The 144,179-nt window shown below is 40.1% G+C and overlaps 1 long non-coding RNA gene across 3 annotated transcripts; it reads right to left on the reverse strand.

Annotated features, from left to right (window-relative positions):
- Positions 1 to 1,437: 1,437 nt before the first annotated feature.
- Positions 1,438 to 71,231, reverse strand: LOC138751448 (uncharacterized). Of its 3 annotated transcripts, none has more exons than XR_011349942.1 (6): positions 70,944 to 71,231; positions 63,748 to 63,951; positions 36,043 to 36,236; positions 13,609 to 13,855; positions 3,902 to 4,128; positions 1,438 to 3,372 (listed from the first exon to the last, which is right to left on the reverse strand). It is a non-coding gene; the product is annotated as an uncharacterized lncRNA (long non-coding RNA). The 3 variants fall into 3 exon arrangements; XR_011349940.1 differs by lacking the exon at positions 3,902 to 4,128 and adding an exon at positions 43,501 to 43,577 and having other exon boundaries at positions 70,944 to 71,226; XR_011349939.1 differs by lacking the exon at positions 3,902 to 4,128 and having other exon boundaries at positions 70,944 to 71,132.
- Positions 71,232 to 144,179: the final 72,948 nt, after the last annotated feature.

Consider the following 144,179-nt stretch of genomic DNA (forward strand, 5'->3'; position numbering starts at 1 on the left):
TTCTCAAGGTTCACTTAACTTCACTCCTTGAGATTCAACTGAAGTTGTGCTTTGGGCTAAACTGATAATGGACCCAGGTTGAGCCCAGTGACCTAGTTGGGCCAGTGCATTCTTCTGAAGCTGAGTCTGGGTCCGGATCTTGCAGTCAATGTGACCCTTGAATGAATTAGCATATACTTTGAGAACTGCACATCTCTATCTCTGTGACACGTACAACATGTCTGGCTATGGGCCTGTATTGTACAACCACAGAGCAGAGTATTGGTGGATAGCAATCTGCAGCTCGGTCACAAGCATCATTTGCAATTTTAGACCTCTTTTGAAGAACTGTTACAGACATGATTGGCTGAAGAATTTTGTTTCACTCCCATAGATTTTACTTTTAAGTGACAGGATTCCCAGATGAAGTTGTAACTATCAAGGACAATGGTTTTGTGGATGGGCAAAGAGGAAGTGGCCCAATTTCCTGCCTTAGAAGAGAGAAGCATTTGTTTTCTGAGATTGACGTGTCGCCAGTTGGTTTTTGAAAGAACGGCATAGCTTTTTCTCAAATATGTGGAGTATTCCCTTTTGAATTCACATCTAATGGTAATAGTAAAAACTTGAGAACAGCAGAGGTTTCAAAAATTGGTCAGATTTCAGGAATGGATAACTGGCATAGACTACTGTAATTTTTCTTTTCCTCTGAGATGGAAAGAGATAAAAAAAATTCTATAGCCTGGTATTTATAACACTTATTGAAGGTACAAGAATGGTGTTAATTAACACTGACAATAATTTTTTTTTCATCCATTATTCAGTGAGTCATCAGGTTGATTTCCAAAAGCATTAAGGACATTATGGTTGATAGGCTCTATCAATAACTCCAAAGCCGTAGTGTGAGGAACGATGGGCTTTATTATATTTCAGACTTGTAGCTGGCCCAATTCCAAGTGCTTGACTGAAGACAGGGAGAGGGAGGTCGTCATTTATTCCAGGGTCACAAAGGGAGGAGTTTCCAGGAAGCGAGTCACCAGTGGGGGACAGGTCAGCTATTCATTGGCAGTAACATATTCATGTCACCATGATGGTATAAACAAAATAGTTACCATTTGCGAGGTCTGACATGCAACAAATTTTTGGGGGATGATTTAGCCTGACCTTTCACATCCTTCATCCCTTCACCCTTGAGGCTTGATAAAGAGTCCAGATCCGAAACATTGACTGGCCATTATAACCCATGGATGCTGTCAGTCACGTAGAGTTCCTCCAGCATTTATTTATCTGGTTGATCTTTGCCTCAACGTGATATCCACATGCAATTTAAACAGGTGAAATCCAATAGTCCAGACAAGAGGGGTGTGGAGATTTTTTGAATCAACAAACAGAGGTCACTATTTAAAAATAAATAGTGGGACATTTTAAACAGAGATTAAGCGAATTTTATTTTTCTGCAGGTTGTGAATCTCCCTTTCTCAGCAGAGGTTTTGAATTTTTTTTTGAACATAACGGTATATTTACTCTGGATAAGCAAGGAGGTGAATGGTTACCATGGATACACAGGAATGCAGAGTTGAGGTTACAATTAAATCATCTTGTTAAATAACATATCTACTCTTGCTCCTAATTCATTTGTTCACTTACTTAGTACCATTTAATGCAACGTTTGTCATTGCAGGGAGCAGTTGTAGTCATTGGACCTGTGATGCTGCTGGGATTTTGGTCATACAACATGGTTAGTGACCACTTCAAATGCAACAACCTTTGCTCATCACAAGCTCCATCTGGAACCTGACTTTTATAGTTGGGAAACAATGTTGGCAAACCTGTACAGTAATACCTGGGAGAGGTGAGCAGCTGCCAATTTGCATAGATCTGCCATGGCTAATTCAACCAATAAGGGGAAAATGATGATGACCCTCCCCCTTTCTCCATTACATTTGTTGCTGTGAGTCAATTAAAGCTGCTTTTGCACATCAGTCTGGTGCACAAAAATCTTATTAAAATAGTAGCTAAATAATTTTGCAATATTTTTCTACATAACTAAATTATATCACATTAAATACAAAAAATACTTGTTAAAGAAACTACAAGAACTGCAGCTTACTATTCCTTGTCAAAATTCCTAGCAGAAGTAAAACTGATAAATGTTCAAAACTTGACATCCTTAATAAATATGCATGTTTCAAATTTGAAATTCCGTTCAGTGGCATTCATAGTAAATGCTTTCCAGAAAAAAAAACAATCATTCAGTTCATTGTATTGCAAAGATAATGAAATTTATCTTTTCTCATTTGTATTTTTTTTTATTCCCAATGACTTATTTTTCATGAGGCAGGAGATAGATTAGACAGTATTTCATTTCAGCCCTAAGTTTGTAAGGTATCATAACTTCAGTTCCTTTAGTTTGACCTCTAGATTTCATGGAACAAACACTTCATTCCTACATTTAATGGTGAAAAGCCTGCAGTCGCTAATAGATCCTAACAGCAAGTTGTCATAGAGTTTAACAGTGTGAAAACAGGCTCTTCAGCCCAACTGGTACATGCCAAAAAAGTTATCTGTCTTCATCCCATTTCCCTGTGTTTGGCCTCAATCTCTCAAAATCCTTTCTTTCCATGTACCTGTCTAAATGTCTGTCGAACTGTGCAAATTTAGTTGCCCCAGCCATTTCCTCTAGCAACTCTTTCTACATATCTACTACCTTTTGTGTGAAAAAGTTGCCCGTCACTCACTGAGACAATTTCGTGTGTAACTTTACCTCAATTAAATTAGTGTAGATATTAACTCTGATTATGTTAGTGACAAAACATTGATCTTGTTTTTGTAATATTTTGTGATGTTCTATTTATGGGGAAGTGTTAATCTATTTAAAGAGAGCAGGCTAATTCCTGCCTTAAAATAATAGACAAACGAATGTCACTTTATTTATTGCATGTACTCATAACAACAGCAAATTATATACCTTATAACTTTTGATGGCAGCAGTCCACAGGAGTCATGCCACACCTGGCCATATAGATGTTTAAATATTTGACCAGCAATCTAAATCACATCCAAATTTCATCAGGACCAATTTTTATTGGATAAATTATAAACTGCTGTTCAGTACATAATTCCTTTTGCTTGGAGTGCTTGGAAAACCGATGGAACTAAAAGTCCAATCATAGACATGCAGTGCATAACGGGATTGTCCTTCTATCCACATTGTTGTCTCATTATAAGTGCCATTGCAGAAGCTTTAAGCTCACTAATTGGGAACTCTGTTTCAGCATGTTCTTGTCATCAGGTAACAACAAACTTTTAGGAGAGAGATACCCACAAGAGACTGTAGATGCTAGATCCTGAAGTAAGCCATAAACTACAGGAGGAACTTATCAGATCTGGCCACATCTGTGAAGGCAAAGAGATGGTTTATGAATAAGATCAAGAACCTTCATCAGGATATGTCAGAACCACTGATTTATGCCAAGAATTGGCAAACTATCTTACAGGAAAATTTATCTCCGAATTTTATTAATGATACCTGACCAAATAAGCCATTTGAAGTGAATTACTTGGCCACCATGAGGGTGTGGTGAAATGTATATCCAATATCAGTTTGGCATGATTGGCATATTCAGCATAATGGCAGTACTGATACTTCAGAACAACCAATTTTGCTTAATTCATCTTCAGGATCTTGGTATAAGGACAACATTTAGTGCTCATTCTTATTTGTCATCAGGTCAAATACTCATAGTACTAAAATATGGAAATAGATTATTCAGCCCATCAAGTCCATACCAACTATCAAGCATCCATTCATGCTAATACGTCATTAATACTGTTATTATTTTCCCCATGTCTCCAATAACTTCCCTGGTTTCTATTATTCACCTCGAGCGAGGAGAAATTTACAATGGCCAATTAACTTACTAACCAGCTGGTTTGGAGATGTGTTGAGAAACCGATGCAGTCACAGGGAGACCATGTAAACACAAAATAAATGGCACTGAAAATCAGGATTGAATCCAAATCTCTGGGGCTCTGAGACTGCTTCAGTAATTACTTGCTGTGCCATTAAATTGTCCGGGGAATGTGTCCCCAGAAAGCACACTGCTGAATGGTGCATATTCATAAGTTAGCTTGTAGACATGTCTTCAGTATCTGCATCACAAGCAAAGTGAAGAGATTTAAAAAGGAAGCTATTTGGAGAGACCAATACTCTCTTTCTCTCTTTCTATAACTTATATTGCATAACAACCGATGCAGGAAGAAGACTAAATTGATATGTTCTTGGGACTGCTCCAAAATTTTCAGAAGAATATTGAAATAAGAAGTTATATAAAAATAATTTCATTACTTTCTTTAAGACTTTAATTCTTGAAAATGGCTTAAAATGTTAAGACATAAGTATTGACGGAATTCAAAAACCTATAAATTGTTACATCATAAATCAGCCTTCTTAGGTTGAGTCTCTGGTTCCAGTGATTTCTGTTTATCCTTGATTGGCTGGAGAGCTAAATATCCACCTCTGGATACTTAATTACTTTTACTTACTTATTCTGTTTACTTACTTATGCTCCTCGAAATAATGCAATTAAGCACTTGCTAGGTTAAAATTAAAAATGTTTCCTTCTATACCAAATAAAAATGTGTTCTTTAGAGTGAAATATTTCCTATATCCCTTATTCACTTTGTCCCTTCATCTATTTTTCTTGCTCTCCCATCACTCCTTCGGATCTTTCCTTTATTTTCGGTGCCATCTCCAACATCTCTCGAGGATCTTCGTAATATTTTCTTTCACCCCTTGTAAAGTTTAAAACCTTGTGTTAATTTTTGTTAATTTTATGACTATGCCTTTCAGGATAAGTTGTTTTGTAGTGTTACCTTAGTTAACATGACCTCATATGTTGCAATATTCGGGTGAACAAAGAGCTTGTGTTCAGTCTTTGACTTGTAGCATCGCCGGATATAATAAAGCATATGTAATTTTTTTATGCATAGGGTTCTTTTCTCTTCTTGATCAGTGCAGCGCTCAGGTCAGGGAAAAAGCTGATTTTATCCACTTCAGCTATCAGTGGTCCATCATGTTCTGTAGCCGTGCATAGTATAATCTCCCAATTTTGATATGTGAGCAGTGGTATTATTAATACCGGCCGTGGGTGTTGATTCAGCCCTGGTCAGGGACCGGATGTTTGGTGGGCCTTCTCTGATATATGGGTTCATCATGCCCTTTGATTCCCAGGATTTTTGAGATCCACCTCCCAAGGTATCCCACCAAACCCTGACCCTGCACCCCTTCCTTCAGCCCTATATCCTTTTGGCATTTTCTTCATGACATCAGGATGAGTAGCAAATGGATTGTGACATAAAGCTGATATGATGCAATATTTTAAGTGGAAATAAGGACAGGAAATGCAGATAGTGTAAATAGACAATGAGGAGTGTGAACAAGAACTAAACAGAATGGCAAAGACTCCAATGAGGTGAGCAGGTGTGTTTGGTTTGAAGGGGAGGAATGACGCCAAGGGTATAGCTATTGGTGCCAAAATAAAAGGGAGGGGATTTAGTGCCTATAAAGTGGAGGTTTGGTTTTTTTTTGGATTTTTAACTTTTGGGTTTTTGTTTCAATAGGACTGCCAGTGAGAAGGAAAGAAACATTTGAAATGAGGCAGATGCACTGCTGCAGAAGAATATATATGGGCCACCAAACGCAGATAAGAATAAATATAGATATCAATAAATAAGGCATTAAAGTTCATCAGTATTAACATAAATTGATTGAATGGAAATATTAAGGTGAAGAGAGTGTTGGCACACTTTAAGAAATTACAGACATATAGCATTTGTGCAAGAAACACATCTCACAAAACATGAACATTCCAAACTGAAAAGAGATTGGGTGGGCCAAGTAATATCATCTTCATATCTTTCCAAGGTAGCCTTTTTAAAAAACAAAAATTTCCAGTAGTGGGGGGTTCAAATGGACGATATGTAATAGCGCACTATCAGATCTATTCAGAGGCTTGGACACTTTTGAACCTTTATGCACCAAGTACAGATGATGTTATTTATACAAGATATGTTTCTTAAAATAGTGGAAGGAGAAAATAATGTTTTAAGTGGAGGAGACGTCATATTACACATTGACAAAAAATAAAGTGTCAAAAGCTACACTAGCTTATATGAAAGATTTAAATTTAATAGAAGTCAGGAGACAGTTGCACCACCAAACGAGAAACTACTCTTTTCACTCAAAAACCCATGATTCATTTACCAGAAATGACTATTTTCTAATGTCGGCGCAGTTGGAAGTCAGAATGATCGAATCAGATTATTTATCCAGACTACTATCAGATCATGCAACTTTGGTATTGACAATAATGATACCTGAAAAACAGGCATCGATGTATAGGTGGTGCCTAAATTCTGAAAAGAGCGGATTGTAAGTTTATAAAGGAACAAATTAACACATTTGGTGAAACTAACTGCCCATCTACTAATAATAGTTTTTTATATATATGGGACACACTGAAGGCCTATTTGAGTAGGAAAATAATATCATATACCAAAATTGTCAAAAAAAAGTATGGCGGAAATCAACAATCTGGGAAAAAAAATCACTGCATTAGGGAAAGAATATCAAAAATCCAGTTCAAGGAACAAATATCAAACATTAATAAATAAAAAAAACTTCAATACAAAACTATACAAACATACAAAATGGAAAAAGGATATTATGACATCGAAGCAAAAATATTACGAATTGGGAGAGAGCACATAAAGTTTTGTCTTGGCAGTTAAAGGTAGAGGAAACCTCGAGAACAATTAATGTAGTTTGATTAGGGCCAGACACAATATCTTGTGATCCAAAAGTAATTAATGATAGCATTAAACAATTTTATATAGATTTATGCAAATCAGAATTACCACAGGGTCAAATGAAAATAGATGACTTTTTGAATGGAGTCGAGCTGCCGAGATTGAGCCAAGAAGATCAGAAGAGGTTAAATGCCTCCTGTACTAGGGAGGATATTGAAAAATCTTTGGAATTGCTACAAACCAGTACGTCTCCAGGGAAGGATGGTTTTCTGCCTGAGTTTTATAAAGAATTTAAATACTAGTTGATGCCACTCATGATGGATCTGTTCAACCAAGTGGTAGAGTCATTGACTCTCCCAGACTCCTTTTCAATGGCAATAGTTATGGTGTTACCTAAGAAAAGTTTGGACTGGGACAAATATATATTAATTGGGTGAAAGCAATAAACCACAAGCAAAAAAATGGCCAAATTTTGTTGACATTCCCTTTAGGTGTATCTAGCAGACAGGGTTTCCTGTTGCCTCCGGGGTTGTTTGTATTGGCTGTTGATTTATTAGCAGAATATATTAGAAAAGACCCGAATGTAAAGGGATTCAGGGTGGGCAAGGTCGAGCATAAATTAAATTTATTTGAGGATGATATGCTATTATATTTTCTGTCTCTTTAGTGATTTGGTTTTCTTTTGATGTTTGGGAAGGGAGGGACAGGAATTACAAGTAAATTGATATTATATTCAAAACACAGAAATGGTGTACTAAAAAATGTATAAATATGTTTAAAATGACTGTATTTTTAAATGTGATGCTATGTTTATTTTGAAAAGCGGAAAAATAAACTTAAAAAAAAAAGATAGAAGTATTTCAAGCCTAAAAGTTTGAGGACAAAGTGCTTCATAAATTGAAAGAAAATTATTTGGTTCAAGCTTAATACTAGTACAGCCCATAAATATTAACAGGCAATGTTTTTAGAAGCAATCTGAAGGAAAATGTTCTTGTTTGCTGTAGTGTGGATTGTGGAGGGTCAAGTGGCCTCTCCATCTGGAACTTAGTGGAAAAGTAGATTGTTTAGGGTTTTATGACACCTCCATCTGGAAACTAGTCAGAAGTCACATCACCTGCCAATCTAGGTTGGACTCCAGCTACCCATTATTACACACCTGACCATGGCTCCTTTAAATCACTTACTGCACTTTTTAAGCCTACCACATACAGCTGATCAGTCTTTCTTTGCTCCTTCACCTTAACTATGAATGCAGCTCTATAACAGGTTGCAAACTGTAGACATAATTGGAGGAGTCTTTGTTAAAGTATGTACTACATACTGAGCAGAACAGTACTATGGTGTGAAAATACTTAACATTGAGTCACACTCCATTGGTACAGGGAATTGGGAGTGTGTGTTGAAGTCCCTGTATTGTAAGCGTGTGCTAGTTATCAAATATTACTGCATATGTGTAATAGAGAGAGAGAGAGAGAGAGAGAGAGAGAGAGAGAGAGAGAGAGTAGATGGCCACTAATTTTGAAAATCAGTGTATCTGATGTGAATACCTATACTGTTTTAGAATCAAGTGTTGTTTTGTGTCTTCCCTGTTGCTATTTCCTCATGTATAAAATAAAGACCAATCTTTGTTTGAAGACTGTGTCTAGACTCACCTCTCTGTGAAACAATCAAACCTGATTTAACTCTCACATAACAATTGGCTTCAGCAGGATTCAAGGAGTATTGGCATGTGGGAGATTTTGTGTGTGTGTGTGTGTGTGTGTGTGTGTGTGTGTGTGTGTGTGTGTGTGTGTGTGTGTGTGTGTGTGTGTGTGTGTGTGTGTGTGTGTGTGTGTGTGTGTGTGTGTGTGTGTGTGTGTGCATCCTATTGAGTGCATGTGTGACCTTGTACCTTCTCATGAATGGGGTCATCAGGAAGCAACCCGCAAATTGCAGGACAACATCGGGGGTAGAAATTAGGATCCCTGGATGGACAGACCATAATCAAGGGTTCAGCAAACTAGCACCTTGGCAGACGGACAATGTGATACTGGTCGACTAGGCTGACAGGCTGGAGACCACAGGGCACCATAGGGCACTACATGGCCTCTCTCTTTGAGGAATCGGGATTTCCAGAAGGCAGGGGGAGTTGTGGAGGACCTCTATGGCTACTCATATCCTTGCTGAGATGCCAGTAGGATATCATTGAATTTAACAAAACAGGGTGCTCAGAAAAATAAGCAAATCGAGTCCCTGAAACACTGCTGTGGCTCATTGCAGGAGGCACTGGACATTACCTGGGCACATATTGGCAACCTTGAGGCCAAATATACTGAGTGCACCTGCCGATTGTTCAAAACATGGCAGCTGCGTGCGGCCTGCCAGCCAGACAGGCAAGCCAATTCTGTTAAGATAAGGGTAATTATTATGCCCAGAGGAGAAAATGGATTGTGGTCAGGGCATGGGGACATGTGGATGGACGATATGACCATGAGAAGACTGAGTCTCATTACACATGTCCTCCCCCTGAGTACCCGAGACCCTGCAAGCCAGCCCAGACCTGCCATGAGGATCCCCACTCCTACTGGTCCTCCCCAAGGAGAGGCAGCTGAGAATGGGGAGAGGGCGTGGACAGTCAAGTGGGTCTACACCAAGAGTTAACCAGGCTAGGAGATAGATATTGCCAACGGCCAGGCAATCACTTGGCCACATGTCTCTTCTGGCCATGAGATGAGGGGGCTCCCCATATCTGCCTCTCCCATTTAGAGACCAGTGCCCCGGACAGCCTGTCAGCTCAGCAGACAGTGAACAACACCTCAAAAATCAAAGGGATAGATGAGGGAACCACCCTATGGGATCAGGTGGTGGTTGTGTTGCAGACCAGGTTCCCCATGCTCCTGGAATGGTACCTGAATACCCAGCAGAAGTGGCACATGGACAGTGAGGCCATAAAGGTGATCAGGTAATTGTCACTCATTAACAGCACCTATGGGTGCACCCACGGGAGCAACCTTCCCATTCCTTCCCTGCACATGGACACCAGGGTGACCACCACCTTGATGGGCCACCTAGTAACCACTGCCTGATGACCTCAAGGAGGTGGTCTTGCCTTTGATGGTATGGTGACCAATAAGATGGTATGGAGGAGCTAGAGTATGTGGAATGGGGTGCACCCGCACAGGTTCTCCATGCCAACTCTAAGATCAATGAGATCATTTTCCCATTAACTCACAGGGAAATGTTCTTTGCCCTGTCATGTGCTGGCATGGATCATGTCTAAATCCATGGTATCTCCACCTCTGCCATGTTTACTCTGTGGCTGGAGCACTGTGGGGGAAAGGCCCACAAGGATGGAGCACCCATTGCACTGCCCACCTTCCCCCAGACTACTCTGCTTTCTGCACTTCCCCCACTAGAGGTGGCCTCTTGCTACCTTCAGGGAAGAATTATCTCCCTGGTGCAACAGGAAATAGCCAATTCAAAGTTGCACCAGACACACCTCTACTCTGTTCCATAGCATGGAGACTTGGATCCACTGCAAATCTGTTCATTGGTCCTGTCCTGCCTAGGTGACCTGAGGCCATTTATCTCAGTGGCTGTACACTGGGAAAAGAGGAATTCCTAGCACTGGATGGCACTGGTTGATATTGGGACTGAGCATATTATTTAACCATGGGAATGCCGAAGGGTGGAGGGAACCTAGGTTTCTATAGACGGGCTAAGGGGCTCAATTCTCACCACCAGATAAGTCAACCTCCACCTCTCCACAGACGGCGAGACTCACCATCCAGGGTTGGTACTAAGGTGGGGGGCATTTGCAGACATTGTTCCACCACCCTTCATCCACACTACATTCTACAGAGGATGTATTGTGAAATTGCATCACTGCCTGGTTTGGAAGCAGTACCACCCCGGACTGTAAATCCTTGCAGAGTATAGTGAAGTAAGTGGAGAAGATCATTGGGGACTCTCTTCCTAGCATGACGGACACATGATGCAGGCGAAAGGCAAATAATATTAAGGACTTGTTCCCTTCTGCCAGCTGGAAAGAGGTACTGTAGCAATTGGGCCCACACATCCAGATTGTGCAACAGTTTCCCAATCCCCCCCTCCCCAAGCTATCAGCCTCCTCAATATACTAGTATATCATGATTTCTATTTATGTAAATCTGCTCCACGGGCCTGGAGAAACACTATCTCCTATTTACTGTGCATTGCATTGCATTAGTAGTTATGGTAAGAACGACAAACAAAGGTTATTTGACTAGATGGCTGACTGGGGCATGTCCCTCCCCAAGACTGACAGTCCCCTGCCCGAGGACCCTGTGTTCATCTCTTTCCCATGTCCTGGGGTCAGCCGCCTTCCCGAGGTCCCTGTGTTCATCTCTTTCCCAAGCCCTGAGGTCAGCCGTTTGACTATAAAGAACAGCAGCAGCAGGTGTGGTTTACAGGCAACTCCTAGCATTGGAAGTATGGAAAGGAGTGGCTCTACAGCCTGCCAGTGGTAAGACCCTGACTCATCAAGGGATGGGAGGATCCAGTCAGCTCACAGAGCTGGCTGTGGTAGCTTTCATGAATAAAGAAACAATGGGTCAGCTCCATATCTGTATGGAATCATGGGCAGTGGTGATCAGAATGATGGTGTGGATGCCCACTGGCACGATAAGTGGCAGATTCACAGCTGCCCACTTTGGGGCCAGCAGCACTGGAAGCAAGTGTATCTGGGAATAGGCTGGGCAGAGGGTGCTCACGGTTCATCTTGTGGAAGCCAATACCAATAGAGACATGGCAGAGTCGGCACATAATGCTGCTGTGGACTACGCAGCGCAAATCTGCTCAGCCTCCATCCACTCCAACGGTACAAACTCCAGTGCCCTGGCAGCATGGTTGCATAGAAGGTGCGACCACGTGGGTCTGTCGCCACATGATGGTGAGGAGAGGACTTAGTGACAGCTCTTACTCATGACGTGGTGTGGACAGCGATGTATAATTGTCTCATCTGCCAACAGACTAAACAACAGGGCTAGTCAACGGATGCACCGGGGTGCATACAGTGTGCTGCGGCATGGGAACAGGCCAAGACTTACAAATAAACCATGTTAGTCCTCTCAAATGCCAAAATGAAAGGAGTTTCCTCCTGACAATGGTGGACACTTACTCTGGTGTCCTGGTGGCATTGCCCTTAAAGGGTGCCATCAGGACAATACTATCTGAGAGCTGAAGAACCTCTCCACCATTTATGGAGTCCAGAGAGAGGTACAGACTGATCAGGGGACAAAAATAGAGGACTTTATCAGGACCAAAATGCAGAACTGAGTGGTGGAGGCTGGTATCTCGTGGCTGTTGCACATCCCTTACCACCCACAGACAAGCAAGCTCACCGAAGTGATGAATGATCTCCTCAATCAAAAATTGCACATTCTGACACCCACCACACATTGAGGGGGTGGCTCAGCATGCTGCAAAAAACTTGCACCCCACTGCACGGGAAGAATGGGGCGGGTTCCCCAGTTACATAACATTTGGCCACTTCAGACCTACAGACGAGGTTGACCTACAAGTCCCTGAAGAGTTGGCTAGGGTGTGGGCACTGTAGCCACAGGGTCTAACTAAAAAGGGGAGGTAATTGCATGTGGACCGGGAGACACACCGTGGGTTACATGCTTCACACTAACAGACTCTCCAAAAGAAAGTGAAATATTCCCACTTACCCACCCTGCAGGGCAACTACACTTCAAGCTCAACACTGCGGAAGACCACAACATCGAGATGACCGCAACACCTCCACTCCACTCCAGACTCCCTTTCACAATGTAACCTTTCAGTAATGACAGCATTCATGGAATTCCATAACACCATTCCTAACAATTTCCCAATGGAGTGAGTGCTTCAGGAAACTTTTAAAAATACTCTTAATTCAGACAATACACAGTACTGACTCTCCCTGTGAGTCCATTAAGAGCAGGCCATATGTTGCACCCATTTTAGTAGATATTGATCCAGGCACAGTAAGAGAGTGACCAAAAGCAGAATCCTTACACCAGACAATAGCACTTCCAGGCAAGGAGCAGAATGCCCTGGATGCATATCTGCTGGGCCGACCCCTGCTTCCTCATGGGACAGCATGGCAGTTGATATCTGGGCTGTGTGCCTCACAATGACTGGGGAGCACCCGGATGGATGGCCAATGCACGGGAGGTGCTGCTCATGGAAAGGCTATGGGACTTGAAGGATGGTCTTGCATTGCCTGCCACAGATGGTGGTGGCACTGGTCCTGATCTTGGTGGCAAAGGCACACATACATGCCAGTTGTCGGAGAGACCACATATGCGAGTCAGTGACTAAAAAAAAAATTGTTCCTTTCCCTCTCACACTAAGGAGTAGTTTCCGCAGCACCCCACTCCATCGGGAACACAATGACCCTGTTCAGTCGGTGGGAGAGCTGGTAGAGCATTGACATTTCCAGAAACATCTCGTTCCCTCACTGTTGTGCCATTTTAAAAGCATTATGTTACTTCTGCATTTGTTGTATATTTTGACTTGCGTGATTTATGTACACTTCATTCACTATAAGTATCGTAACCTGCCAATTGAAGATTTATTTTTCTGTTAAACATTGTACATAATGTTGTTGATCAAGTTTATAGATAATTGACGAATGGGGTGACTTCCAAGGGGTGGAATGTAGTGTGGATTGTGGAGAGTCACATGACCTGTCTGGAACCTAGTCAGAAGTTGCATCACCTGCCAATCAAGGTTTGATTCTGCACACACATTAGTGCACATTGATCATTCACCTTTTTCACTTACTTACTGATTACCTTGGTCAGTTCCCCAACTTACTGTATTTTAAAAGCCCACCATGTGCAGTTGATCAATCTCTCTTTGGTCCTTGGTCCTGAGAATGAATGCTATTCTATGCCAGATCGAGAACTGTGGACATCAGTGGAGGAGTCGTTACAAGGTGTACACTGAGTGAAAATACTTAGCATTGAGCCACACCCCATTGGTACATGTGTGGAAATACTTAGCATTGGTGCATGTTGAAGTCTCTGTCTCTGTCTTGCAGTTACCAATTATTTTTGCTCATCTGTAATAAAGAGAGAGGGAGAGAGAGTAGATGGCCATTGGTATCAGAGATCACTCTAACCATTGTAAATGCCAATATTGTTTTAGAATCAAGTATTGTTTTGTGTCTTCCCCGTTACAATTTTCCCATATGTACAATAAAGATTATCCTCTTTTTGTTAGCTTGTGCCTGGACTCACTTCTCTGTGAACCCTCCATAATTTAAATCTCACATAACACTTGCTGCCAACTAAAAGTCTTTATTTATTCACATATTTTGCAATTATTCCTAAATGATAGGTAATTTAACTTAGAATATAGAAAACATAGAACATTACAGCATAGCACAGACTCTTAGACCCTCAATGTTGCGCTGACCTATATATTCCTACAAACAGTAGTACTAAACCCTACCCTCTATTTGTATTTCATCCATGTGTCTGGCTAAAGTCTCTTAAGTGCACCTAATGTTTCAGCTTCTACCATCATTTCTGGCAAGGCATTTCAGGTACCCACAATTCTTTATGTAAAAAAAACTGAACCCTGATGTCTCTCCTAAACTTTCCTCCCTTTTCTTTGTGGAGATGTTCCCTTGTGTTTCTGCGGTGATACAACCACAGCACTGGGCCACATTCCCACCAGCCTACTACAGGGGGCAACCTCTGTACCTGCAGGAAGACCACCTGGGAAGCTAACTCCACCTGGCCAGCTGTAAATCACTGACCTGTATATAGACTTGAGCTGTCCCCTCCCGGGCCATTCACACATGGAGCCATTGAGACTACTACTGGTGTACAACAGAGTTTAAGTGGATTAATGCCTGCAGTACAGTCTTTTCTGTGTTTTGTGCCTGCTTGATGAACCATAGTGCACCACAGTTTGCTATTCCTGCCTTATGAAAAATGTGTTGGCTGTCCTTCTTACCTATGGCTCTCAGAATCTTGTAAACCTCTATTAAGTCTCCTCTCATCCTTCTGCGATCCAAAGAGGAAAGTCCCACCTTGCTAACCTTGCCTCAAAAGACTTATTTTCGAATCCAGGCAGCATCTTGGTAAATCTCCTCTGCACCTTCTCCATAGCTTCCAGGCCATTCCTCTAATGAGGTGACCAGAAATGAACACAATACTCTAAGTTTTGGTCTCACCAGAGGCTTGTAGAGTTGTATCATGACCTCTCGACTCTTGAACTCAATACCCTTATTAATGAAGCATTACATCCTATAGGCCTCTTAACTGATGTATCAATGTGCACCACAACCTTGAGAGATGCATGGATTCAACCCCAAGGTCCTTCTGTACCTCCATCCTGTTAAGCATCCGACCTTTAACCCTTCTGGTTTGACCTCCCCAAATGCATCTCCTCACATTTATCTGGTTGAACTCCATCTGCCATTTTTCTGCCCAAATCTGCATCCTGTCTATATCCTTATGTAACCTACAACAATATTAAATGCTATCCACAATTGCACCAAACTTCATTTCTGTGGTGATCTGTAATTACACCACTAGTTCACCAGGGGTCATCCCGGTGACCTTGCATATAAAGCAGTCCAGAGCTACAGTCTAGCCTTCCAGGTTCGTCTTGCAGAGAGACAAGACCTCTTTGTGTACATATCAGTGTATTAAAGCTATCTTATACTCACACTGGTGGTGTGGTTATTGTCAGTACAATATCATCTGCAAATTCACTGACCCATCCTTCCGCTTGTCCATCTAGGTCATTTATAAAAATCTCAAAGAGCAGGGGTCCCAGAACAGATCCCTGCGGAATTCCACTAGTCACTTACCTGGCAGAATACTTTCCATCCACTACTATTCTCTGCTTTTGACATGCAAGCTAATTTTAAATCCACATATCCAAGGTTCAGTTGATCTCATACTTGTTGAAGATTTTTTATAAACGATATTTTTGTTTCAGTTACTCTTTCTAATTCTCCCATTTTCTCATTAAACGCCTCTCACACCAAGAAAAGGTCAACATTATCCAGAGATTAATTAAGTATATGGGAGAGCAAGCAGACAAGCCGGAACAAAACTTAAGTAAATTTAGTAACATGTAATGAGGATATTGAATGAGAAGTCAAGACATCAGCTTATTTATTTTAATGTCTGGAAACTGACAAGCACTTGTCTCCACTTAAAGGGTTCATTTGCAGATTTTGATTTATCTTAGTTGAATCTTCTGAAGAAAACCTTAGGCCCTAACATTAATTCTGGGCTTGACGAGGTTGGTCAGGCCATAATATTAAATCCCATGCTTCGTTAGAGTGGAGTCTCCTGCCTGGACCAAATGTCCACTGGCTCAGAGCAGGATTCTGGCTGATGATTTTTTCAGAGGAAGAGTCTCCTGATTTCAGAGAAATGATTAGTAGAGATGATAAGTTGTGATCGAGATATTTAGTCCAGGCAGATTCTTAAATTCTGAGAAAGTCCTTTTAGAAACATAGAACTTTACAGCACAGAAAATAGGTCCTTTGGCCCTTCTAGTCTGTGCTGAACTATTATTCTCCCTAGTGCCACTGACCTGCACCCAGTCCATAGCCCTCCCATCCATGTATATGCCCAAATTTTTCTTAAATATCAAAATTGAGCCCACATTCACTACTTCAGCTGGCAGCTCATTCTGCACTCCCAAAACTCTCTGTGTGAAGAAGTTCCCCATGATATTTCCCCTAAACATTTCCCCTTTCCCCCTTAACCCATGTTCTCTGTTTTTTATCTCACCAAACCTCAGTGGAAAAAGCCAACTTGCATTTATTCATTCATACTCCTCATAATTTTGTATACCTCTATCAAATCTCCCCTCATTCTTCTGCACTCCAGGCAGTAAAGTCCAAACCTGATTAACCTTTCCCTTTAACTCAGTTCCTGAAGTCTCAGCAACATCGTAGTAAATCTTCTCAGCACTTTTTCAATTTTATTGATATCCTTTCTCATAGAAACAATTTTCTTGCCTTCTATTTGTTCTACATCTGAACTTGATACATCCTGTTCACTTACAGAGTCTTCTGAACCTTCTTCCACTAGGTTAGTATCACCTTCCTGTCCCTTTAAGATTTGCTGGATATCAGAGTACACCCCTTCAGCTGGATCTTCACCAGCAGGTCCCAAATATAATTCAGTGGCCTGCTTTGGAGTCAAAGTAGGCCGAGCATCTTTCTTTTTCATATTTTCCAATCTTGTAGTTATAATCAATGTAGGAACTTTTTCTTTTTTCAGCGACATACATAAAAGGTAATTAATTACTTTATACTTTTTTTAATAGTATTTTAATTTATAAAATGTTTCTAATTAGGTACCTTTTTTATTAAGTCCTGTGGGAGTCGTGAGACTGTGTGCCATTTCTCACAGCACAAGTCACGTCCCCAATTGATATCCTTTCTCTAGTTAGTTGACCAAATCTGCACATGATATTCCAAATTTGGCCTTGCCTACGTCTTATACAACTTTACCATAACAACCCAACTCCTATATTCAAAACTTTGAATTATGAAGGCCAATATGGTAAAAGCACTCTTTAAAACTCTCTCTAACTATGACGCCACACTCAAGGAATTATGTATCTGTATTTCCACATCCCACTGTTCTACCCCACCCCTCAGTGCCCTGTAATCTTTGAAAGCCTTCTTCACTGTCACAATACCTCCAATGTTTGTGTCATCTGCAAATTTGATTATCCAATTTACCATATTATCATCTTGATCATTGATATAGTTGACAAACGACAATGGTCCCAACACTGATCCCTGAGGCACACCACTAGTCACAGGCCTCCAGTCTCAAAAACAATCATCCACTTCTACTCTTTGGCTTCTCCTGCATAGCCAATGTTGAATTCAACTTACTACCTCACCATGAATACCAAGCGTCTGAACCTTCCTGCTAACCTCTCATCTGGGACCCCATGATCCAGGCAACAACCTGGTAGATATCAAATTTACCTTTTCCAAAGCTTCCATATCCTTCCTGTAATGAGCAACCAGAATTATCCATGTGCTTTCTACCCAAATTTTTATAGCTGCAAACATGACTTTCTTATTCTCATACTCAATTCTCTACCCAATGAAAGCTAGTATGCCACGTACCATCTACAAGTGAAGGAACAGCCATCGATTTACAGACCTTAAATTCAAGCATTTACAGACCTTAAATAGATCATGTAGATTCACTCCTGCTTTTGTTATAAATCACCTTATCACTATCTTCCCTGTCATCTATTAATTTATTTATTTGAATTTAGATATACAGCTTAGTAATGAGTCCTGACAGCCTGAGCCACACTGCCCTGGCACTCCCACGTGACCAATTAACTTACAAATCCTGTATGACTTTAGAGGAAGCCAGAGCTCCTGGAGGAACCCGCGCAGACATGGGAGAATGTATAAACTCCTTACAGGCATCATGTCATCCATCACGGATTGATTCTCACATCTGATTTAGAGCATTCTATGAATGGCTTTTTTAAAAAGTTCTACTTTGGTTAACTTCTCCGTGGATTGTCACCATGTCATGGTGTATGGTCCTGTGATCCCCAGAATAATGCCATCTGGAGCTATGCTCCTAGTTTGACCACACATGTCAGTAAGGTCAAGGTTGAGGGTGCACTCAATGTAGACTTCAGGAGGAAGTAAGGGGAACAGGGCCAAGTCCTCATCAAGGCCTCAATAGTGGAGATGGTTAAGAACTTCAAGTTCCTGGGTGTCAACATCTCCAAGGATCTGTCCAGAAGCCTCCACGTTGATGCAATCACAAAGAAGGCTCACCAATGGCTATACTTTTGAGGTGTCTGAGAAGATTCAGTATGTCACCAAAGACTCTTGTAAACTTCTACAGCTGTACCATGGAGAGCATTCTGGCTGGCTACATCATAATCTGGTATGGAGTCGCCAACTCACACAGAACGAGAATAAACACCAGAAGATTGTTAACTTGACCTGCGACATCACAGACACCAGATTTCACTCTATCGAGGACTTCTACATGAGGTGATGTCTTAAAAAAGCAGCCTCTATCCTCAAAGACCCCCACCAACCAGGCCATGTCCTCTTCACTCTCCTACCATCGGAGAAAAGGTGCAGGAGCCTAAAGATGAGCACTCAACGGCACAAGGACAATTTCTTCCTCGATGCCATCAGATTCCTGAATAATCAATGAACCAAAGACACTGCTTTACTTTTCCAGCACTATTATTTTTACTTTTTTATAGTAAAATTCTAAGATGGTTAGAATATGTTTGTTTACACTATGATGCTACCGCAAAACCACCGAATTTCATGACTTGTTCATGACGATAAATTCTGATTCTGATTTGTGAAGTATCATGTGCTTCTTGAAATTCAATATCAATACACGTTGAATAAAAACACACACAGGCGTCTTCGGGCTGTGGATCAATGGAATGAAGGCCATCATCCTCGACTACAAGGAATAGCCCCTATTTTTCTTCTCTGCCGTGCTAGATGATTACGTAATAAATCAAGATCAGAATTAGAAATGTGGAAAGTAAAACTTGCGTTTGTCACTGCAAAATTCTCTTGCAGACAAGACTATTGCAGTGCAATAGAATAGGATTAATGCATTTAAAATTGAGAAGGAAAGGTCTGGTCGAGATGTTGGATTAAGAGGGGCACCTTTTGGATTGGGGCATCTGAGAGTGAAGATGAAAATCAGGATCTCACAAGTCTGGTTGGGACATTGGCAAGAGGCGTAGTCACAACCAACTACTTGATAAGTTGAGGGTCAGACAGTTTTACAAATTTAGAAGGCACAAAGGCGACTGATAGAAATGGCTAAATTCTTACATTTTTGATGTCTATGTGCAACCAATTCAAAAATCCTGAATCACAAAGTAGAATCTGGCCAAAGCAGGTCACCTTAAAGTAGCACAATGGCAAGACTTGCATATGTTATGAAGGCCTGCCTCAGTATGCATCACTCATGCCATCTGTATACCTTGAATGGATGATTGAATTTCCCAGAAATATTATCCAAACATGAAGTGCAGACACTTGGACATCACTGCAGGTGCATTCGAGCATCATTCACACATAAGCCCTGAAAATCATGGTTTGAACTTCATTAATTTTTCAGTTTTGCAACAAAATTCTGTCAAGAGTCATGTTCAAAAATTGCTGAAAAAGAATTGCTAGACTCGGCTTTTGCAATTCATCACAAGAATCAATTATGGTTATTTTCTTATGCTTTATAGAAAACATGTTTTACTTCAAAATGAAATTTAGTTACTGCCAAATTTTTTTCCTACTGCACTGGAAAAAGTAGAAGTTGTACCTTACATGAAAGGAACTGATTCTTGTGCCTTCTAAAATATTTTGTGATGAGTGATCTGGCCATTGGGGACTTTTTAAATTGAGGTGTACAGCTGGTTTCATTGTTGATGGAACATTCATTTAAACCGTTGGATGACATTCAGCTTCTGAGCAAGTTAGTTAAAATACATTTCAGAGTATTACATTATATGCTTTAATCATTGCAGTTACTTTGTGAAAAGTAGAGTTCCTTCCTTTGTAATTTTTGGCAATTACCATTTTTAGTAAATTTTTGGAGTGTTCTAGAGCAGATTGCTTTCAGACAAGAAATAGAAATGATGATCTCAGCAGTTCATTTACAAAAGAGTTATATTTAGCTTATTAAATTGGGCTTCAAATGTAAAGGAATTGTAATGCATAATGTCTCACTGCTTTTAATTATTGGTTTGGTTGTGAATTTCTTCTCAGGTAGCAATGCTTAATGCCTGTTATTAATTCAGAGTCCTCAATGTAAAATCTAACCAGTTTTCTGAGCAATAACGGTGCAGCAGAAAGGCTGGATAATTCTTTGGGTTCGGGGAGTGAAGTGGCTGCTTGTCACAGGTGAAAGAGATCTCTGTGGGTTTTTGATGGACCAGCATTCATTGTCATAATTAGGGTTGCAGAATTATTACAGCTCTGAGATACATGAATCAGGTGCAAGGTCTGAATTCCAGCAAAAGCTTGGTCAAGCCAAGAAGACACACAGTTCAAAAAAGTTGACCACTATACAAAATCATGCTGGCTTCCAAAACCAAATCAGTCCAATCTCTCAGAATCTCTTCCAATAACTTTCACACCACTGGTGTCAGGCTCACCAGTCTGTTGTTCCCTGGCTTATCCCTTCTCCCATTCTTCAATTACAATACAATATTGTCCATCCTCCAGGCTTCTGATGCCTCACTTATGGCCAGCATAGTTATAAAAATCTATGCCAAGGCATAACCATCTCCATAATGAGGCCCTCACTCCACACCAGAAACAATATCACTGGCTCTTCACTCAGCTCTGCATTACCTAAACAACCAGCTACTCTTCGTCAACTTTAGCTCAGCATTCAAATCCATCATTTCCTCAGTGCTGGTCAACAAGCTCAATACCCTAGACCTCTGCAAACCCCTCTGCAAATCCCTCTGCAACTGGATCCTCGACTTTCTCATCAGAAGACCATAGTCAGTATGAATCAGAAACAACATCTCCTCCTCACTGTCGATCAATACAGGTGCACCTTCAAGATGCACCATTACATCACTGCTCTACTCACTCTACACCCACAGCTGTGTGGCTAAGCACAATTAAAATGCCATCAACAAATTTTACAATGACATCACAGTCAATGGCAAAATCATAATCAGTACAGGAGGGAGATAGATCAGTTTATTGAGTGGTGTCACTACAAGAATCTTGCACTCAACATTAGAAAAACCCAGGAGCTGGTTGTGGACTTCAGGAAGAAATCAGAAGAAAATCTAGTCCTCATTGAGGGGTCAGCAATAGCGAGGGTCAAAAACTTCAAATTCCTGGATGTCCTGGAGCCTCTATGTTGATGCAATCATGAAGAAGCTTCTCCAGCAGCTATACTTCCTGAGGAGTTTGTGGAGATTTGGTATGTCACCAAAGATTCTCAAAAATTTATACTAATGTTTGGAATAAAATAAATCTTGATTGATGGAGGGTCTATGCCACATAAAATGCCGTTTATTGGTCCTCTTTTAGCTTTTTCAAGAGATAGTTCTTGAGTATATGGTTTTGTAAAGGGATTGTTATATGAGGTCAATTAATGTCATTTTAGCAATTGAGAAACAAGTATGTCATACCACATAATATTTTCAGATAAGAGAATATTTGAGGGATAATCTTGGACCAACCATGTTTCTGTCTAACTGTAGTGAGGTAGAACTTCTTATTAGGAGTATGTTTGTTAAAATTGTCACTGCTTTGATATATTTATTATTACAAGCAGCAACTCTTCACCTGGGATTACATAGATCTAGACCAGTGGTTTTCAAACTGCCCCCCTAAATTCATATTCCACTTTAAACACTCCTTAGGCCATAAGTGCTTTGTGATTAGTAAGGGATTGCTTAAAATGATATGTGAATGGGAAGAAAAAGTTTGAAAACCAATGTTTTAATTGTACCTAATTGACTAGTTTGTGCACAGTTTCATAACTCCAAAGGAAATGGACCAATGACAATTTTTCTCAAGTAAAATATTTCAATAAAAATTGTGTCTAGAGCAGTGGTTTTCAAGGTTCCCTTCCTACTCACCTAGACAACCAGCTACTCTTTGTCAACTTTAGCTTAGCATTCAAATCCATCATTCCCTCAGTGCTGGTCAACAAGCTCAATACCCTGGACCTCTGCAAACTCCAATCCCCAATCCCTTACTAATCACAGAGCACTTAAGGCATAGGGATTGCTTAAGGTGGAATGTGAGTATGACGGTGGGGGGGGGGGGGGGGGAGTTTGAAAACCATTGATCTAGACAGAGATGGGAAACAGACTTGAATATTATAATTGATCAATAAATGTGGGAAAATTTACATAGGGATTGTATGACCAATATTATTAATGTAAGATATAGATTAGTTCAATATCATTTTTTATATCAATGATATCTTACACCACAGAAGTTGAATTGATTGAAATCAGATTTATCAGACAAATGTTTTAGTTGTAGTGAAGATGTAGGATCTTTTATACATTCAACATAGTCTTGTCCCAATGTGAGACCCATTTGGGTGGCTTTACGCAACTTTTTGGAACAAATTACATAAATTGCTTTTCCACAAAGTCCTGATTTATTCTTATTAGGAAATATTGAAGGTATAGATCCTAAATTGAAACTATCAATTTATCAACTGAAATTTGTTAAATTAGCATTAGCGGTAGCAAGGAAATGTATTGCAGTTACAGTACTTGGAAATCAGATCCATCTTTGAATGTGCCAAGGTGGCATGCTGAAATTCAAAGTTCTATTCCTTTAGAAAAAAATTATTTATAATTTTAAAAATAAATACCTTATGCTTTTTTACAAATTAACTCCCTGCAGTATTCTCCTCCATATGTTTATGTTAGATCTAATGATTTGGACTGGATGATATCTTTCTCTACAATCCAAAGTTAGCTTTTCTTTCTCTTTTTTATTACTATGATGTTTTTGTTTCAGTTTGTATATCATCTCTTTGAGGGGATGGTTGGGTGGGAAGGAGGGGCTTTTTGGGTGGGGTGAAAACCATCATGTATGTAATTAATTTGTTTTTTTATATATCTGTAGTATTATAATAACTATAGTTACTGCATGTATGGAAATTAAATAAAATATTAAAAAAAGAAAATTTATATAGATGTACTGTGGAGTGCATTCTATCAGGTTGCATCACCATCTGGCATAGAGATGTCAATACACAGGACAGGAAAATACTCCAGAGAGTCGTTAACCTGATCAGTAACCTCATGGGCATCAGTCTTCACTCCATCAAGGACAGCTACAAGAGGCAGTGTCTTAAGAAAACAACCTCTATCCTCAACATGACTGTTATTAATTTCAGTTCAAGTTTATACCCAATACAGTAAGAAGGTTCTTTCATGGGCAATCTAACAGGTTGACTCTAACATTCACAAAACAATTTTAAGTAGAGAAAAAGGAGCACAATTATATACAAAAAAAGGACAGCATGAAAACACTTTTGTGGGGTTCATTCAGGAGCCGGATGGCTGCGTGCTATTTCACACTCTTGAACCTTCTGCAATATGAATGGAGGGAAAAGAGTGTCAGGGTGTGACATATCCTTCAACATAAATGGATTCCATGGGGAGAGGGAGGTTTATGGGATGTTCTGAGCTACATTCATTACCTTCAGCAGCTTCTTCCAGATCTTGAGCAGAGCAGCTTCATGCCATGCTATGATGCATTTACGCTTTTAATGGTGCACTTGTAGAGGTTGTTGATAGACATGGGGAACATTCTGAACTTCATTAGTCTTCCATGAAAGTAGAGACATTGGTGTGTTTTAGTATCTGTGGCCTTTTCGTATTTGGTTGAAGTGAGGCCATTGGAAATGTTCACAAGATCACAAGATATAGGAGCAGAATTAGGCCCAATGGCCCATGGAGTCTGCTCCACCATTGTAATCATTAGCTGATTCATATACCCATTCAGCCCCACACCCTGCTTCCTCCCCATAACCCTTGGTCTTGACAAAATCAAATACTTGTCAATCTCTGCCTTAAATACATCCGATGACCTCGCTTCCACAGCCAACTGTGGCAACAAGTTCCAAAGATTCCCAGTCCTCTGACTAAGGAATTTTTTTCAGCAATTCTGGTTTAAATTGACATCCTTTTATCCTGAAATTATGCTCCCTTGTCCTAGAATCCCCTACCATGGGGAACATCCTTACCACATCTACTCTGTACAGGTCCTTCAGCAATGGAAATGCCTCTCTGAAGTCCCCCCTCATTCTTCTGTACTCCAATGAATGCAATCAAAGAGCTGACAATTATTCCTTATATACGAACACTTTCATTCCTGGTATCATTCTAGTAAATTTTCTATGAACTACTCCAATGCCAGCTCACATTTTCTCAAATCCGGCACCAAAACTGTACTAATTTCTCCAAGTGAGATTTCACCAGTGCTTTATATAGTCTCAACATTACATCCCTGCTCTTGGATGCCACCCCTCTAGAATTGAATGCAAACATTGCATTTACCTTCTTCACCACTGACTCAACCTGGAGGTCAACTTTTAGGGTATTCTGTACAAGGACTCCCATGCCCCTTTGCACCTTGGAACTTTGAATATTTTCTCCATCTAAATAATAATCTGCCATCTATTTCTTCTACCAAAGTGTAGGACTGTATACTTTGCAACACTGTATTTCATCTGCCACCATTTTGCCCGTTCTCCTAATCCATCCAAGTCTCTCTGCAGCCTTTCAGATTCCTCAGCTCCACTTCTGCTACCATCTATTTTGGTATCATCTGCAAATTTAGACACAAAGCCATCTATTCTATAATCCAAATATACAACGTAAAAAGAAGTGGGCCCAACACCGATCCCTGTGGAACACTACTGGCAAACAATAGCCAACCAGAATAGAATCCCTATATTCCTACTCTCTGTTTCCTGGTGACCAACCAATGCTCTAGCCATGCTAGTATCCTTTCTGTAATTCCATGGGCTCTCATCTTGTTAAGGAGCCTTATGTGTGGCACCTTGTCAAAGACTTTTTCCAAGTCAAAACACATAACATCCACTGAGTTCTCCTCTGTTTATCTTGCTTGAGATCACTTCAAAAAATTGCAATAGGTTTTCCAGGCATGATTTTCCTTTAAGGAAATTATGCTGAATTGGGCCTATCTTTTCATGCACCTCCAATAATTCCATAATCTCATCCTTGACGATCGACTCCAACAGCTTCCCAACCACTGAGATCAAGCAAATAGGTCCATAATTTCCTTTCTGCTGCCTCACTCTCTTTTTAAACATTGGAGTGACATTTGTGACCCTCCAGTCCACCAGAATAATTGATTCCTGGAATATTATTATCAATGCCTCCACAATCTCTACAACAACCTCCATTCCATCTGGTCCAAGAGACTTATCTATGCTTAGACCATTTAACGTATCAAGTACTTTTATGATTTTAACCACACTCACTTCTCTTCTGTGAGAGCCATAAGAGTTTGGTATTGCTACTAATTACTTTTAAAATGAAGGCTGATCCAAAATATTAATTCAGTTCCTCTGCCATCTCTTTGCCTCCCATTACCATTTCTCCAGAGTCATTTTCTATTAGTCCTATGTCTACTTTGATCACTCTTTTACTCTTTATATACTTAAAAATTTTTTTTGATCTTATTTGTTTACCTTCTTTTATAATTCATTTTTTTCCTTCTTAATGAATGTGGTAAACCACTGTTTGTATATTTAACTGTCTGGACACACCCATTGGCTGACTCTACCTGTGGCTCCTTCCACAGACTCCTGAATAAATGTGATTGTTCCTCAGCCCCCACCCCAGTTCAGGGCAGTCAACTAACATCAACATGCCTCCATTCTATTGCTAATAAAAGCCCATCAGTTTTACATAACTTCCATTCTTTTGGAGTTATTGGTGATGCATCAATTTTATTTGCAATATATTTTGAAAATGGAGCAGATCCTGAAGCCGGAGAAATTGTAAGTTGACCCTCAATTGCCTGAGGCATCTACCAACTTCAAACTCTGGCTGTGTTTTTCAAAGTGTTCCTATAGGCATCATCTGCCATCGTTTGATCAGAGAACGACAAGCTGTAGGTACTACACTCCGGGGACGGGCCCCTGGTGTACTCAATGATCAGGGACTCTGCGTCGTACATGGAGGTGAAGGACATTCTGAAAGACCAGTACTTGAAGAAGGTAAACAAGGTCTACGGGAAACACCTCCTGGCTACCCAAGAACAGCAACCTGGGGAATCGAGCACCAAGTACCTGTGGGCCCTACAAACTCTCAGACGGGCCTGTAACTGCAAGGCCATGATGGCCACGGAGTACTTGAAGGATCTGATTAGAGATGTATATGTTGCATGCATCAGGTCCAATTACATCCATCAGAAATTGTTAGAGCAAAGTGAGCTCAATTCACGGAGGGCAGTTGAACTGGCAGGCATGCTGGATATGGCCCTCCAGAATGTGGAAGCCTACTCAGCAGACAATGTGGTCACCTTGTGGTTGCCCTGGGTGCTGCTATCTTGGGACATGCAACCACTGCCACACACCGCCAGTGATCCAATCATGGCTGCGGTACTCCACAAGTACCTAACACCACTATTCACACATCCCACTAACGACTCAACTACAGCCTCAGTGATCCGTGAGCACCCGAAGCGCTATTTCTGCATCCTGGGCAAGCATCTGAGGAAATGCTACCCGGCAAGAGATGTGGCCTGCTCCAACTGCGAGAAGAAAGGGCACTATGCGAAAGTATGCAAGTCCAAGCTACCTCAACCCAGCAGTGCCAAGTGCAGACCATGAGGGCTGCCATCTTTGATGTTGCCATCTTCAAGACCCAATAACTTGCATGCGAGCCATTGCAGCTACCATCTTTGAGACCCAGCAGCACCACATGCGAGCCATGGAGGCCGCTATCTTGCGACCAAATGCACAAACATTCCACTGCAGCTACTGGCAGCAACCCAATACTGACCTCCATCATGCTGGATTATTGTAATCCTCACCAGCTTGACAGATCAATGATGGACATCCAAGTGAATGGCCACGTGACAGAGAGTTTCATTCACCCAGACACGGTGCACAGCTACTCCATGTGGCTAAGCCAGTAAGTCACAAGGCACTTGGCCTTGAAGTCCCATACAGTTGATGTCCATGGCTACTGTGTAGTGACCCTGATTATGCAGGGCACCATCTACAAGGATGTCAGAGCTTTGTGCTGTCGTGCTACTGGGACTGAACTTCCAATGGCATCTTAAAAGCATGACAATGGAGTGCAATGGCCCCACCCTCTTCCCTCTCTGCCTGTAACCAGAAGTTCTTAAATCACCCACTGTGGTCCATCAGCAACAAGACCCTTCCCCCACCAGCTTCTTCCCCTACCATTCCCAGCCAAGGTGACGCATGGCACACAACTTGCAGACTCTCAATTCTCAAGATCACTCCTCTACCATTTTCGCTAACCTCACCCTCAACTGTAAACCCATAACCACCATTATCAGGTCGAAAGTACAACGGCTATTCAATGAGGTGATCATTGAAGTCAGCACTAGACCATGGAGAGTGGTTGTGAAGGATGGGAAGAAATATAAGATGGTCATTGACTACAGTCAGTCTATTAACAGATACATACAGCTGGATGTGTACCCCCTTCCCCGCATATCTGATCTGGTAAATGAAATCAAGCAATATTGGATTTTCTGCACCATCGACCTAAAGTCAGCATAACACTAGTCCTCCTGGAGGACTTCCAATATGCAGGTTTCGAGGTGAATGGCCATCTCTATAATTTCCTATGGGTCCCCTTTGGTGTCTCCAATGGGGTCTTGGTCTTCCAGCAGGAGATGGACTGAATAGTAGACCATTATGAGCTGCAACCCACATTCCCGAATCTCGACCACATTACCATTTGTGGCCATGACCTGGACGGTCATAAAAAAATGTCAAACTCCAAAAATTCTTCCACACTGCCAAAGTCCTTAACCGTGCATACATTAAGGCTAAATGCATATTTCACACAACCCGCCTTGTCATCCTTGCCTGTGTCGTGGAAAACGGAGTGATTAGCCGCGACTCGGATCGCATTCATCCTCTTTTGGAACTTCCCCTTTTCCACAGTCTCAAACCCTGAAAGAGTGCCTGGGGCTTCTTTTCCTACTATGCCCAGTGGGTATCCAATTATGTAGACAAGGGCCGCCCTCTTGTTAAATCTTCCTCGTTTCCCCTGACACCAGATGCTCATGCAGCTTTCAACTGCATCAAGGCAGGCATTGCCAAAGCTATGATGCATGCTGTGGATGAATCTATCTTGTCCAAAGTAGAGAGTGATGCTTCTGACTTCGCGCTGGCTGCCAAACTTAACCAGACGGGCAGACACATCCACCTTCTTTTCCCGTTCCCTCTACGCCCCCAAAATTCACTACCGTTGTGTTGAGAAAGAGGGCCAAGCCATTGTTAAGGCTGCACAACACTGGAGACACTACCTAGCTGGGAAATGATTTACCTTGCTGACAGACCAACGGGCACTGGCTTTCATATTCAATGACCAGCAATGGTGTAAAATCAAAAATTACAAGATATTGAGGTGGAGAACTGAACTTTCCACAATTATGGTATCTTGATATGTTCCTGTCTTGCACTTTCCTCATTTCACACATAAAATCCAGCCATTGCAGATCTGCTGTCTTCCTCATTTGTGTGTTTTTCCATTCGACTTTGGCAAGTTCCTCTCTGATGCGACTGTATTTTCCTGAACTCCACTGAAATACCGACACATCAGACTAGCCTCTTTTCAAATTTCAAAGTGAACTGAATCATATTGTGATCACTGCCTCCTAAGGGTTTCTTTACCTTAATCCTCTCATCAACTCTGGTTCATTACACAACACCCAATCCAGAACGGCTGATCCCCTGGTGGGCTCATCAACAAGCTGCTCCAAAAACCATCCCAAAGGCATTCCACAAACTCTCTCTCCTGAGGTCCCGTAACAACCTAACTTTCCCAATCTATTTCATGTTAAAATTCCCCATAATTATCTGTCTGTCTGACATGCCTTTTCTATTTACAGTTGTATGTCGTAATCCACATCTCGGCTGCCTTTGTGGCCTATACATATATAACTGTCATTAGTGTCCTTTTACCTTTGCCATTTCTTAGCCCATAAGTACTTTACCTTTGTCCCTTCTTTCCAATTATTTAATATTGTTGCTTACCAACAAACCACACCACCCCCTCTGCCTACCTGCCTATCCTTGCAATACACCATGTATTGTTGAATATTCAGCTCCCAATGATATCTATCCTTTAGCTTCGACCCAGTAAAGGCCACAGTATTTTACCCTCCAACCTGTAGCTGTACAACAAGATCATCCACCTTGTTTCTAATGCTGTGTGTATTTAAGTATAATACTTTTAGACTAGTTTTTGAATGTCATGTGTCTCTGTTGTCCCTCTGGCTCGTATTTTGTCTCATCACCTGCCTGTCATCCTTGCTGCACACTATCTTCACTTTACTGCTGTTTCCCTCTTCTTCAGCCCTAAGATCCTGGCTCCCATCCCCCGTTAAATTAGTTTGAAACCTCCTAAACTGCTATATTCAATCTTCCTGATAGGATATTGGTCCCCTTTGGGTTCAGGTGCAACCTATCCTTTTTGTATTGGTTGTACCTTCCCCAAAAGAGATCCCAAAAATCCATAAATCTGAAGCCCAGTTTCTCAGTCACTCATTTATCTGCCTGATCTTGCTATTTTTGCCCTCACTAGCACCTGACACAGGTAGTAATCCTAAGATTACCACCCTGCTTCTCAACTTCCTCCCTAATTCCTGCAACCCCTCTTCAGGATCTCCTGATTTACCTTGCCCTTTGAGGTAAACCACTGTTATGCTATGATTGGATCCTGCTGGGTGGACACACCTTCCAAAAGCAATCCTACCCATAGCCCTTTACATGCTCTCCATTTCATCCTGCCTTGATCAGTCAATGAGGTTGATGGCTATTCTAGTCTATAGTTAACAAAAACCTATCGGTTTCACAACTTGAATCTTTTGTGGTTATTGATGATGCATCACCTATATCATTGGAGCAACAATAAGAACTTGTAGTTTCTACTCTTTTCATTTCAGCACCATTATTCTCAACAGGGGTGAGCACTCTGCCCCTCTTTTCAATTCAATGATCATCTTCTTCAGTTTATTGACATTGACAGAGGTGTTTTTATCTTAGAACTTTGCCATTAGCCTTTCAATCTCTTTCCTGCATTCTATCTATTCCTTATTTGATATTCAGCCTTCAGCTATAGTGACTTCGGTAAACTTGAAGATGAAGTTGGAACGGTATTTGGACCATCACTGAATGGCTTTCGCCACCAGGCCCTCAACTCTCCACTTCAGCATGTAAATGACAGAAACAGCACAGTCTGATGATATGGCCCTGCCAAAATGCGGACACAGGATGACGTGAAAGGGATTCTTTACAGTTATGTGGCAGTGGTCAGGGATGTTGGAGTATTTGACGGGGCAGAAGATGTGTTGGTGGAATTTAGGTGGCACCCTCTTGAGGATGGCTTGGCTGAAATCCCCGACAAATTATGAAAGATGAAGAATTTATTAAGTTTGAGTAACTGCACTGTAAATCATCAGATCACCCAATGCAATCAGTATTTCTTGACCGCACAACAATGCAATGCTTCAGAAACAACTACCAAAATAATCCCTTGTTTCGATGCTTTCTGGCCAGAAAACTGACAGCAGGAACTTTGCAAGGAATACTGTTAAATTTTATGATGAAATTGGTGAGCAAAGAAGAACCACAGAAACTATCTCACTTTTGATGAAATAAAACATTTTTTATTCTTTGCAAACTATGAATTGCTGAGGGAAATTAGGGGTCAGGCGGCATTCATGGATAGAAATAGTTGGACAACATTTTGGATTCGGGCCCTTTATTGAGTCTCAGTCTCAGTCTCAGTGAAATGTGCTGACCCAAATGTTGACTAATGTAAGGTAAAACATCATGAGATGGGAATGTGTAGGGAGTTACCCTGTGCAGGGCTGTAACAAGAAGGGGAGGTGTCCTTGTACTCCTGTTAGGTAAAACATCATGAGATGGGAATGTACAGGGCTGTAACAAGATGTGAATGCATCCTTGTACTTACAAGATAAGAGAGACATTGATGGATTGAGAGGCAGGAAGCTAGCAGGGAAAGGATAGCAACAGTTTTAGTCATTGGACAAGTAATGATATGATGATGTTCTAAGCACATATCCAAGGGTATAAAAAATCACCATTTTGCTGATAACGGCAGAATGCATTCTCCGACTAACCTGGTTGGTCGCAAGTGTTACAATCCGGTAATAAAGAACAAAGAACCCTGATTTCGACTCAGCCTGGTGTTTGTCTCACTCATTCATGAACAAAGCAGACCTAACACTAACCATTTCTAGTCATGGATGTTGACTGACCCACTGAGTTTCTACAGCAATTCGTAGTTTGATCAAGATTCCAGTATCTGGCATTTTTTTGTGTTTTTTTTTATTTTGATCATTTGGTGTTCAACTAACTTGAGGTGCTTTTTTGAAACAGGTGGATCAACAATGCCAAATTATTTGGTTTGGGCTGAATAATTCTTTAACATCCCCAAAGAATAGAATCAAAAGATTGTTCCTACTTCTTGACTATCTGTTGACTTTTGTAAGAAAGTGCATGGGTCAGGTGAGACTTGGATGTGTTCATCCTCATTGTTTGGGAAGGTAGGTGATATCAGTGTTCCCAGCATATTGTCATATGAAGAGCAAAAAAGTTAAGGATTCGACAAAGAAAAAGAAACTTTTTGATTAAAAAAGTTACTCATCAGCCTAACAGCTTATCTTACTAAAGACATTTCTTCAGGGAGAAAAAAAAAATCAGCAATTACAACTAATCACCTGAATGTCAAAGATTTTAATTGGTATGTTGATTGTAAAAAATGTAAAAAAAAAACCTTTGAGGCAGTGAGAAAACCCACTTTCAGAATGTATTTGATGAAGAGGAAAAGAGGTCATTCTGGGATTTGGTCCTTTCAATTGCAACTTGTAATAGAATAAAAGAGGATCATTTCAATTTGCATTTTAATAGGATTGCATGCAGTTTACTGGGACAGAGTAAGAAGAAAAAGGCAGACAGTTCCACACTAACTAATTTGACGGTTTTGATACCTTTTAGGATCCTAGCCATCAAAGAGAACATTTGTCAGTATTTCAGAAGAAATTAGTCGCAAGCCAATGAAAGCGAGGCCATGTAGAGGATGCCATGCATTTTCAGAAGGGTGATAGAGCAGCCATTCTCAACGGAAGTCTCAATGAGGGCCAGAGCCCATTTAAAGGGAACCATGGGCTGATATCATTAAACACTTTTTATGTTTTTTTAAATGTAGTCGGTTGGAGAGAAGTACAGAAGAAACCTACTAAACTTGACTGCTTCACAGGGAAGTGGGGGGGGGGTGGTGGTGGGGGGCAGTGAGACACTGGAGAGCCCTATGGGAGCTGTGGTCCAAAAAGTTTGAGAATGGTTGATGTAGAGAATGTAAAAAGTGCAGTCTACTTCCTGCTCCTTCCACATCATACCCACAAAATTGATTTCTTTCCTGATCCACATCAATGTTATTGTATTTTCAAAAAAGTCTTATAAATTTAGACATACAGGCCATTTTGGCCCAAGAGTCCATGTCACCCAATTTACACCCAAATGAAGTGTGGGAGAACATCGGAGCCCCCGGGGAAAACCCACGCAGACACAGGGAGAATGAACAAACAGCGCAGGATTTGAACCGTGTTGCAATTCTCTTTTGTCAGTTACTGACACCCATTTACGCAATTACAATATAAGATAATAGCCACTTAAAACTGGGGTGTATTGAAATTATTTCAAGAATCAGAGTTCTACACACAAAAACAGGCCATTCAGCCCAATTTCTCCATGCTGACCAAGCTACTTTTGTTTGTTTGCCTTCAGTCAATATCCCTCAAAAAAATTTTCTATCCTGTACCTGTCAAAATGCTTTTGGAATGTTAGCATTTCTGCTGGCTGCTTGTTCCATTTACCCACCACACTCTGTGTGAAGAAGGTGCTCCTCAGGTCACTTTTAAATCTTTCCCGTTTCACTTAACACCTATGCCCTCTAGTTTTTCTGACTCTGGATATGACTATTCACCTTAGGCTCAACGTCATGGACCATACCACCCACAATGAGTTATTGTGCCCGCCCACCCGTAGCACTAGCATCACAAGGGCGTTGCAGTCTGCAACAGGTGACACCATCAGAGGGGTGTCACCAAAATGAATAATGTGGTTTCATCTCCACAAGCTATAAGCACATGTGTTTTTCTGAAATTCCGGAGGGATGGGGAAATATAATGGGATAGATGATGGAGGAAGTCCATGGTAGGTATGGCACCCGCTCTTGCCCCCACTGCTGAGTGGCTTCTTGAATGGCAGTTATCCTAATGCCGCACCCCCCCCCCCGATTAGATCTCTTCTGATATTGACTCTGACCTTATCTATGGTCTTCATGGTGTTATAATCCTCAATGACATCCCCACACAGCTTCCAATGTTCAAGAGAGAAAAGTTCCAACCTGTCCATCCTCTCCTTATATTCAAGCCTTCCAGTCCTGGCAACATTCTTGTGAACCTTTTCTGTACCCTTTATTACTTAAAGATAGCATTGAGTGACCAAAACTGCACACAATACTCCATGTGATCTTGCCAACATCCAATACAGTCATAACATGATGTCCTTACTCCTGCATTCAATGTACTGACCAAGCATGCCAAACACCTTCTTTACAACCCTCACCACTTTTATGGAACTGTGTATATACACCCATTCTCAAAATCTCTGTTCTGCAACACTCCCCAGGCATCTACCATTCACTGTGAAACACCTCCCACTAAACTGAGGTAGATTCCATCTGCCATTCCTTGGCCCATATAACCATATAACAATTACAGTATAGAAACAAGCCATCTCAGCCCCGCTAATCCACACCAATTTAAGTGATCTCCTCTAGTCCCACCTACCTACTCTCTATCCGTAACCCTCCAATCCTCTCACATCCATGCACTTATCCAAACTTCTCTTAAATGACAAAATTGACCCTGCTGCAATCATTTCTTCCAGAAGGTCATTCTGAGTGAAGAAGCTTCCTCTCATGTTACTTGTAAATTTTTGTCCCCTATCCCTTAACCTAAGACCCCTTGCTCCAATCTCACCTACCCTCAAGAGGAAGACTCTATTCACATCTACTCTATCTATCCCCCTCATGATTTTAAATACCTCTATTAAATCCCCCTCTAGATCTAGATCCCATTTGTAATCTTAGATAACCATCCTCACTGCCCACCATATCACCAATTTAGGTTGATAGATCTGTGAATATGTGAAATTCTCCACCTGAAGGATGGTGATAGCCACAACACTTGGATTACTTAAAGAGAAAGTTGGTACATTTTTGAAAGCCTTGTGAATGGAGTCTTCACATTAGAGGAGATTATGAATTTGTAGATCAATACTATCGATTGCCAGGGCAGGCTTGAGGGGCCACTGACCAACTTCAATTTTATGGTTTCTTTTTGACAGGTTTTTCCTCTAATCTGGTTACCATCACTCCCCTAAAGTGTATTTGCAAACCACTGCCCCACTCTAACATTCACTCCATTCCAAAGTCCTTATAAATGTTGTTGCCTCCAAATCCATGTCCATTTTCCCACAATCTAGTCATGTTTCCACTCCACATTAGTAATAATATAATCCACGTCGGTATTACAAATGGCATTTTATGTGATAGCAGGAATGTTGAACCAGACCCTTGGTGCAACTTAGCCAATTACACAGTCCTTAACCAAGAAACTCTCCTCTATCTTCCACGTGGCTGGAGCAACTTTGGTCTGATTTTGGCCTTTTCCATTCAACAAGTAATGAGAATATGACATACCTTTAAATAGGGACCCTTTGATGGCAATACATGCAGCTTGTCAGCTACCTACTCATTGTACTGATTTTTATATGCAGCCAGAGTTTGCAACACTGTGGTTTGATGGCAGTGATCAGCAGGAGGGCAAGATTCTCTGGCACCAATTATAACTTATCTGCATTGGTCAGAGACTTGTGTATCACTTGGAGTGTCAAGGTACATTAAATGTCAGGAAGAGGCACTCATTGTCATACGGGAAATGAGTCTGAACTGAGAATTCATGGAGAATGGCAAAACATAGGCTATATCCTGCACCAAGATGAGATAAGAAGGAAGATGGTTATCTCACAGGGAATCAAGCCCTAATGAATTGAATGCAGCAGCATAAGAAATTCATTGATCTCACACAAATAGTAAAGCTTTCTCAAGCGTCAAATCCAGTCAAATGACACCGGCCTCAATACTAGCCAATTGCGCATTAACCAGCCATCAGGCTGATCCTGTTTCCTCTGGATGTATATGTGCAGTCCATTGATAATAAACTTGAATTTGAACCTCACCATACTAGGCTCACAGTAACATTGCTTCAAGACAACCAAAGATTTGTCTGCAGGATTAACTCAGTCCATTTTTTGCTCGACAGCTAACTGAATATTATTTTTATGGTTTTTTTTTTACCTCTTCCTTTCATATTATTCATTTTCTCTCTTCTCGTGTGTCGTGTGTTTTATTTACCTGGAAAGCTGCAGCAAATCAGATCCATTTCATCTGTACATGGTGTTTATGTTATTCACTCATTCATTCATCATCATCGTATCAGCTGAACAGGGTTAAGGGGAGCATTAGTTGAATGATGAAGTTCTACATTTCAGATACTTCTTGACTGGCACTTTTGATTTGTCTGTTCCACAGCCCACTGCAGATATTATCTGTGCAAAAAATTATTGTTTATAAGAGGTGGCATCTCTAACTTCTCCTGTACGAAAATGAAACATGAATAGCAGGAGCCATTTTGGATATTTAAGCAAACACTTTGTAAACATGAAAACAGGTATAACTTATCCTCTGTTTAAAACAGGAGAACATTAAAGTATAGAAACAGGTACTTTGACCTTTCTAGACTCTGCTGAATTATTTTTATGCCTCATCCCATTGATATGCATGGACCATATCCCTCCATATCCCTTCCATTCACGTACCTATCCAAACTTTTCTGAAATGTCCAAATTGAGCCTGCATTTACCAACTCAGCTGTCAGCTCTTTCCACACTCTCACCAGCTCTGCATGTTCCCTTTAAACCTTCATCCTTAACCTTTGTCCTCTAGTTTTATCTCACCTAACCTCAGAGGAAAAAGACTACTTGCATTTACTCATCCATACGCCTTATACCAGGTCGTGACAGCAAAGATCGTCGACTTTCTAGGGCAGTCTCCGGAGCAAGGTGAATATGATGCCCTCAAGGAGCTATTAACCAGCACTTTCAGGTTCTCATGGAGCAAGCGCGAGGTCCAGTTGTTGCATATTGGATGGTTTAGGGGATAGGGTCCCATCCACCCTCATGTGCAAAATTCTTGCCCTTTCTGAGGGACATAGGCCTTGTCTGCTCTTCAAGCAGATTTTTCAGGAGTAGCTGACTGAGGATATCTGACTCTTGGTTGTCAATGAGGACTTCAGTGACCCCAGGAAAGTCACAGCCCGGGCAGATGTGGTCTGGAAAGTGAAGGAGGTGTAATGGAATATATATTTGGGAGATCATTGGTAAAATTAGAGTAGGTTATATACATGCACACATTTTAAAACAGATCTTATTTGAAATACTGAAGAATTTATATTCAGCTAACTTTACAGAAACTATGGAGAATGCTATGCACATTCCACAAGTAGGTGCTAATTGAAATGATGTCATCAAATGAATTGACTGGAGACAGGTCATCTGTGTTGAACATTTTTACAAGGCTTCTGACCTTTCTGCAAAGTGCTCACTCAAAGGTCAATGAGAAGTTTGTTTACCTAAACCAACAGATGGGAGCAAAAGAAATAGGACTAACTCTTAGTATTTGCTGGAGAATGTGGGGAGGGGGGGTTGCAAGAGAGAGAGTCACATGGGCTTTCTAGCAGTTGGAAGATGAAGAGAGAGAGATAGACTGAACAGTCACTGATGAAGCAAGCAGGAAGCTTGTTGGAATTGAAACAGAAAGCTCCAAAGTGGCAGATGGCTGTAAGTGTTATCTGTCTGATGTTTATCTTAGAATAAGTGGAACAGAAAGGAACTCTGTGTTAGCCTGAAAAAAAGAGGTTATCATCTGGAGAACCCTGATGGGGCAAGTCATTTAGGTAACTAATGGTGGTACTTCAGTTGTGGAAATCCTGGAACAACAAATCTCTCTCTGCAAACCTCCAAAGAACCTTTCTGAGCAGTAAACATTTACCTTTTGAGCACCAAAGCCTGGTGAACTTTATACATGTTAAATTCTGTGCACAGTATAAGAATTGTCTGCAACCAGTGAACTTGGAAGAATGAGAAGTGAGATTGAACTGTGAACCAAAGAACTTTTCTTAAATTTACACACACATTACATATATGTGCACTTAGAATTAGAAGGGGGTTAATTTGGGTTAGTTAAGTTAATAGAGATAAGTTCAAGTTTGATTCTGTTTTCATGTTTAAAGATAATTAAAAACATCTTTTGTTTAAGTGACCATTTGTCATGGTGAATATCTATTGCTGCTGGGTTTTAGGGTCCTTTGGGCTCGAAATAGAGGAAAATGGCATCTTGTTGGACCAGGGCACTAGGCCCGCACACAGCCGGCAACAAGGCTTCAGTGAACAGAGAGCAAAGTGGATCCCCCAAACCAACAGTATTGCTACTATCACTAACAATGGGGTGCAGTTGGATGCCGCCCACCCTGCACGTTTCAGGGAAACATCATGACCAACCATCATTAATGGCTGGGGCGGTTGGCCAATGTGACAGACTCCTCCACCTGTGGGACTCTCTGTAAGGAAGGTGCTTCCTTGTGGACACCAGCACTAAAATAAGTGTCGTTCACCCCTCGGCCCTCGACATCTGGATCAGCAAGCCGGGCCCGGCACTAAGGGTAGCGAACAGCACCACATATGAATTTTTGGCACTTGCACCATCCTCCTCCACTTCGGCAGCAGCCAGTTTACATTGACATTCATGATTGCAGCTGTGATGCAACCACTCCTGGGAGCAGGCTTCCTGTGAGCCCATTGCCTGCTGGTGAACCTTAAAGGGGAGCATTTGATGCACACTAAGACTTTTCAAACAATGCCCATGGGGTAAGCCAAGTTACCTACCCCCCCACCTCAACTCCATTACTCTGTCTGACAGCACATTTACACGGATCCTATCAGCGTTCACTTTGATCATGGTGCCACAGTTTTCTTCCACCGAATCGAAGCATGGGGTAAGGCACCATATCCTCACCAAGGGCCCTCTGCTCCACACCAGGGTGCGCCACCTTCCCCCTGAGAAGTTCACCCTCACCAAGGAGGAGTTTTAAAAAATGTAATATTGTGATGTTCTGACAGCCCCGGGGCTCCATCCTGCACATGTTACTGAAGGTAGCAGGAGGGTGGAGGCCATGTGATGACTATCACCACCTCAACAACGCCATTACACCTGACAGGTACCCCGTGGCCCATATTTAAGACTTTACTGCTAAATTAAAAGGAGCACAGGTATTTTCAAAATTCAATCTCATCAGGGGCTATCATCAGATCCCGGTCCACCTTGATGACATTCCTAAAATTGCTATCAATACCCCTTTTTGAATTCCTGAAAATACCCTTTGGATTTAAGAATGCAGCCCATACCTTCCAGAGGCTGATGAATGCGGTGGGCCAGGATCTCCCATTCACGTTTATCTATCTAGATTATATTCTCATTGCCAGCCACAATCATACAGAGCATGCAATCCATCTAAGGTGACTGTGCGCCTGGCTTCAGGAAATTGGACCAACTATAAATCCTGCTAAGTGCTAATTCAGGTTGGAAATGATCGACTTCCTGGGGCACTAAATCAACAGACATGGAGAGAAACCCCTGCCTGAAAAGGTAGAGACTGTTTGGCACTTCACCAAGCTCTGTACAGTGAAGGGGTTTGCAAGAATTTGCTGGTATGATTAACTTTTATCTCCAATTCATACCGGAAGTGGCCTGCATCATGCACCCACTTTTCACACTCATGGCGGTGAAAGGTAAAGAAATTACCTGAGAAAATGTAGCCTTGGAGGTAATCCAGAAGGCCAAGGATGCATTGGCCAATGCCACCCTTCTGGTACATCCCAGGCCAATGGCACCAACCGGTCTCACAGTAGACACCTCCAGCACAGTGGTAGGAAGCGTACTGGAGCAATTCATCGAAGGGCAATGTCAGCCCCTAGCTTTCTTCAGCAAGCACCTCCAGCCACTTGAATTCAAGTACAGCGCTTTTGACTGGGAGGTATTGGCATTGTACCTGGCAGTCAGGCACTTCAGGTACTTTTTGGAAGGTAGACAATTCAGGGTCTTCATGGACTATAAACCATTAACCTTTGCCTTCCATAGAGTGTCTGACCCGTGGTTGGCCAGGCAGCAGCAACACCTGTCATGTATGTCACAGGTAAGATCAACATGGTGGCCAATGCACTGTCGTGCTCCGCAATTGAGTCTGTTCAGCCTCTGTCCCAGGGAATAGACTATTCCGCCCTTGCCAGGGCATAAGCAGGAAGACCTTGAAATCCCAACATAGAGAATGGCAGTTTTTGGATTCAGGTTGGAGGATGTCGCCATTGGTCCTGGTAACCAGATGCTCCTCTGCAACATCTCTACCGGCAAACCCCACCCCATCGTGCCAGCAGCATAGAGGAGGTAGCGTTTCATCATGATCCACAACCTGGCATGCCCAGCCATCAGAACTTCTGTCAGAAAGATGGCCAGTAGGTTTTTCTGGCACAGCCTCAGGAAATAGGTCAGTCACTGGGCCAAGACCTGCATGCTCTGCCAGTCATCGAAAGAGTAGTCATTCATCAAGACAACCCCCCAGACTTTTGAGCCAGTACAACGTACATTCAGCCATGTCCATATTGACATTGTAGGGCCACTATTGGTCTCCCATGGGGCGAGATATCACCTCACTATGATTGACTCCTCCACAAGGTGGCTGGAAGCAGTCCTGTTGGCCAACACAATCACCAAGACCTGAGCCATGTCACTGATTTACACCTGGGTGTCGAGATTTGATGTCTCTGATCATATGACCACTGATAAAAGTACACAGTTCACTTTGGGACTCTGGGTGGGACTGGCTAATTTCCTGGGTACCCAGCTCCACCATACCACAGCTTACCACCCTCAGGCCAACGAGTTGGAGGAGTGGTTACACAGGCACCTAAAGGTGGCTTGCTGGCTCGGCTCAAAGGGCCAAACTGGGCAGACGAGCTACCCTGGGTCCTCCTGGGGATCTATATCATGCCAAAAGAAGACCAACTCCTCAGCAGTTAAGATGGTGTATGGCACATCGTTGGTGATACCAGGGGATTTTGTGACCACCGCCAAGAACCCAGAACCCCCACGGTCTCATTGACTAAGCTGAAGGAAAGACTGGGTACTCTAGCAGCCTCCGCCGCATAGCCAGGCCAAAGCCTATGTACCCAAAGAGCCTTGTGAGTCCATTTTCGTTCGGGGACACACCAAACACCTCTGAAATGGCCATATGAGGGGCTGTATAAAGTAATCAGACACAACGGGTTGACATGTGTGCTGGATATCGGTGGTAAGGAAGAGGCTTTTGTTATCGACCACCTCAAACGATTACATCTGGATATGACCCAACCGGTCTCCACTCAGCCCCTGTGACACAGTGGTAGGCCACTGAAAACAGAGAACAGTGCTCCAATCACTGGTTCTGGTGAGGGGGTCATGTAGTGGTCCGCTAACCAGTACACATGATGGCCAATGAATGTGTAGACTGCACAGACCCCACAGGGGCAATGATTTTCATCAAAAGTGACCATCTGCACGGCAGGAAACAATGAGCAACAGTGGGAATGCTGCCTAATCTGGGGGCGCTGCTGCTGTGACGTCATTCCTGCCATCAACAGCAGGGAGAGAATATAAGAAGAGCTGCCAGTGCAATAAATCATTCTTTGATTTCAGCTTCTTGGGTGTGTGTCATTCTTTCCACACTTCACAGAAGTGCGCACACTACAACTCTATCAAATCTCCCCTCATTCATCTGTGCTCCAGAAAATAAAGTTTAACCTTTTTAACCTTTCCCTATAACTCAGTTCAAGTCCTGGCCACATCCTTTTAAACCTCTTCTATATTCTTTCAATCTTATTAATATCTTTTTTCCTGTAGTTAAGTGACCAAAACTGAACACAATAATCCAAATTTGGCCTAATCAATGTCTTATTCAACTTCATCATAATATCCCAAACTCCTATACTCAATGCATTGATTTATGAGGCTAATGTGCCAAAAGTTCTCTTTATGATCCGACCTATTTGTGACATCACTTTCAGGGAATTATTTATCTGTATTCCCAGATCCCTCTGTTCTCCTGAGGAAAAATTGAAAATGGCAGCGCACAAGGTTACAGCGGCCACTTCAGTTCTAAACAACGATGAAGCCCCTATCCACTATGTTGTGTCTATGATCAGAATACATTGATCAAAACAAAAAAATACAAACTAGACTTTCAAATTAGCAAATCGGATTGGGAAGATTCTGAGTAATTTTAACCTACTAAAGCAGGGAACACAGACTGCTGCAAACCACAGAGTGGATTGTGGGAGATGAGTAGGAAGCTATCGGAAGCACTCCTGGAGAAGGCATAAGCATGGAAAACAGTCCAGCCTCATGTTTACACTGAGAATGAACCTATCTGACCCATGATCCTGATGATCTTACTCTCAAATGTCAGATTGCTAGAGAAGAAAATGGATGACCTGAGATTGCATCTGAACAGGAGAGAACTGCAGAGCTGCTGCGCTCTGGTAATTACAGAAATGTGGCTCCAGGACACCATTCCAGACTCAGCGATTGAGCTGGTTGACCTTATTTCCTTCAGAGATGCTGCTCCTTCTAGCAAAACTCAAGGTGGCGGGATGGGGTGGTGGACTGTGCATTTACATCAATGAGAACTGGTGCACCAATGTCTCTGTTGCGAAGACCTTCAGTACAGACAGAGTACCTCCTGATGAAACGCAGACCCTTCCACCTTCCCAGGGAATTCTCAGCCATGCTGATTGCCACTTTCTGCCTTCTACTTTTCGCTAATAAGGGTGAAGCTATGAAAGAGCTATACAATGTAATCTGTGAAACCCAGACGTCCCACCCTGATGGTACCATGATTGTTGGTGGTGTTTTCAATCACACAAACCTGAAAATGGTCTTAACATAGTTTAAACTGCATGTCAACTTTGCCACCAGATGAGAGAACACACTGGATCAGTTGCACATCAATGTCCCTGGTGCATACAAGGCTGCACCTCACCCCAACCTTGGTTACTCGGATTACATTTCCGTCCATTAATCCAAGTGTACAGATCACTGGCAAAGTAAACTAGATCAATTTACAAGATCAGGATGTGGCCAGGAAGATGGGGTGGGGTGGGGGTTGGGGAAGCACTCAAGTCTGCTTTGAGACCATGGACTGGAGCCATTTCAGGGAGGCAGCCACCAAGTACTGTCATGTAAATATTGAGGAGTTCAGTGACTGGCTTCATCAGCAAGTGCACTGAGGAAGTCACTGAGATCAAATACTTCTCAACCTGGGCTAACCAGAAACCTTGGTTGGATGCAGAGGTCCGGGCCCTTCTCAGAGCTTGTGATACTGCCATCAGGACAGGGTGTAGGATGATACTAAAATCAGTCAGGTCTGACTCTCTCATGAAATCCGGAAGGCAAAGCTGGGATAGGCACAGAAGATTCACAGACAGCTGTGTGACACTGACAACATGAGTTGCATATGGCAAGGTATCAAAACTATAATGGATCACAAGTCAAACTTTCAAGTTCAATGATGCCTCCCTTCCGGACAGACTGAATAACTTTATACACAGTTCGATGAGAACAGAATGAGGCCCGCTGATGAACAGATCCCCTGCATAGCCGCAACCAAAGTGAGGAGAACCCTATCCAAGGTGAACCCACAAAAGATGGCAGGACTAAACAACATACCTGGTTGGACTGCACAGACAAGTTGATGGAGGTCTTCATGGACATCTTCAACACCGTACTGCAGCAATCTATCATTCCTGTAAGGTTCAAGACAGCCACCATCATCCCAGTACCCCAGAGGGTGACAATAATAGGCCTAAATGACCACCAACTTGTGGCAGATACCTTCACCATTATGAAATGCTTTGAGGTATGGTGATGGAACGCATCAAAGCACACCACCCAGAGACACTAGACCAATTTCAATTCACCTATAGAGAAATCGCTCCACAGACAATGATATAACCTTGTCCTGATCCACCTGGAGAATGATGCCTTATATGCTAGGCTTCTGTTCATTGAATTCAGCTTGCCATTTAACATAATCATTCCCGAATGGCTGGTGAAGAAGCTGTCCTAGCTGGGACTCAACACCCCTCTTTGAAAATGGATCCTGGACTTCCTAACGGAAATACCACAGTCTATCTAAGTTGATAGCAGAATGTAGAGTTTTGCCCCTGGTGCATGTCAGGGCTGTATGCTCCACCCATTCCTATTCATCATCCAGTTGCAAGAGTGTCATCATTTTTAGATGACACAACGGTATTTGGCCTCATCAGAATCAATGAGTTGCAATACAGAGAAGAGATGGAAAATCTTGTGAAATGTCATGAGGGTAACAACCTGAGTCTCAACATTGTCAAGATGAAGGAGATGATTGTGGACTTCAGGAGGACCAGGAATCATCCCCTTCCATGAACCATCAACATCTCTTTTGTAGGCAGAGTAGAGAGCACCAAGTTCCTTGGAGTTCATGTAATTAGTGACCTTTCATGGATACACATCTTCTCACTTGTCAGGAAGGCACGTTAGAGATTGCACTTCCTGAGAAGACTGCAGCAGGCAAGGCTACTGGCCACTGTTATGTCAAACTTCTACCAGAGCTCTATCAAAAGTGCCATGGCCAGATGCATCAGAGTGTGGTACAGTTTCTGCAGAGAAATGGATCAGAGATCAATCCACAGGACCATAAGAGTGGATGAAAGGGTCACTGGAGTCTCCCTCACCCACCTCCCAGGCCCTGTATTGATGTGATCTACCAGGATCATTGTCTGAAGAGGGCGCACAAAATCATTGATGACCCTTTCCACCCTACACACAGTACTTTTCAGCTGCTACCATCATGAAAAAGGTACAGGAGTTTCAGAGCCAGTATCACCAGTCTGAGGAACAGTCTCATCCCAAGTGCAGTGAGAATGCAGAATGACTCATCAGAGTGAGCTGAGTCAGAATGGTAAGGCTTTGGCTCAACAGGATTTGGTGAGAACAGGTAAGAGGGATAGAAGGAATTGAAGTAAGAAAGGGCCATCCTTTTCAAGAAACAAAAAGGATTCAGCAGGTAGAAATGGGTAGGTCGGGTTTTAGATATATATATTTTTTTCCTCTGATTATAAAAAGTAGGATTGGCAGCCAAGGCAGGGAAATGTTCCTTTTGCAGAATGTTTGTTGTCGGGGAAGCCTGACGACTTCATCTTCGAGAAGTGTCTCCAGCTGCAGTTCCTGACAAGCAGAGTTAAGGAATTGGAGCTGATGTTGGATGAACACCAGATAATTCAGGAGGCAGAGGGAGTGATAGACAGGAGTTAGAGGGATTATTACACCAAGGAGGCAGGAGGAGTGTAGATGGGTGACAGATAGGAGAGAAAAAGGGAACAGTCAACCAGAAATTGATTAGGGATAGTTAATATGATTTTGTGTATGTTAAGTCATGTTTAACCAACCTTAAGGACTTTTTCAAGTAGGTTACAGGAAAGTTGATAATGGAAAGGTTGTGGATGTTGTTAATGTGGACTTGAATAAGGCCTTTGACAAGGTTCCACGTGGGATGTTAGTCAGGAAGGTTCAGACACTAGGTATTCTAGATGAAGTAGTGAACTGGTAAATTGGATGAGCAAATTTGCAGATGACACTAAAATTAGAGGTATTGTGGACAGCGAAGAAGGTTTTCAAAGTTTGCAGAGGGATCTTGACCAGCTGGAAACATGGGCTGAAAATTAGCAGATAGAATTTATTATAGACAAGTATGAGGTATTGCATTTTGGAAGGACAAACCAAGAAAGAACATACACGGTAAATGGGAGGGCACTGAGGAGTGCAGTAGAACAGAGGAACCTAGGAATACAGATATATAATTCCCTGAAAGAGACATCAGAGGTGGATAGGGTTATAAAGAGAGCTTTTGACATATTGACCTTCATAAATCAATGTATAGGAGTTGGGATTTTATGGTAAATTTGTATGAGACATTGGTGAGGCAAAATTTGGAATATTGTGTGCAGTTTTGGTCACCTGACTGCTGGAAAGATATCAATAAGATAGAAAGAGTGCAGAGAAGATTTACTAGGATGTTGCTCTGACTTCAGGAACTGAGTTAAAGGGAAAGGTTAAATAGTTTCAGACTTTATTCCCAGGAGTGTAAAAGAATGAGGGGATATTTGTGAGAGGTATTTAAAATTATGAGGGGGATAGACAGAGAAAATGTAGAAAGGCTTTTTTTCCACTGAGTAGGTGAAATACAAAGTAGAGGACATGAGTTAAGGGTAAAAGGGAAAACAAGTTTAGGAGGAACATGAGGGGGAACTTCTTCACACAGAGACTGGTGAGAGTGTGGAATAAGCTGCCAGCTGAAGTGATGAATGCAGGCTCAATGTTAACATATAAGAATAATTTGGGGAAGTACATGGATGGGAGAAGTATGGAGGGCTATGGACTGGGCGCAGGTTAGTGGGACTAGACAAAAAAAAAAGATTCAGCACAGGGCAAGGGCTCAATGGGCCTATTTCTGTGCTGTAGTGTACAATGGTTCCATGACCAAAGGAACTGCTCACACTAACTATCCAAGATTCTTGTATTCCTGAAACAATATTTATTTATTTGTATATATGAATACGTCCTCCAAATGTATTTTTTGCCTGTATGCATGTTCTATTCGGTTTTGTGTCTGCGTGTTTTGCACTGAGGACTGGAGAACACTGTTGCATTGGGTTGTACTTGTGCAATCAGATGACAATAAACTTGAGTTGACTTTACAGTGCCCTACAATTTACAATATATGTCCTTCCTTGGTTTGTCCTTCCATGGTGCAACACCTCACACTTCCATCTGTCAATTTCTAGTTTTCTAATTTAACTGAATATCTTATTTACTTCAATAATGTTTCAATAGAGTTCAGTAAGTAGTTACAGTTAAGATCACAGTTAAGAGACATTAGGTAAGGTCTATTTTCTTCTTGTGTAGAATAAGCAGTAGGAATGGCTGCCAGGGCAGAAGTATGTGGGGAAATCAGGGAATTCATCAGTGTCCTTGATGTATACACCTGCAAGAAGTGTATCAAGATTCAACTCCTTCCAGACTGAGCCAGGGAACTAGAGCTGGAGCTAGATGGACTCTGAATTATCCAAAAAGCTGAGGATGTGATGGACAGGAGTTAAAGGGAAGCAGTCACTCCCAGGAGGCAGGAGGCAGATGGCTGGATGATTGTCAGGAGGGGGAAAGGGAAAGGTTAGTTAGTAGCCCCTCCACTAAATAACAAATATATGGTTTTGATATTGTTGAGGGAGACAACCTACCAGGGTGATACACCATCAATAAGTTCGACTAGAAGTTGTAGAGAAACTGATAGGCTTTTATTCACTTAAGGGTGGTGACTATGGCAAAGTTGGATGCATTGCTCTCTATCTGGAACGGGGGTGGATTCATCCACTGTATGCATTGCAGCCTTGGCAATATCTGCCTTGATGGGGCTGAAGGTCTCATGGGCCTCTGACATCAGGGGAAAAGAGGTGGATTTGACAAGGGGGTGGGCCTTGTCGCATAATTTGGGATCTTCTGGGCATAGAAGAGACAAACCTTAGGCACATTTTTGGAGACTTGAGGCTGTAGGAAAGGAGAGTTCCAAAAGAGGGCGCATGTGGTTGGGATCGGGGCCAATGACTCTGTCCTCTAAACAAAGCCAAGGATGGCAAGACGAGTTGTGCAAAACACAAACTTATCTTTATTGTATATAACATTAAGGAGTTTGGCAGCCTGGAGACATCTTTTGAGATTGGAGCCATGATCCTGTATGTCATGACTGTAAATGGTGACATTGTCCAGAAATGGGAATGTGGCTTGCAGCTTGTACTGGTCTACCATGCAGTCCATCTCCCACTGGAAGACCGAGACCCTGTTGGTAACTCCAAAGGGAACCCTCAGAAAATGGCAGAGGTGGCCATCTACCTCAAAGTCAGTACATTGACTGTCCTCTGGGTGTATAGGGAGCTGGTGATATGCCGATTTAAAATTGATAGTGGAGAATACCCAATATTGGGAGATTTGATTCACCATGTTGGATATGTGGGGGAAGAGGATACATATCCAACTGTTATATCTATTAATAGTCTGACTGTAGTCAATGACCATTCTGTGTTTCACCCCATTCTTAACTATCACTACTTAGGCTTTCCAGGGCCTGGTGCTGGCTTCAATGATCCCCTCATTCAGAACCCGCTATACCTCTGGCCTGATGAAGGTGTTATCCCTGGCAATGTATCACCTACTTTTGGTAGCAAAAGTCAGGGGTGAAGCTAGCAAACAGAGATGGAGGGGTGATCTTGAGTGTTGAAAGGCCGCAGGTCACATGTGGTGGACAATCTACGGGTTGCTGGCTGGAAACGATGGGAGGAAAGGCCAGGGGGTTTTCATGGGTGGAGCGCAGTGGCGGTTTAAAAAATGCTGGTTAGAGACAGTGAAGGGGGATGGGGTCCATCGTAGTCCATCATGACACACTTAAGGTAGCACTGAAAGTCCAGCCTCAACAGCACAGCAGCACAAAGCTCTGGCATCACGAGGAGTTTAATATCTTTATGGACTGTGCCCATACAGTCAAAATCACTACACACTAGCCATAGAATTCAGCTCTTTGGGACTTTGAGGCCAAGGAGACCTTGTGCTTTACTGGCCTTATATCAAGGGAGTAACGCTGCAATATGTCAGGGTGGATAAAGCTCTCCATGCTCCCACTGTCACACAGGCAGCTCATCATGTGACCATCTATCCTGATATCCATCGTCGATCTAGCGAATTGGAGAAGCTCCCCGGTCTAGTGGGATGGAGGCCAGTGTTGAGATGTTGTCGGTCTCTGTAGATACAGTGGAATGTCTGGACATTCTGTTCCAAGATAGAAGCCCCCATGGCCCGCACATGGCACTGCTTGGTTGAGGAGATGGCGGTGTCCAAGATATCGGCTCGCATAGCATGTACACGGTGCTGCTGGGTTTAGAGGTCAACCCAGATATAAACTCTTTAGTGTAGTGTCCCTTCTTCCCACAGTTAGTGTGACCATGCCATTCGCTTGACAGTGTTTTCTCGGTTTTTTAGCAGTCTGCAAAAGTAGCATTTCGGGTGCAAATGGAGTACCATGACCATGATCTAGTAGCTGGTGAAACATGGTGGTGTTCCACTGGTTTGCAGCCCTTCCACTTTTCAAGGTGGAGGCACCTGTGGTAACCACGAGGCAGATACATTATAAGCTGAGTTCACGTCCATGTTTTGGAGGGCCATTTCTCACATGTCTGCTAGCTCAACCACCTTCTGCAAATTGAGCTCACCTTGTTCTAACCATCTCTGCTGGATGAAGCTAAATGTTATACCTGCAACATAGGCATCTTTGATCAGGTCTTCCATGTTCACTGTGTCATCACAGCCTTGCAGTCACAGGCCCGTCCAAGAACTCTCAGGGACCGAAGATGCTCAGTGCTTGATTTCCTGGATCGCTGCTTATGGGTAGCCAGGAGGTGCCTAGCGTAGCACTCATTTACCTTCCTCCAGTACTGTCTTTTCAATATGTCCTTTGCTGCTAGGTAAGACTAGGAATCCCTGATCATTGATATACCAGGGGCCTGACCCACAAATACAATACTTACAGTCTGTTGTCCTCTGATTGAATGATAGGAAAGGAAGTATGATGGAACAGTTCAAAGCCACACAGCTAGAATTCAAAGCTGTTGGATGCGTCAGGTTGTGGGTTGAGGTCCAGTTTTTCTGGCTTCAGGATCTGCCCAATTATCAAAAAACAGTAGTGAATAAAATTGATGCACCATCAATAACTTCAAAGACTAGAAGTTGTAGAGAAACTGATAGGCTTTTATTCACAACAGAATGGATGTCTGTCCGTGTTGGTCGACTGCCTTGGACTGAGGAAAGGGGTGTGGGATAGTCACCTTTATTCAGGGGTCAGTGGGAGGAGCCTCCGGCACAGTCAGCAAGGGTTGTGTCCCTGCACATCCAAATATACATACAGCACATCAAAACATATATATATATATACACACAGTGGTTTACCACAGATGGAATAAGATCTATGGCATGGAGCCTGCCCCTTTGGATCAGAATTGTAAGGAGAGAAGAGGTAAGCTGTAGTGATAGGGGATTAGGGGATTCTATGTTTAGAGGAATAGATAAGAGGTTCTGTGGATGACATTGAGACTCTTGATGGAATGTTGCCTCTCAGATGCCAGGGTCAGAACATCTCAGATTGAGTTAAAGGCATTCTCAAGGATTGCAACTCAGGCCACATGCTAGTGAGGCCAGAAATAGGAGGATAATACAGTTCAATGTTGTGAGGTTCCATTGTTTCAGATGCAATAGAGGAGATGGGATGAAAGGAGAGTCAGTGAGACTGCCATGACAGGTCAGACTGGAGAGCCCCTCCACCAAGGCTACATGGGTGTAACTGAGGAAAGAGATAGAGATGATCATATTTGGATTGTATTATTAATAATCCAATAATCAGGTAAAATTTCATGAGCAAATTTGCATAGAGACAGCAGACAGTTGCAAGAAACAAAAGGTTGTGATGGGTAATTTTAACTTTCGACATATTGACTGGGACTGCCATACTGTTAAACAGCTGAATGGAATAGAGTTTGCTAAATGTGTTCAGAGAAATTTTCTGAACACAACTAGAGAGAGTGCAATACTGGATCTCCTAATGGGGACCGAGACAGGGCAGGTGATGTAAGTGAGTGTAAAGGAACATCTTGGATCTTGTGCCATTAGTTTCAAGGTAATTGTGGGAAAGGACTGGTCTAGTCCTTGGGTTAAGATTGAAGAAAGGCCAGTTTTGATGGTATCAGAAGTGTGGATTAGGACAGGTTGTTTTCTGCAAAGGTAAAAAACCTTCAAAGATGAAATTTTGAGATTTTGAGATCACATCAGAATAAAGGCAAAACTAACAGGTATAGGTGACCTTAGTTTTTGAGAGAAATTAAGGCCCTGGTCATGAAGAAGAGGGAGATGCATAGCAAGTACAGGTACAAATGATGTACTTGAGCAATATGAAAAATATACGAAAAAAATTAAGATGGAAATCTAAAATCATCAGGAACCACACAGGCTATGGGCTGCTGGAGACTGGATCATGGAAATCAGGTATCGGAACCAGGATTCGAAAGGGAGCTAAGGGCAAGAAGGGATCAGGTGCTGAAGGCTTCCTGATCACATTGGAGGTTTGGATCTTGAGCTTAGGTTGCCAAAGGATCTAACAGGGGTCTGTATGGCTGCAGAGGCTGTGGGAGCACTGAAGGTGAATCCATAAAGACTCAGTGTCTCTCAAGGGACTCTCTTTTGTTTTTCATTCTCTTACTGTAAGGGGCTCCTAGCAATACTAATGGCGACTATTTGCTTGCCTCATCGCAAACATTTTGTGTATTATATTTTCTCTTTTATTACATGACAATAAAAGAATCTTGAAAATGAAGACATAAGGTTACTATGGCAGACAATGTGATGGAAAATGCCAAAAACTTCTGCAAATAAATTAAGAGCAAAAGGATACCATGGGACAAAATTAGTCATCTGTGTGTGGAATCAAAAGAGATAATGGAGATCCTAAATGGATGTTTTTTGCATTTATATTTACTCAGGAAACTAAAGTGAGGCAAAACAGCAGTGAGATCATAAACCCCATGCAATTATAGAGGAAGAGATGCTTGCTGTCTAGAGGGAAATAAAGTTGGATAATTCCCAGGAACTGGTAAGATGTTCCCTTTGGCAGAGGTATTTAAAATGTCCATAGTCAAGTGTGAGGTGCCAGAGGTTTGAAAGGTGGCTAATGTAGTCCCATTATTTAAGAAAGGCTCCAAGAATAATCTAGGAAATTGTAGGCTGGTAAGCCTAACATCAGCAGTACTAAAGTTATTAGACAATATTCTAAGAGACCAGATAGATGTGTGGACAGGCCAAGATTGATTAGGGATAGTCAACATGGATTTATTCATGGTAGATCATGTCTAACCAATCTCATAGTTTTTCAAGGAGTTTACTAATAAAGGTGACGAAGGAAAGGAAGTGGATATTGTCAACATGGACTTTTATGAGGTCTGCAGCAGAGTCTGGACCAGATGGAAAATGGACTGCAAAAAGGAATTCAATGCGGACAAGAATGAAGTGCTGCACTTTGGGAGGACATACAGTAAATGGTAAGGTGCTGCAAAATGTGGTGGAACAGAGGGATCTAGGAATACAAACATTTTTTTTTAATGGTGTCATAGGTAGACAGGGTGGAAAAGAGAGATTTTGCCTTCATAAATCAAAGAACTGAGTACAGGAGATGGAAAGTTATGTTCAAGTTATACAGGAATGATGTCAATAGAATTGAAAGAGTGCAGAGAAAATATTTCTGGGACTTGAGGCATGGAATTATTGGGCAATGTTCAAAAGATTAGACACTTATTCTCTGAATATCAGAGAGGTGGTTTGATAAATGTGTACTACGTTTTAAGGGGTATAGATAGGATAAATGCAAACAGGCTTTTCCACAGAAGTTGTATGATTAAGAGCTGGAAGTCATGAATTTATAATGAAAGATGAAATGTTTAATGTGAATATTGGAGTGAATGCCTTCACTCAGAATGGTGAGACAGTGGAATGAGGTGCCAGCAGTGGTGGTGGATACATATTTGATTACACCATTTCAGATAAATTTGGATAGGTACATGGATGTGAGGGGCATGTAGGACGATGGTTCGGGTACAGGTCGTTGGGACAGGGTGGAAAGTAGTTTGGTAGAGACTAGATGGACTGAATGGTCTGTTTCAGTGCTATGGTCCTAAAATTGTCCATTAACCATAACCATTTTGTTCTTTAGCTTAAGACATAAGTGATGTATTAAAATATGGGAGAAACAAAAGTAAGAAATGAAAATGGTGCTAATATTCTTTCACAAATTCTGTTAAAAGTATGTTGGCAACTTGAATATTTTCTCAGCAGGCTAGCAAAAAAAAAGTGCTGCTCTTGCCTCACTGAGCTATTTCTTGTAGAGGTGCATTAATGCAAATTTCAGCGGCTGGAATGTTCAGCATTTAATTGCGCTGAAATGAGGTGGAAGGAATTGGAAGACAATTAACATTGTTTTTTTTAATCTCCGGCACCCAGTTCAGAGGAGATTTTCACAAGCAATAGTTGTTGCCTGTCAGTGCTGCCAGGCAAATTTATTCCGAGATGTACAAGGGATTTTGTTTATCTCATTTTTCAATTAACCTCTGCTTTTTTAACTTCATCATAATGTCAGTGACAGTGTGCCAGAAAGAACACAAGAAAAATGTCCTCATTTTTGTTAATTTCCGGGCTTTCTTGCTAATATTTGGATAGCTGGGGAAATCCACATTTATGTGAATTAAAATTATGCACTGAAAATTTTAGATTGCAAGCAAGTTTTCACAAATAATAGCTTTCACATTATGAATTTCTTGAAAATCACTTTGAACATAACAAGTATTTTTTTTCCATAATGTAGTACAAGGTCAATCATATTCCCTTCTGTACTCACTTCATTAGCTCGCTCTGCATTGGGAACTGGGATACTTCCACAGAGTCCAACAAAATTTCAGAATATAATGCATCTCAGTAACTTGCCATGGATCCAGCTTCAATTTCTAGCTGTGTGTGTTCTTTGCATTCTGTCCTCATCAAGGGTATCATTTTCCAACAAACACCTATTATCCCAATTACAATTGATTGGATTCTGTATCAAACTACAGCATCAATTGGAGAATATTGGTACACAAAGGAATGGTTTTCAGTTTAAAACATTCACTGAATTTATTTACACTGAGGTAGCATCAGGGATATATAGCCAAATATTAAAGTTATTCTAAGCTAAAATTAAACTGCAAGAAAGGATTTAGTTCAAAGGGGTAATTTTCAAATATTGTAAAATTAGTGGAGAGTGCATAAGAATAATTTAGCTGTGCTTTGACATTAATCACTTGGCCATTTAAGATTGCTGTTAGAAGATACATAAGCTTTCAACATGTTGTTAAGTGGTTGAGGTCAGAAAATTGCTCTTGAAATGACTATAAACAGAGATTGATTGGCATGATTAGTCAACATTGTCATTACCTTTGCACTATGGGATTGCCAAGGCAACGGAAATCAAATAATGTGATCTTTTATTTTAACAATTCCATTTCAGTCTGCTTTTAACAACTGGTTTGAGACTTTGTTTAGGAATTATAAAGAAAGGCATGCCTGGTTCTAGTACCATTCAGGTCCACAGGATCATTTACAGTCAATGCGATTAATATGGATAGGTACTTAAAGCCAGCACCGACATAGTTAGTTGAAGGGCCTGCTTCCATGATCTGGAATGATCTTTTTATACAATTCAAAGAACTTTTGAGGTACTGTCACATTTGCAAAGTAGAAAACATTTGTGCACAGCATTTACTCACTTCAACAATATATTAATGATCAGATCATGAGTTTCTAGTTATTGGTTGGATGATAAGTATTGACCAGATTTCAAGGGATGTAAGGATAAAATTTCATGCAGAGATGTGTGGAGACAGCTCTTGGCCAACCCTTAATGTGGAACTGTTCTAGAGCAGAAAAACCCACATGGGAGGTGGGTTATGAAGATATGTTCCACATGTCTCCAACAGCTAGAGTCCTTGTGCTTTTGGAGCTATCGAATGTCAGAGCTTCTGCAAAGAAAGGAAGACTTAATTGAGGTGCATGACTTTTGGACCACCCATCATGAATCTTGGTGTCACTTCAATGAAAAGTTCATATTTCCTAATGATGTTTGGCCCATTGAGCCTGTGTCTAACTTCTTGGCAATGGTTCCGAAAGAGATTACTGTATATTCAAGCTAAAACAGGTCATTCCACCAATAAAGCCCTGCTTTTAATACTTATGCACAGTGCTAGCAGTTCATACTGCTAGATGACAACCAAACATCAATTGTTCCTGCTGCATGGTGACGGACATTACAACTGCAGGCCACAAAGTCTCCTTGTAATATAAATGGAGAATTGTGTTACAATTTGCCAAAGCTTGTTATAACTTATAACAGCATGCTGTGGGTGCAGTGTTTCCAAATGCATTTAGCAATTGATTTTCAGATAAAAGATTGCACTGTGTAACACATGAAAACATAATGCTGCACAACAGAATTTCAAACCCACCACTGCCATAGAGCAATAGCATAAATTTAGAAGCTAAATTTTCCCTCAACTATCCCAACAACAGATAAGGAAAATACACTTTTCTTCATGTTTCTTGTACTGTGGGAAATATAGTTCAAAGTATCATGGATTGGGTTAACATTTAATTTAATGTTAAACTGTATATCTTTTATAAAAATGTCTTAGTAAAGTAAATAATAGAGTTACAATATTGTATCTGTATTCTTAGTAAGTTAGCTGTGGATTGGTACAGGGTCACACAGAGTTCACAGCACAATTATAGAGAACCATTGTTTTCTGAGAAGAGTGTTCATTCTCGGGGTCAACTTATCTGGGAAGGACAGAGCTAATGGATTTCAAGTGGGTCTTAATTATTCAAGAATTGCTGAAAATAGTCATCTGTTTAATCAAAGCCAGAGATGAGGTCAGAGGTTGTTATGGATATGGAATGGTTTTAAAAAAGGAACAGAATTTTGATAGAAATAAAACTGATAGTCATGTGCTTTCCAAGAAATGGGTCTCACCTCAGTAATTATGTAATGGTCACATGATTTGGAGAAATATATTACCGTATTCAGACATTTTTTAATTCAGTTTTTGGAAGAGTTCAGTTTGGAGAGTACAGAAGTGAAAACCCCAGTGGCACAGGGGTTGAAGCCTTGTGAAAGACAGGATTGAGTTACAGTAACTAGAATTGGTGTTGTTGTTATGAGTTACTCCTGGGAAAGGGGGAAACACAGAATCAATGGCTTTTGAAATAAGGAAAACCATTTTGCTGTCTCTTTAGAAAAGAGGACAGATTTCTACTGGGTATATTTTTGTGTATGTAAACTTCATTTAACCCCTGTCTGGTTTGTGACATAATTGAGGAAGAACTTAATCACAGCTTTTAAACCTTGTCTGGGCTTGTGAATTCATCATGGAATAAAATAGCCATTGTGAGTAAAGAGGCCTGAAGATTTAAAGTTTAAAAGCACTTTATAATTATTTATGAACTGAGAATTTAAGATCTTCAAGCAAGACTAAAATGATGCTGAACCTTTGAAGAAAGATTGACTTTTCAGAGTGGGACATTAATTTTATGCTCACACACAAACACACACAAAGAAACACACACTTAGAAATAAATAAAAATATATTATGTTATTGATAGTTTAATAAAAACTATTATTTTGAATTTACCATTATCTGGTGAATTTTTCATTGCTTTTCATTTCCTATGTTAGTACTAACAAAGTCTCTTTAGTCCCAATAAATATATTTTTTAAATTGTTATTTCATAACAAGAGTATCATTTACTCGATTCTTTGCTTTTTGTTGTGTGTTTTATGAGTGGCAAGCTTACACTGTATAACACATAAACAATGTAGATTTTTGTTTGCTGGTATTAAACATTTTTACTATGTCTACCCTACTTTTAAATAACATCTGCTTGCAACATCATGTTTTAAATTTAATCCTATTGTTTTTTTTCTGATATTTTATGAGAGAATTTCAGCAAGCAACTTAATATAATTAATAAGCATGAATTATTCTGTTTGCAACTGCAAGGGCATGAAGAAACAAAATGCTTTGAAAATGCAATCTAAACATTTCAAAAGTTCCCAAATCTATATTAGTATGCACATACTACCATATTAATGCTTTGATTGCATCAACCTAAATATTGGAAGACAATTATTCGTAGTTACTTAAAGTGTATTGCTGTGACAAATATCTTTCTGAAGTGACATTATTTAATTAAATTGAAAGTAGACTTGTTAAGCAGTGTCTCTTAAGCTTAATTTTGCAGTAATTATACAACATTATTTAACATAAGAATATTACAGCATTGCATTTTATTAGTTCATCTCAGGGTGTGGGTATTTTTGGAAAGTAAAGCATCAATTTCCCATTCTGTGTTTCCTAGAGCTTTGATACACCTGAGTAACTCATTGAATCATTTCAGGGGTCAATCAGTTATCAGTCACATTGACATGGGACCAAAATAGCAGTAGAGATTAGATTTCAGAATTATTGTCAGAGTACATACATGACATCACATCACATACAAGCCCGAGATTCTTTTTCCTGTGGATAATTCTGCCTCACCCACAGGAAAAGAATCTCAGGGTTGCATGTGATGTCATACAAGAGAATAGCTTGAACATTGGGTCTATATTTGGCCTATATTCTCTTAAGTTCATAAAAATGAGAGGTGATCACATTGAACTATATGAATAAAAGGTAACAGAGTTTAATGGGGTTAGTCAAAGAGTTATATTTTCCTCAGAGTAGAATGTTTAGAACCAAGTGTCACACTTCACACTAAGATGTTGGTCATTCTAGTTCAATTAAATTAAATTTCTTTTCAGAGTTGACAAGTCTTTGGATTTCTCAACCCAAACATGTTGGGTCTGCTCATTTTTACAGTATGTTCAAAGTAGTGAAGAATAGCTGTTTTGACTTTAAATAAATAATGGGACATCAGGTTACTGCTAGAAAGTAATACTGAAGTAAAAGATGAGTCATAATCAATTGGCCACTCCTGCAGCTAGAATATAGAACATAGAAATCTACAGAACAGTGTAGTGGAAACTTTATAACCTACTCTAACAACTGTCTAAAATTTCCCAACTGCATAATCCTCAATTATTCTCAACTCTATGTACTTATTTGACGGTCTCTTGAATGATCCTGCTGTACCTGCCTCCACCACCATTCCTGGCAGCACATTCCATGCACCCACTACTCTCTGAGTGAAAAGCCTGCCTCTTTTATCCCCCTATACCTACTCCCAAACACCTTACAACTATGATCCCCTTGTGTTAACCATTTCAGACCTGGGGGAAAAAAATGTCTGGCCATCCACATAATCAATGCCCTTCATCACTTAATCAACTTCTTAGGTCACCCCTGATCCTCCATCGTTCAAAGATGAAAAGAACAAATTCTCTCAACCTATCCTCATGCCTGCTCTCCAATCTGGCAACATCCTTGTAAACCTCCTCTGCATCCTTTCTATTGCATTCACATCCTGTAGTGAGGGGACCAGAAATTAATGCAATATTGCAAATGAGGACCAACTGAGGTCTTGCATAGGTACAACATCACCTCTCAACTCTTGAACTTAATCCCATGGTTAATGAAGGTCAACACACCATATCCATTCTTAACATCATTATCAACCTGTGTAGCACCTTTTAGTGTCCTATGGACACAAACACCAATATCTCTCAGTTTATCCACACTGCTCAGAGTCCTCCCATTAGCATTGTATTCTGCCTTCAAATTTGACCTACCAAAATCAACCACTTCACTCTTAGTTGGATTAAATTCCATATGCCACTTCTCAGCATCCTTTCTCTTTCTCTATAGCCTCTGCCGTCCCTCCAGACTATCCATAGCACCACCAACCTTCATGTCATCCACAAACTTTCTAACCTACTTCTTATTCCAGGTCATTTATAAAAATGACAGAGGAGAGGTTAAAAAACAGATCTCTGCAGGAAACCACTGGTCACCAACTTCCATGCAGAATATAAACTACCTACAAACACCCGATGCCTTCTGTGGGCAAGCCAATTCTGTACCCACAAACAAGATCTCTTTACATTCCATGCCTCCTTACTTTTTGAATAAGTCTTGCATAGGGAATGTTATCAAATGCCTTACTGAGATCCATATACATTACATTCACCTCTCTAACTTTATCAATGTGCTTTGTTGCATCCTCTAAGAAATCCATCAGGCTCATGAGACATAACATTCCCTTAATGAAACCATGTTGACTATCCCTAATAAGATTATGCCTCTCTAAATGTTTATAAATTCTGTGTCTCATGATCTTTTCCAACAGCTGCCCACCACTGAAGTAAGATCATTTTTTTGTCTGCTCTTATATATGTGGTACTTAAGTGTTGAAGGAAAGAAGCCAGCAATACCTTTGTTGCTCCGAAAATGCATAGCTACTTACAGGTAAAATTACATAATTTTTTAGGGGTTTACCATTAAACATATCATATGTACATATCACAGCCAGCAAAATTGACCTTACAATCAAAACAAAGGATCCTGGTTTTGTTCTGACTTTATGCATGCAACTGTAATATCTGTGACATGCTGCACGGCATTCTGGGAAGGCAGGTCTGCCATTACTTTTTCCATTGGGTATTTACAAATTGAGTGCTATAGTGCTACCAACTTTCTCACACTGTTTAAAAAATTGTCCACTACTGCTATTTATTGCTAGCACTTTCCCACGGTCCCTTATAACGGTTTATATAGGTTGGCACAACAGGGGCTGAACGGCTCATACTGTGTGGAAGATAAAACTTAATTATGTTATAATTTGTCATGACTAATTTTGTTCAAATATAAGATCATAATACATTGATCAGGATTTAGGGCAGGTCCACCATCGCTCGATGCATCGTGATGTCACAGGTAGACAGTTCTAATTCTGGGGATGGCTCCCTGCAAGTGTGAATGTGTTCAGTGTCCCAGTTAAGAGCAGTCAAGTATGAACAGCAAAAATGCCCTTCCTATCCCAGGACACTAAATAGCCAATTTAGTGGGATGTAAGTGTAAAAGGAGCTCATGTCCTTTAGAATCCCCTACCCTGGGTAAAGGGCTATGACTATATACTTTACCAATGTATCTCATGGTTTTATAAACTTTTATGAAGACTACATTAGTCTCCTATGCTCCAGTGAATCAAATCCAAACCTTTCTTCATAACTCAAATCTAACAGTCCTGGTAACATTCTCATGAATACATTATTTTCTGCTCCCTTTCCAGCTTATAGTATATTCTTCTAGTTTGGTGACAAAAACTGGATAATACTCCATGTGCCCAGTTGTAACATATGTTCTTATTCCTGTACTCAATGTCCTGACCAAAGCAGCATGCTTGCCAAATACCCTTTTTCATCACCCTGTCTACCTCCATCATCACTCTTATAGAACTATGTGCCTGTATCCTGAAAAGAAATTGTGTTCTGCAACATGCCTCAGAGCCCTCCCAGTCACCGTATAAGTCCTGTCTTGGTTTAATCTTCCAAAGCAAACTTGTCCAAATTTAATTCCATCTTATAACATAACATAACAATTACAGCACGGAAACAGGCCATTAGGCCCTTCTAGTCCGCACCGAACCAAACACCCCTTTCTAGTCCCACCTCCCTGCACAATGCCCATAACCCTCCATCTTCTTCTCATCCATATACCTGTCCAACCTTTTCTTAAATAATACAATTGACTCCGCCGCCACTATTTCTCCCGGAAGATCATTCCACACGGCTACCACTCTCTGAGTAAAGAAGTTCCCCCTCATGTTACCTCTAAACCTCTGCCCCTTAATTCTTAACTCATGTCCTCTTGTTTTAATCTTTCCTCCTCTTAACGGAAATAGTCTATCCACATCCATTCTGTCTATCCCTTTCATAATCTTAAATACTTCTATCAAATCCCCTCTCAACCTTCTACGCTCCAAAGAATAAAGACCTAATCTGTCCAATCTGTCCCTATACTCTAGATGCTTAAACCCAGGTAACATTCTGGTAAACCTTCTCTGCACTCTCTCCACTCTGTTTATATCCTTCCTATAATTAGGCGACCAGAACTGCACACAGAACTCCAAATTAGGCCGCACCAACGTCTTATACAATCTCAACATCACCTCCCAACTCCTATATTCCATGCAATGATTGATAAAGGCCAGCATACTAAAAGCCTTCTTCACCACCCTATTCACGTGAGTTTCTACCTTCAGGGAACGATGTACCGTCACTCCTAAATCTTTCTGCTCTTCTGTATTCCTCAATGCTCTCCCATTTACCACGTATGTCCTATTCTGATTCTTCTTACCAAAATGAAGCACCTCACACTTATCAGCATTAAATTCCATCTGCCATTTTTCAGCCCACTTTTCTAAGCAGCCCAAATCCCTCTGCAATCCTTGAAAACCTTCTTCATTATCCACTATTCCACCTATCTTAGTATCGTCTGCATATTTACTAATCTAATTCACCACCCCATCATCTAGATCATTAATGTATATAACGAACAACAATGGGCCCAATACTGATCCTTGAGGCACACCACTGGTCACCGGCCTCCAACCTGACAGACAATTATCCACTACCACTCTCTGGGCTCTCCCTTTCAGCCAATGTTCAATCCATTTGACTATCTTAAAATTTATACCTAAAGACTGCACCTTCCTAACTAACCTTCCATGTGGTACCTTATCGAAGGCCTTACTGAAGTCCATATAGACAACATCCACTGTGCTACCCTCATCCACATTCCTAGTCACCTCTTCAAAAAATTCAATCAGATTGGTCAAACATGACCTTCCTCCCACAAATCCATGTTGAGTGCTCCTGATCAGACCCTGTCTATCCAGATGTTTATAAGTACTATCTCTAAGAATTTTCTCCATTAATTTACCTACCACAGACGTCAAACTTACAGGCTGATAGTTGCCAGGCTTCCTCCTTGAACCCTTTTTAAATATTCTTTGGTTCAGTTTATTTAGATCCTGCTGTAATCTCAGATAACCTTCTTCACTATACCACAGATTTTGGTGTCAATTGCAAACCTTCTAAACCATGCTAACTCTATTGTCATGCAAGTCATTAATTGAGTTGACAAGCAACGGTAGACCCAGCATCAATCTCTATGGTGCACCACTAGTCGCAGGCTTCCAATCTAACAGCTCTGGTATCACTACCTTTTTTCCTACTGTCAATCCAATTGGCCAGCTCATCTGGATCCCATGGGATCTGACTTTCTGGCTCACCCTACCATGAAGGACCTTGTCATAAATCTTGCTAGAATTACCGTAAACAGCATCTACCACCCTGCTCGTAGGAATCTTCAAAAAAAAGCTCAATCAAATTTGTTAAATATATGCCGACAGATATTGTTGTGCAATGTTAACTTTATGTTGAGAATCTAAAGGTGAATGTATTATTTTCTGACATTTTGCAAATTAATTACTGTAACTATAACTGAGATTTAGGCCGCAGTTTAAACAAAGGAGGAGTTTATCCACAGTTAAAATCACTTTTCAACAACTTGGAACCATAACCAAACACAACCTCCTTTTAGAAAGTTGACACTATGTAGCACAGAGGACAACTTGAACAAGGGCTCCTGTGGGCACTGCGAGATCTGCTGAATTCCTGCAGCATTTCTGTTTTTACACTTTGTGAACATTTTGATTAACATTGGACCAATCTTTCAGTTAATATTGGGAAGGAAAGAAAAAGGGATGAACTGTATGAATCATTTATATTTACTTGGTGTAAAACCAGATATTGGTGGAAATGCTCGGCAGAATAGGCAGCATCAGGTGGAGAAAGAGGTAGTTAACTTTTAAAGTTGTATCCTTTCTGAAGAACTGGGGAAATTTGAAAGTAAACATATTTTGTTGTGTGAAGAGTATGGAAGACATGCAGAGACCAGAGACAGAATGACCCAGGTAGTGGTGGTACCAGCTGAAGGCTTGTTAATCGCTGCTGATCCATATGGAGGAAGTATGAACAAAGGGAGATTAATGAGAAAAGTTAATAAATTCTTAGCTAAACTAAATAATTATGACACACCTGGTCAAAAGGTGGCTAGTGTTCTTCATGCTTTTGTTGGGATAAACTAGAATAGGGTAAGAGAAATGTGAGAGAGGGAGTGTGAAGTTCAAGGCCACCTTTGCAGCCCCTCTCCCCCTTGTACCGTAACATACTAACAATCGTTCCTCTTCCCTTTCAGCCTTGATGCACAGTCTTAGCCTGTAAACAACTTATTCCTTTTGCCTCCACATTTACTGCTTGACCCACTGAGTTCTTCTATTCAAGATTCCAATATCTGCTGCTTCCTTTGCTTTCTGCCTGTGTGAAATTCTCCTTGTGATTTCATGACACATTCTTCCTGCCATGCATGAGCTCTCCCCAGGTTATCCCGTTTGCTCCCACATACCTAAGTGAGAGTCAGTGTGTTAATTGACCAGCTGTGTAGGCGAGTGGGGAAAGTGGAGGGAATAAAGAGGGATTGGTGTAAATGGGTGCCTGATGGTCAGTAAGCACTCGTTATGCTGAAAGACATGTCCCATACTGAATGAATTTAATGATTCGATCACTCTTCCCTTCCCTGCTGTATCAACATCTTTAACTTTGCATCATTTCCAACTTATCTGAGTTCTCATGAAAGACTATCGACCAACAGGTTTCAGTCTGGTTCTTTCTGCTCAGATGCTTCCTGATTTTCTGAAAACTTGCAGTGCTTCCTGTCTCCATGTTCAATATCACTTTCTTCACCATATTTTATTTGATGTGTTTGTTAAACCTTGGTCTACCTGCATTGTCAAGAGTCACACTTCTTCCACATAATGTATTTCCTAATTACAGAAGTAAGGATATTGGAAAAATCTATTGAGTAAATGCCAAGAGGAGAGGGAATCAGTAAAGACTCTGCAAATTTGTGAAAAAAGATACTGATTCTCATTATTCAGCTATTGGAAATATGCTCCATGATTAGACCAAATCATGTAATTTCTAATTATGTGGCTGCATTTTGTAAATGGGTTTTTTTTGTGCTTTGTTATTCCTGTCACTTATACTTGCTAGATATCTAAAAGAAAATAAACTTATTTACTTTTGCATTATTTATAAATCTGAATCAAATAAATGCTGTGCAAGCACTTAAATTATGCTCCCTGGCTTACTTATGATACGTAACCAAAATAAAAATTAAGCAAAAGCATTGTTAAAATAAAATATACCTTTTAAATGGGATTGGAGGTAATAGCAGTTCAGTTAACTTGTCTTTTTACACCAGGGTTGAGTTGAAGCTGGTCGCTTTACTTCAGTCTCCTTCTCACCTTTAGAATTGCCAGCCATTTCCCCATCAGTTTTCTTGGAGTTCGGTATTCCAGCTCTCACTGCAGATGGTATTCCAACATACAACATGCTGAATATCTAGGAATCTGTCATGTGAGAAGATTTTTTTTAAATTAGAGGTACAGCCTAGTAACAGGCCCTACTATGAGCCCATGCCAACAAAATACCCCAATTCACACAAGTTTTGAAGGATGGGAGATAACTCGAGCACTAGGAGGAAACCCATGGGAAAACAGGGAGAATGTACAAACTCCTTATACAGAGTGCTGAATTCGAACCTGGATTGCTAGAGCAGTAATAGCATTGCACTAAGTGCCTCACTAACCATGTCACCCAAAAGCTGAAGATTTTCACAAGCAATCCAAGGTGATACAATAAGGGCAATGAATTAGTGTTCCTGAGACTATTGGCTGTGACACCCCATTGTTAATGATAATGAGAAGTTTATGGTCATATACATTGTATAATGTACATCAGTGTCAAAATTCTTAATGCTGCAGCTGACCAGTACTTTATGAACTATCACTACAAACAAATGAAATTGTATAATTAATTGAATTAAAATATAATAAATACAAAAAGATAGATAGATAACAAATATTGAGTTGTGCTAGTGAATAGTGCAGACAATAATTTTGTTTTGTCTGAGCAGTCTGTGATTAGTGTAACAAGGTTTACAATCTTAATAGCTTTTGGAAAGAAACTGCTGTTGAACCTAGAGGTGCTGGTTTTCAGGCTTCTGTTCCATCTGTCTGAATGCATCAGTGAGAAGATGTGACCAAGATGTTGGGGATAAAACAAATGGTGGCGCTGCTAGAGCTGCTGTAATAGCAGTACTTATGCTGCTGTAGACTGAGGGAGAGCATGGAACAGAGACACAGCAAAGATCTGCAGAAGCCTACTGCCTGGTTGTGTTGTTAATGGGGCGGTACAGGCTTTAAACGATCAGTTAAAGGAGCCAATTTTTATTTTAAATCCTGCAACCACCAAGGACTGTACCCAAGATGATGGTGCCTGTGATGGACAGCTTATCACGAGGGGCTGCCAATTACAGGGAGCAGCAGACCAGAGTAGAATTTGACTATAATCCACAAGATTGGTGGACACCATCGATTCCCCCCCACGTCATTATTGCCAAACAAGCTCTATCTGTCTCCCTATCAAATTATATTAGTTTCCATTGAAATGTGACCACATTGAACGGAGAAGCTCAGTTAGAGCAGATCTATCATTAACTCACAGCCCACTTATTTGATATTCTGAGATCCTCCCACAAGTGGAAACAGCCTTTCATTTTCCACCCTTTCAAGATCTCTCATGATATAATATTGTTCCCTTTCAATCTTTCCATATTTTCCAAACTGATGGAACTTTCCTTGAATGAAAGGAATGTTGAAAAATTGAAGATATTGCCCCAATAATCTCATTGGTCCCTTAAAGAAACCAGAGATTTGTCAGCCTCAACCCAAACATTTGTTCAGTATTTCTTCCAATGTGATTGTGAGTGACCCTGTGTGGAATGTTATTTATATCCTATAATATGAAAAAAATGCAAAATGCCTATTTAATTCATCAGCCACCTTATTTTCCATTATTCATTTCCCAGACTCATTCTCTATAGATAAATGGGCAAGATGACTGCTACATTCCTTAAAATACCTTATCATACAGCAGCTCAATTCTAAAATATATAATCTTGTCCCCCGTCTGGGAGAGTTATATAAATTAAAACAAATTAGTAAAAAAAAAGACAGATTTTCCATTTTTACGTCGCTGCACTTACCTCCATAAAAGGTCCAAAGGTGGACTGACTGCTTGAACTCACTTCAGTTTCTATCTGTCTGGGAGGGTACACTTAGAGGTGGAGTAAAGTCGCTCTATCTCCTCCGTAAAAGGAATGCTGGTAAAAGCAGCTACAAAGAGGAGGGCTGATGACGTCGTGCTGATGCCATTAGACTGTGACCCAGGACTGTGAATTTTTTAAAACCCCAGATGGTTAATAGAGGCTATTACATTGTGTAAGAGATCTGCCTGAGTCCTAAGACTGCTTGCATAGATCTCCACTAGAAGTTTTATCTCATCTTCGGTCACTATTTTTGAGTATATGCCACTCTCCCTTCTCGCCCCATGGTGGGCTACTCCACCACTCACCCTGCCTCCTTCAGCTCTGGAAGCCGGCTCCCGACTCAGCTCTACATAAAAGCACCGCGGGATCCAGCATACAGGTAGTCACCATAAAAGGAAAATGTGCCTTTTTTAAAAAATCTTGAGCCAGCTATAATGCAGTATTTCACCATAAAAAGGCCTATTGTCACCCCACTCCTCAGTCTCCCACCACAAAGAATTTCATTCCCAAATCAGTTAACCAATTCCCAGTCTTCAAACTCCCAAGAGAGTATTTTGCTTTGTTTAATTCCCATGACCTTGAAATTCAAGATTTCAAGGTTCAAGTTTCCTTTTCTTGCCATATAATAAAAAAAATGTAATATACAGATATAATTCAACTTTTGACTGCCATACTGGCAGAAAATAGCTGACATTTGCATTGCCCAAGGCCCATCAGAGCCCTCAGCACTTTCTTAAATCCCGGTTCTGATGCCTGGTTCCCCTGAGCTGTTCTCCAGCAGCATCCAGCCTGGTATGAATCCTTCAAATGCAAGTCACCAACAGCCTGTAGTCTATGTGGGTCCTTCAGCCACTGATCCCCTTGCTGTTCTGCAGCTATAATCACCACCATGCTTCTCCTTCTCAACAGAGGATGTTCTCCCAATTTTTAGTGTCTTGTGCCATCTCTTTGCTCTCCTGGAGTCTGCAGCCTATCACGGTATACTGCCTAGCATATTCACTGCCATCTTGGGCAAAGACCTCCAATGTTGCAGGATGTTAAAAAAAAAACACTTACTTCGTTAACAGGCCATTGGCATCATGGATAGGCAGTAAGACCCTGCAGAGCAGTGCTGTCTCTGCACCCTGCTCTCTCAGGTGCACATCTCCCTATCTCCCTGACAGTTTTATTTTCTTTTTTTTAGAAGTGGGAGTGTTAAGGATGGTAATCCTTGAATGTGCCCATGTGTGATAGAGCCATGTATAGAACTATATAGTTCAGGTCTTCTGAATTCTTGCTTCATTTATTTATTTGGAATCACCAAAACACTTCCATTTATATCCCTATCGTATCACATCAGAATAAAAAGAAAGCAGACACAAAGAAGAAAATTGTTCCAACTATTACCTGCAAAAGGCCAAACCTATCTCTTGAACATACTAAGGTACGAGCTACAGTTATTCCCATTTAAAAAAAAACATAGCACAGCAAAATGTCAAAATAGACTGCAGATGCTGAAATCTGGAACAAAAAAATAACAGAACACTGGAAGAACGAATATCAAGTGACATCTGTGGAGGCAGAAGGTGCAATGACATTTTGGATCAAGTCCCTGTGTCAGTGATGAGAATGAGGAGAACAAATAGTGAGTGGATAGCATTGCAATGGAAGGTGTGATAGAGACTGATAGGTGATGGGTGGAAACAGATGGGAAGAGGAACCATGTGGGGAAGGGAGGTGAGGCTTGGAAAGGTGAACAATGGAGGAAGCAAATTCAACAGGCAGGTGGTTGTGTGGAAGGGTAACATCAGGAGGGCATAGATTTAAATGTGTGAGAGGAAAGATTTAAAAGGGAACTGAGGAGCATCTTATTCATTCAGAGTGTTGGTAGTCATATGGAACAAGCTGCCAGAGGAAGTGGTAGAGGCAGGGATAATTGCAATGTTTAAAAGCCATTTAGACAAGTACATAGATTAGAAAAGTAAAGGGGAATGGGACAAACACAGGCAAATATGACTAGTTTGGACAAGTTGGGATGAGGGCCTGTTCCTTGCTATCAGCTTTATTACTCAAGAAATCGATATCATTTGTCCAATATGCAATGCTGTTCTTCCAATTTGTGCTTGGCCTCTCCTGAGCAATGGAGCGGGCTGAGGACAGACAAGTCAGCATGCGAGTGGGAAGGAAAGTTAAAATAACATGCATGCAGAAACTTGGGATTAGCAAAATAGGGAGTGGACCTTGAAGAAAGCAGAAATGTGGGGTGGTAGGGATCCCTTTGGAGCTGGCAGAAATAGCATATGCACACACCTGTTATACAGAACAGCAACACCATTCATTTGGTCCTCATCCTCTACCCTCATGGCACAAAAACTGGACAAAAGTGCAAGATTCAGGAAGAGTGCAAGCCATCAGCTCACTCCATTGAAATAATATTAGGAGAAGAAAGCAGATGCTGTAACTCCACATAATTAGAGCTAGAAGGAGAACACAGTAGTCAGGAAAAGGAAGAGGAGCAATGGTTCAATTGCACACCCCTCTCTTCCATTTATCCCTTCTTCTCTCACTGACTGAGGGGTGAGCCAAATCTGTCCTCTGCACAAAGTCACTAATATTGAAACAACATCAGATATTGGCTTCTAGCTACACTTCCAGCTGCCGATTTCAGGCTCCAGGGTAACAAATCAGACTTTTATTTTGTGGTGAATGAATGCTTCCTTCATCATTACTGAAATTATCTTCCTGTACCCATACCTGATATAATAGATAACTCTTCCCCTTGGAACTAATTACTGTATATTTTGGCATACAAGTTGACCAGAGCATGTCATCCCCCTTTTTCAGCCTCATTTTTTTGTGGTATAATCAGTGTGTAAGTCAACCCCCTTTTTCTGGCTGCCTGAGGTGCCCCATTAACTAACATACAAGTTGACCCCCAAAGATCACGCAGATCGATCTGCTGGGCATTAGCTGGAGATGATTTCCATAGTGGAGGGTCTGTCGACTCAACACAACATGTGATGAAAATATGAAGTGAGTTTTAAGTTTAAATTGACAGAAATGGCCAAGAAAACCAACAAATGTGCTGCTGCAAGATAATTTGATGTGCAGGAGAAGTTGGTAAGAGATTGGAGAAAGGAAGAGACTTTAAGAAAAATACCAAAAAGCCAACGTTCTTTTAGAAAAGGAATCACACGTTGGCCAGAGTTGGAAAATCATGTTGCAGAATGGGTATGTGAACAGAGGCAAGATTGCTACATAGTCACCCAAAATAAAATAAGAACATTTGCACGGCAGTGAGCCAAGTTGCACCCAAACCTCAGTGATGATCTTGAGGCTGGTCCAATCATTTCATGAACAGGAAAAATCTGGTATTATGCCAAAAAAGAAAAATTGCACAGAAACTAATAGAAGATCTTGATCATAAAGTTATGTTTTCACCAGTTTATTATACAGAACCTGCAGTTTTCATTGGCAAATATTGGAAACAAGGGCAAAACCCCCATGAATTTCAAAATGATAGGCAATAGAATAGTGGAATGGAAAGGTGTTAAAACTGTGCAAACCAGAAGTGCAGGCCATGAAAGGACCAGGTTTACTGTGGTGTTATCCTACATGACTGACGGGACAAAGTTAAGACCCATGGTAATCTTCAAAAGCAAATTTAAACCAAAAAAGAAATTCCCTCCAGGTATTTTTGTACATTTTCATGAAATGCGTGGAACAGGCAACTAGGCGGTTTACACAAAGAATGGAGTTTGCTGGTTTGGGATATGCTTCGTAGCCACTTAACGGAGAAGACTAAAAGTAGATTAGCACTAAATAATACTTATATGGCAGTTATCCTGGGTAGTTTGACATCTATATTGAAACCTCTCGATGTCCTCTTGAACAAGCCATTCAAAGACAATGTGTGCGAGGAATAGAATACATGGATGTCAAGTGCAGAAAAGTCATTTACAACAGGCAGGGCAATGCATGCTGCATCACTTGATGTGCTATGTAACTTCATGCTCAAGGCATGGGGAACAGTTAAAGTAGAGACTCTGATAAAATCATTTAAAAAGTGCAGTATCTCTTGTGCAATTGATGGGATGGAAGATGATTTATTTTGGGGCACTGACAATGAACCTGAAGCTGCCTCATCGGATACAGACCGGGATGCATATGATGACTGTTTAAACAGTGAGAGCATGGATGTGTTTGCTGCCATTTTTACTTCAGACAGTAATAGAGAGAGGAATTTTGAAGGGATCTAAATGTGTTGTTGCTTTCAGACAATCGTAGCGATTTTAGTTGTGTTGTTTTCAATAAAAGTCCAAATGGAAATCTCTTGCAGTCGGGTTTTTTTGTGGCTTTTCAAGAGTTAACTTATACATCGAATTGGTTTTTCAAGGGTCAACTTATATGCCAGATCAGCTCGAATTAGGTTTTAAGCTGAATTTCAGGTCTCAAAATATATCTGGCGTATAAGTCGACCCTCATTTTTGAGACTTTTTTGGGTTTCACAACTCTACTTATATGCCAAAATATATGGTAGAAATGCAAATGCACCTGCTTGACCTTCTCCTCCTAGCTTCCTGGTGACTTTTACTTTGAGAGCATAATTGTAGGGAATACTGCAAAACACAGTAATTTTCTAAAATTTTGCAGAGCTGTACAAATAAGTAGTCCAAAATTAGTGCAAGCAGCTGAATCTCAGCATCAGCGTGCCTTCAGTTTGCTCTAGTTCAGTCCCTGAAGAGGCATGGACTCATTAGATTTCATTTCAGTCACAGTTGTGTCTCCAGCTAGAATCATGAGTCAAAGCAACTTTGTACCCAAAATCCATCCACTTATATCTGCTTGCAACCAAAATAGGAAGCTGTCAGGTGCCAGCAGATAGTATAACAAACAGATACACTGTTTGTTGGTCCAGGATCCACCATCTGCTGTCTCCTTTTCCCTCAATGTGTGGTATAGATTCAATAAGCTTCCCTGCAATACATTTCAAATAAAGATAACCCAGCATTTCCTGAGTTAAAATTATAGGTTGATGATCTTTCATCAGGCCACCTCATCAAGCTGACATATATATAGTGGTGCTAAGTTAAATTCATATTAAACACTTTAAGGTGAAAGTATTTTTCTTTTGACCGCCTGCATTTTCTTACAAAGCAGGCAAATTAACTCATGTAGTTGAGTAGCTATAAATGAGATTAAGCTCATTGTTTTAACAAAGAGGGAATTCATCATTTGTTGAAAAAAGTATACCTGTGTGATGGACCATGTGGCCGCACAGCTGGACAGGCAGAATCGCTGCACTGAGCGGCCGGCACAGAATGGTGCGGGCTCCTATTCCTTTCCCAGGAGAAGCCCGCGATTGCAGACTCGCGTGGGTTGATGAAGCGCATTGCTTCCCTGCTGGCATGTTGCCAGAGAGACAACGACTCTGCAGCACGCTGACTTCACTCCCCTTTGTGAGGCACGCTGACATCACTCCCCTTTGTGAAGCATGCTGACATCACTCCCCTTTATGAGGTGCACTGACATCACTCCCCTTTGTGAGGCGCACTGACATCACTCCCCTTTGTGAGGCGCACTGACATCACTCCCCTTTGTGAGGTGCGCTGACATCACTCCCCTTTGTGAAGCATGCTGACATCACTCCCCTTTATGAAATATGCTGACATCACTCTCTTTTATGAGGTGCACGAATGTTTAAAATAAAAGACAGTTGGTAGTTGACCCTTCTCTGTGTTTCTTGAGCTCTGCAGTTAGTCCCACTGAACTGGTGACCCTGACGGGTGCTCAATGTCTTTTGAGCCCCAACAATGAAACCTAGTGAGAAAGCCTGTAGAATGGATGTCACTACTGCGCTGCCCGCAGTGGCTGTGAAGCTTCCCACCTTCTGGCCTCACAGACCACGTCCATGGTTCCAGCAGGATGAGGCTCAATTCCATATTAGGAACAGAGCAAATGAAGCCTTCAAATTCTGGCATGTAGTCACCTCATTAGATGAAGATTCTCCTGCCAAGGTAGATGATTTTATCAACAACCTGCCTGAGAAGGATCAATACAGTGCTTTTAAGGCACACCTCCTCATGACTTTCGGCATGTCTGACCTGGAAATGGGCAAGCACTTACTCCACCTCGACGATTTGGGGGGCAGAAGGCTATCAGAACTGCTGAATGAAATGAAATGCTTGCATTAGAAGAACTGCTTAATATTCAAGGCAGCCTTTATAGAACGGCTCCCTCGACACATTGCCCTGCCGCTCTCTTCTACTGACTTCTCCAAACCAAGGAAAGTGGAGAGGGGAGGCAGAAAGACTTCACAAGGTCCCGCAGTATCCCATAGCAAAGTTTCAACAGGTCACCTTGGACAGTCAAGTCAATGCAGCCATCAGTTCTACGGATCTCCACAAACTACTAAGGAAGAAAAAGCCATTGGAAAACACTGAGTGGTGTTTCTACTACAGAAAATGGGACAGGAATGCACATCACTGTGTGCCACTGTGCAATTACGTGGTTGACTCCCAGGGAAACTACAATGCCAACCACCACTGATGACCTCGGCAGTTGGTGACCAGACCGGCCTGTTATAAGCCACTGATCAGCACACAGGATGAAAACTGCTCGTCGACACCAGAGCTCAGCTCAGTATCTTCCCGCCATCTTCTTATGAGTGGAATTCATGAGTGCCTCAAGATGACTTGCATGCCACCAATAGCACTATGATTACTAAGTTGATACAACTGGTATTAGGCAAGACACCTTACCGATAGACTTTCATGCTAGTGGCCATAGGGCAGCCCATTTTGGGAGCAGACTTCCTGAGGCCACATGACTTGATGGTAGATGTGAAAGGACACTGTTTGGTCCATGCTACCACATTCCACACATGCCTACTTTCTTTAGATCATCGGCTGGCAACACTGCTACTGTACGACTGATGATTTTCCAAACTTATTATCACAGTTTTCTGAACTACTTACACCAGATTTGCATTTAGTTTCTCCATGTCATGGATTTCAGCACTACGTAACCACCACTGGCCCTCCCCTACACTTCAAGAAACGCAAACTTCCCCTTGACTGGCTACTATAAGCAAAAAAGGAGTTCAAAACTATGGAGGAACTAGGCATCATCCGAAGGTCCGAAGTCCTTGGGCATCGCCATTCCATATGGTACCCAAAACATCCAGTGACCTAAGACCTGTGGAGATTATTGACGCCTCAATGGCGCAACTGTGCCGGATACGTATCCAATGCCATACATTCAAGATTTCACCATCAACCTCATCTTCTCAAAGCTAGATTTAGTAAAAGGTTATTACCAAATCCGTGTCCACCCAGATGACATCCCGAAAACAGCCATTATTGCTTCATTTGGTCTAGTTGAGTTTCTGAGGATGCCTTTCAGCCTTAAGAACATGGCTCAGACATTCCAACATTTAATGGATGCTGTCATGAAAGATTTGCCTTTCCTTTTCGTCTACCTCAATAACATTTTAGTAGTCAGTGAGTCAACACAAGAGTACAGACAACATTTGTGACAATTGTTCCAGAGGCTTTGGGATTTCAGCCTTTCTATCAACCTTGTGAAGTGTGCATTTGGCAAACACACAATTGACTTTTTGGGACACAGGATTTCGAATGCAGGCGCATCCCCGCTTCCAGATAAAGGATCAGCCATTCAGGCCCTCCCAAAACCCACTACAGTTAAAGGGCTAGAGAATTCCTGGGAATGGTTGACTTTTATAACAGGTTCATCCCAGCAGCTGCCAGGATCATGAAGCCTTTGTTCCACATCCTCACTGGCAAACCTAAAAAACTGCTCTGGACAACAAAGGTGACAGAAGCATTTGAGGTGCTTTGAAAGGTAATCATGTTGACCCACCACTATATGCACGCCCTGCTTGCGTTCACATCAAACATATCAGACATCGCCATCGGGCAGTCCTACAACAGAAATTCAGCAGTCACTGGCAACCCCTGCCATTTTTCAGCCGCCACCTATGCCTGCCCGAATTAAAGTACAGCATTTTCAACTGGGATTTGTTAACGCTTTATCAGGCATTTCAGATAGTTTCTCGATGGCTGGCATTTTACTGCATTTACTGATCATAAGCCTTTAACATTTGCCCTTGCCAAGATTACGGATCCCTGGTTGGCACATCAACAGAGGCGTCCAGCCTATATTTCTGAATTTACCTCCGATGTGCGGCATTTGTCTGGCAAAGACAATGTTGTACCTGATGCCTTGTCCAGGACAGAGATCAATGCGATTACAGGAGGGCTGGATCTCCAGGCTCTTGCAATAGCCCAACCAGGAGGTACAAGCTTTCCATACAGCTATTACGGACCTGCCTTAGCTGACATTCCATTGGGCTCTGACCAGGTGTACATACTTTGTGATACTTCAACTGGCCACCCATAACCAATCATCCCACTGTCTTGGCAGAGGAAACTTTTCGACCACATTCACAGCCTGTCCCATCCATCTGTCCACACAACCATCAAATTATGTCCTCAAATTATGTCTGGCATGGTTTAAAGTAGCAGGTCACTCATTGGGCATGAACATGCCTCTCCTGCCAGGCAGCTAAGGTTCAATGGTGCACCTGAGCACTGCTTCAACAATTTCCCCCCACAGCTCAAAGGTTTCAGCATATACACATAGACATTGTGGGCCCATTGCCCAGGTTCAGAGATTAACAGTATATACTAACAATGGTTGACCGTATTGCCCACTGGCTGGAAGCTACACCAATAATAGACATCCCGGCTGAAACGTGTGCTCGGACTTTTCTCTCGACCTGGTTTTCTCGATTTGGAGTATCAGTCCATCTAACCTCTAACAGGGGAACTCAATTTATTTCAACCTTGTGGGAAAACCTGGTGAGAATTTGCTGTACATGATTACACCATTCTAAGGCATACCACCCACAGGCTAATGGGCTAGTGGATCGTTTCCACCAGCATCTGAAACAAGCCTCGCAGGCAAGACTTAACTGTCCTCAGTGGGCAGATGACTTACTGTAGATGCTGTTGGGTATTAGAACAGCACATAAGGAAGTCCTGGAGACATCTTCAGAATTAGTTTATGGTGCTCCACTCCTAGTATCAGCAGACATCACTCCTTCTCCAGCCAAAGATAGATTCTCAATTACAGAGGAATTGCAAAAACTAAAAAACAAGATGGGTTCCATGGCTCCAGTTCCAGCAATTCATCATGGATCACCGCCTACACACATTCCTGCTGCTCTTGACTCTACTTCTCATGTCTTTGTTCAATGACCATCCCATGCTGCAGTCCTGCAACAACCTTATGAGGGGCCTTATAAAGTGATGCAGTACAATGGATCTATGGACATTGGTGGTTGACCAGAACTTTTTACACAAGACAGACTGAAGTCTGCACACATGGACATTGCTGAACCTGTGCATGTCCCACCTCCCAAACGCCAGGGACACCCATACCCAAAGTTGTGACATTGCAGCCATGCAACAATTCTGGGGGGGGAGCAATGTGGCAGGCCAAGCAGCCGCACAACTGTGCAGGCAGAATCACCAGCACAGAATGATGCAGGATCCCCTTCTTTGCTCAGCAGAAGCCCGCGATTGCAGACCCACGTGGGTTGGCATAGCTTGTTGCTTCCCTGCTGGCATGTTGCCAGAGAGACAATGACTGCAGCGCGCTAACTTCACTTCCCTTTATGAGGTGTGCTGACATCACTCCCCTTTATGAAACACGCTGACATCATTCCCCTTTTCCTCTTTATGAAGCACGGTGACATCACCCCCTTTATGAGATGTGTGATTGTTTAAAATAAAAAAAAGTCGGTAGTTGACTCTTCTCTGATAAGCTGTGTTTCTTGAGCTCTGCAGTTAGTACCATGAAACCTGATTCAATGTTCAGCAACTTGAAACCATGATAAAGCATAACTTTCTTTTAGAAAGTGTGTCTAAACTCTATTTTTGGTTTTTAAGTTCTCTTTATCATAACATTAATGAGGCCAGAGCATACCTTCTGAATAGTTTTGTTAGCATTGGAATAGTCTTTCAGTTAATATAAAAAAAGTCTTGAACTTGAATGCTCACAGTGTTTTTACCAGGGCAGATGATTCTAGGACTGGAAGTAGCAGGTTTAAGGTGAGAGGGGAAAGATTTATAGAGGAATCTAAGCAGCAACTCATGATCTGCTAGAGTAAAACATTCAAAAGACATTTCGACACATATACAAGGATAAGAAGAGCCTAGAATACAGACCAAATGCTGGCAAATGAGACTTGACCAGGATGTCAACTTAGACAGCATGGACAGTTAAGCTCAAGGGCCTCTTCCATCCTTGCAATTCTACAAAGCAGTCATGATATATTTTTGCTTTGCATAATGCACTGAAGACTTTTACCTTGTATACTGTTAATGTGCAAGAGTATCTATATCAATGGACATAATTGGCTTGATGCAAAATCAGAAACTGATGAAATCATTCATCAATATAAGTAGCATGTAAGCAAGAGATTACAGGTGCAAGTAAACTGGCGAAACACACAAAATCCTCGAGGAACTCAGCAAGTGAGTAAAGCTCCCTGGCCAACTGAGTTCTTCCAGCATTTTGTGCATTTCTCCAGGATAAGTAGCATCTGTGGAGAAAGAATAAGTTAACTTTTAAAATTGATGAGCTTTCTGTAAGGCAGGAAAAGTTTCAAAGGAAACATGTTTAAGTTGCAAGGGATGACTTGTCAATCACTAGTGATCCATCTGGGGATGGATGAAATAGAGGTGTGAATGAGAAAAGTGGAAAGAGAAAACCAAGAAGATTTCTGAACATGGAAGCTGGATTCTTAGTTTATTGCACTGTAATTCTGTTTGGCTTAAAATAATGTGATGTGCTTGTTGTGTGATGATTTACTGATGATTAAAGCACTCAGCCTATAGAAGATCAAAATCTCAACATTTGTGTACGTAAAGTATTCTGCCTCGCACCAGAAGACATTCCCCAAGTGCTGCTTATCTTTTCATATTTGTGGAGAAAGCTAGATGTTCTCCCTTTGCCATCTGTACATACTAATATAGCCCAGAAATTACTGTATCTTCTGCAAGACCTTTCATAGGCTGATTACACGTTATGAAAATGATTGTTTTGATCATGGCTTACAGCTGCATTCTTCAGTAGCGTATGAAGTCAGTCAATGTTTCTGTAACACTGAGCCAGTGTGGTATGCTCTCCATCTCCTGTCACCGTGAGCATGCAGGGAAATACCATGCGTAGGACCAGGGCTCAAGCTCAAATTTATTGTCAGAGTACACAGATGGCATCACAAATAACCCCGACAGTCATTTTTGTGTGGGCTAGGTAGAATTCTACTTATCGGTGACTGTAAACAATACTCAAGAAAAAAGATAAATATGTAAAAGAGACTCAAATATAGAAAAAAATCTTCCGTGATTGATAATGTGCAAAGTCAGTCTTTAAATGAGGCTCTGATCGTGTTTGTTGTTTAGAAGTCTGATGGTGGAGGGGTAGCATCTGTTCCTGAAACTGTGGTGTGAGCCTAGTGGCATTTATACCTCTTTCCTGATGGCAGCAGTGAAAATGGAGCATATCGCAGGTGGTCTAGATCCTTAATGATTAATACTGCTCTCCTACAGCAACATTCCATGTAGATTTTTGCAATGGTGCGCAGAGATTTACCTGTGATGTACTGGGCTGTGTCCACTGCTTTTTGCAGGGCTTTCCACCTTGATACCCCCATACCAGGCCATGTTGCAGCATATAGGGATGAGAGAATTTAATAGGACATGGGTGAAATGCAGGCAAATGGGACAAACCTAGAACACAAACTTGTTCAGCATGGATGAGTTTTGCACAAGGTCTGTTCTGTGTTTCTGGATATCTCACTTCATGGCTCATGAATACATTACCTGCCAAACCACCAAGGAAGGTTTCTAAAATTTAAAGATATGATCAATTGTGCTTGTGTGAATACTGATCTATTTTACACAACTGCAAAGTATTTTGATGTTGGCCAAGACAAAACAAAAGCTAGACTAACAGTGAAGGGTACTTTATCTTTTTCAAATAGCAGCAAGTGGCTGCAAAATGAAAAACAATGTATTTAGTTCGTTTCTTTTATTTTATTGACGTAGTGAGAAATTTTATTGCCTTATTTCTTGATTGCGTTTGTAAAAATGCTAGCTTTTGATGAAATTAAAATAAAATTTGAAAGATAGGTTTTGTTGCATGTTATTCAGACAATTAATGAATCATTTCATTTCCAATTAGAAGAAACTTTCATTCACACTAAAACCTTTGATTTAATCCTCCTGTGAAAGCTTTTACTAAAGATGCAGTTTTACTTTTTATGTATTTTTCTTTGTACTTTTCTTCTTAAGCAAGAAATCAATCAGAAACAGCTATGACTGTGGCTTGATACAGATTAACAAGCAAATCAATTAAAAAATGGAACACAAGGAATCATTCTGAAAGAATTTTATGGTGAAATGCCTTTTGTTTAATTCCTTTAATGACATGTTAACTATTGACTACTGTACTAAGGATTAACAGAGGAACAAGAATAAGTTGCATCTCTGTCATTTAATAAGATCATGACTGATCATTTATTTACTTCCCTGACACTTCAAGATGTACAGCGCAAAAAAAAAAGCCCTTCAGCCCAACATGACCATGACAACCAAGTTGTACACATTAGCTAGTCCCACTTAAATGTGTTTGACCCTGATCTTTCCATATCTTTGCTATTCCATGCATCTGTTCAATGCCTTTTAAGCATTGTAATTGTATCTGACTCAACAACTTCCTTTGTCAGCTCATTCCACATTTCCAAAATGCTCTGTGTGGAAAAAATTCCATTCAGGTCCCGATTAAAACTTTGCCTTCCCACCTTAAATCTATGTCCTCTAGTTTTAGACTCCTTTACCCTGAGGGGAAAAAATCTGTGTCTATTTGCTTTATCCGGGAATTGGACATTTTGGCAACCACAGTTTGGCATTGGATATTTTGGCACTCACAGTTTGATGATGGATATTTTGACACTGGGTATTTTGTGTAAAAAAAATAAGACTTTTGTAGCTCTTCGGACATTTTTGCAACAATAGTTTGGCACCGGATATTTTGGTGTTCACATTTAGAGACGGACATGGCCTTTAATTTATTATACTTTTAATTAAATATAACAAATAGAACATTATTAATTTATTATAATTTTCATTAAATAAAATGGAATAACACCTCGACACTCCCCTCACCTGGGGTGACATCTCTGCACTCCACTCACCTGCAGTGACATTTCCACACTTCCTTCTTCCCCCAATAACATCTGTGTACTCCCCTCTTGCTGCAGTGGTATCTACGTGCTCCCCTCTCCCCACGGTGACACCTACACGCTCCCCTCTCCCCACGGTGACATCTTCACACTCCCCATACCCAAAATGTCCAGTGCCATACTATGGGTGGAAAAATGTCTGGTGCTAAATTGTGGATGCCAAATTGTGGAGGCCAAAATGTCTGACACCAAAATGTGGGTGCCAAAATGTTCTACACCTGGTTTATCTTCACCACTCATTAATTTATATACATTATAGCTCTGATTATCTGAAATGGTCGGGACCAGGACTATTTCAGATAAATGATATTTTTGGATAACTGGTCATTTTTAAAAACAACCCAGTGGCAAAAGCAAATCACTTGTAACAGTGTTTAAACAACAACAAACAACAATAGAAGGATTTTAAACAAATGAAATAATGTTTAATTCTCACAAAAAAAAAGAACCTGAACAAAATTTAACACCAACAACTTGAAATTCTACTGTTTTTGGGAAAGATCTTCCAGCCCATCCACTCTATCTTGAAAACTCAAGCCCTCCAATCCCTGTAACATCCTGTGAATCTTTTCAGCATCCATTTAAGTTTAAGTCCTTCCTATGGCTAAATGACCAGACCGCCACTCAATGCTCCAAGTGTGGTTTCACCAATGTAACATGAAGTCCCAAATCTTGTATTAATATATATGCACACCATGTTCAAAACTATGTCCATCTCTGTTGTTACTTTTAGTGTAGTCAGCATGTAAACCTCTATGTCTCTCTTTCCAGACAATACTCTTTTGTATCCTACCTGAATCCTTGCCCTGGATTCACTCATTACGATGCATAACTTTGCATTTGTTCCAGTTAAATCCCATCTCTCATTAATACAGCCCTATACTTCTTGCAGCTACATGCAATCTCCCTACATACAGTAAAACCCCTGTTTTCTGGAATTCAAGCAACCAGCAGCCTCAAGCAACTGGCAGCTTAAAGCAACCAGCAAAAAAATCCCCCAAAATAAATAGATAAAAAATGCAGAAGTTTAAAATCGGCAGGCCTCACTATTAGTTCACCAATCAATCAATGCCATCTTAGCAATGAGAAAATTCACTTATTCGGCATCTACCAATCCCCATAGGTGATGGATACTTGGTGATTATTATATTTTCTCTTCTAATTTCTGCCTATTATTGTGGAATCCATAGTACAAACTTAAAAAAGTGATCACCCCCTTCTTATTTCTGTGTTCCACACCCCCCGATCTCTAGCAATGACAACACACTATAATAAAAATAATAAATAAAATAATTACAATGAACAATATATCAAATGAATCTGGTCTCCAACATTGCCAATGTCTCAGGATCCAGGATAGGCTACCTATGGCCTGAAGCCTGGAGTTCAGTGATGGTCTCCACGCAGCAGCAAGAATAATGAAAGAGAGAGAAAGAAACTCCATGTGCTGCTTTTTCAGTGCAGGACCTGTCCACATGACCTGCTAGGACCAATCGTGAGGCAGACTCACCTGTGGGCAGATCTAACCTGGAGGACCAATCACATGACAGCTGAAATGGCCAATCATACACTAGCCTCATAGATGAGCAGATCTAACCCTTGATTGTCAGGGTGCGGTGACTTCCGACTAGGTTCCAGCTGGAGAGGTCACATGACCCTCTGCTATCTTCATTCCCACCAGGTTCCAGAAGGAAAAGTCACATGACCCTTCGCAACCCATACTACAATGGGCTCATCAGCTGAAAGAGTCTGTCACTGTACTGATTGTCTGTGTATGTATCTCATTTCTTAACTCCACTTCTATCACACCTGTAATAATTATACCCCAGACCTAGTCCTGCCCATTCCTCACTGATGTATCCCTCCCAGTAACAAGAGCAAATCTCTCCTCTAGGATTAGTGCATCCTGGGCCCTAGAAGAGATCTCAATGGTCTGAATCCCTCCCTCCTGTACCAGTTCCTCAGCCACACATGAATCTACCCTATTTTTCTATTCCTACCTATTTATCTAATTGAACCTTCGCTGTGGCTATCTTTCTGAAGCCCTAATCTATAACATTCTCCTCCTGTCCCTGCTTCAATGAGCCCATCCATCTCTCCAACTGATTCATGCAGTCTGAGAGGAGCTGCAGCTGGACACACTTCCTGCAAACACAGTTATTGAGGCCACTGGACCTCTCCCTGATCTCTTATATCTCCCAGAGGCAGCATAACATTATCCTAACTGCCAGCAACACCCATGTTAACAATTTAAAGAATATGAAAACTCTCATCATGCCTTAGCTTCTTGCTACTTACCATCTCATCAAAACCTACACTTTGCCCTCAATAGTAGCAATTTGATTTTCAACACAGCATTTCTCAAAAAAAAACAGCTGCAAAAGGAAAATGCAACAAACACAGTTTTTATTATTTTTTGGGATCTGGCTTTGCTGTCAAGGCCAACATTTATTGTCCATTCCTAATTGCCCTTGACCACTGGGGAAGCAATATTATGCAAAATGTTCTAGGATTCAGATCCATTAATGAAGAAGGAATGAAAATGCCTTTGTAGGTAGAGGTGGTGCTAAATTTGGAGGAGAACCAGAGGAGGGTGGTGTTCCTCTGGAACTGCTCTCCTTGTCTGTCTTCGTACTTTAGGTCATGGGTTTGGTGGATACTGTAGGAGTAACCTAGATGAGTAACATCAGTGGATTTTGTAGATGGTATATATTTTTGCCACTGTACATTAATTATGGATGGCATGAACGTTTAAGCAAGATGACTGACAGGACAGTCAAATGGAATATTTTGTCCTGAATTCAAAGTTCTTGAGGGTCTTTGGAGCTACACTCATCTAGATGCATGGAAATAATTTCACCATGTTCCTGAGGCCTTGTAGTTGGTGGCTCTGGGCTACAAGAGAATGAAGTCACATGAGCCACAGAATAACAGTCTCTGACTTGCTCTTGTAGCAACTGTATTTACTGTATGTTTGGTCAATAGTGACTGTCCAGGATGTTGCTGTGAGAGATTCATCAATGATAATGCCATTGAATATCAAGTGTAAACGTTAGACTCTCTCATGTTGAAGTTAGTAATTGCCTGCTACTTGTGTGCTGCAGACGTTATTTGTTACCTGTCAGACCATGCACGAATGCTGTCTAGGGATTGTTGCAGGCAGGCATCTGTTGTTTCATTTACTGGGAAGTTGTGAATAGAGTTAAATGTTGAGCAATCATCAGTTTGCATCATCATTTTTGTTTTAATTTTATTTTTAATTTTAATTTAGACATACAGCCATTTCTGCCCATGAATTCATGCCAGCAAATTTACACCCAATTAACCTACACCCCCAGTACGTTTTGAACAGTGGGAGGAAACCAGAGCCCCTGGGGAAATCCCAAGCAGACATGGGGAGAACGTACAAACTCCTTACAGAGAGCTCAGGATTCCAACCATGGTCTTGATTGCTGGTGGTGTAAAGGCTTTGCTCTAACTGCCTTATTATTTATCTGTGTTGAAGCAGCTGAATATGGTTGGGCCAGTAGACAGTTGACATCACAGGCTGGTCTATGACAATCAAAGTCATCTTCCTTTGTGTGAGATATGATTCCAGCCATTGAACCATTGATTTCTATCAGGGTGACATGTTTGGTTTATTTCTGCCTTAAAGTCAAGTGCAGTCATTTTCATGTGGTCTTTTTGAACTCATCTCACATTGAGACCACAATATCATATGGTTTAGAACATTTAGAGCTTAGTGGTCCCAACAAAACCATAATGGGAGGGCATTGATTGATATTGGTGACTTTGGCTTTAACTTCCTTATCAGCCACAGTTGTGACATTTTTTTTCATTTGCATATTTCCTCTTTTTTTGGTATGTGTTTATCTTGCACCTTCCTCATTTCTGGCAGGAACTCTGTCCATTGCTGATCTGCTGATTTCCCCACTAGTGCCCTCTTCAAATCTACTTTGGACAAGTTCCTATCTCAAGCTACTGTAATTCCCTTTACTCCACTGAAATATTGACTCATCTGCCTTTAGTTTCTACTTGTTAAATCTCAAATTGAACTCAATCATATTGTGATCACTGGCCCCCAATGGTTCCTTCACTCTCAGTTCTCTAATCACTTCTGGTGCATTACCCAACCCCCAATCCAGTGCAGCTGATCCCCTCATGGGCTCATCAACAAGCTACTTGTAAAAGCTACGTCATAGGCTTTATACAAATTCTCTCTCTAAAGATCCAATCCTAACCTAGTTTTCCCAGTCTGTTTGCATGTTAAACTCCCCCTGTGACTACCATAACTAGCATGTTCCATGTTCTATAACATTGCCCTTCTGACATGCCTTTTCTATTTGCTGTTGTAATTTGTTATCCACATCCCAACTACTGTTTGGAGATCTGTATATAATGACAACAGTGGCTTTTTATCTTTACCGTTTCTTAGAATCATGATGAGAATCAAAATCAGAATTTATCATCATGAGCAAGTCACAAAATTCTGTTTTGCAGGAGCATCAAAGTTTAAACATTCAAATAAACCACCTTATAACAATAAATAAAAATAGTGCGCCAAAAGTCAAAGTAAGGCAGTGTTTTTGGTTCATTGATTGTTCCGGAATCTGATGGAGCGAGGAAGAAACTGATCTTGTGCCACTGAGTGCTCATCTTTAAGCTTATGTACAGTTTTTTCCCAAAGGTCGCAGTGAAGAGGGCATGGCCTGGGTGGTGGGGTGGGGGGGAAACTTGATGACAGAGGCTACTTTCTTAAGACACTGCATCTTTTCAGTGTCCTCAGTGGAGTGAAGTCTGGTGCCTATGATGTTGTAGGCTGAGTTAACTACCCTCTGGAGCTTTTTCTTGTCCTGAGCATTGGCACCTCCATACCAGACATTGATGTAACCCGCTAAGATGTTCTCCATGGTACAGCTGTAGAAAGTTTCTTCTGTGACATACCAAATCTCCTCAAACACCTTACAAAGTATTGTCGTTGGAGAGCCTTCTTCATGATTGCATCGACATGGAGGCTCCAGGATAGATCCTCAGAGATGTTCATACCTAGGAATTTGAACTTCTTGACCCTCTCCACTATTAAAACCTCGATGAGGACTGGATCATGTTCTCCTGACTTTCTTTTGAAGACTACAATCACCAACTTGGTTTAGCTACATAGAGCGTAAGGTTGTTGGTATGACACCACTCAACAAGTTGATCCATCTCCCTCCTGTACCCTTTCTTATTTCTGTTTGTGATTCTTCTGACAACTGTGGTGTCATTGGTAAATTTGTAGATAAATTTGGAATTGTGCCAAGCCACACAGACATGGGTGTATAATAAGTAGAGCAGTACACTAAGCTCGCATCCTTGAGGTGTGCCTGTGTTGATAGTCAGTAAAGAGGAGACATTTTGACCAATTCATACTGACTGTGGTCTTCCAATAAGGAAGTCAAAGATCCAGTTGCAAAGGGGAATGTAGAGGCCAGGGTTTGGAGTTTCTTGACCAGCACTGAGGGAATAATGGTATTGAAGGCTGAGCTGTAGTCTATGAAGAGTAGGTATGAATTGTTATTTTCAAGGTGATCCAGAGCTGAGTGGAAAGCCAGCGATATTGCATCTGCTGTGGAGTGATTGTGACAATAGGCATATTGCAGAGGGTCCAGACTTTTGCTTAGGTACGTGTTAATTCTGGGCATGACCAGCCTCTCAAAACATTTCATCAGAGTAGATGTAGTGCTAATGGGTGATAGTCATTGAGGCAGCTCACACTCTCTTCTTGGGCTCCAGGATGATTGATGCCCTTTTGAACCAGGTGGGTTCTTAACTCAACCCACAATTATGCTATATATTCTAATTCTATGTCACCTCTTTCTAATGATTTAATGCTGTTCCTTACCAACAGAGCCATGCTTCCCCCGTGCTTAACTGCCAATTCTTTAGATATACTGTATCCCCGGACATTAAGCTCCCTTAATCCTTTAGCCATGACTCTGTAATGGTCACAATATCATACCTGCCAATGTGTAACTGTACTACATGCATTTACCCTTTATTTGTTACTTTTGACTCTGGGTCCCTGTTGCTTTGCAACTCTTCCAACTGGCTGCATATTCACCAGCAGTTGTCCCTACTTGTGCACCTTCTGACACATAGAAAAGTTTAAACCTCCACACCCTATCCCTCAACTGCATTAGTAAACTTCCCTGCCAAGATATTGGTTCCCTTCAAGTTATGGTGCAATGCATCCCACCTGTACAGGTCACCCTTTCCCCAGAAAAGTTTCCAATGATCCATGATCTTGAAACCCTACCCCTACACCATCTCTCCAGCCACACATTTGTCTGAACTCTCTCCCTGTTCTGACCTTCTCTAACTCATGCCACTGGGAGTAATCCAGAGATTGCCACCTTGGAGGTCCTGCCCTTGAGCCTCTTTCCTATCTTCCTAAACTAACTTTGCTGGACCTCTAGCCCACTCCTGCCTATGTCATTGGTACCAATATGTACCATGATCTCTGGCTGCTCACCCTCAGTCTTAAGAATATTTTTCACTTGCTCAGAGACATCCTGGACTTGAGCCTGCAGGAAGCAACACGCCACCCTGGAGTCTCTTTTGCAGCCACAGAAACTCCAAACTGTTTTTCTGACTATTGAGTCCCTTATGACTATTGCTCCTCCTGATTTCACCCTTACCTTTTGAGGCTTAGAGCTGACCATGATCTATTGGTTTGGACCAGATAGATAATCACTCTCAGCAGTATCCAAATGTGTATATGTTGTTAAGGTGAATGGGTATCTTCCACTGCCTTCCTATTCCCTTTCCCCCTCCTGAATGACACCAAGCTACCTTCCTTCTGCCTCCTTAGATGTGATGGTGCCCCTGTAACTCCTGCCTATCACCCCCTCAGCCTCCTGAATGATCCAGTGCTCAATTAACTCCAGCTTCAATTTCCGAAAACAGTCTGTAAGGAGCTATAGTTGGGTCCACTTCTCACAGATGAAGTCATCAGGGATACTGTTGGCTTCCCTGACTATCTACATTCTGCAAGAGGAGCAGAATGCCTATTAATGAGGAAAGAGTGAGGAAAAATGTGTCCTTACCTTGCCATCTCAGCATCTGCTCACTGAACCCTCTCGAACCAAAGCCTCAAATTCCCACTCCTACACTGGGCCACTCACACTCTGTCCACACTGTTTGGGCTTATTTTGCTTTTATTAGCTATAGTTAATTTGCCAATGGAGAAATTTAACAAGCACTTATCTCTTCCACTGCTTTTTAAACACTCCTTCTCTCATTCAGAGTCCCATTCTCTTAGTCCCCAACAAGATTTGCTTCCTGCTAACTCCATTCAACTTTGCTCTAATTTTGTCATTTTAAAGTTGTAACTCTTTTGATGTAAACTCTCCAATCAGAGGAAAGATTTTCTTTCTATTAAATCTTTCCATCACCTTAAACATTTGAATTAAACAGAAATGTTGAATTTGAGTTCAGTTCTTCGACTACTGTAGACATTGTGAAAAGTAAGTGAAAGGGATTAAACTATCACATCCTGTTAATGGGCAAATATGAGCAATCGGTCAGGTAAAAGATGAAGAAACATTTCAATCAACTAAAATTTAAAATTGTGCAAAATATTGAAAAGTTTCAAACCTATCAATATTTTGCATAAGTTGAAATGTTGCAACAACAAATCACATTTCAAATGCATAATAAAATTTACTATTAACACTATAAAAAGTACTAAGGTAACAAAATCCCTCTGGATTTCCAAGTAACCAGCCAAAATAATTTCCTGCAGTTTTACATGTAAAACAGGAAATTGAACAGTTGATGGATTCTTTAAGTCTGTAAATCACAGGGTCATCCCATTACCAAAGACTCACTGCTATTTTCAACCTGACTCACAGCAGCAATAAATATTGTGTCAAGTCAGAAATGCACAATTAACATTGATATTAATAATGAGAGTGTAATGCTTAATCCCTCCTCATTGTTTCAGTCAAAATAATAAGGCAGTAGTTTAAGTAAGTGATGGTATTGTGTATCTAATGTTAGGGCTTTCTTTTCCATCAGCATTTGAAAACAAGCCCAATGATGTCAAGCACAAAGCAGAATATGTTGGAACCACGGCCTGAACAAGTCAAGCAGCGATTATTAAGAGAGAAATAGTGTCAGCATTTTAGGTGAATGATCTTCATCAGAATAAGAAAAGCATTGCAGATGAAGAAAAAGAAGTGTGGGAGGAAGAACTAAAGAACAGATCCATGATGGGACATGAGATTATCATGCAATGTGAAAGATAATAGAATAGGGACGAGAAAGACAAAGGTCAGCCTAATGGAACTATGAATGAAAGGACCTGATGGATGGACAAAGAGAGTGAGAATGTAAATGTTTCTTTGCTGTGTGGAGCTCTCCAGGAAATTATGAGGCCTGAACACTGTACTCTGTGAGTAGACCATTTTGTGAGCAGCAACTATTCATTTCCCAATCCTTACATCTAATTGGTTGTATCATTTCATTCCTAGTTACTATCACCTTCTTGTTCATACTTCAGTTCGTACTTGGATTTTTTTTTAGCTGAAGAAGTCAATAGGAATTCAGTGAACAAAGCTATTGTGGTAAACCACTGTTATACTGTGATTGCCTACTTCCAGCTGGACACGCTCCCTGGGACCAATACGATCCATAACCCCTTTGCATGCTCCCCATTCATCCCACCATGATCAGTCAATGAAGTTGGTTGCTGCTCCAGTCTATAGTCAATAAAAGCCTATCCGTTTAACAACCTCAGTCTTTAGTGGTAATTGATAGTGCATCAATTTTATTTATTATAATTTTTAAATAAAATGGAGCAATACCTGAAACTCGATTGACTCAACCTCGACCCTTGATCCTATGATGCACCAAACTCATTCTAACTCTAGCTATGGTGCTTTGAGAACTTCCTGACAGCTACTGCGAACTTTGTTAACATAGACAAGGACAGACTTAAGCTCCTCTTCTCACGAGTCAGGCCCCTGGTCTTCCCAATGATCAACGACGCCAAATCGTATATGAAAGTTCAATATCGCAGAAGGGTGAACGAGGTCTATGCACAGCATCTCCTGACCACAGTGACCCGATGAGTCGAGTGCCATGTACCCACAGGCCCTCTGGGCCCTCTGCAGGGCGTGCAACTGCAAAGCCGCGATGGCCCCACAGAACGCACAGGACCTCATCCAGATATCTATGTGGCCGGCATCTGCTCCAGATATATAAGACAGTGACTCCTAGAGCAGATAGTACTCAACCTGCAAGGGGTGGTTGAATTAACAGAGACAATGGAGGTGGTCCTCCAAAACTCGGATGACTACTCAGCCATCGCTTGGCCATCGCAGGCACAGCTATCTTGGGATCGGGGATTGTCCCGTGCTGTGAGTGACTGGTTGCAGGCATCATCGCACTCCTCTAGCAACTTGATGTCAGCTGCCGTGGAGGGAGATTACCCCAAATACTACTTCTTTAGGCAGGGAAAGCACCCGAGGAAATGCTGCCCTGCCAAGGAAGCTGTATGCGCTAGATACAGGAAAAGAGGACATTATGCAAAAGTCTGTCAGTTTAACCAGCCCATGAAATCTAGCAACACTGAATCCAGACAGCCACTACCCCAGACAGCATGATTGGTGCCATCCCATCCGCAGACTAGCCAGCCCATGAGCGAGTCATGGTGGCTGCCATTTTGGACTGTGCAGCCGGTGCCATCTTCTCGGGCCTGCAGCATCGTGGTTGAACAGTGAAGGCAGCCATCTTAGGAACTCAGGCCTTCATCGGACCTAGACAATGAATCCATTCTGGCCTCCATCACACTGAACCAAGAGAGACTACACAAATTCACCAGGTCCTTGATGGACGTCCAGGTAAATGGACAGTTAACGAACTGTTTGTTTGAGAGCGGAAATACAGAAAGCTTTATTCACCCCGATAGCATTAAGCACCTATCCCTCAAAGTGTAGCCAACCAACCATAAGATACCACTCACATCCAAATCCCATACGGCAGATGTCCACAGGTCCTATACAGTGACTTTTACCATTGGAGGGACAGCTTACAAACACTTCAGGCTCCTTGTCATGCCACAACTCTGTGCCCCCTTGCTGCTGGGGCTGGATTTACAGTGCCAACTGAAGAGCGTTACATTGGAGTTCAATGGGCCCACCCACCCCCCCCCACCCCCCCACCATTTGCAACGAACGGTTCCTAGATCTAGATTACACTTGGCACATAACCTGTGGGCTCTGGACCCTCAAGATCACCCCTCCATTGCTGTTCACAAACCTTGCCCCCAACTGCAAACCTGTAGCCACAAGGAGCAGATGAGATTGCGCTACTGACAGTGCATTCATCAAGTCAGAGGTTCAACATTTGTTGGGTGAGGGCATCATCGAGGCCAGCAGTAGCCCCTGGAGGGCCCAGGGGTCATAGAAAAGAATAGGGTGAAGAAAAGAATGGTAATAGATTACAGACAGATCATCAGCCAGTACACACAGCTTGATGCATCCCCCTTTCCCCACATAGCTGATATGGTTAATCAGATTATGCAACATTGGATATTCTCCATGATTGACCTCACCAGCTCCCGATCCATCTGGAGGACCGCCAGAATATAGCATTCGAGGCAGATGGTCATCTCTACCACTTTCTCTGTGTCCCCTTCAGCATCAACAGTTGGATCTCCATTTTTCAGTGGGAGATGAACAGCATGGAAGACCTCTATAAACTGCAGGACACTTTCCCATACCTTGACAATGTGACTATCTGTGGTCATGGCCTGCATGCCAATCTTCGAAAGTTCCTGAACGTTACTTATAACAAGGAGAAATGTTTGCTCCAGACAACCCATATAGCCATTCTTGGCTGCGTAGTTGAAAACGGTATCATTGGTCCAGACCTCGACTGCATGAGCCTTCTACTGACTATTTTTTTATTAATTACAGAGCAAATTTCAATGAGAAAATTTGAATGGTGTCTCATAACATATTTTTTAATGATTAATTTGTATAAATGCTTGGATCAAAAGGGCAGGAGCTGAAATCATTGGAATAAAATTAAATGTGCATGCAAACTTGTGCAGTAAACCCACTGAAGGGGAGATTTGTACTAATTTCATCAAGATAAAAATGGAATAAAAAGGCACAACCCAGACAAGAAAGGAGTGGTTAGCCATTCCAATGATTCCAGAGGAAATTTAAGAGTGATGACATAATCCAATGGAGAAGTGTCTTTATCTTTTTTCTCCCACGGACTACTTCAAGTATTCGTCTACTTCCTAGAAAATCCTCCTGCTACAAGTGAATGGAAGGGGAGAGTGAACAAGCTTGAGCCCCTTCCCCACACCCTCAGAGCCTTGAAGAGATGCCTGGGTTTCATACTATGCTCAATGGGTCCCCAGCTATGTGAACAAGGCTCACCCATCAGTTAAAACCATCTCTTTCCCCCGTTGGCAGAGACCCATACATCTCTTGGCCGTATTGAGGGCAACTTCACCAAGACAGCGATGCATGCAATAGACGAGTCCATGCTGTTCCAGGTTGAGTGCGATGTGTCTGACTTCACCCTGGCTACCACTCACAACCAAGCAGGCAGACCCATCACTTACTTCTCACACACCCACCAAGGACCTGAATCCACCACTCCTCAGTCCAAAAGGAGGCCCAGGCCATCATGGAGGGGTACTCTATTGGAGGCACTACCCCACTGGCAAACGATTCACCCTGCTTATGGATCTGCGGGCGGTCACTTTTGTGTTCAATAATAAGCAGAGGAGAAAGTCAAGAATGATAAAATCCTCAGGTGGAGAATTGAAAAGTCCACCTATAATATAACATCCTAAACTGGCCTGGAAAACTTTATGAACCTCAGACGTCCTATCACACGGGATCTGTGCTAGTATCCAAATGGACAGATTTCAGACCCTCCACAACAACCTCTGCCACCCCAGAGTGACTAGGTTCTTCTATTTCATTAAAGCCCGGAACCTACCATACTCCATTGAAGACATCAGACTAAAAACTGCCAGGTCTGCACCGAGTGCAAACCACACTTCTACCTCTTCCGCCACTAACAATACATCTCACAAACCTATGTTTGCCTTTCCCAGGAAGTCTATGTGAGAGACTACACTACCTGCCTGCTTGATTTCGCTGGGATTGGTCCTGCTTCAAAAGCATGTCAGGCAATCTAAAACTGATCCAGTGATCGAGAGGGTCCACCTCCTCCATGCAAACCCCCAGTATGCTTACGTGGTTTTCCCTGATAGGTGCGAGGACAGTTTTGATTCGGGATTTAGCACCATCAGGAGCCTCTCTGAACATTTCCGACCACCAACAGATACTCTCCACCACTGCTATCTTGGGGCTCCCTGAACCTGCGGCTGACCGCATTCCATCCTCAGCAACTGTTGTCACCTATGATGCACTAGCGCCACACTCTCCCCTCCCTTCACCTGTCCCTTCTCCCCAGCTAATTGTAACCGATGGTGACAGACTGATCCCCACAGGCTGCTCAGGGCGCCACGGCAACACTCCAATTGTTACCATGTCATGGGCTACAGCAGAGGAAATCCCCTGACAGATTTGACCTGCAAAAATGTATATGTATATATATTTGCTTTGTTTTTTTTCCCTCAGCCGGCAGGACTCTTCTTAAAAAGGAGGGGTGAATGTAATTGGCTACTGCCGGTTGGACTCGCCTCCCGAGGCCAATCCAACCCATAACCCCTTGCATGCTCCCCACTCTTCCTGCCATGATCAGTCAATGAGGTTGGTTGCTGCTCCAGTCTATAGTCAATAAAAGCCTATCAGTTTCACAACCTCAGTCACTTGTGGTCATTGATGGTGCATCAGCTATACTGTACGAACTTCTGAGTTCTTGAAAAATTGACGAGGATCGGAGTGTGGGCTGAAATATTTATTTTGTTACATATACACATTTATGGACAGTACAGCCACTTGTTCTCCAGGCTGCAAGAGAATGTTACCTCATGATATCTCTGGCTGCTTAATACATTCTTCACATCCTAGCATTGAGCAGTATTCCCCTCGACTCCTTTTGTCTCAGTAAGATTTAATACAGGATAAAGTTGCAAAATATCCACAACATTTTGTAACTTCCTCAATACAGTAAAAACTCATGGTACCCGGCACCAATGTAGATTGGTAAGTACTGGATAAGTGATTTTTTTTGTTGCTTGTGGCTGAGGTTGGGTGATTGGCGAACTAACAGCAAGGCATGCCAAATTTAAACTTCTGTATTTTTTTTACTTTTTATTTTCCATGATTTTTTTGCTGGATGATTGAGGCAGCCAGTTGCTTGGATTCTGGGTAACTGTGGTTTTATTGTAGTAGGATTACACCGGAGTTATTCATTCTTTGCTGGAATCTTTAAGTATTCCAATAATCTGTGCCACATTTCCCATTGTTCCATGAGTATATCATTATACTTGTGTCAATCAGAGAGATCGACAACCACGATTGCAAGGAATACCAAGGAGCAGCAATTAACATTTTTATATATCTTATTGATTCATTGCAAGAAAGAATTTGAAAGTTTAAATGACTACCTGGGCAGTGAACAGTATTGCCCCTCGTGTTATCTTGCCCATTAATATCAACTGCCCAGATGTATTTTGTGGCTCCATTTCTGTGGCAACAAATCTGTCTTCTGCTCTGCTCACTTTGTCAGTCTATCAAAGGCCTTTTTTTTTATTTTAGCCTAAAGTTAACATGACCTTTCCCAAGTCTATCCAAGATCTTTTAGTGCTGTAATCCTTATCAATGATTTTGTTGCCCGAGACTTACCCAAGTCTACAGGTCCATAGTTCCCTAAATTATCCTTGTAGCCCTTCTTAAAAATATATATATATATTAACCACCTCTGAGTCTACAGTTACCATACTCACAGAAAAAATTATGCTAATATCTCTGCGAGGGCCCCTGAAATTTCTTTCTCAGCCAACCCCAATATTTGGAGCATAAAGGCTATACTGCTTGTCCAAATGTTCCCATTGGTTTTATTCCTCACTTATTTACTTCTAATCTATTTTATCTCATATTGGAGAGGTTGTGCGCAAGCGCAGTGAAAAGACTGAGACAACAGGTTGAGAGCTTGAGTAATACAACTGCTTTTCTTTGAATTCTACGCTGCAACCTTTAAGGCTGTGTCTGGTCCCGCTCCTCACGCTCTAGAACTTACATCACGTTAATGGAAGCGCGCACACGCCCTTTCAGTCTGGACTGGAAGAGAAGGACCCACGATGCCATCTTTGCCACAGCTGCCCCATTGACCACATATAATACATGGGGCCAGTTCACCACTACAACTATGTGCGTCGCCACAATATGCCCATTAATTCTGCTTTAAAAATGTTTTTCCCCACCATCTACACTAGGAGCGATTTACAATGGCCAATTAATAGCAACTCAAATGTTTCTGGGTTGCAAGAGGAAAGTGGAGCATCTACAGGAAGACCACGCAGTTAGTAAGAGAATATACAAACTTCATAAAGACAGCATTCATGGTCAAAATTTAACCTGGGTCACCTGCTGCCCAAATTATCTCTAATAAAGCCTGACATTAGCAAGCTTGTGCTATTAATGCAGGTTCCTGCAGCTATTGCCTCAGGCAAGACACTGGGAGACTGTTCCACATTTCTTTGAATCAGAACCCAGTACGTAAGTAAGGTGTTACTGATCACATGGTATGTCCTTTTGTATGAATCATTAAAATGTAATATAAGAGTATTTCTCAATTTTTTATGAATGCTGAAGGTCAATCTCCAACATGGCCAAATAATGGTGAAAGGATTTGAAAGGTGATCCATAGTTTGTAGAGCTAGATCTGATAAGTGATAGCATTATGCAGTCCTCAGCTTCCTAAATTCCCTTCTGTTGACACCATTCAGCTATTGTCATCCTCTACCACAAGCACTATTTACTGAGAATTAATTTCTAGTCTGAATATGCATGCGCGCTGCCATCTGGCATGCATGGGAGTACTTTCCTCCATCGGCCTGAATTTCCCTTTGGCCTTCATGCCAATAATGGTCATTTTTGATGTCCCATGGTGATTATTGTGAGGACAGCATCATTGTTTTCACTGGAGGACTGTGTACAATTAATCCAGCAACGTGAATGGAAATTAGTCACAAAGAACAGAAGAAAATAAATTAACAAATGGCAGGAAAATTGATGAAAAGGCAACAATACCAAACTTTCCAAGACCACTAATTTCGAGCTTCAATAATGGACAAATGTTGAGGAAGCTTTCACCAAGTTAATTGTCCAAGCATAATACCATGGGCTTCACGCCGTATTGACGCATGCATCAGCAGCAGGCCCGCTTGTTGCACACAGCCAACTTTAAGCTTTCCCAAGCACCAGTGAATTTCTAGATACATGAGAGTTTTTTCCAGGTTATCTGATCTACCATGAACACAAAACAAGAAGCTTGAACTATTTTGTCTTCAAAAATTGAAAAGAAAAAGGAGTATAAACCAAATCAAACAAAAATGGAGAAGGGCTATTTAGGATTAACAATGAATAGAGTTAATCCCCTTCGAATCATCCTTTGAATCCATGAATTACAGTCCAATAGAAATTTGCAGTTCCCAAGGAAAACATTTTAAATGTACAATACAATGTAAAGTGACTGACAGTGTGAGCAGCAAGAATCCTTCGAGATGTCTGAATTAGATGTAATTTTGGTTTATATGAACCCAAGGGTCTGATAACAGTCTATGAAGTGAAATAATTGGCTGTGCCAGTTGTTGTCAATCTGGCCTGCTTCAAACGTGTCTTAAGATAAGCCATTTGCCGACAAGGGTTACTGCATGTCTGCTTTTCAAAAAAAAAATCCTGCATCAATCTCTCTCTAAGGGGGTGCCTCTGAGATCCATTCAAGAAATATGTTGTGCTGAATGACTCATTATACAACAATTTCTGTATTATAAGATGACATGCAGTTTCAGAAGCAGTGTTACATTTGAGAGATACATAAAAAGGGGTTATTATGTTTGCAGGAGAGTGAACTGAGAAAAAAAGAAAACCATCTTGTACATTATGATGTTATTAACTAGCAAGTAAAGAGATTGCACCAGTAAATTTGCACCATTATATTATAACAAGTTTGTTATTAAATCACTAATGTTAAAAATGAGAGAATGATTTAGATCTGAATTGCCCTCTTTGGAAATGAATCCTTTGAACCTTCTCCTTTTATCTTTCTTTGGTTATTTTCTTCTAAAACTGAAGATGCACTCATTTTGTTTAAAGAGTCCTTCAGGGAAAAAAAATGTTTCAAAGAGATGAAAACACAATGTAAAAGGATGATTAGGGGGCCATTCTAATCCAAAGAATTCCCTCATCCTTAATTAACAGTTATTATCAATACATTTTCCCATTTACTTCATCCAATCCAAGATGATATTTTTTTTGCAAGAATGTGTCACGGGAATGGTGCTCGTGCTGATTTAGATAGTTAGATAACATAAGTTATTGAGAATGCATCGGCCATTAATAAACAGTAATGATCCTTCGATAAAACCGTTTTTGAAAAATACTTTCTTTGCAAAATTGCTACATTTTAAAAATGGTAGTGCAAAGAAAATTTTTAAAACATGCTCAACCTCAAAAAAAACCCAGAAAATAAACTTTGTACAAAAGAAAAGGTCAATTAAAAACATTTATGAAGGAATAGCAGAAAAAAGTGTCTGATCTTTCTCAAATACATGTTAGTTTGTAGAATGGGCCACTGATATTGTATTGTTCATGTTATCATTACATTTTAGTTGAGTTTTATAATGAGATCATTTGTGACTAATTAACAAAGTGTATTAGTGAAAATCCTAAATGTGCCAACATATTTTGTTCATTGCAAATGGACTCTGAGATACTTCCTTCTTATAAGTTCCAGGGCTTGTTACAATGGAGACAAAAAAAAATTGCAAATAGAAACAAAGTCTTACAGTATGGAAATGGGCCCATAGGTCTGGCTTGCCCATGGTGAACAAAGTGCACTCTTGCCTTAGTCCCACTTGCCTGCACATACCCCTTTACCCCTTCAGAGCCCCTCCCACTCTGTTTACTAATGCTGTCATTCTGTGATAATATCAAAATTATTTTCCTTGCCATAAACATTCCTGTTCAAATTATTTTTGCATACTACAAAAACCAAGAGTCCATATACTGCACCATGAGCACAAGGATTCATCGTCACGGTGGTCACGTTCCCCAATCTGAAAAACTGCATTATGCAACACTCTGAATCCTATCACTAAGCTATTTTTTTTTTTGTCCAATTAGTTAGATTACCTCCTCTTCCCTGTGTCCTAAACTTTCATACCAACTTGCCATGTAGGACCAAATCATAAAATCATAAAAAAATAATTTCAACTGCCTTGCCATCATTTACCCTCTTTGTTAGCTCTTCAAAAAATTCTATCAAGTTTGTGAGACCTATTTATTGACACACAAATCCATGCTGGCTCTCCATAATTTACCTCTGCCCATCCAAATGTTTATAGATTCTCTCTCTCAGAATCCAGTCCAACAATTTCCCTACCACTGATGTCAGACTGACAGGTTTGTAGATATTCTTACAACCATTGTTAAATACCAATGCCACATTAGTCATCTTCCATTTCTTTTGTTCTCAACAAAGAGTTAAAAATATCTTTCAAGACCCCATGACTTTCTTTATTGCCTTCCCACTATGTTCAGGAATGCACCTGGTTTGGACCTGGAGATTTATCTATCTTCATATTGCTATCACCTCTTCATTCCTGAGAAAATGGATTCCCAAAATATGAATATTAGATATTCCCCATCTCATCTAGTTCTAAACATAGACACCTATCCCGATCCTTATGTCGACCTATTCTTTCCCTCATGACCCTTATAATTATAAAACTATTTTTGGATTCTCCATTTTACTGTCTGCCAAAGCGATCTCAATTTTTTTTTTACCCTTCCATATTTCCCTCTTAATTATGCCTGTACATTCCTTATATTTTCTATATTCCATCGAACCTGTCTGTATCTGGTAATTGTCTGCTTTTACTTTCTGATCCTTACCTATATAATCACTTTTTCAGCAGGTTCCTTCACCTTGCCAATCCTGCCTTTTCCCCTACTGGGAACATGTTCATCCTATTCTTTCTTTAACACACACTTAAACACATCTCATTTGGCAGTTATTCTCTTAGTCTATAACATATGCATCCAGACAACATTGTTTTCTCCTGGATAACCAGGTGGAAATTGGCCTTGTCCCAATTTAGCAATCTAACTTGAATACAAGTGTTATCCTTTTCCATAACTATCTGAAAGTCAATGAAGTTATGGTCGTTGGTCTCAAAGTGTTCCCCTATTGATACCTTAGTTTCCTGACCAGCTTCATTCCCCAGTTAAAGGTCCAACATTGCCCAGTCTCAGAAGTTTTCCTGGACATACATTAAATTTCACCCCATCCAAACAGGGGTTTTACTGTACCTTCTTTGACTAATATTGCAGCTCCCCCCACCTCCACTTCTGTTCTCTTTGTTCCTATCACAGCTACTAGCTACCATTCGGTCAGCCTTCTACAGGAGCTCTATCGAGAGCTACCATGGCTGGTAGCATCATAATGTGTTATGGTTGCAGCAGAGAAATGGATTGGATGTTAATTCAGAGGACCATAAGAGTGGCAGAGAAAATCACTGGAGTTTCCCTCTCCTCCATCAACATGATCTATCGGGATTGTTGTCTGAACACAGCATCGCACAGCATCTTTCAGCTGATCCCATTGGGAAAGAGATACAGGAGTATCAGAGGAAGAATAACCAGGCAGAAGAACAGCTTCTTCTCATGGGCAGTGGAATGCTGAATGATCTATGGAACTGCTCACACTAACCATCTATATTTTTGAATACTCATCCTGCATATGTATTATTTGTCTTTATGCATGTTAAGTCTAGTTGTGTGTCTGCATGTTTTGCACTGAGGGTGGGAGAACACTGTTCCATTAGCTTGTACTTGTGCAATCAGATGACAATAAATCTAACTTGACTTGGCTTGATGTGTGACAATGGTGCCCTGGAACATTAAGCTGCCAGTCCGGGTCCTCCTTCAACTACATCTCTGTTACAGCTACAATATCCAATTGATCTGTACCTATCCATGCAGTAAGCTCATCTTTTTGTCCCTGTCAGGCTTACCACATTAAAAATAAACACAACAAAGTTAACAAAGACTACAGCATCAACAACATCATCCCCTCAAAACTGATCAACAAACTTCAAGACTTAGGTCTCAATTCCACACTGTGCAATTGGATCCTGGATTTGCTCACCTCTAAATCATAATCAGTGAGAATTCATAAGAACAGGAAAAAACAGGAAAAGTTAGGTTAGGCAGCAAAAGTAAAAAATCAGAAAGAGCAAGGAGGGTGAAAAAAGCAAATCTGAAGGCTTTATATCTTAATGCTAGAAGCATTCAGAACAAGGAAGATGAATTAGCTGTGGAAATTGAGATAAACAAATATGATTTGATTGGGATTACAGAAACATGGCTGCGGGGTGGGCAAGCATGGGAACTTAACATCCCGGGGTATATGATATTTAGGAGGGATTGGCAAGAAAGAAAAGGGGGTGGGGTAGTATTGATGGTAAGAGAAGGGACCGACACGATTGACAGAAAGGATATTAACTCAGAAGATGCGGAATCTATATATTTAATAGCAAGGGGCGGAAAACGTTAGTGGGGGTGGTATATAGGCCTCCAAATAGTAGCGTAGAGGTGAGGGAAGGCATTAAAAGAGAAATTAGAAAAGCGTGCAATAAGGGAACAGCTGTCATCATGGGAGACTTTAATTTGCATATAGATTGGACTAGTCAAATTGGTAAAAATACAGAGGAGGAGGAATTCCTTGAATGTTTACGTGACGGTTATCTACACCAATATGTCGAGGAACCAACTCGGGAGCAGGCCATTTTAGATTGGGTATTATGCAATGATAAGGGGCTAATCAGAAATCTTGTTGTGCGAGGCCCTTTGGGTAGGAGCGATCATAATATGATCGAATTCTCACTCGACATGGAGAGTGATGAAATTAAAACCTAGACTAAGGTCCTGAATTTAAATAAAGGGAATTATGATGGTATGAGACGGGAGTTGAGTAAGATTGATTGGGTGGTGTTTATGGGGGAGTTGACTGTGGATAGACAATGGAAAGCATTCACAGATCTAATGGAGAAATTGCAAAAATCGTTTATACCGGTTTGGCATAAAAATAAACCAAAAATGGTGACTCAACCGTGGATAACAAGGGAAATTAGAGACAGCATTAAGTCCAAAGAGAGAGCATATCAATTGGCCAAAAAAAGTACCGCAACCGAAGACTGGGAGCAGTTCAATATGCAACAAAGGAGGACAAAGGGATTAATCAAGAGAGCAAAAATAAATTACGAAAGTAAGCTTGCGGCTAATATAAAAACCGACTGCAAAAGCTTTTATAAATATGTCAAGAGGAAAAGATTGGTGAAATCCAGAGTAGGTCCTTTGCAGTTGGATTCAGGGGAATATATAATGGGGAATAAGGAAATGGCAGACCAATTAAATTCTTACTTTAGTTCTGTTTTTACAAGAGAGGATACAAATAACCTCCCAAGGATGTTGGGAAACATAGAGACTAATGCAAGGGAGGAACTGAAAGAAATCAGTATCTCTAAGGACATGGTCTTGGGGAAATTGATGGGATTGAAGGCAGATAAATCCCAATGGCCTGATAATCTACATCCTAGGGTACTTAAGGAAGTGGCCATTCAGATAGCAGATGCTTTAAGAATTATTTTCCAGAACTCGATAGACACAGGATCAGTACCCATGGATTGGAGGGTAGCTAATGTTACCCCACTATTTAAAAAGGGGGGTAGAGAAAATGCGGGGAATTATCGGCCGGTAAGCCTTACATCAGTAGTGGGCAAAATGATGGAATCCATTATTAAGGATGTAATAGCGGAGCACATGACTAGCAGAGAAGGGATCGGACGGAGTCAACATGGATTTACAAAAGGTAAATCGTGCTTGACAAATCTATTGGAATTCTTTGAGATGATGACAGGTAAAATAGATGAGGGAGAGCCAGTGGATGTGGTGTACCTGGACTTCCAAAAGGCCTTCGATAAGGTCCTGCATAAACGACTGGCTTCCAAAATCAAGGCTCATGGGATTGGGGGCAAAGTATTGATGTGGATTGAGAACTGGCTGGCAGGTAGAAGACAGAGAGTTGGGATAAATGGCTCATTTTCTGAATGGCAGGCGGTGACTAGTGGGGTACCACAGGGATCTGTACTGGGACCCCAGCTGTTTACAATTTACATTAATGATCTGGATAAGGGGATTGGATGTAATATCTCCAAATTTGCAGATGACACTAAGCTAGGAGGGGTTGTGTGCACTGAAGAGGGGGTCAGGAAGCTCCAGAGTGATTTGGATAAATTGAGGGACTGGGCAGATACATGGCGAATGCACTACAATGTGGATAAATGTGAGGTTATCCACTTTGGTAATACAAACCGGAGGGCAGATTACTATTTGAATGGCAATAGATTAAGAGATGGGGAAGTGCAGAGAGACCTAGGGGTACTTTCACATCAGTCTCTGACGGCGAGCATGCAGGTACAGCAGGCGGTTAAAAAGGCAAATGGTATGTTGGCCTTTATATCAAGAGAGTTTGAGTATAGGAACAAGGATACCTTACTGCAGCTGTACAGGGCCTTGGTGAGACCACACCTGGAGTATTGTGTGCAGTTTTGGTCACCTTATCTAAGGAAGGATGTTCTTGCAATGGAGGGAGTGCAGAGGCGATTCACAAGGCTGATACCTGGAATGGCAGGAATGACTTATGAGGAAATATTGTGCAAATTGTGATTGTACTTCCTGGAGTTTAGAAGAATGAGAGGGGATCTCATAGAGACATATAAAATTCTGGCAGGACTGGACAGAATGGATGCAGATGGGATGTTTCCAATGATGGGAAAATCCAGAACCCGGGGCCATGGTTTGAGGATAATAGGCAAACCATTTAGGACCGAGATGAGGAGGAATTTCTTTACCCAGATGGTGGTGAATCTGTGGAATTCATTGCCACAGAGGGCAGTAGAGGCAGGTTCATTAAATATATTTAAGAGGGAATTAGATATATTTCTTCAGTATAAGGGTGTTAAAGGTTACGGAGAGAAGGTGGGGACGGTGTACTGATCTTTAAGATCAGCCATGATCTCGTTGAATGGCGGAGCAGGCTCGAAGGGTCGAATGACCTACTCCTGCTCCTGTCTTCTATGTTTCTATGTTTCTATGTTAACATCTCCTCCACAATCTCCACCAGTACAAAGTACCACACATTTGCATTCTTAGCCCACTGCTCTATTCACTTTACACTTATGACTGTGTGACTCAGTATGACAGTAACACCATGTACAAATTTACTGACAATATCAAGATAGTTGGTTGTACAAAAAGTGGTGATGAGACAGCAAAAGGAGGGAGATTAAAAATTTGACCGAATGTTGTACTAACTACAATCTTACATTCAATGTCACCAAAACCAAGAAGTTAATTGTAGACTTTAGGAAGGCAAAAACAGAGGTATACAATCTAGTGATCATTGGGGGATTAGAGTTAGAGGTGGAGAGGGGCATCAAATTTAAATTCCTGGGCGCCAATATCACGGAAGACCTTTCCAGGAACCAGCACATGAATGTCATTGTGAAGAAAGCACGTCACTACCTCTATTTCCTCAGGAGTTTACAGAAGTTCTGTATGACATCAAAAACCTTGACCAGCTTCTACAGATGTGTAGTGGAAAATGTGCTGCCCAACTACAACATGGCCTGGTATAGGAGGCACCAATACCGCTGAGCAGAAAGCCCTGAAAATGGTTGTGGTCACAGCTCAGTACATCACAGGCAAAACTCTCTCATCATCGAGAAAATTTGTACGGAACTTTGCTCTTGGAAAGTAGCAGCAATCATCAAGAATCCCCACCTCCCCGGGCATGTTCTGTTCTCACTGCTGCTATCAGGAAAAGACTTGTATCACCAGGTTCAGGAACAGTTACTACCCCTTCACCATAAGACTTCTCAATAACAAACTCAATGAGGGACTTTTGCTTTGCATATTATTTATTATTAATATTTATTTTCTTTATTTGTTTACATTTTTCTCTTAAATATATGTATCTTTTCTTGAGTACAATTTTATTGCATGGCCGATAAGTAGAAATTCTGCCTAGCCAACAGAGAAAAGAATCTCAGGGTTGTATGTGATGCAACATACCGTAATTATGAGCTCTGACAATAAATTTGAACTTTGAACTGTCTTATCTTCCACCTGGAATCTGAAACAAAAAAAAACAAGCTGTTAAAAAACTTAGCAAGTCAAGGAGCATTAGTGAGGAAAACAGAAACTATTTACATCTCTCCACAGATGCTGCCTGATCTGCTGAGTTCTTCCAGCAGACAGAATCCAGAGCAGCAGACAATCTGATGGAGGAACAGAGAAAAAGATGCCACTCTTGACCTTTGTCTGGCACCTGGCAATCAATTGCCCCCTGTCTATATTCATTACCCTTCCCTGTTCACCAACCCCTAACCCCACCCAACCAACCCCATAACTCATGACAAAGGGCCCCAAAATGTTGACCATTCATTTTCTCTCTCTGTTGCTGCTTGTCCCACTGAGTTCCTGCAGGAGATTGCGAGTTCTTCCAGCGGTCTATTTTTTTGCTGAATTTGTAATTATTTGTTGAAGCAAAACTACACTAAAATATGCAATCTGTCAAAACTCACTATTTTTTTATTAATTACAGAGCAAATTCCAATGAGAAAATTTGAATGGTGTCTCATAACATATTTTTTAATTATTAATTTGTATAAATGCTTGGATCAATAGGGCAGGAGCTGAAATCATTGGAATAAAATTAAATGTTCATGCAAACTTGTGCAGTAAACCCACTGAAGGGGAGATTTGTACTAATTTCATCAAGATAAAAATGGAATAAAAAGGCACAACCCAGACAAGAAGGGAGTGGTTAGCCATTCCAATGATTCCAGAGGAAATTTAAGAGTGATGACATAATCCAATGGAGAAGTGTCTTTATCTTTTTTCTCCCACGGACTACTTCAAGTATTCATCTACTTCCTAGAAAATCCTCCTGCCACAAGTGAATGGAAGGGGAGAGTGAATGAGCTTGAGCCCCTTCTCAGACCACTGACGGGATATTTATTTTGTGTTGTTGGGAAAATATTTTGGGAATTGTTTCAATTCTCAAAATATCACATTTTAATCCTGTTTTATATGTTACTTGTATCTTTTATCAGTGATATTTGTCTCGGTTGCTCAGAGATCACCTTTAACAAATCCACAGATTAATAGTGATCTGCGGACCACAGTTTGAGAAATTCCAGTCTAGTCTCTTGGTGACATTTTCCTTGGGTGGTTCAAAATATAAAGGCAGATTGTTGAGATTTTTGGTGCTTTTAGACCTAAATTAGTTAAAGAATAACAATATACAGTTTTGTACTGAATAGTTATTAAATAGTTTTAGAGATTGAGTAGAAGTACTATTCCAGAATAAGAATGGTGGAAGAAGCTGCAAATAGGTATTTTTAAAATTATATAAGCTATCAGTCAAGTAACATCAGAAAAAGGAAAACATTTTAATCAGCACCTTCAACAAAGTTCCACTGAGAAATCAAGTAATAGGTCTGCATTGTTTGATGTTTGTCCTCAGTTATCACATGGAAATGAAATGCATGACTATTTTCCCTGATTCCAAGATTGCAAACCTGAATATCTTGAGCAGAAGCCATTTAGATACTCTAAGGATAAAATATGATGTGTGAAATCTCTGGACTGATGCCTATGGATTAGACATTTATGATCAGGTTTACCAGGGTAATTTATTAATAATCTGTATTACCAGAGCAAATGGCCTTGGAGCTATTTTCCTCCTGGATCTTCTCTACATTTAGCATAATTTTTTTCCAGCTTAGTTATGACTAATTTCTTCTAATGTTATTTTTAAAGATCCTCAAGGTTCGTTTGTTAATTAGTTTTCAGCAATTTGTTTTTTTCTGAAGTTAATTACACTCTTTATGAGCAGATGTTCACTGTCTACAAATTGGAATTTTTCTCCCAGCAACATTGTGAATACAAGTGCATTTAACCCATATCAATATCATCCTCTGTTCTTTTTTTGTAAGAGAAACGTATCACACAACCGATAATAGATCATTTAAACATTCATCCATTTTCTAATACAGCATCACAGTCTTGGCATAAGTAGATTTTTTTATCATTATTTCATTAACATTTATAGGACCTTGCTATGTGCATATTAGCTACATTCTCCACAACATAAAAGTACTTCAGTTGTAAAAAAGTAAGAAAGAGTACTGCTCCTCGTGTTTGTAGAGATTCTGTGTTATAAACCTTGGAAAACTCGTACAGATGTGTAGTGCAAAGTGTGGTGACCAGCTGCATCATGGCCTGGTATGCGAACCCAATACCACCGAGTAAAAAATCCTGCAAAAGGTTGTGAACTCAGCACAGTTCAAAAGGTATTGAACTCACAGGCAAAACTCACCCCACTATCAATAACAACTATCTGGAACATTGCTGTCGAGAATAGCAGCAACTATCAAAGATCCACAATATGAAGGATGCCCTCTGATCTCACTGCTACCAACAGGAAGTAGGTATAGGTGCCACAGGACTTGTACCTCTAGATTCAGGAATTGTTGTTACTCCTCAACCATCAGATACCTGACCAACAGACTCATTATGAGACTCATTTAAGGACCCTTCCTTCTGCTCATTATTTATTCTTGAATAACTATACTTCTGCATTTGCACAGTCAGTTTGTTTATATTTCTTTCTTTTCTTTCCTTCTTTGAGTCCATTTTACAATTACTAGTAATTAGAAATTCTTCCTGGACTGCAAGGAAAAGAACGTTAGGGTTGTATGTGGTGTTATGTATGTACTCAGTTAATAAATTTGAACTTTGACTTTGACTTGACTTCATTCAACTCAGACAGGTGATTTTCTCACTTCATTCTTTTACAGGTTCCTAAAATGAACAATATTTTGAAGCAGAAGAGCATCAAATATATTTATGGACTGACAAGTTGAAAATTCTGTAAGTATTTGCTTTATACTTGGTGGTGAGTAATTTTAAATAAATTAAAATATCAAGATGCTATCAAGACAGAGGAAATGGAATGCAATCGCCTGACCTGGAAGTGAAATTCAAAGTTAAGTAAATAAATCACAATCGAATGATTAAACAAGAAAGTATGAAGACACTGGTGTCAAGTGACCTGGAGAAACTCAGCAGGTCATGCAGCATCAATACAGAGTAAAGTGGGTAAAGGTTAAAACCTTGTGTTTTTGATTCTTTTTTGTTAATTTTGTGCCTACCTTTTTAAGAAAGCATTGTTTGTAGTATTGCCTTAGTTACTATGATGTCATATGTCATAATATTGGAGCGGACTGATAGTTTGCATCTTATTCTTCGAAGAATCACAACAGGGACGTAAGCTCAAGATATTTTTCTTTGAATTCATCTTATTTTGTTTATTTCTTTTATATCTGTTTGAAGTTGAATATCGTGATCTCATTATACAGTTTGCTTTGTTTACTCATCATTATGAAAATCTCAATGGAAAGATATGCAAAATGTTCATTTGTTTTATCAATAAATAAAGCTACTTAAATTTTTATCTACAAAGGTTCATTTATTGGATTAATAAGATAGTAATTCAGAATATTTATGCTCATGTTTCCTTGAAGATGACACGTTTTGAAATTGGGAAATATTAGAACTTGGAAAGTGTCGTCTATAAAGGGTAACTAACATTTCAAGCCTGAGCACTTCTTACAGACATATAGACATACAACATGGTAACAGGCCCATTTTGCCCACAAGTCCATGCTACCAAATTACACCCAAATGGCCAGCAACTTCTGGTAATTTTTTGAAAGGTGGGAGTAAACCCACGCAGATACAGTGAGAACATACAAACTCCAGTCCTGATCGCTGGCACTGTAACAACGCTGTGCTTGCTGCTATTCATCAAAATATGAGCAAAAAAATTGGCAGGAGCCTGAATAAGAAGGTGGGGAAGGAGGGGAGGAGGGAGGAAGGGGCAGAGGGAGAAGCACAGATTAAAGGTGGTTATAGGTGGATACAGGTGGGAGGGAAGAAGAGAAAAAAGCTGAGAAATGATATGGTAAGTGGGTAGCTGATAGTTGAAGGAAAGAAAGGTGTGGAGAGCTTGAAAGATGGAGACAGAGGGATAAGGAAAGAGAGAGATTGGGGAAATTGGAGGTCAATGTTTTAACTGTATGATTGGAGAGTGACCAAATGGAAAATTAGATGTTGTTCCTCCAGTTTGCTGGTAACCTCAATTTGGCAGTGCATGAATAGACAAGTGAGTGTGGAAATAGTGTGTGAAATTGTCCTTGCCATTACAGCAGACCAGGTGAGGGTACTCAATGAAACCTTCTCCCAGTCTACTTACAACATTGTAAACGGGTGCTTCCAATGCATAAAGGAGGCCACATTGGAAGCACCACTTACAATATATGTCCCCTGAAGATTCACAAGTGAAGTGTTGCTTCACTTGACTGTTTAGGTCCTCGAATGGTGGTGAGGGAGGAGGTGTGTAGCATTTCCTGCGATCACTTGGCTAGGTACTGAGGGAGCAGTCCCTGCAGAAAGAGGAGAGGAGATGAAAGTGTAAGATGTGTCTAGTGGTGAGATCATATTGTAGGTGATGGAAATTACAGAGGATAATATATTTGATGCCAAGGCTGTTAGGGTGGTTGGTGAGGACAAGGGAAATCTTGTCCTTCATTTGCCTCCAGCCAGAGGGGTCAGGGCTGATTACTGGGGAACAGAGAAGATTCAGATTAGGGCTGAGTTGATGGCAGTCGCCATTCAAATGATTGAATACTTCACACTTGAAGGCTCAACTATCGTGCAGTGATGAGTTGTGCTTCTTACCGAAATAACATTTTTCATATTATGAATATGCTTATCTTGTTATTGTGATAACATTTCTTCATGATGACTTACTTGACTTGGTGCTTCGTCCTGGTGACAACATACAAAGGGTTAAAACTGATTGCCAACTGCTGTACATGCAGCCAATCGCCACTCTTTATCAGCAAATATTGTTTTAAAATTCTTTAAAATGTCAATTATGATCAATCCTGAATGTAGTTTTGTCCACTAGGTCATTCAAAGTATGGGTAATGTCATTCTACATTTACAAATATCTAACAAGCCTGTTACAAAGCATGTTTGGTAGTTATATTTATATTGATGTGAAAATCTAACCATTTATTCAAAATTTGAAGTAGAAGAGTAGTATGGAATATATCTGTGATTGTGGTGAGGATTCAGGCTACAAATTAGGGTTAATCGCATTCTAAATTTTAATCACTGCCAAAAGAAGACAGCTCTGCCATAGAAATTTCAACATTTACAGAAGAAGTTCACCCAGTTTAACAAAAGTAAAGCCCCTGTGTGTGTAGAACAATTCACCATCTTCAACTATCTTACAAAGTAATGTTGACCAAGTTGGAGCTTTTCTCTTTGAAGTGACAAAGGATGAGAGGAGACTTAAAAGAGATATACAAGAACATGAACAGCATAGATAGGGTGGACAGCCATTACCTCTTACCCAGTGTGACAATAGAAGACATACTTGTATATTTAAGGAGAGTGGAGGAAAGTTGGAAGTAATTTCTTTTTGACAGAGAGTGGGAGGAGCCTGTAATGCATTGCTGGGTGTGATGGTGTAATAGGTGTCACATTTGTGGCCCGAAATGTGAAGTTAATAAAACATTAAACACAAGTCTTATCAGGTAAACTTCTCAGTGGCTTTATTCTCCCGTTTCCTTTGTTCTCCTGCTTGTGCTCTTATCTCTCTCTCATACCACGTGACTTCCGGTACATCTCATACATATTCATTATCATGACAATAGGAACATTCAAAAGACTCTTAGATGTCAGAAAAATAAAAAGTTGTGGAGATGTGTTAGGAAAGGGTTGGATTGTTGTGGAGTATGTAACATCATGGGCTGAAGGGTCTGTTTTATGCTGTAATGTTCTGTGTACTGTGTCAACAGATTGTAGTTTTTATCTGGGATATCATAACTGATTAAAACAATTAGAAAAAATAATTAGAGTGTCGTCAATGACTGAGAATTCAGTGACCTTGACACATTACAGGAGGCAACCTTTAGTTTCTTGGAGTGGAGAAAGTCATGGGGAGTGCTTTTTGGTATTTGAAGAATCATGTTCTTTTTATAAAGTAATCAATTGTTTCCAGTAGTGGAAAGGTCAGCAACCAAAAGCTATAAACTTAAGACAACTGACAAATTAACTTCTGTGCAGAGAGTCATTATGACCTTGAGTACTCTGTTTGAAAGGTTAGTTAATGCAGATTCAATTGCAACTTTCAAAAAAGGACAATGGTTAAACTTTTGATGGAAATTATATTGAGAAATACAGAATGAAGGTTAAATTATCTCTCTCGTGCTCGACTATTCTGTGAAATTATAATTTACAATTCAGCTCACTAGAATATATTATAATCTTCCATGGGACCTAGTCTTAGGCATGGCAGTCAAATGTACATCAGATCAAGGATTTGCTATAAATAATCAAACAAATTAGCAGATGGCTCAAAAGTCGAGTTAACCCTTAGAATCTGATGGCAATGGATTTCAATACTGTCAATATAATTTTGATTCCTAAAAAACGATGTTTGCTTCTTTTGTGGTAAAGTAGCTTCAAAGTCTAATCTACTTTGATAATGCCTCTGGATTTAAATTGCAAGAACTTTATACATTATGCAAGATTCCTTGATGATAGTCTCAAGTGAAGGGCATTAGGCAGCAATATCACTCATAATTAAATTACATCACAACCACATTACAACTGTATCCAATTCTGTTTTAGCACATTGAGCACTGCGGCAAAATTGAGAGAGAGACAAATCACAATCTGCCTGTATGAACCTTAAATGTCATGAGCACACAGGAGCAATACAATACTTAAACAACTCATAACATATTTCTGCTTAAGTTGTTAACCTTCATTAATTACTTGATTGAAAGGACACTCTTGATATAATGTAACTAACAGACAGACACAAATACACACACACACACACACACACACACACACACACACACACACACACACACACACACACACACACACACACACACACACACACACTATATTGAGCAAAAGAATCAGTATAATATACTTTGCAGTTATTTAAAATTTAATGCTTTGGATCATTAAAGTTCTTAATTTGCAATTTCTGTAGTATTGACCAATCAAATGCATATACTGTACTTGAATAAGGCAAGCCATTAATGCATTTTCTGCCCCACATGCCCAGTTACATAGAACATAAAACAGTAAAACTATGTTGTGCTGACTTATATAAATCTAATTCTGTAGTAACATGAAAACCTTGACAATTGTCGGGATATCCCAAGATGCAAAAAACCATTGATTGTATCTGTGCAGCACTACATTTCTTTCATCTGTGCTATTATGAACACAAAAAGATGCTCAATATTCTTTGCGGCTGTGAGAAATACTATTCAAATGAAAAAAAATTACACCTGTCCATGAAATTAATCAACAAAATCTATTCTGCCACCAGAATAAGAGCAATCGTGAGAGCACACTTCTAGTGGCTGGGATGCTCTGTAATTTTATCTCACCAAAGTTTTCACAATTATTTTCTGTACAATAATTACCAACAAAGACATCTCATAATATAGAGTAGACTCTGAAGGAAGAAGGCACTGAATGGCAAAAAAATTCTTATGTACTTATTGAATTTATGTTGATAAAATGAAAAAAGACAAGATACTATTGTGATATTTGCCCCACTAAACCCCTAAAAGTTGTGAAAGTCTAAACTTAAAAATTACTGTGAAGAAAACATTGCACAAATGTTGAATGTAATCATATGAAGCTGCTTTCTTTACTACTTTTAACTTTACAGCACAAAAGGAGGCAATTGAATGCATCATATTTGAGCGAAACCAAAACTAATCAAGCTGCTACAATTTTGTCTTTTCCTTTGTCCTATATTTATTAATTTTACAACCTGTGTCTTAAGCCCACTTGCAGTCATTCCTGGTCCAATAGTTTAAGTTTAAATGTGTTTATTTGACACATTATACCAATTGCAGAGAGAAGCGCTCTTCTGCAAGCACACTAACATGTTATATCTGACATTCGTATAGACTTGTGAACAGCACAATGTGCAGAATATAGAGCTAAGAAATATAAATCAAGGACAACATGATAGCACTGCTCTGTGGTTCACCGAGGAGCCTGATGGGTATAGGGAGGAAACAAAGTTTGTTTTAAATTTAATTTTTTTTTTAATTTAGACATTCAACAGGACATTTCGGCCCACAATTTACACCCACTTCACCTACGCCCCCAGTATGTTTCAAAAGGAAGGAGGAAACTGGATACCCCAGAGAAAACCCATGCAGACACAGAGAGAACATACAAACTCCTTACAGACAGCATGGAATTTGAACCCCAATCCCGATCACTGGCGCTGTCAAGGTGTTTCACTAACTATTACGCTAACCATGCCGCCCTTTCACAAAATTCTGCACATACACACAAATAGACTACTCTTCAGTTGGTAGAAGGAGAAGAGAAATATTGATGGGTCCTTCAGAATGTTGACTGCTTTTCCTGGGTAGTGGGAGTTACAGGAGGGAAGTGAAGTTTGCTGCAGTCACTACCTTTGTAGTTTCTTCCAGGGCTGCATTTGTAGAAATGGTTGAGGGACAAAGAGGACTTGCCAATTTCCTTTGTTTTCTGAGAAAGTAGAGATGGTGCATTTTCTTGATCATCACATCAACATGGTTATCCTAAATTGAGTGATTTGAGATGTTTATTCCTAAGAACCTCAAGAAATAGTTTGACAGTCCAATAAATCTAGTAAACTGACATTTTAAATATATACTGTATCTTCAAAGCCGTTTCTCTGTCAGCCAATGCCCAAAACTCCAACCAACATTTTCTAGCTTAATCAAATGCCAATTATTTCTGTTGTTCATCAAGAAATCCTTATAAAGTAATTGAATATCTTTCAATAATTAATGTATTTCTAAATGCTAGCATATTTTATCTTGAATTACGGATTTCAAGATGTTTCACACCTCATGAGCATTAATTGGAGCATTTTAAAATATTTCATTACTTAATTAAAATTGTGGAAAAAAATACAAAATAATGTGATAGATTCAAACATTTTTACAATAATGTGCTTTAACTGATTTTTAGGTTCAAGAGGGGAGTCAGGGAACTGCTTTCAGGCTTCTCAGTCAATGCTATTCTTGAATTATTAAAGTAGCAAATGCCACAGATGAGACATTTTCCACTTAACAATTACATTGTCAGGGCTAAATTCTTCACCTTCAATTTCCTCTTCACTTATGGGGCAAGGAGCAACCAGTGTACAGAATCACAGTCACAAACCTGTACCTTATCATTCAACAACTCATCATATTAGGGCATCAGTGTCTTCAATACTGAATTAATGTACATAAATTGAACCACATATCATAAGTAAAACTCATTCATTTCCAATATTAATTCAAGATGAACCTTAAGAAACAACAAGATTGTATCCTTCAAGAAACATTGAGGGAAGATGAAATTGATCGATGGAAGAAATTGAAAACCGACTCCCAAAAATTCAAATGCTCACATTTCCTGCACTCAGATTTGCTTTGTATTGCATTCAACTATAAAGAAAATCACAATCCGTCGGAAATATTTAAAAATATTTATCACTGTTGATAGAGGTCAATGTACATACAGAATAAGCTACAAATTCCCAAATTTTGATTCTGCACCAATCTGATGAATAGTTTCCTATTACTTGTTTGCTTGCTGAAATACAGTTTAATTCAGAATGCATCAGCAAGGCCACAGCCATTTACAGAAATGTATTTAAAGTAATTGCCATTACAGCTATGTGTTCTCAAAGACAGGTGCTGCACGCAAATCTGATCAAAGAGTAAAATTAAGAGGACTCCCCCTTCACGCATGCTGCAGTAATCTATGTTCCCTGAAGCTAGAGCCACTGAAGCAGAGCCAAGCTTGTTATCTTGTAACTTCATGTAGAGTGGTGCAACCTTTAATCCAGTTCCTGACGATTAGTGCAAGAATATTTCATTGAGCTTTGAATACATTTGAAGTAAGTCTTGCATATTGGGTGGGAAAAATATTACTGCTATCTCTTAGTTTGAACTGGAGGGTAATTCAGGGCTATTTTCCATGAAGCCTGAATACATCTGGCTACAGAGATTTCCAAAATATTCTGCAAAAAAAAAAATTGCCTATGATGCCTGGAAAGCATTTAAATTCTCAATTTTGGCTGCAGGTTTTAATGAGTCAAGTCAGATGTGAACTTTCTCGTCTTTTATTCCAACTGTTGACCCACTCTGTATTTCCTGGATCATGATAATTAAATTCTACCTGGCGTAAGGAGAAAATGGTTTGCTAAACTTGACTGAATTTCCAAGAGGGGTGTAAAATACAAAAGTTTGCCTCTGTCATTTCCGCCACCTATTATGTGATCCCACCACTAAACATATATTCCCTTCTCCACCCAACTCCGCCTTCCACAAGGACCACTTCTTCTGTGACTCCCTTGTCTACTCCTCCCTCATTATCATTCGTCCCCTTGGAACCTTCCCCCTGTGACCATAGGAGATGCTCCAGTTGCACTCACACCTCCTCCCTCAACACCATTTGGGACCCCAAACAGTCCTTTCAGGTGAAGCAACATTCCACTTGTGAATCTGCAGGGGTCATTACTACATCTTCTGGTGCTCCCGTTGTTCTCTCATCTACATCAGAGAGACTGCACACAGACCGGGAAATTGCACTTCGGTTCTGTCTGCTGCAATAGTGTGGATCTTCCAGTAGCCATCCATTTTAATTCTCCATCCCATTTCCTTGCTGACATATGTGTCAATGAACAACACTGCATCTTCCAACTGGGCACCCTCTAACCAGATGGCATTAATAGGCCCTTTCATGCAAAGAAAATGCCTGGCTGTAAAGGTGAAGGTTCTCCACCCTTACATTGGGAGACTTAACTTCTTGAATGCGCTGTAGCTAGCACCAAGTCGCCATCTGCAATCCCTCTCAGGGAAGGATAATCGCTCTGCTGTCTCACATGAATGTACAGCCACAGCAAGCAGCTGGTTAGGGCCAGGCTGATGATGCCATCAGCCCGCCATCCATCTCTCCACTCATCCCTCTCCCTCCATGACCCCTTCAAGGCAGGGGCAGTTGAGAGGAACTGTCAGGGAGGGGTGGCCGGCAGGAGCCATCAGACAGCAGGGGCCATAAGATCAGTTGCAGTTAGAGGGGGCCATCAGGCAGAGGCAGCTGGCAGGGGCCATCAGGGCAGGAGCCTTCGGGGACAGTCGTTGAGGGCTGTGACACCCCTGCCAGCCATTCAGGCACCTCACCAGACTGCTTCAGCCTTTGGGGCTGCTCTCTGCAGCTCAAAACACGGCAGAGAAATAGCCGACTTCCCTACTCAAAATCCCCCACGCAGCTGAAACTGTTCTGGGAAACACAGAGCTGGTCCAACAGTGTGGGGAGTTATGGGTAGAGAAGATGTCCATTGCACTGCTGCGTATTTATGATGGGTGGTGCTACAGCACCAGTCGCCCCGCCTCCATCAGCTCCAGAGGGCGCTACAAGGCGCCACTGAATATGAATGCAGCCCAGGAGCAGCTTTTTAGGGCTGTTGCATGAAAGGTAAGTTTTATGTTTTCCCTCTGCACTTGTAACTGTCCTTCAGGTGGAGGCCTGGCATGAAAGGCCCAAATATCGACTTCTCCGGCTTTCATTAAAAACCGCCTCACAGCTCTTTCTTCCCCCATTGTCTTTCCATTCCCTGTCTCCTTTCACATATACATGATAAATTCTACCTAGTCCGTTATCACATCCAATTAACACCTTTTGTTGGTGTTGATTCTCCCCATTGTTTGAATTCTATGACTTTCTAACATATCCTCCTTCCGCCTTTTCCGATTTTTCCTTGAAGAAGGACTCAGGCCTGAAAATTCAGCAAATATATCATCGTCTCCTATAGACTAGCTGAGTTCCTCCAAAATGTTTGGACCTTTTAAGTATAACGATGGTTTTATATAATACAAAAGTAACATAATTCTTTCCTGTTAGCTACTTTAGAGCACATCCCTATTTTGTCTCATTCTTTGGGATCAAATGCTAGAAGGGCATTCTAAGGCAGCTCGTTTGCAATGATATTTACCACTGAGACAGCATTCATTTCACTCCACAAGATAAACTATATGTCAATGCTTTAATTAAAAAAATGTTCATGGAAAGCTATTTAGCATATAATATCTCAGACAAAAACCAATTATATTTTCCCAAAATTATCCAAACACAAGTTTATCTTTATACAATAGAATTATTAGCTAGAGAATTATTGATTTATCATTAGTGGAAACTAATCAGAAAACTAAGCATATGAGAGAAAAAAACCCAACACCTCTGCCTTAAACCTCTCCAATTTGCTTTGATCCATTTAACTCTAAGCACATCTGATTAGAAACTGGTCAAATTTTGGATTAGAAATGTGTGCTGTTGTCAGGACACTTATGGTTTCTTTGAATTCTTTGAATTTCCCAGCCAGGTTAACAGTAAGAGTTAAGCAAGCCCACAGATTTCAATGTGAAGATCTGGCTGAGGATGTGAGAGTATATTATAGAGTCATAGCATGGAAACAGGCCCCCTTTCAAGAAGGGCAGCAAGAAAAAGCCTGATAATTACTAACATTAGCCTAACATCCTCAGAGAAGAGGTTGAAAATTTGAGGAGATAGTGTGAGAATAACAACTTGAATCTCAACATGGACATGCCAAATGAAATGATGGGGGACTTCAGGAGGACCAGGATGGTGTGCGCATCGAAAGAACCGAAGACTTGTTGATCCAAACCAAGGCTTTTATTAACTACAAGATTTGAGCATATCACAAGTAGGTCGACCAGTTCAGAATGATCTGGTCTGGCTAGGAGCAATCCTTTAAGATTGCCAATAGGTGTGGCTACACTCTCAGCCAATCACAGTCATCCTACACTATCATCTGTACATATGTACACATTGACGATAGAATCTAAACTATCACAAAGGAATAACCACCCTCTACTACACAAAAATTCTGTAGTTGTGAGGGTGGAAAGCACCAAGTTCCTTTGAGTTCACTTAACTAATGATGTATCATGGACACTCAACATCGCCTCGCTTGTAGATATGGTGCAACAGTGACTGCACATCCTGAGAAAGCTGAAACGTGCACGGCTACCAGCCACTGTATGTCCACCTTCTATAGGAGCTCTGTCAAGATCATCCTGGCCAGCTACATCACAGTGTGGTAGGGTTGCAGCAAAGAAATGGATCGGTGGTCCATCTACAGGACCATAAGAATGTCAGAGTCTCCCTCTGCCCCATCAAAATGATCTACCAGGATCCTTTTCTGTAGAGGGCACGCAAAATCAATGCAGACCCCTTTCACCCTGCACATAGCATCTTTTAGCTGCTCCCATTGCAGAAGAGATATAGCATTATCAGAGCCACCACTTAACAGTCTGAGGAAAAATTTCTTCCCACAGGCAGTAAGAATGCCGAATGACCAAAGGAACTAGTCACGCTAATCATCTGAGTCTCTCATATGTTCAAAGCAATATTTATTTATTGGTTTTATTGATGAAATACTTGTCCTGTATGTATTGTTTATCTGTATATGTGTTTGGTGTGGCTGTGTGTCTGCATGTTTTGCACCAAAGACCAGAGAACACTGTTTTGTCAGGTCATACTGGAACAATCGGATGGCAATAAAATTGATCTGACTGGACTTGACTTGACTTGAATTGATCTCAATAGTAGAGAAAATATTTGGAAAAAGTTCTGATGGAGAGGGTAATGAAGGTAAAAAGGGTGACTGAAGAGCCTTGGCACTGAAGGCTTCCTGATTGTATCAGAGATTTGGATTTAGCACTCAGGTTGTCAGTGGTTTTTAACTGGAGTCTTGTGCAGCTGCAGAGGCTGTGGGAATGTTGGAGGCAAATCCACAGACATTCAGTTTCTCTGAAGAGACTCTCTTTTGCTTATCTTTTTCCTATTGTTAGGGGTGCCAGGCAATACTCATTATGACTCTTTGTCTTTGGGCAGACAAAAGTCAAAGTATATCATGTATATATTATATTTTTAATGTATTATTACATGACAATAAAAGGAACCTTTGCAATTGGATTCTTGAATTCCTGTCGGGGATCCTTCAAGCAGTCCAGGTCGGAAACAACACTGCTAAGACCATCACACTGAGCAATCCCACCACCCCCCCAGGGCTGCGTATTTAGCCCACTGCTGTTCACTCTGCTGACCCACAACTGTGCAGCTAAACACAGCTTGAACCACATCATCGTTTGTTGACGACACAACCATGGCCTTATCAAATGAGGTGACAACATACAGAGATGAGGTGCAGTCACTAACAGACTGGTGCAGAGCCAACAACCTGTATCTGAACTTTAACACAACATAAGATGTTGATTGTCAACTTCAGGAAGACCCAGGGGGAATCACGCTCCACTGACCATTGATGGCTCGACTATTGAGGTTGTCAAGTGTATCACGTTCCTTGGAGTACCCTTGGCAGAGAATCTCACCTGGTCCCTTAACACCAGCTCCATAGCCAAGAAAGCCCAGCAGCGCCTCTATTTCCTACGAAGGCTGATGAAAGTTCATCTCCCACCCTCCATCCTCACTACATTCTACAGAGAATGTATCAAGAGCATCCTGTGCAATTGCATCACTGCCTGGTTTGGAAGCTGTACCACCTCAGACTGCAAGACCCTGCAGAAGATAGTGAAGTCAGCAGAAAAGATCACTGGGGGCTCTCTTCCTACTATGAAGGTCATCGACAACACTCAATTCAGGTGAAAGGCAATAAACATTGTGAAGGACTCCAGAGACTCCTCACGTAAACTGTTCTCCCTTCTGCCATCTGGTAGGAGGTACTGTAGCACTCAGATCATTACATCCAGATTGGGCAACAGTTTTTTGCACCCCAAGCCAATCAGGCTCCTAAATTCCAAGAACATATGTGGATAATGTACTGTGGACTTTTACTGTTTACATTTTAAAATTTCAATATTTTAATGTGTTTAACTTCTATTTTAACTTATATTTATGTAAATATGCTTCATGGTCCTGGAGAACTATTATCTCATCTTTACCATGCAAGCATGGTATGAGCGATAAATAAAAGAGATTTGACTTGACTTGATCCTTTAATAATCACTTGGAAAGACAGGAACTAATCCAAGACAGCCAGCAGGGCAGATCTTGTCTGACTAATCTGATTTAATTTTTGAAGAGGAAACAAAGTGTTCAGGCACAGTGACTTCGACGAATATATAGGCACAGTGACTACCAGCATAAGCAAGTTTATTGATGATTTCATGCTGTTCAAATGCTCCACACCCAGGGTAAATCAAAATCTATGGCTAGACAGGGAGCTTTGTGCATTTCTCAGAGCTCCTGAAGCTGCTTTCAGGTTGGGAGACATAATGGCAGTAAGATTAGCAAGTGCTGAACTCTCCCATCCAAGCAGGGAGGCATAGAGTTCACAGTCACTTGTATGACACCAGCAACATGAGGCGCATGTGTCAGGGTATTCGAACGATAACTGTCTACTACTGTCAGTGACAATGATGGCCAGGCTGGGGATTAATTTCTTCCCAAGGGCAGGGAAACTAATGAACAATATTCTACAACCATGAAAATCATCCCAAATATTTATGTGATCATTATGTATTGTATATAGTGTGTTTTTATGTATGCACTGTGGTCTGGAGAGAGGCTGTTTCATTGGGTTGTATATGTACAATCAGAATATAATAAACTTGGATTTGAACTTGAACTAGCATGTATCTTCAACGCAGTAGATCTTGACTTCAATAAGGCCTTTAGATAAGATTGTAGGTGGGCTGAAGAGTAAATTTGCAGATTACATCAAAATCATCAGACATATAGATTGTGAGGAGGGTTGTCAAAGGTAGCCGCAGGATCAGTTGGAAATAACAGATCGAGATTAATCTGAACAAGTTGCATTTGGGATGTAAAATGTAAGAGGAAAGTGTTCAGTAAGTGGCAGGATACTTAGAATTTTTGATGTATGGAGGGATTGGGGTACAAGTACATATCTCCTTATGAATGTGGCGATACAAGAAATGAAAGCATACATAATTTTTCTTTTCTTTATTTGGAGAACTTATTATAACAGGAATCCATGTTTGCAGCTGCACAAAACTTCAGCTTGGCCACATTTGAGGTATTGTTGTGCAGTTCTGTTCATGACATCATGGGAAGGATATGAATAGAGAGTGAAAAAGCATTCACCAGCATGTTGCCTCGATTAAAGAGTTTTAGCTACAAGGAGTGATTTGAAAAAATGAATCGTTTTGTCTCAACAGTCAAAGGCTGTGGGTTCACCTGTCAAAGGTTCTAAAATTATGAGAGCCGTAGAGACTTTGAGAGGTTGATAGAGCCTTTCTCCCAGTGTGTGTAAGTTTCAGGTGAGAGAGGAAAAGGTTAAAGGAAATATGCAAGGCAGTGAGTGGCAGGTGCTTGGAGTGCACTGGCAGGGGAGGCGATGGAACAGATATAATAGTAACACTTAATAGGCTTTTAAACAGGTCAATGATTTGGCAGGGGATGGAGGAATATAAACCATGTGCAGGCAGATGGGATTGGTTTAAATTTGCATCATGGCAATACAGACATAGTGGTGTGAAAGGCTTATTCCTGTACTGCACTACACCAAGTTCTAATGTATGGAAATGATTCAGCTGTGCATGTTGGAGGCAGACGACACAAAAATTGGTGGAGTTACTAATAGTGCAGAGGATTGTTTTAGGCTACAATATGATATGATGTGTTGGTGAAATGGGCTGAGAAACAGAAAAGTGAGTTTAATCCCAATAAATGTGAGGTGATACATTTTGGAAATACTTGTAGGCTAGCACATGGACCCTAGATGATGTAGCTTGGGGAAAAGAGCTGTATAAATACAAATAGCTTTGAGGTGACAGCATAGGTAGATAAATGTGGCTAAGAAGGCTTATCAGACTCCGGCCTTCATTAATTGGGTGTAAAATACAAGACCGAAGTGATTATGCTCCAACTTTATAAAACATTGGTAAAATCTCATGCATTCAGCTCACAAACAAATAAAGAATACATTCGTGCATTTCTTTCAGCACACCGTGAAGTCAACTTCCCTTTATTATTCACTCGACACCACATTGCATTCTTCAAACACCACCCAACTAAACTCCTCTGACCTTCTCACTGCCCACACAGGGCACCCTGATACTCTCACTCTGCTCCTTCTGCATCTGAGATTCATCACCCACATACTGATGTTTAACGCATCCATCCACACATGCTTGTTATTAACCCCATGCATCGCATCTTCACTTCAACAATGGTGGCTGGCAACGCTCCCAATGAACGTACATACACAACTGCGACAAGTTCTCCAGCTGAGGCCTGACCAATGTTTTATAAATTTAGAGAATAACCTCCAGAAGATGTGATGCAGATGGAGAGAGTGAAGAGGAGAATCAGTAGGATGTTGCTTGAGATGGAGAGTTTCATTTAAGCAGAGTGACTAGAAAAACTCAATCTGTTTTGCTAGCACCACAGGACATGAATGAGATGTATAAAATTTTGAGGACTTTAGACAGGGTAAACTTCAGTGATAGAAGCAGAGTTCTGAATGAGCACTTGAATCATTTAGCCTTAGAAGCTAAAGGCCAAGTACTAAAAGATAGAATGAATATGAATGGATGCTGATATAGATGTAGTGGGCTGAATGGCCTGTTTCCATGACTTATAACCTCCATGGCTCTTTGACTCAAGGAGGCGAAGAACAGTCAGGATGGCGTGTAACTTGGAGGTGAACCATTAAATAGTGGCATTGCCTTGGACCATCTGCCCTGGTTCAGATCATCCATCCATTGGGACATACACAGAGCAAAATCACAAGGCACCATTCACAATTAATTGCTGAGGGGCTGGTTACATTGACACCATAAATTGTAAAAGAGAGAATCCAACTCTTGATATTTCTCTTTTGCAGTCAAAGTATTACCAAATCTCAGTTTCATCATCTTGAAAATCAGCATTGTCCAGCAACTTAAATATTGTAACCTCATAAATACATGTGTGTGGCTGTGGGTATAAGGATTGGAAACTCATTTCCTTATTCCACAAATCTATTTCAAATCAAGGTTCAAGATTTCTTTTTATTGTCAAGTAATAATACATAAGGGGGCATGGCAAGATGGTGTAGAGGGAAGACGTGCAGTTCCACCATTCCCCAGTTAGACTTTTATATATTAAATTTATTATATTTTAATATATTAATACATTAATATATAAAATATATTATATTTTAAAATACCCAATTTTAAAATCTGTAAAAGTGGTTAAAAATAGTATTCACAGACTTTGGAATAGTGGAGGATTGAAATGGCTACAAAAGTGAAGAAATCAAAAACTCAGTTACAAAAGAAATTACCTTATAAAAGTGTTGAAGAATGGAGGCCTACCTACCAATTTGAAGCCACGGAGTCATCAACTGGAGTTCCCAAGCCTCAAAGGACCATTGGTCGGCTGAGTATTACACCGGCGCCGATCGTGCATCCGCAAGATGGCGCCGGTTCTGTGATGAGCTCAGCCGGCCTTGACTTGCACCCCATTGAGCCCGGGCACGTGGGTGGATCAGCCGGGGACATACATATGAGCCTGCAGTAATGCCCTGGTCTAGGGACACGCAGTGTAGCATCGGAGGATGAACCTGCGCGGTCAGTGACTCTTCCGGGAATGCACAGAGCGTCACAAGTTCGAGAACTACTAGAGAAGGTGTGGGCTGTGGGGGAACCCGAAAGATGGCAGGCTGACGAAGTCGGCATGCTGTCGACGGGTATCCAGACCCGCAGCCGCATTGGAAGAGGAACCATTGTGTCAGAAGAGGAAGAGAGCCCAGCACTATTGGAATCAATACAGGAAGTATATATGGGGACTGGGACCAGAGAAGGTAAGCCTCAAGGGGAAGTGATGGAACCTGGACTGGATTCTGTGTTTACAATATTGGAAGGGATTGCTCACCAAATGGAAAACATGTCAAATCAGATGTCTACTCAGATAAATCAAGGATTTATGGAAGTAAAAACTAAAATGAACAATATGTGTGAAGAGATTACCTCCATGAAGAAAGATATGACTGTAGTTAAAAGTTATGTTAGTAGATATATATAAAAACAGTGGACACTGTACAGGATAATTTTTTTTTAATTGAAGAAGTTTTTTTTGAATGTAAGAACCAAGTGGATCGTAATAGAGAAAAAATGGAAAAAGCAGAGGATTCTTTCATGGATTGGGGGATTCAGAAGAAGGTATTACTGAAGAAGATTAACTCATTAGAGAATCAAGGTCAAAAAAATGATGTAAAAATAGTAGGTCTCCCAGAAGGTATGGAAGGTTCAGATCTGGTAAAGTTTTTTTAAGAAATGGATTCCTGAGGTACTGGGCAATGAATTGTTTTCCAGATCATCTGGAGCTAGACTGGGCACATAGAACATTGAGGAAAAAAACATTTCCAGGTCAACCACCATGAGCAGTTTTGATCCACTGTGTGAAATATCAGGATAGAGAAATTATATTACAAATTGCGGTGCAGAAGGTGTGGCAAAATCAGAATCCAATGATGGTCCAAAATAACAGTGTTTTTCTATACTGATCTGAGTCAAGAAATTATTAGAAGGCACAGAGAATTTAATTCAGCTAAAAAAGTATTGTGGCGAAAGGGTTATAAATTTGCTTTACATTACCCAGCTGAATTGAAAGTTTTTTATGAGAATTTTTCAATCTCAATTTTTTGAAAATTACCATGAAGCATTAATATTTGCTAATTTGCTGCCAGATTTGCGAGGAAGTGGACGGTCACCATTATCGTTGCCTAAAAGGAGGGTAAATGGAAATGGGAATGGGAAGAATGGGAAACATGGAAAGAAAGTTGAATTGATGCAAAGTCTTCTTGATATTGAGGACCTGGAACAAAAACTGGGACTGGAATCATTGGGTTGAATATATTTGATTAAGTACTTTGTGAAAGTCTGACTGGGGGGGTGGATGACACTGAGACTTTATAGTCATCTGCCACTAGTGGGTTTTACCACACCCAGATTTTTAGAGAATTACTACTTACTAGTAGTTTGTTTGGGGGTAGTGTATTTTTTTTATTTTTTTTACTTTTTTGAATTTTTATATTGGGGGAGTGTTTAGAATATTAAGGGAATGGGGCGTGTTAAGATGGCATAGAGTCTAGAGGTGTAATCTCGACCTCTCTGGCCAGACTTTTAAGTACCTGTTTTTTAACCCTTTGTTTTCAAGTTTAAACTTTTTAAATTTTAGTTTAAAGTATTGAGCAACTACTATGGCCATTAATGGTAAAAAAAAATTAAACCTCAAGTGCAGAAGAAGTTACATTTTCAAAGTTCTGAAGATTTGGGGCCTAAACGACTTGATACAGCTTCAGGTTTAACTTCTTCAGTGTCTAAACCACAAAGACTGCCTGTGGGAGCTGAAAAAAAATGTCTACTACTCACCAAGTGAAGGATGGCACTGGAATTACCCGTTCTCTGGAGGAAGGTGCATGTTCCCAAGAAGTGGATCTCAATTCTGGAAGTCTCTCGATTTTAATGGAGGGAGCACGCAGGAAGACGACTCCATTGTTTGAAATGCATCAGGAAGCATTTCAACCTGAAGATATCAATTTCCTCCGTGATTTTGCACAAAAACAACGAACTGCGGGGGGAGACCAGCAGCGACCCCCTGAGGAAGTCAGGGTGCTGTCGCTGGGAGTCCAGAGCCACAGTAAAACCTCTAAAATGCCTTTTGTTGAGTTGCAGCAGGAGCTACAGTTACCTGGTTCTGCCACTACGTTAGAGAAAGCAGGGCTGAGCTTTTCTGAGTTCCAGTGTATGCAGTTAAATGCTGTCATTCAACCTTTAATAAATGAGATGGTTCAAATGAATGCTAGTATAAGTTCAGAACTGAATACAGTTAAAGCACGTGTGGAAGCATCTTGTGAAGATTTTTTAAAAATTCGGTCTGCTTTTTTGGAATGTAAACAGCAAGTGGTTTCTAACACAGAAAAAGTGTTGAAGGTTGAAAAATCAGTCATAGAATTGGGAGAACATGAGAAGGAGTTAGAGAGGAAAATAGACTACTTGGAGAATCAAATTAGAAGGAATAATGTGAAAATCATTGGTTTGCCAGAAGGTATAGAAGGACAAGATCCTCTTCGTTTTTTTTAAAAACTGGATCCCACAAGTATTAGGACAAGAATTTTTTTCTGGAGGCTTGGTATTGGAAAGAGCTCATAGAGCTTTAAGAAGAATACCTTTACCTGGTCAACCACTGAGACCGATAATAATTTGATGTTTGAATTATCTGGACAGAGAAGCAATACTTCGACTAGCAGTGCAAAATGCGAGACAACGACAAACTCCGTTATTGATTCAGAATAGTAGAGTTTTCTTTAATCCTGACTTGAGTCAAGATGTCATTCAACATTGACGTCGATTTAACCCAGTTAAAGAAGCTTTGTGGCATAAAGGTTATAAGTCTACTTTTCGCTACTTTTCGTTTTATGGAGATCATCAATTTCATTTTTTTTAAGAATGATCGTGAAGCAATGATTTTTGCTGATTCATTGCCAGATATAAGAGGACAAAGACGTTTTCCACCATTGTCTCCTAAAGAAAAATCTGCTTGTTTTGGAAATGGAAGAAATGGCAGAAATGGGAAAAACAGGAATGGAAAGAGTCCAACTTTTTCTGAAATGAGATCTCCGAGACTGGAATCTCTTGGATGAATAGAAGAATTTTTTTTTTTTTATTCTACTTTTTTTTGTTATTATGATATTTTGATGTTATTCATTGTTTGGCTGGGGCGGGAGAAATTTGCTCTAAGTTCTTTACTAGTCATCAGCCACTGGTGGGTGACCCACACCCAATTTTTGTTTAGGGTTTACTAACTTTTGGTAGTTTTTTTGGGGGGGAATTTTTTAAATTTTTTTTTTAATTTTCATTTTAGTTAGCTTTTAATTTGTGAAATTTTTTCTCCTACTGGAGGTTCTATATACATTGATTTGAGTTTTCATATAAAGATATTATTGGCACCACCTACGGCTCCTAGAACGCTTCCACCAGCGTTGTCTCCGCTCCATCCTCAACATCCATTGGAGCGCTTACATCCCTAACGTCGAAGTACTCGAGATGGCAGAGGTCGACAGCATCGAGTCCACGCTGCTGAAGATCCAGTTGCGCTGGATGGGTCACGTCTCCAGAATGGAGGACCATCGCCTTCCCAAGATCGTGTTATATGGCGAGCTCTCCACTGGCCACCGTGACAGAGGTGCACCAAAGAAAAGGTACAAGGACTGCCTAAAGAAATCTCTTGGTGCCTGCCACATTGACCACCGCCAGTGGGCTGATAACGCCTCAAACCGTGCATCTTGGCGCCTCACAGTTTGGCGGGCAGCAACCTCCTTTGAAGAAGACCGCAGAGCCCACCTCACTGACAAAAGGCAAAGGAGGAAAAACCCAACATCCAACCCCAACCAACCAATTTTCCCCTGCAACCGCTGCAATCGTGTCTGCCTGTCCCGCATCGGACTTGTCAGCCACAAACGAGCCTGCAGCTGACGTGGACTTTTTACCCCCTCCATAAATCTTCGTCCGCGAAGCCAAGCCAAAGAGAAGAGATAAGTCAAAGTTGAGGTTTGCTACTTTTAATGTTCGGAGTTTAAAGAGTCCAATCAAGCGTAAGCTAGTCTTGGCGTATATTAAGAAAATGAAAATTGATGTTGCTTTTTTACAAGAAACACATTTGAATCTGAAGGAAAGTATGAAATTAAAGAGGGACTGGGTTGGGCATGTATATTCTTCTTCTTTTAATTCTAGGACTAAATGTGTAGCAATGTTGATACATAAAAATTTATCTTTTGAATTACAATCAATGGAGGAAAAGGTAGGATGTATTCTTAAATTGAATTGTAAGATCTTTAGTGAATTTTGGACTTTACTTAATATTTATGCCCCAAATCTAGATGATGAAATATTTATTTCAGATGCATTTTTATATTTGGGTCAGGCTAATGATAATATTTTAGTTGGTGGTAATTTTAATTGTGCTTTGGAACCTTTATTGGATAAATCTCCGAAGAAAGTTAAGAAATCTAAGATGGCGGTTCAGGTTCAAGCGCTGATGAAAGATCTTAATTTAATAGATATTTGGAGACGTCTTAATCCGACAGAGAAAGATTTCTCCTTTTATTCATTTAGACATGAATCGTTTTCAAGGATTGACTTTTTTTTAGTATCGGCACATTTACAAGGGAAAATACAACAAGCGGAATATAAAAGTAGGGTGATTTCAGATCATTCTTAAGTTATATTTTACATACGCAACTTCTGAGAAAATTCAAGTGGCCTATCGTTGGAGGTTTAATACAATGTTATTAAAAAATACAGAATTTATTGATTAAAAAAAACAAATTAATTTTTTTTGAACAAAAATTCTAATTCTGTTCAAAGTAAGTTTGTATTATGGGATGCTATGAAAGATTATTTTAGAGGACAAATAATTGGTTATACTTCTAAAATGAAAAAGAATCGATTAAATCGGAGTTTTGACTTAGAGAAACAGATCGATGAGTTAGAAAAGGAATTTCAGAAAGATGTTACTGAAGATCAGAAAATAGAATTATCTAGGTTGAAATTGGAATATAATACTTTGCAATCTTATCAATTTGAATGTGTAATTAATAGGACTAAGCAACGTTATTATGAATGGGAAGAGAAAGCACATAAGGTATTGTCATGGCAATTAAAGAAAGAACAGGTTTCGAGGACTATTAATGCTGTTAGATGGAATTCTCTTATTACTTATAAACTTTGTGAGATCAATGATGAATTTTGTTCATTTTATAAAAAGTTATATACATCTGAAAAAAAACAAGAAATTGGATCGATTGATCTTTTTTTAATCACAGTTGAATTTACCGATATTAGAGGATGCAGATATACAGGAGTTAGAGGAACCATTTACTGATTTGGAAATTAAAATGGCTATGATGGAAATGCCGAACTGTTAATCACCTGGTGATGATGGATTTTCGGTTGAATTTTATAAAATCTTTTATGATGATTTTTCTACAGTGTTTGGGGATATATTACCTCAAGTTGGAAAACATTATGAATTACCTGAGTCTTTTTCTAGTGCTTTAATCACAATAATTCCAAAGAAAGATAGAGATCTTTTGAAATTATCTTCATATAGACCAATTTTGTTGTTAAATGTAGATTATAAAACAATAGCTAAAATATTAGCAAATAGATTGGCTAAATTTTTACCTAAATTGATTCATATGGATCAAACAGGTTTTATAAACAATAGATATGCTTCAGATAATGTTCTGCATGTGATTAGTTTGATTAATAGATTTCGACAATCTTCAGACCACCTGATGGTGATATCTTTAGATGCAGAAAAAGCATTTGATAGAGTTGAATGGAATTTTTTGTTTCAAGTTCTGGAGAAATTTAAGTTTGGTCCTTTTTTTATTGGTTGGATTAAGGCTTTATATAGTAAACTGGTAGCTAGAGTATTGATGAATGGCTTGATTTTGGAACCTTTTAAATGGACTCGATCAACTCGTCAAGGTTGTCCTTTATCATCAGCTTTGTTTGCGTTAGTGATTGAACCTTTAGCACAGCTGATAAGACAAAGTACACAGATACAAGGTATGAAAGTTTTAGATGAGGAGTATAAAATTAATTTATTTGCTGATGATGTATTGGTGTATTTAATAAACCCAGCTCAGTCACTTTTACACAATACAATATGGATGTCTTTCTGGATATAAAGTTAATTGGGAAAATTGTGAAATATTACTAGTAAGTGAAGGAGATTATTCAGTTTTTAAGAATATTATTAATTTGAAATGGACTAATCGAATTAAATATTTGGGTATAATTCTGAATGCTGATTATCAATCTTTATATAAATTAAATTATGTTCTGTTAATAAAAAAAATAAAAACTGATTTGATTAAATGGAAAGATTTACCTATTAATTTATTTGGTAGGATAAATACAATTAAGATGAATATTTTTCCATGTATGCAATATTTGTTTCAATCTATTCCATATTTACTTGATAATATATTTTTTTCGAGATTTGAATAAAATGGTTAGGGAATTTTTATGGAGAGGTAAATTTTCAAGAGTAGCTTTGAATAAATTAACTTGGAAATATGAGTTAGGGGGATTACGTTTACCACATTTTCAAAATTATTATGAAGCAGCCCAACTTAAATTTATTAGTTCCTTGATGGATTTGGAACGGCCTCCTAGTTGGGCCAAAATTGAGATGGCAATAATTTCTGAATGTGAAATACATCAATTTTTGTTTAGATGGAATATAAATTTGTTACAGCAATATAATGTACCTATACTAAAACATTTAATGAAGCTATGGATTAAGAAAAATAAAATGATAGGCTCTAGGGCTGAATTATCAGCTTTGACTCCGTTGTATAATAATCAACTTATTTCTTTTTCAATACATAATCGAAGTTTATTGCATTGGAGATTTAAAGGTGTGAAAAATTTAGGAGATTGTTTTAAAGAGGGTAAATTTTTATCTTTTAATCAGATGAGGGACAGTTACTAAATTTGAGATTTTTCTTATGAAGGTACCAGAGAAGGGTTATATTTCACCTATGTATCAAATATTAAAGGATGGTGTGGATAAAAAGGGTAGGGATAGGTCTAAACGTAAATGGGAAGCGTACATTGGTTTCATTTTTTCTGAGGATGATTGGTTAGATATTTGTTATGATAGTGTAACTAGATTGATAAATGCACATTATGCAATGATTAACTATAATTTTTTACATCAATTATACTTAACACCTGAAAAATTTAAAAAGTATTGTTTTCATGAATCAGATTTGTGTTTTAGATGTGGTAATTTGGTTGGAACTTTTTTTCATGCTGTTTGGTCATGTATACATATACAATCTTTTTGGAAGGAAATTCAATTGTTTTTAGAATACTTGTATAAGATTAAAATACTTTTAGATCCGACAGTGTTTTTATTGGGTAGTTTGCAACCTTTGAAAAGTTTGGGATTAGATAAGTTTCAACTTGCTTTTGTATATTTAGCTTTATCTGTAGCGAAAAAATGTATTGCTAGTATGTGGAAAGATACAAATATGATTGATATTAATAGATGGCATAATGAGATGAAATATTGTTTAATAATGGAAAAAATTACATATGTTTCATGCGATAATTATAGTTTTTTTTATTAATAAGTTGTTGTATTCAGAATATTTACATTTCAATTTAAATTGATTGGATCTTAATATGTATGCTTAATTTTTTTTTAATATTTTTTTCTTTTTTTTCTTTCTTTATGGCTCTCCTTAGGAGAGTTGGCTGAGGGGCGGGGGGTTCTTTTCTTTTCTTTTTTTTCTCTATATATAAAAAATAACATTCATGTTTAGGGTTAATTGTTGTATATGTTATGTACTAATTGTTTTCTGAACGACATTAAAAAAGTTTTAAAAAAAGAATATTAAGGGAATTAGAAAAGGGAGCAATTTTATAGTAGTGTGATGTTTATTATTAACAAAATGTCTAATTTGAACTTTGCAACTTTTAATGTTCAGGGATTGAATAATCCAATTAAGCGTAAACAAGTATTGGCTTACATAAAGAAAATGAAAGTTGATATGGCTTTTTTGAAAGAGACACATTTGACTGAAAAAGAACATTTGAAATTGAAGAGAGAGTGGGTTGGTCGTGTGTTTTCTTCTTCTTTTATTTCTAAAGCAAGAGCTGTAGCGATTTTAATTCATAAGAAATTACCTTTTGAATTCGAATCATTTGAAGGAAATGTAGGGAGGGTTCTGATGGTGAATTGTAAATTTTTGCTGAATCATGGACCTTGTCAAATATTTAAGCACCTAATGTAGATGATGTACAGTTTATGTTGGAGGCTTTTTTATTGTTAAATCAGGCTAATGAAAATATTTTGATTAGGGGAGATTTTAACTGTGCTTTAGATCCTTTATTGGATAGTATAAGGCAATCAAAGACAGCAATACAAATAGAAGCTCCGATGAAAGATTTGAATCTAGTTTATATATGGAGGAGAGTAAATCCTATGGAGAAAGACTTTTCTTTTCATTCATCTACACCAGTGGTTACCAGCCTTTTACTTTCCCCTCACATACCACTTTAAGTATTCCCCATGCCATAGGTGCTCTGTGATTAATAAGGGATTGGTTAAAGTGGTATGTGGGTGGAAAGGAGAAATTTGAAAACCACTGTTTTAATTGTTCCTAATTGACTCGTTATGTGCATGGTTTCATAACTCCAAAGGAAATCGGCCCAATGGTGATTTTTCTCAAGCAAAATATTTCAGTAATAATTGGGTCTGGTGCAGTGATTCTCAACCTTCCCTTCCTACTCATATACCACCTTAAGCAATCCCTTACTAATCACAGAACACTTATGATATAGGGAATACTTAAAGTGGTATATGAGTGGAAAGTAAAAGGTTGGGAACCACTGCTCTAGACATTAATTTTTTAGAATAGATGCTTTTTTTGGTATCAGCACATTTAAAAGGTAGAGTATTACAGGCTGAATGTAAAAGCCGGGTTATATCGGATCACTCTATGTTGTTCTTCTCCTGTGCAAGTCGTGAAGTGGTGCAATTGTCTTACAGATGGATGTTTAATACAATGTTACTGAAGAAACCAAAGTTTATTACTTTTGTTAAGGAACAGATTGCTTTATTCCTGGCTGAGAATGTTAATTCAATAAGTAATAATTTTGTATTGTGGGACATTTTGAAAGCTTATTTGTGTGGGCAAATTATTAGTTACATGACGAAAGTTAAAAAAAACAACATGTGGCAGAAAGTTTAACATTGGAGAAACAAATTACTGAGTTGGAAAAGGAATTCCAGAAAGATGGTACAGAAGATTTTTTAAAAAGCTGCTTTAACAAAGTTGAGATTACAAACTTGTCAGTATGAGCATCTAATTCACCGATCTAAACAGCGTTATTATGAACTGGGTGAGAGAGCTCATAAGATATTAGCATGGCAATTAAAAACAGAACAGACATTTCAAATTATTAATGCTGTTAAACAGAATTCAATAGTTACCTATAAATCTCAGGAAATTAATGATCAGTTTTATTCACTTTATCAAAAATTATATACTTCTGAGGGAAAGCAGGATGTTGGTTCTATTGAATCTTATTTATCTAAATTAAAACTACCTGTTTTAGGGGAGGAGAAGGTTAAGGAATTCAAAGCTCCATTTACAGATTTTCAGATTAAAGAAGCTATACAGGAGATGCTGAATGGGAAGTCACCAGGGGATAACAGATTTTCAGCTAAATTTTATGAAGTATTTTATGAAGATTTATCTTCTGTATTTGGAGATGTATTGCAGCAAATAACTGAGGATCAGTTGTTACTGGAATCTTGTTCGAGTCCGATAATTACTGTGATTCCAAAGAAAGATAGGGATCCATTGAAAGTATCTTCATATAGGTCTATTTCTTTATTAAATGTAGATTATAAAATTATAACGAAAGTGTTAGCGAATTGACTTGCTAAATACTTACCTCAGTTGATTCACGTAGATCAGGGTTTCCCAACCAGGGGTGCGAGATAGCATTCCAGGGGGTGCGAGATAACATTTCATTTTTTAAAAAATAAATCCATACTCCTTCAATTTGGATAATATGTCAGAGGATAAAGAGCTGAAGGAAGATCTTATTGAACTGCGCACAAATCGTGTTCTTGAAATCCAGTTTGAAAGCAAAACTTTGGAACAATATTGGGATTGGACATGTTTCCAAGACTTTGTGAAAAAGCACTAACTGTGCTCATCCCATTCGCGACGACATACTTATGCGAGTCTGGATTTAGTGCCCTTTTGTCAATCAAGACAAAATCTAGAAATCGCTTGGGTGCACAGGCAGACATGTGGATTGCTCTCAGCAATGAAGTGCCACATTTTGAAAACTCTTAAGCAATATACAGGAACAAAAGAGTCATTAAATTTAAATTGGCTTATGAACATTTGAACATTAGTTCTTTAATTTTTTTTAAATAATTTTTTGTAGAATTATGCAACTTTTAATTTGTTGTAATATTTTTTATTTTCCATATGTTTCATTTTTGTTTATATATTAAAAATTGATTATACAAATTTGTTTTGGTCACCTTCACCTTTATTCTTAAATTAATTATTACTTTAAGGGGTGCAAGAACATATTAAAATTTTTTAGGGGTGCGGAGCATAAAAAAGGTTGGGAACCACTGATATAGATCAAACAGGTTTTATTAAGAATAGAAATGTGTCTGACAACATCCTTGGATTCAAATGGAATTTTCTATTTAAGGTGTTAGAGAGGTTTAATTTTGGACCTTATTTTATTGGTTGGGTTAAGGCTTTATATAAAAATCTAATTGCTAGGGTGGTGACAAATGTTCAAACTTCTTTACCATTTAAATTAACGCGATCAACCTGGCAAGGTTGTCCATTATCACCAGCCTTGTTTGGATTGGCTATTGAACCGTTAGCTCAGACAATATGACAGAATGGTAAGATTGAAGGGATGAGAATTGTGGATGATGAATATAAGATGAATTTATTTGTGGATAATGTGTTGGTGTATTTGACAGAACCGGAGCAGACTTTGAAATATTTGCAAGATTGTTTGTTGGAATTTGGGGAGTTATCTGGATATAAGGTAAACTGGGATAAGAGTGAAATATTGCCAGTTGGGGAAGTAGATTATTCAGAATATAAAAATATTTTAAAATTAAAATGGTCAGATTGAATTAAATATCTAGGAGTAATAGAAAATGCAGATTATCAATCTTTATATAAATTATTTTCCTTTATTAAAAAGGATTAAAATGGATTTGATTAAATGGAAAGATCTTCTGTTAATCTTAAATGGTTGAGTAAATTGTATTAAAATGAATATTTTTCCCCAAATCCAATATTTATTTCAGTCGATACCATGTTTACTTTCAAAGGTTTTTTTTTTCAGGATTTGAATAGAGTGGTGCGGGAACTTTTATGAAAGCGAAAATTAGCATGAGTAGCTTTGCACAAACTTGCATGGAAATATGCATCAAGTGGACTTCAGTTACCTCATTTCAAAATTATTATGAAACAGCTCAGTTGAAATTTGTTAGTAGATTGATAGATATGGACCAACCCCCGAGTTGGGCGAAGGTGGAAATGGCTTTTATTTCTGAAGATGAGGTACACCAGTTTATATTTAAATGGAATATGAACTTATTTCGGGAATGTAATATGCCAGTATTAAAACATTTGTTAAAGATATGGGTTAAAAGAAATATGGTTTTAGGATTGAAAGGTAAGTTATCAATTGAAACCCCGTTATATCATAATCAGCTTATTCCTTTTTCAATGTTCAATAATCATTTAAAGAGATGGATTTCTAAGGGTGTAACAATAGTTCCGGACTGTTTTGAAGGAGGTCAGTTTTTTTCTTTTAACCAATTGAGGGAGAAATTTGATATATCTGTAAATTCTTTATTTGTGTATTATCAACTCAGAGCTTTGATAAAAGATAATTATGGTAAAGAGATGAATTTACCTATGTTGACAAAATTTGAATCTTTGATTTCCTCTATACCAAAGAAAGGTTATATTTCGGATATGTATCAATTGTTACAATAAGGTATGGATAAATCGCAATGGGAGAAATCTAGGACTAAATGGGAAAGTGTTTAACTTATATTATCCCTCAAGAGAATTGGGAAATTATATGTCATGAAAATGTAACTAAACTGATGAATGTAAGATATGGAATGGTTAATTACAATATTTTACATCAGTTAAATTTGACTCCAGAGAAACTGAAACAATATGGGTTTAGTAATTTGGACTCTTGTTTTAGATGTGGATTATGTATTGGAACATTTTTACATGCCGTTTGGACTTGTGTACAACCATTTGGGAAGGAATTAGGTTGGTCTTGGAAAAATTATTCAAAATTAAATTGCCATTAGACTCATCAATTTTTTTTTGCTATATGGTCTCTTTGAAGAGATTGGGGTTGGATAAATTTCAGATTGCATTTGTACATTTAGTGTTGTCTGTAGCACGAAAATGTGCAGCTGGTACTTGGAAAGATAACGTAAAGATTAATATAGCATGTTGGCATAATGAATTGAGAGCTTGTATTACTATTGAAAAAATTACATGCAACTTGCATGATAATTATTCCTTTTTTATTAAAGTGTGGTCTTCTTATTTGGAATATACAAATTTGGAAATACTTTGAAATATTGTATATATTCTCTTCTGTTTTTCTATTTGGCTCCACTTAAGGGAGCTGGCTGAAGAGGTGGTAGGGTGGGGAGGGTTTTTCTTTTATATATATATAAAAATTGATTTCTTTCTGTTGTTTGTATACTGTTTAAAAATCTTTTAAATAAAGTTTTAAAAAATATAATATGCATAATATACTTCAACTTTTGTCTGCCAGAAGGCAAAGAGTTGTCATGAACATTGCTCAACACCTGTAACAATAAGAGAAAAAGAAACAAAAGCAACTCCCTTTAGAGACACTGAACGTCTGTGGATTTGTCTCCAATGCTCCTGTCTAAACCTCCAATATGATAAGGAAGCTTTCAGCATCTGATGCTATTCAGGAGCCCTTCTTGCCCTCAGCACCCTATCGATTCCTACTTCTGATACCTGGTTTCCATGAGACAAGTCTCTAGCAGCCCACATGACTCCTTTGACCGCAAGTCACCAACAGGCCACCACCTGTATGGCTCCTTCAGCAAATGAGCCCCCTCGCTGGTCCACTGCCATAGTCATCCTCCCTGAGGAGCCATCTCCTATGCTTCTCCTACTCACCGAGGGATATCGTGCCCACTTCTGGTGCCCTGCGCCAGTCCACTGCTCCTCTGGAGTCTGGAACATCTTATGTTATGCTACCCAGCACAGGGGCTGCCATCTTGGTCACAGACCTCAATGGTCGCAGGATTTAAAACAAAACACTATTGGTTCATTTCTTCTTCTTTGGCTTGGCTTCACGGACGAAGATTTATGGAGGGGGTAAAAAGTCCACGTCAGCTGCAGGCTCGTTTGTGGCTGACAAGTCCGATGCGGGACAGGCAGACATGATTGCAGCGGTTGCAAGGGAAAATTTGTTGGTTGGGGTTGGGTGTTGGGTTTTTCCTCCTTTGCCTTTTGTCAGTGAGGTGGGCTCTGTGGTCTTCTTCAAAGGAGGTTGCTGCCCGCCAAACTGTGAGGCGCCAAGATGCACGGTTTGAGGCGTTATCAGCCCACTGGCGGTGGTCAATGTGGCAGGCACCAAGAGATTTCTTTAGGCAGTCCTTGTACCTTTTCTTTGGTGCACCTCTGTCACGGTGGCCAGTGGAGAGCTCGCCATATAACACGATCTTGGGAAGGCGATGGTCCTCCATTCTGGAGACGTGACCCATCCAGCGCAGCTGGATCTTCAGCAGCGTGGATTCGATGCTGTCGACCTCTGCCATCTCGAGTACTTCGACGTTAGGGGTGTAAGCGCTCCAATGGATGTTGAGGATGGAGCGGAGACAACGCTGGTGGAAGCGTTCTAGGAGCCGTAGGTGGTGCCGGTAGAGGACCCATGATTCGGAGCCGAACAGGAGTGTGGGTATGACAACGGCTCTGTATACACTTATCTTTGTGAGGTTTTTCAGTTGGTTGTTTTTCCAGACTCTTTTGTGTAGTCTTCCAAAGGCTCATTTAAATTGGTTCATTTAAAGGACTTTTAAAGCCTGTATGGAGTCATTGGCGTCAAATCCAGGCAGTAGGACCCTGCAGAACAATGCTGTGTCTCTGCTCCCATCTCTTCTATGTCAAAATCATTGGCAATTCTACCATTACCAGCATAGACCACTGCCTCCAGCTGTTCACCCCCACACACACACACACACGTGAGAAACAGGTTAGAATACTCGCTATTTGCCTGATGGAGTGCAGCTCCATTTAAAAAAAACACAAAAATATTGACACCATTCAGAACTACATAATCTGCTTGGTTGACACCACAGCCTCCAATTACTCCCTCCACCACTGACACGTTGTGGTCACAGCGTGAACTATCTACAAAATACAGTGCAGCAACTTATCAGGTTTTCTTCAACGCCACTTCTCAGACCTGTCATCTCCACCTCCTGGACACTTAAGATTATCAGCATTGAAATTTGCTTACAATACAAACTTTAAAATCACATTGTTACTGTTGGAATTACCTGCTTAACAGCTGTGAAGGAGTATCTTCACCAGGAAAACTGCAGTGATTCAAGAAGGCTGTTCATCCCCACTTTCTCAAAGGCAATGAGTAACCGTTCTCCATCTAGACTTGCCAGCAGCACCTATGCCTAGTTAGAGAATTAATAGAATCAATATATTGATCAGGAGTTTTTGAAGCAATTAAATGGATAAAACCCGAAAACCTGTAAGCTGTTACTCTTGTCTATATTTAGCATTTGTACACCATGTGTCTTTTATACAAGCTAAAATTTGCATTGAATTGGAGCACGGAGCTTTGAACCCCAATAATGAAATCCAAGTATCATCTCATTTGGTCTGGACTATTTGAACACTCACAGTGCAATGTAAAATTGTTACCTTTTACAGTATTGGAGTCCCAGTCAATATGTGGAAAATTAAAATCCCCTACTATCACAACCTTATGGTTCCTGCAGTTGTCTGTTATCTCTCTACAGATTTGCTCCTCCAATTCTCAGTGACTATTGGGCGGTCGGTCTATAATACAACCTCATGAGTGTAGTCATACATTTCCCATTCCTCAGCTCCACCCATATAGCCTTAGTTGACCAGCCCTCTAGTCTCTCCTGCCTGAGCACAACTGTGATACTTACCCTGAGAAGTAAGGCCACTCCTCCCCCTTTAATTCCCCCCTCTCCCCATTCTATTGTGTCAAAAGCAATGAAAGCCCGGAACAGTGAGTTGTCAGTCCTGCCCCTCCTGCAACCAAGTTTCACTAATTTCCACAATGTCATAATTCCATGCTCTAAGCTTGTCTGCCTTTCCTACAATACTTCTTACATTGAAATCGATGCACTTAAAAAAATTTCAACCATATACAACCCACTGACTTCTAACGGTACATGCAATTTTCACATTATTTATTTTTCCCCATACACTCCTCTGGCACTTTGATTCCCATCCCCCTGCAAATCTTGTTTAAATCCACCAAAGCAGCACTAGTAAAACTTCCCACAAGGATATTAGTCCCTCTCAAGTTCAGATGGAAACCTTCCCTGGAAGAGAGTCCAATGCTCCAGAAACATGAAGCCCTCCCTCCAGCACTATGTGTTTAGCCGCATGTTAAGCTGTGTTAGCCTCCTATTTCTAACCTCATTAGCATGTAGCACAGGTAGAAATCCTGAGATCACAACCCAAGAGGCCCTGTCCTTCAAACTAGTGCCCAACTCCCTGAACTTTCCTTGCAGGACCTCCTCATCTTTCCTACCAACATCATTGGTCCCTACATAGACCACGACATCTGGCTCTTCACCCTCCCTCCTGAGTATCCCGTAAACTCAGTCTGACATATCGGGGACCCTGGCACCAGGGAGGCAACATACTATCCAGAATACTCTTATCTCTTCCAAAGAACCTCTATCTGTCCCCCGAACTATAGAATTCCCTATCACCACAGCTCACCACTTCTCCTCCCTTCGTTTCTTACCCACAGGACCAAACTCTGTGCCAGAGACCTGATCACCATTAGGTCGCCCCCACATCAGTATCCAAAATGATATACTTTTTATTGAGGGGGATGGCCATTGGGGTGTCCTGCAATGCCTGGCTGTTCCCTTTCTCTCTCCTGACTGTCACCCATCTACCCTCCTCCTGCCTCCTATGTGTGACAGTGTCCCTGTAACACCTCTCTACCTCCCCCTCTACCTCCCGAATGATCCAGAATTCATCCAACTCCAGCTCCAATTCTTCTTTTCTTCTGAACAAGTTTTACTTTCTCGGGTATCAAATGAAAACTGAGATTAGATTGGTCACAAGGACAATATGGCTGGATAAACGAAACTCTAAGGCACTACTCATAGGCACCTAAGTTATATTATTGTTATTTCAATATATTATTTAACTTATTATGGTGTATAATGCTTAGGGTATTCAGCAGTTATTAATAAGGTTATTTTTTATTTGCTGACATGTTAAATGTAACCCAGAGAAAACTGTAAGTAAATTAGATTGTTTCAATGGCCTCATTCCTAATGCAATGAATTGTACAGTTCCTTGAAATGGATATCTTTACCATTGTGATGCAGTATGTTGCCTTTCTCAGAAGGTTGAGTATATGTAAATTATGGTGGTGGAAGTGATGAGCTACCCTTAATGTTTGTCAGGAAAAATGAAATGAGACACTACAGGAGACAAAGCCAGAGATTCACGATCAATCATCTGTCATAGAGGCTTCATCGGACATTCAGGACACTATAATACTCATGAATATTTTAGACAAAGCAAATTTCATGAAGCTTTCTGGTGAATTTTCACTTTTGCATTGACTGATGCTATTTGCTCTGCAGTTGCATCCATTACCTCAGTTAAACATAATGAGACAACTATCAATAGAAAAAAAATTGACCTTAATATTATGGACTCTTGAACTTAAACATACAATATTTGGAGGTAATGATAACTAATGATTTAATATTACATGAAGGACTGAATCAAATTTTAACTCCTCAAATGCCAAGCATTATTTTGACTAATATTCAATAAATCATCGTAGTGATTTAATTAAGGTTCTAGTTCTTCAGGTAGAAATGTAAAGTTGTATTATAAACAGAGCTAGGAAAGGAATGCAGAACTTACTAATTAAAACAGTCCTGGGTCACTTCTGCTATTGATCAGCAGGAATAATGGGATTTTCTTGCTTTCAATCTGAGATCTACCACTGACTTCAAATTTCATGCCTTTTGAGTCTTAGAGTTATTGAATCATGAATTTGCACCAGAATAATTATATACTGTAGCTCAAGAGAGGATTAGGTAGGGATTGCCAAAATTTCATTTACTTATAGACCTTTCAGTTATCACATGAGAAATGTTCATCTCTCAACTGTAAACTAATGTATTACTGATAGATCTCCTCTTACAAAATGAAAATGTTTAGGACAATTGCCATCTTTTCACTGGTTCGTGATACCTTTTTGATCCTGTGAATTTGATTTGAAGATATAGGTAGATACATTTATCCTATGATTTTAACTTCTCCTCAAAAGGTAGCTTTAAGGAGAGAGAGGGGTTATATTAGATGTAAGAGATCAAACAATCAAACTCCACATTGTTATTCCTTTAGGTTTTGTGAAATGAAATATCATTTATATAAAGGTTTCAACTTAAATTTCTTGGCTAAATTTACAGTAATTTAACATTGTTCAACTTTACTTCTGCCTCAGCTACACAGCTTCCAAAACTTTTATCTATGTCTTTGTTGCCTCTAAGTTAAATTATACCAGTGATCTCCCAGCTAGCTCCCAACTATCACACAATATAAAACTTGTGCCTATTCAAACCTTTGTGTGATCTTTGCTTAGCTTGCATCAATAACATCCAATAACTTCTTCCTCATTTTCAGTGTTAAATTTGGTTCAAAAATAACCTTTACCTGTCCTCATGACTTACCTCTCTGCCCTGCACAATGATTCTCCAAGCTCTCTGCCCTGTTATCGTTTTGGGATTTGCATCCCTGATGTATGCCCTTAGACGCTGATGAATGTCCCTTCAGCTTTCTAAGCTCGAAAATCTGACCTTCCCTCCCTAAAGCTCACTGCTTACCTGTTTCATTTAATTGCATTTTTATTTTGTTTCAGTAAGGAAGTCATTGCAGCTATTTAAAACTTTGGTTAGGCCATACTTGGAGTATTTTGTACATTGAAACTGTCTGGATTAGAGGGTATGACCTATGGGAAGAGATTGGACAAATTGTGTGTGCATTGACAGTCAGAATCTTTTCCCATGGTAAAAATATCATGTGAATATGTGTTTAAGGTGAGAGGAGGTGTGCATAGAAAATGTTTCTTTATACACCTTTAGTGCAGGAACAGGCTGCCAAAGTAGTAGTGGAAGCAGACATGATCATGGCATTTAAAACAGGTACATAAATATGCAAAGAATATGGGTCACATCCAAGAAGCAGAGATTTACTCACACTAGGGAGAGTTTGGGAGGAATCAGGGTTTCTGGAATTTTTAAGAGGTTTTTTTAATATCAGAAGAAGATTTTAGAAAACTTCAAGATTGCCAAGAGAAATAGAGGAATTGATGGTAATTTGGGGAGAACAAAATTGGGGTAGGATTAGTGCTATAATTAGTGGTCAGTGTGTTTCCATGTTGCATGACTCTGACTGAGGTGGAGGTGCAGTCTGGCCCGTAATTTATTGGTGGATTTTGTTTGCTTCCCTGATCGCTTCCAAGCCAATAATTAAATAAATCTCCATCATCACCGTTTATCTTTGAAACAATAAATAGCTATATAAATTACCTTCCTTCATACCTAATTACTGTTCATCCCAGGTTAATTAAGTCCTCATTGTTGCAACCACTATGTGATTCACAGTTACGGATCTCCCAGTCTGCACCCAGTATCTCCAATGTAGAGGAGGCTGGATCAGGAGGAGCATCAGACGCTCTTCACTCTGCTACCAAATGTCATGCTTTGCTTTTCTCACCAAAATGTTCTTTCATAATTGATGGTCTGGCATTACTTCCTTACTTAATCCTGCTGGTACAACTGCCCATATGTGTGTGCTTCCTGTAAGTTGTCCCCCTCAGGTCATGTATTAACTACTTTTTAGGATTTACATTAGAAGAAATGTTGGATCAAGGCAGTTCAGACAGTCCCTTAAGCTAGTTCCAAATTTTTAATTAGTATCACTGCGTAATGAATCTATTGTGACTGCTAGCCAATAAAAATCTACAACTCCAGAGTCATTTTAGTGTTTCAAAAGAATGCCAGAATTCACATGCACAAGTGAACATTTACTCCCTGTGTTGACTCCCAAGTAGATTGGTAGGCTGGTACTAATTTAAAAATCTTTCATTCATTCCAACTCATTCAATAACTCTTCACTTTCAGAGAAACATATGGCATCTGTTATTATTTGAAATTTGGAGCCCTTCTTAATTTTATTTTTAGCTCTCTCTGTGAACATAGATGGGCAGGGGATGTTGTAGCACTTCATTGGCATGGGCATAATTCTTAAAAATCTCAAGCCATCTCTGACCATCATGACAGAGGTCACTCTTTTTTTTTAAATTTTTTATTTTTCACACCATAAATCACAATAGCCATGATATACACTTTTTCTTTTCCACACATTTACAGTGACTTTTTCTCCCTCCCCCCTCCCTCCTCCCAAGCCACCCCCCCACCCCCCCCTCTCATCCATTTTAGGTATACAATCTAGGTTGCATTAATTCAGTTAGACAATGTTGTCATTCAACAAAAATACACCAGAAATTCTACTGAGTCCATTCTTTTCTTTTCTTCTCCTTCCATCAACTTAGGTAATGTTTGTTCCCGGTAGGTTTTCGCTATTGTATTTAATGTAAGGCTCCCATACTTGTTCGAATATTTCAATATTATTTCTTAAACTATATGTTATTTTTTCTAATGGAATACATTTATTCATTTCTATATACCATTGTTATATTTTCAAATTATCTTCCAATTTCCAGGTTGACATAATACATTTTTTTGCTACGGCTAGGGCTATCTTGACAAATCTTTTTTGTGCATCTTCCAAGTCAATTCCAAATTCTTTATTTTTTATATTACTTAGGAGAAAGATCTCTGGATTCTTTGGTATATTGTTTTCTGTTATTTTATTTAATATCTGATTGAGATCATCCCAAAATTTTTCTACTCTCTCACATGTCCAGATTGCATGAATTGTTGTTCCCCTTTCTTTTTTACATCGAAAACATCTATCAGATACTGTTGGGTCCCATTTATTTAACTTTTGCGGTGTAATGTATAGTCTGCGTAACCAATTATATTGTATCATACGCAGCCTCGTATTTATTGTATTTCTCATCGTTCCAGAGCATAACTTCTCCCATGTTTCCTTTTTTATCTTTATATTTAAATCTTGTTCCCATTTTTGTTTAGTTTTACCATTTGTTTCCTCATTCTCCTTTTCTTGCAGTTTAATATACATATTTGTTATAAATCTTTTGATTAACATTGTATCTGTAATCACATATTCAAGGTTACTTCCCTCTGGTAAACTCAAATTGCTTCCTAATTTATCTTTCAAGTAGGATCTCAGTTGGTAATATGCCAGCGCTGTATCTCCAGTTATATTGTACTTATCTCTCATTTGTTCAAAGGATAAGAATCTACTTCCTGAAAAACAATTTTCTATTCTTTTAATCCCTTTTTTTTCCCATTTTCTAAAGGCAAGGTTGTCTATTGTAAAAGGCAGTAGCTTATTTTGCGTCAATATTAGTTTTGGTATTTGGTAATTTATTTTATTTCTTTCTACATGAATCTTCTTCCATATATTGAGGAGATGGTGTAATACTGGAGAAGTTCTATGTTGTACCAATTTTTCGTCCCATTTATATAATATGTGTTCAGGTATCTTTTCCCCTATTTTATCTAATTCTAGTCTCGTCCAGTCTGGTTTTTCCCTTGTTTGATAAAAATCTGATAGGTACCTTAATTGTGCGGCTCTATAATAATTTTTGAAGTTTGGCAATTGTAAGCCTCCTTGTTTATACCATTCTGTTAATTTATCTAGTGCTATCCTCGGTTTCCCCCCTCCCATAAAAATCTCCTTATTATTTTCTTTAACTCTTTGAAGAATTTTTCTGTCAGTTGTATTGGCAATGCCTGAAATAAGTATAGTATCCTTGGAAAAATATTCATTTTAATACAGTTTATCCTTCCTATCAGTGTTAGTGGTAGCTCTTTCCAATGCTCTAAATCGTCCTGTAATTTTTTCATTAGTGGATTGTAATTGAGTTTATATAATTGGCCTAGATTTTTGTTTATTTGCACACCTAGGTATCTTATTGCCTGCGTTTGCCATCTGAATGGGGATTCCTCCTTAAATTTTGAGAAATCCGCGTTATTCATAGGCATTGCTTCACTTTTATTTACGTTTATCTTGTATCCCGACACTTCTCCATATTCCTTCAATTTCTTATATAGTTCTTTTATTGATAGTTCTGGTTCTGTTAAGTACACTATCACATCATCCGCAAACAGACTGATTTTATATTCCCTGTCTTTTATTTTTATTCCTTTTATATTGTTATCTATTCTTATCGATTCTGCTAGTGGTTCTATAGCTAGCGCAAACAATAATGGTGATAGTGGGCATCCCTGCCGCGTTGACCTGCTTAAGTTAAATTGCTTTGATACATGTCCATTTACTGTCACTTTCGCTAACGGTCCCTCATATAATGCTTTAATCCAATTAATAAACTTCTCCGGTAAACTGAATTTTTGCAATACTTTGAACAAGTAATTCCATTCTACTCTGTCGAAGGCCTTCTCTGCGTCTAAAGCAACTGCTACTGCCGGCGCTTTATTTCCTTCTACTGCATGAATTAAGTTAATAAATTTACAAATATTGTCTGTTGTGCGTCTTTTTTTGATAAATCCAGTTTGGTCTAAATTTACCATTTTCGGTACCTGTTCTGCTAATCTGTTTGCTAATAGTTTAGCTATTATCTTATAATCTGTGTTTAGCAGAGATATTGGTCTATATGACGCTGGTGAGAGTGGATCTTTCCCTTGTTTTAGTATCACTGTAATTATTGCTGTTTTACATGAATCTGGTAAGTTTTGTGTCTCATCAATCTGGTTGATTACATCCAGGAGGGGCGGTATTATTAGGTCTTTAAATGTTTTGTAGAATTCTATTGGGAGTCCATCCTCTCCTGGTGTCTTATTATTTGGTAAATTTTTTATTATCTCTTGTATTTCTACTGTTCCAAATGGTTCTGTTAATTTATTTTGTTCCTTTATTTGTAGTTTTGGTAGTTCAATTTTAGTCAAAAATTCATCTATTTTCCCTTCTTTCCCTTCGTTTTCGGTTCGGTATAATTGTTCATAGAATTCTCTGAAGTTTTCCTTAATTTCTTTTGGATTATATGTAATTTGTTTGTCTTTTTTCCTTGTTGCCAATACCATTTTCTTAGTTTGCTCTGTCTTAAGCTGCCATGCTAAGATTTTGTGTGTTTTTTCACCTAGTTCATAATATTTCTGTTTTGTCTTCATTATATTCTTCTCCACCTTATATGTTTGTAATGTTTCATATTTTATTTTTTTATCCGCCAATTCTCTTCTTTTGGTTGTATCTTCCTTTATTGCTAATTTTTTTTCTATGTTTATTATTTCCCTTTCCAACTGCTCTGTTTCCTGATTATAGTCCTTCTTCATCTTGGTTGCATAACTTATTATTTGCCCTCTAATGAATGCTTTCATTGCGTCCCATAGTATAAACTTATCTTCCACTGATTCCGTATTTACTTCAAAGTACATTTTTAATTGTTTTTCAATAAATTCTCTAAAATCCTGTCTTTTAAGTAGCATGGGGTTTAATCTCCATCTATACATTCTTGGAGGGATGTCCTCTAGCTCTATTGCCAATAACAGGGGTGAGTGGTCCGATAATAGTCTAGCTTTATATTCCGTTTTCCTAACTCTCCCTTGAATGTGGGCTGATAACAGGAATAGGTCTATCCTTGAGTATGTTTTATG

Source organism: Narcine bancroftii, chromosome 1, assembly GCF_036971445.1.
Source record: "Narcine bancroftii isolate sNarBan1 chromosome 1, sNarBan1.hap1, whole genome shotgun sequence".
In the NCBI taxonomy this organism is placed as follows: Eukaryota; Metazoa; Chordata; class Chondrichthyes; order Torpediniformes; family Narcinidae; genus Narcine; species Narcine bancroftii.